At 38.8% G+C, this 144,179-nt stretch overlaps 4 protein-coding genes across 4 annotated transcripts in view; 3 read left to right on the top strand and 1 right to left on the bottom strand.

The window, feature by feature from the left end:
- Positions 1 to 14,058: 14,058 nt before the first annotated feature.
- On the top strand, positions 14,059 to 51,071 carry LOC129406436 (complement factor H-like). The gene is made up of 6 exons (XM_055144200.1): positions 14,059 to 14,170; positions 29,859 to 30,035; positions 30,789 to 30,971; positions 31,075 to 31,254; positions 48,922 to 49,104; positions 51,025 to 51,071. Exons 1-6 carry the CDS (start codon positions 14,113 to 14,115, stop codon positions 51,069 to 51,071), a joined length of 828 nt encoding a protein of 275 aa, XP_055000175.1. The 5' UTR covers positions 14,059 to 14,112.
- LOC129406533 (active regulator of SIRT1-like) lies at positions 42,624 to 43,701 on the bottom strand. The gene is made up of 2 exons (XM_055144692.1): positions 43,596 to 43,701; positions 42,624 to 42,984 (listed from the first exon to the last, which is right to left on the bottom strand). The coding sequence occupies exons 1-2, from the start codon at positions 43,699 to 43,701 to the stop codon at positions 42,740 to 42,742; spliced, it is 351 nt and encodes a 116-aa protein (XP_055000667.1). The 3' UTR covers positions 42,624 to 42,739.
- Positions 51,072 to 51,392: 321 nt separating the features above from the next.
- On the top strand, positions 51,393 to 58,367 carry LOC129406437 (complement factor H-related protein 1-like). The gene is made up of 2 exons (XM_055144201.1): positions 51,393 to 51,597; positions 58,171 to 58,367. The coding sequence occupies exons 1-2, from the start codon at positions 51,393 to 51,395 to the stop codon at positions 58,365 to 58,367; spliced, it is 402 nt and encodes a 133-aa protein (XP_055000176.1).
- A 56,236-nt stretch (positions 58,368 to 114,603) lies between these two features.
- Positions 114,604 to 144,179, top strand: part of LOC129406438 (complement factor H-like) — a 68,810-nt gene continuing 39,234 nt past the window's right edge. The window contains exons 1-3 of the mRNA XM_055144202.1: positions 114,604 to 114,661; positions 126,996 to 127,190; positions 129,357 to 129,533. Of these exons, the coding sequence (XP_055000177.1) occupies positions 114,604 to 114,661; positions 126,996 to 127,190; positions 129,357 to 129,533 (430 nt within the window). The remainder of the gene's footprint in view (positions 114,662 to 126,995; positions 127,191 to 129,356; positions 129,534 to 144,179) is intronic.

Here is a 144,179-nt window from a genome sequence, read left to right on the forward strand (position 1 = left end):
ATTTCTTTAGATTTTTTTGCCCTACCAACAGTGATTAGGACTTATTCTTCTTGGCTCTGCACTCAGGTATTATTCCTGTTGGTGCCAGATCATATGGCAATTCAGGGATTGGATTTAGATCGCTTGCATGTAAGTCAAGCACTCTACCTTTTGTATTCTCTCCTGCCCAGCATTTTGAAACATAGCATAGGAAAAGACAAATAGACTAGGAGTATCAACAATACAAAATAAAAATGAGTTCATGTCTCTGAAATGAAGAGTCATTGATATAACTCAAAGTCTTTCACTGAGTAGACAGTTTCATTATGAAAGGATTCTGGGCCAACTGAATTTTACCTGCCAGGAAATGAATGTGACCCATTCCTCACGTAATAAAAATTATTTTTGAATGCATCATGGTCCTAGATGTGAGATGTGAAAATACACAGTACTTACAACAAAACGACAAAGGAATGAGTCCTGATGACCTTAGATTCTTCAATAGGCTTCTAGGTATTACAATATAGTTGCACCAAAAAAGGAAAAGATAGAATATGTGAGTCAAAAAGCAACAACTTTGTACAAGAAAAGACATTATAGGTGCCAGAGTGATAGCACAGCTGGTAGAGTACTTGCCTTGCATGTGGACAACTGGATTTTGATTCCCAGATCCACATATGGTCCCCCGAGTTCCTATTAGGTATGATCACTGAGTACAAGACAAGAGTAAGCCTGGAACACCACACGATGTGACCCCCAAGCCAAGGAAATAATTAAATTAGTAAAAGATATGAATAAGATGATAAGGCAATGTACAGAATGGAAGAAAATATTTTCTACTTATACATCAAAATAACCAGGATTTAGAATATATGCACATATATCTCACAATTCTGTAAACTAGAGACAAATGGATTGAAAAAGTTAACAATCTGTTTAAAAGGACACTACTCAAAAGAAGAACATTAGAAAATGGTCAACGAAAACTTAATTTAAAATGATGTCCTCAAAAATTTGAAGGCAAATACTCACTGCACTGTTGATGATTATCAAGAATTACAAAAACCTTCACTTTCTAACATAGCGGTGGATTAGCAATAAGTATATGGGTAATCAAGAAAATTCATAGACTTTTAAATTATTTGTACATGAAAAAAATGATGTACTGTTTACATAAATGGTGTAGATCTCCGAAACCTGAGAGACCTGGGATGGAATTCGGTGGTGGCAGGGAGTCTTGCTTGTAAGCCCGGCCTGGGTTGTGACTCCTGTTCCCAAACGGTGCAAAGTTCAGCATCAATTGTCCCATTGCACAGTACTTCAGCCATAACAATAATCAAACAATAAAGCAACCCAAACACTATGATAACAGAAGCAAGCCTCAAGAGTCACACATTATGTCCTTCCTTCCTTCCTTCCTTCCTTCCTTCCTTCCTTCCTTCCTTCCTTCCTTCCTTCCTTCCTTCCTTCCTTCCTTCCTTCCTTCCTTCCTTCCTTCCTTCCTTCCTTCCTTCCTCCCCCCCTTCCTCCCTCCCTTCCTTCCTTCCTTCCTTCCTCCCTCCCTCCCTTCCTCCCTTTTTCCTTCCTTCCTTCCTTCCTTCCTTCCTTCCTTCCTTCCTTCCTTCCTTCCTTCCTTCCTTCCTTCCTTCCTTCCTTCCTTCCCTCCTTCCTTCCTCCCTCCCCCCTTCCTTCCTCCTTCCTTCCCTCCTTTCTTCCTTCCATAACAATAATAAAACAATAAAGCAACCCAAACACTATGATAACAGAAGGAAGCCTCAAGAGTCACACATTATGTCCTCCCTCCCTCCCTCCCTCCCTCCCTCCCTCCCTCCCTCCTTCCTTCCTTCCTTCCTTCCTTCCTTCCTTCCTTCCTTCCTTCCTTCCTTCCTTCCTTCCTTCCTTCCTTCCTTCCTCCCTTCCTCCTTCCTCCCTCCCTCCCTCCCTCCCTCCTTCCTTCCTTCCTTCCTTCCTTCCTTCCTTCCTTCCTTCCTTCCTTCCTTCCTTCCTTCCTTCCTTCCTTCCCTCCTTCCTTCCTCCCTCCCCCCTTCCTTCCTCCTTCCTTCCCTCCTTTCTTCCTTCCATAACAATAATAAAACAATAAAGCAACCCAAACACTATGATAACAGAAGGAAGCCTCAAGAGTCACACATTATGTCCTCCCTCCCTCCCTCCCTCCCTCCCTCCCTCCCTCCCTCCTTCCTTCCTTCCTTCCTTCCTTCCTTCCTTCCTTCCTCCCTTCCTCCTTCCTCCCTCCCTCCCTCCCTCCCTCACTCCCTCCTTCCTTCCTTCCTTCCTTCCTTCCTCCCTCCCTCCCTCCCTCCTTCCTTCCTTCCTTCCTTCCTCCCTTCCTCCTTCCTCCCTCCCTCCCTCCCTCCCTCCCTCACTCCCTCCTTCCTTCCTTCCTTCCTTCCTTCCTTCCTCCCTCCCTCCCTCGCTCCCTCCCTCCCTCCTTCCTTCCTTGCTTCCCTCCCTCGCTCCCTCCCTCCCTCCTTCCTTCCTTCCTTCCCTTCCTCCTTCCTTCCTTCCTCCTTCCTTCTTCCCTCCCTCCCTCCTTCCTTCCTTCCTTCCTTCCCCCTTCCTTCCTCCCTCCCTCCCTCCCTCCTTCCTTCCTTCGCTCCTTCCTTCCTTCCTTCCTTCCTTTCTTCCTTCCTTCCTTCCTTCCTTCCTTCCTTCCCTCCTTTCTTCCTTCCATCTTTCCTTCCCTCCTTCATTCTCTTTTTTGTTTCTTTCTTACAATACTTTCTTCTTTCCTTTTCTCTTTCTTTCTTTGGTTACTAACTTCTTTCCTTCTAACTTTCCACCCCTATTTCCTTCCTTACTTCCTTCATTCCTTCTTTCTCTTTTTGTTTCCTCCTGTCACTTCTTGCTTTTTTTTGAAAAAGAAATTATGTTATTGAATTATCATGAAATATAAAATTACAGAATGTTGGCCTTAATTAGGTGTCAGTCATACAAATGTCGAACAATGTCCTTTAACTTCTTTCTTCTTATTTCCTTCTATTCTTCTTCCTTCTATTTTTATCTCTTTTATCTAATTTCACTTCCTTCTTTTTCCTTCCTACCATCCTTCTCTCTGTTTCCTTCTTTCAGTTCATCCTTCTGTTCTTCCTTCCTTTCTTTCTTATCTCGATTTGTTTATTTTCTACACATATATCTTCATCCTTCCTTCCTTCCTTCCTTCCTTCCTTCCTTCCTTCCTTCCTTCCTTCCTTCCTTCCTTCCTTCCTTCCTTCCTTCCTTCCTCCTCCTTTCCTTCCTTTGTTTTCTCTCTTGGTTTCCTTCTTTCACTTGTTTTCTTCTTTCCTCCGTCCTTCTCTCTTTTCCCTTACTCCCTTCTTCGCTCTCTCTCTCCTTTCCTCACTCTCTCTATTTCTTCCCTCCCTATCTCCCTCCTTTCCTCTCTCCCTACATACCTGTATCCCTCCCTCCCTCCCTCCCTCCCTCCCTCCCTCCCTCCCTCCCTCCCTCCCTCCCTCCCTCTCTCCCTCCCTCCCTCCCTTCCTTCCTTCCTTCCTTCCTTCCTTCCTTCCTTCCTTCCTTCCTTCCTTCCTTCCTTCCTTCCTTCCTTCCTCCCTTCCTTTCTTCCTCCCTTCTTTCCTCCCTTCCTGTCTTCCTAATTTATCTCTCTTTGTTTCATTCTTTTACATTTTTTTATTCCTTCCTCCCTTGTTCCTTTCTCCCATCCCTCTCTGCTTCGCTCCCTCTCTCCCTTCCTCCTTCTCTCTCCCTTTTCCTTCCTTCCTTCCTTCCTTCCTTCCTTCCTTCCTTCCTTCCTTCCTTCCTTCCTTCCTTCCTTCCTTCCTTCCTTCCTTCCTTCCTTCCTTTTTCCTTCCTTCTTTTCTTTTTCCAAAACAAAATAAAACAACACAAAAAATTAAGCATTGTAAAGCCTGACTCTGAATTTAGAATGAACTAGAGATAATATGGTAAGAATAGTATCAGAAGCAGCTAAATTATAGTCTGAATAAGTGGTGAAGGTTTTTAAAACAATCATAACAGGGAATATTAGAGGTAAATTCATATTTTATGAATAGCCACAACGAGGCTTTCTCAGGTTTTCTTTATCTATCTCTTTGTCTCTTCCCCACCCCCCCTTCTCCCATTGGATCATGGATTTTGTTGTGTGGGCCACAGCTGGCTGGCTGTGCTCATGGCTTACTCCTGGCTCTGAAGCATTCAGGGATCACTCCTGGAGAACTCAGGGAACCAGATGCCCTTAGGACTGAACCTGAGTCAGAAACATTAAAGCAAGAACCTTACCTTCTGTACTAGTTCTCTGACCCCTCTAATAAAGCTCTTTGTTATTGAGGCAATGTGTCCCGACAATCACCCGGAGATGTTGGAAAGGAGAGCCAGAGCAGCATCAGTTACTTGAGCCCTACTGCTGAATCAACCTCTGGTGGACTGAAAATAGCAGATACGTCTATTTATTCTGAAGGCCATTGGGAGAACACTTCTCTCCCCCACCCCTGGAAATATGGACAAAAAACTAAACAAGAGAAGAAGAACACAATGGTATACTATTATGTATATATCTAGGACAACTTATCTACAACCTGACATTAGCCCTGAAAACAATGCTTATGTCGTTTTGCATTTCAATATATCTTTTAATAATTATCATTGTTAAATCTTTTAATAATGATCCTATTTCTATTTTAATATATTATTAAACATATCTTTTAATAATTATCATTATGAAATCTTTTAATAATGATTCTATTTTGCAACTAGAGTACATTGAAAAGTCTTATGCCTTTAAGTTTTGCAATTATTTATAACAAACATAATTTTTTCTTCCTATGCATTCTAAATTTTGTAGAAATTTTTAATATGACAGATAGATTCTATAATTTAAAATGCAAAATTTTACATTAAAATTATACATTTTGGGGTGTGGTGGGGGAGGTTGGAGAAATACTGGAAACATTGGTGGAGGAGAATGGGCACTGGTGGAGGGATATGAATGAAATGCAAACATGAAAGTTCATAAGTTTGTAACTGTACCTCACGGTGATTCACTAATAAAAATTTTAAAAAAGAAACTTTGGTACATCCACACAATGGCATACTATGCAGCTACTAGGAGAGATGAAGCTATGAAATTTACTTATAAATGGATAGATATGGAGAGTATCATGCTAAGCGAAATGAGTTGAAAGAGACGGACTGACAAAGACTGAACACATTTATGCATTATAGAATAACATCACATGAAACTGACACCCAAGGATAGTTGATTCAAAGGAGAGGAGGATTGCCCCATAGCTGGAAGACTGCTTCATGAGCAGAGGGGAGAAGGCAGATGGAATAGAGAAGGGATCACTAAGGAAAGGATGGCTGGAGAAATCAGTGGGGATGGGAGATGCGTGCCAAAAGTAGATAATGGACCAAACCTGATGACCTCTCAGTGTCTGTGTTGCAAGCTATAATGCCCAAAAGAAGAGAGAGAGTATGAGGAATATTGTCTGCCATGGAGACAGAAGGAGGGTGGGAAAGGGGGGATATAGCAGGGATATTGATGGTGGGTAATATGCACTGGTGGAGGGATAGGTGTTTGATCATTGTGAGATTGTAACCCAAACGTGAAAGCTTGTAACTGTCTCACAGTGATTCCATAAAACTTGAAACAATTATACATGTCATTTATAAATTAATTTTAAGTCAAGCAAGTTGATTTCCCAATATTGTCAGGCTTGTATTGATGCTCAGTAAATTAACATAGTTCAGACTCCAACATGAAATTTCAGGACATGTAAATGATGACTATTTAATATTACCAGAGGGGCCTTGAGCATGGCTGTGGCTAGGTTCCAGAGATCATTGGCCGCTGGGCACACTACTCGGGACGGGGAGGAAAGCTGGAGCCCATCACTTCAAAGGGGCCCCGGGGAAGAGAGCCAGGCACACCTGGCAAGAGATTCACACATGAAGGAACCGACATAGGAACCTAGTGTAATCCCACCAACATCCAGAGATTTAAAAGCAGGCTCCTGGATGCGCGAGGCTGCAAAGTGGCCATGCAATATCTTATAGCCTACTTCTCCCTCTGGGAAAAACTGGCAAGCTACCAGGAGTTTCCTGCCCACATGGGAGAGCCTCACAAGCTCCCCATGGTGTATTCCTATGCCAAAACCTGTAACAAGCTGGGTCTCATTCCCCTGACCCTGAAAGAGCCTCCACTACACCATCATTGGGTGCAACAAATGGAGAGAGGATTCTAAATTCTCAGGGCTAGGACGAATGGAGATGTTACTGAGACCGCTCAAGGAATTTGATGCTCGACGGGATGATGAATATATCCAGGAAGAAGGCTTATTTGACATTGGTGACCTCATTTTCACAAGATACAGGAAATTTCTTTGCCCATGCTGGATTCCATCTTTTCATTCAACTATTTTACCTTTGAATAGAAAGAGAATGCCCTCTCTTGAAATTAGATAAATACATAATTGCTACTCCAAGAAAATTAAAATATAAAGGTGGAGAGGTGTTGAGATTCTCCTGCAGAATTAAAGGTGTAAGAGTTGGACCAGATTCAATTCAGTGATACTCCTTTGAATGGTATCCAAATAATCCATCATGGAGCGGTAAATGTTTATCTTACAATTGCTAAATGAAGAATTCAGAGTTTTTGCATCAACATTTTTCCTTTCACTTGCATGTTGGTTTCTTCTGTGTCAGTGATCTAATGTAATAAGATAGATGTTTGTCTGTGAAGGATATATTTCTGGTATATTTCAGATATCTGATATTTCCTTATTTAAGAATGCAACTTACAATTGTTTGATAAAATATGTAGTGTGAGTATAACTGTGTAAACACGATACCTGTGTATAAACAGTATGTGACTGCTGATACTTTTCTTTTGCCAACAATTGCACCAGCAACATGGGACCTAATTCATGTCTTTAATGTAAACTCAAATTTGACTGAGAATTTGAGTATATCTAAATAATATTTAGAAAATCATGATGAATTAATTCACATGTTTGGCTGATATAATCTTCAAATATTGTAATAAAATGGAAACATAACTATGGCATTTGTACATATTTCGATGTTTTAATTGAATATGGGCATTGAATTTTTAATTTTTTGACAAAATATGTTAATGGAATATAAATAAGGTATAATAATATTTAGATTTGTGAATGTATTTTCTGTGTTTAAATGTAGTTATAGAAAATGAATTCAATATAGTAGAACTAAGATATAAATTTTGTATATCATCACACATTTTGCATAACTTAAGAATGATATAATTAATTATTTGATAAATATATTAAAGAAAAAATATCATGTACTGAATTTTTGTTTGGTAATATATAGACATTATCCATTGATTATACATTTCTACTGTAGAACATGTAAAGCATTGTGGTCACGACATCCATGTTTCAATGGAAATTCAACAGAAATGGAGAGAGAAGTCTGTGAACACAGTGCTGTAGTGGAATGTTTGCGATCCTGGGTTCCTGGTGACGTGTTCTCATAAGATTCAGTGCCTTCATGGAGTATGGAGAGCTCTGTCTATGTGCATCAGGAAAGTAAAAATGTAAACCTAATGTAAAACTAACACTTTTTGTTCATATTTATAAATATGATGCATTTTCAGGTGAACATTATTTTGAGAATCCATTTTTACAGAAGAGAAGCATATATGTCAGGCGATACCTAAGCTTGAAAATGACTTTTAAGAACCTACTGTTCCTCACTCTTACCATGGAGATTCGGTCAGGTTCAATTTCAGAGAATCAATTACAATGATTCAACCCAGATCAAGGGCACGTGTCATTGGAATGTGGACTGAACTTCCTAAGTGCATTGGTATGAGTATATCTCTCAAATTTACATCTACCAAAATTTATCATTTTTACTGGAAAATCATCTAAAAATTTGATATATTCTTGAAACTGAAAGGTCTTAAATTACACCGAGGTCAACGTGTATTGTTCATACTTTAATATATACCTACTGAGAAAAATATATGTTAGCAATATAATGTTATGAATAGTTCTCTCCCAAATGCAAATGTCTTCTCCAAATACGAAGATAAACTTGACTTACAGATACTCCTAGGATGGAAATGTAAATTCTATCAATCAGAAAAATGTAACTGTGCTTGTTTCTATAATGTATCTTTCCTTTCAGGCCCAGAGACAAGGAAAACTATTGGACAAAATACTTGCTCTTCTCCCCTAATTATTCCCGTCTCCCTCTACAAGGAGAGCGATTTATTCATTCTCTGGCAGATGGAACCGAAATGAAATGGGTCGCTAGAAGACCTACTAAGCTGGTATTATAGCTTATTCATAGGATAATGACCAGTTATGCATGGAAACCAATTTGGTTCATGCTATCTACTGCCTAAGTGAATTTTTATATTTTCTAATTTGCTATAATTTATTCTCAACAGTTTACAATGGTGAACAAAAATTTTTGATCATAAAAACTGCGTTTGCTTTTAATAAAAAGATTCTTAACAAGTAGTACACTGTTCTAACCTTAGGTAAGTGAGATTTGGGTGACCAGATCTCGAGATCCGTTAAGGTACAAAACTGCAATGTGTCTTCCAAAAATATGCACTAAAGTATTATTTTAAATGCGTCGTATACTTAGGCGTTGTTGAGTAGAGGACGTTTCTTTTTTCATACTCATTTTAAGCATCTGCATTGTGAAACACTAGAAAGCTTTACTAACTTTTTTATTCCTGGAACTTGCTCAACTCTTTTGCACCAGAAAATTTGGCTTTATACTTCCAACGTCGGTGCAAAGTTCTGCAGGTCTTGAAACAAGTTATTTCTTTAACACCATGACAAAGATCTAGTGGACTATTTTTCATAAGTCTCTTGAATGTTTGTGGTTCATTCAATTTTTCTAGGATTATAAATACTACTATTTCTGTAGGGGAAATCACATAGAAAGAGTAATTCAAGTCAAGGAAACAGTTAGTGTAAGAAACAGTAATAAAGAAATATTAAGGTTAATGGACTCTACTAAAGATGGGGATGACATAAAAATGGAAGAGGAGAGGTGATATACAAACATGGACAAGTAGGTGTTTAAAAAATTATTTTCAGGGCTGGAGTGAAAGCACAGTGGGTAGGGCATTTTCCTTTGCTCGCGGCTGACCTGGGTTCAATTCCCAGAATCTCTTATGGTCCCCTGAGCACCGCCGGGTATGATTTCTGAGTGCAGAGCCAGTAGTGACCCCTGTGCATTGCCGGGTGTGAGCCAAAAAGCAAAAAATAATATTGTCATTCATTTTCATGAAAATGCAAACCAAAACAACGAAATATGTAACATTGATGAGAATGGCATATACTGAGGTGGTAGACTATGAGAAAAGCAGTGCTGGTGGTGTGTGACCAGAAAAGAAACTGAACCCCGAATTCGTGTGAGTGTTGTGTGGTTTAGCCTCTGTGTAAAACAATATGCAGAGGGGCTGGAGAGATCATTCAGCAGCTACGGTGTTTGCCTTGCATGCTGTCAACCTGAGATCAATCCCTGGCACCACATATGGTCCCCTGAGCAATGCCAAGAATTAGCTCTGAGCAGAGATACATATCAAAAAATAAATAACGTGAACAGCTAAAAGAATATTAGTGTACATAATAATGAAGATCCTGCAAAATCAGATTACAAAAGAAACCCTAGGCATAACAGATGTTGTAGGAAAATTCTTAAAGAAGATATGATTATTTAATGTTGAAGCCTACAGAGTGCAGCTAGGTAGATCCAAAATTTGATTCCATTCCTAAATTTGCATCTTAAAGCAGCAACTCATCTGCAGTGGATATTAGGATATTAGGTCCTCTGCTCCACCAAGCTGTTTCCGGTTTGACCAAGTAAACCAAATTTTAGAAGTACTCTAAATGTACAAAAAAATAAAAAACAGTTCTCACTGGAACACTTGTAATAATATCATGTTATAATTGTTTTTGGTTTTAGAGTAATCTGGCTTTGTGTCTGGAACGTTAAAGGGATAATTTTGCCTTAAACAAGACAAATTTTAGACTTTCAAGTTTAAAATCATTAATAAATTTAAACTATTTTACAAATAAGGACAGATCAGCAGGCATTAACTTGCATTCACTTGATTTATCTTAGAAATCTGGATGTCTTAAATCAGCATTCAATGTATACTGTGTGGCCACAATTCACTTTTTGGTAATGTTACTTATATTGTCCCTAGTAATCCACCTTCAAATCTTTCCTTTCCTCTGTCGCATTGTCCTCTGCTGGACAGAAACTGTTTATTCCAAAGGGAGCAGTGTTCCATCAGAAGGCATAATAATGATGGCTTTAACAGCTACTTGAGAGTGTTTTCTATTTTCTTACTTGGTTTAGAAGACTTTTTGCTTTTACATCCATATGTTTAGATATCCATTTTCTGTGGAATACTGGAAATATTTTCTACCACCCCTGCAAATAAATGCTCTTTAATTTAACAATGAAATTGTATTTTTTTAATTCTGACATTGCTTCAAATGATAGACTGTTCCTGTAGTAGGAAATCATATTCTAAATAGTATAAGTTTCCTGTATACTACAGTGGCTTGGCATTCTATAGAACCTTGCTAAATGGGAAATGATGAAGCAGGAGCATGCCTTGCTATGTGAACAACCAGGAGTCATTGTCTCTATTGGAACTTTTAGGCCAAGGAGGAAGTAATCTTTTCCCATATCATTTCAGAAAGATGCCAAATATTTCAAGAGTATCTCTAAAACTTTAGTCAGACAAAAGTCTTCAAACTAGCCCATGGCAATCAGTTCACTCTGTCCAGACCCAGGTCTGTCTAGATGAAACTCATGAAGGTCAAAATCTTAACTTTTCTCTTCTTCCTTCCTAGAGACTCTTCTTTTGTCTCTAGGAATTCTGAGGTAGTTTGCATTTTGTCTTGAATGTATCATTGTACCTGGAAGAACTTTTCAAAAACCAATATGAACATTGTTCCAAGTGCGCAACTACTAATCTTAAGATTTTCAGGTTAGGTATTGTTCTTACATTTTCTTCTTTTATAGAGTGTTCTGCCAAGCAGTGTTCTGGGAACATGAGGCCACATCAAGAGCCAATCAGCCAGTGTGAGTTCTTGAGGAGGCTTGGTCACACCCAGCAGTGCTCTGGGGCCCCATGGGCTGGCTCGGGGAGATTGCAGCCTTGAAAATAGTTTTGCAACTGTTTTGTTTTCTAGATGTAGTTAGCAATAGAACCCCAACTACAGATATAGAGCCCTTAGCCATCTACTGGATAGAGAACTCCTAAAATACATCCTCTTAAGTTTATCAGGCGGGCGCCATGTAATCCTGTCAATGGCCAACATCCAGAGACTTAAAAGTCAGTTCTCAGAAGAGAGCGACACAGAGAGTTGGGCTCCAGCTTCCCTCCCCACCCCGGGCAGAACTCCCAGGGGCCAAAGACCTCCAGAGCCTAGCCACACCCATGCTCAAGGCCTCTTTCCACACATTCGGACGAGCCTCACGCACTAAGGCAGAGGAACCCAGGTGTGTGGGACATGGGGCTGAGACCTCCAAGGCTGCTCGGATCAGGACTGGGCCTCCTTTGCCCAGATTTTCCATCCCTCAGTAGCTAGGCCGTCACACCCAGGGCCTGCCCCTGGCGCTGTGTAACTTTGTCAAGGGGCAGCATCCAGAGACTTAAAAGCTAGCTCCCTGAAGCGCTTGGCCACTTTGTGGCCATGCAATATCTTATAGCTTACTTCTGCCTATGGGAGAATCTGGCAAACTACTTCTAAAATCTCAGGTCTTCGACGAATGGAGATGTTACTGAGAGTGCTTAAGAAACTTCATCAACACGATGAAGTTTAATCGAATGATTTAATCATACTGCCCTTGACCTTTATACTCCTCTCTCCACAGAGTTTTATCTGAATGTTTCAGAGTTTTTGTTCTTGCAGCAGTTGCTTTCAACAGGGCTCAGTGGATTTTGACCAGTGCAGGCTCAGCCTGTGTATAAGGGGATTTAACCCCATGCTGTGCTCAGTGTAGACGGAAGGGGAAATCAACAGGTTGAATGGGAATTCCCCATTGGGATGCCAGTGGTTTCTTTTCTCAGGGCAGATGTAGATCCATCAGCCACTGAGATCTTTTAAGTGACACACATGCTTTTGGTTTGAACTCTGTCATCTTTATATTATGGAATGTCAGGGTGTTTTTACTTCAATATACTAATTCTGTGGATTTGACTGCTTGAGTCATTCTCTCTAAGATTGGAAAATATTCTAATTTCTGTTTTTTCTGAAGCAGCCTAATTTTATAATGTGCTTTTGTTTGTTGCAGTTTTATGAGTTCTATTAGTACAGGTGTCTAGGGTCAGATCATTGGTTTTTTTCCCTGTGGTGAATTGGAATTGGTAGCCATGACTCTGATGGCCATCTGGATTGCTCTTTCCACAATTCCTTCGGGATTCTTAGAGGAGACTGTGTGAGCAATTTCAGCACAGGAGATGCCCATGTGGATCCGAAACTTCCAAAAGTACTGGGCAGCATGGGCTTCACCTACTTGTTATCCTCACAATCAAATTTCAGCCTCAGTATTACACTAGAATAGATGTGGCTCACTGCCGGGAGTTTCTATCTTTGTCGCCTACACAACAACATCCAACTACGACAAAGAAGAAATTGAGAATTCTACGTGGAGCTGAATAAGGTTTTAAAGAAGACCACACCTTCTATAAGATCCTTGTTGGTGATTTTATTGCCAAGTTAGAACCGAGAATGTCTCCCAAAAAACTCCACATTGGGTCCCATGGCCTAGAATGGACTGATCAGGGTGAGAGACTGTCTGAGTTCATCATGGCGACCAAGACCATCTATGGTAATTCACAGTTCCCGAAGGCCAAATCAAAACATTGGACATGGTGGACAGTTCCACAACGAAATTGACCACATCATATTTGATTGAAGGCTTTTCCTGACCGATGTTGCTATTGTCCCAAAATTCCAAGTTGGAGCGGACCACCGTCTCCATCGTGCATAATTCTACTTCACAGAGCGGGGAGAAAGGTCTACAAAGTTTAAGTTTAAAAAAGAGAACTCCCAGAATGACCACCAACTGGGAGCTCTTTGGCACTATTGCAGCAATGTGGGAAGATGCTGTCATTGACAATATCAAGGAGGATTACGATTGACTGGTTCAGTACCTCCAAGACTGCTCAAAGAATGCCAAGGGTGAGAAACCTACCAACAGACGCCTGTTGTAGAAAACTCTCGAGCACATTCATCAACGTGGTTTGGCACAAACCTCAGGCAACCACAAGCTAACATCCGGGATCGCAAACCTGTGCAGAAAAGCCATGGAGGAAGAGGAAGAACTCAAAGAGACAAGAGCAGCAGTGTTGGCTGATGCGACAGAAGCCAGGAAAAGTATACACAATGCTGCCTGTCCTCACCAACTACAAGATCAAGATGACTGCCCTCTGATGCATACAATATAAGACTATAAGTTAGTGAACAGCTGAACAAACAATAAACTATTGGAAATTGATAACAGAGCTACATTATGTGAGGAAATATAGGCGAAGTTCAGAAAAAGAGAAGAGCTATGCAGAAAGTGCTGGCATTTAGTTTTTGAAAAGTACATTTTTAATTAAAAATGAAAGCACAAGATATAATAAATAATGTTTATTTATTACAATAATGCTGCTCAAGTAGGGTTTAAATAAATGGTTGGTTTTCATAGGTGGCTAAGGAACTAAATGTGTAAAGGTAAATAATATATAAGAGAAAATATACTGCCATGAACTCAAAACATTTCATATATAATTTGCTTGGTGAAGAAAGAATTCACCTATTTTAAGCAATGTATGATTTAAAAATTAATTTCTATGCCTGTTGAAATCAATCTCTGAAGCAAGTTCTTTCTCTAATCAAGTTATCAAAACGTGAAGTATTGGGAAAGTACGTAGGAGCAGAGATCGTGCAAAGTTCTTTGAACTTTGATATTTACTAAGTGGCCTGAGCTTTCTGGGTTCCTGGAACTGCACTTAAAATCAGAGTCGAGCTTGCTCTTGCCTCTAGTGAAGCAACAAACCTCTGACCTCAAACCTCGTCAAAGCTCAAGGAGCACAACATATCTGCTCAGACTATTCGGCTCTTGGGAACAGCTGAAATGTGGATTCTGCTCAGTGTCTTCCTCATCGGGTGGGGATCCTGTGCTCAAGGGCAAGGTCAGTTCAACCATATATCTGGACACTTAGCTTCACTGTAACCTTGTGTCTTATCTAATTTCATGTCTATATTTTTTAAGATGCAAGCAGAGAGGAATATCTCTTCTTTGAGATTATCATTGCTCTCATGCCAGACAATTGTTAGAAAGTGATGGTGTCATAAACGATGGCCAAGTTTTGGACAGAAAACTTGGATTGAGAGTGAGACTGCAGCAGCAGATGGTCAGGCGGGGAAGGAAACTCAAAGGACTGGGGCACAGGTTCCTGTGTGCGAAAGTCAATCAGCTCTCAGGCTACAGCCAATCTAACTTCAAGGCAAGCCCTAGAACTTTTGCGTCCTTCCTTTTACCTCAGAAAAGAATCTCAGGAAGAGAGGAGCAACTAAGTAAAAGCAGGTTTCATTTAGATGCATTTAGAATGTGAGGGAAGGAGAAAAAAAAGTAGTGCACTCAGGCAAAAAATGTTGAGCTTCTCCAAAGACAACTTGCTTTTTTATCAATATTCTTCAGAACATTTCTTCAAGAATTGTTGGCTGAAGTGTGACAACTTTCTGAAATCTTCTTGGCAGACACCCAAAAATATGAATTTTACTTGAAGTTAGAATAAATCATATTTATTAAATTGTTGCCAACAGAGAGATATTTCAGCTTGCCATGGCCTGGAGTTTTCTATGGGTATGAGAGCTAAACAGCTATTGGTAAAAAGGAAGAGCTTTGAAGATTTTGGTGTTTTTCATTTGTGTCCATATAACGGTGTTTTCCCCCTGCTGCAGTTTTTCCTCTCTGTAAAGGATCAAGCCTCTTTGGGGTCTGCAATGTTGCAGGGGGTAGGTCTGATCGTCTTGAATTTCTGTGTCCACAAGGTGAGATTTTTGTAGTCTAGGGTCTTGTTTTTTTACTTTCTTGTAATTTATTTCATAGGGTTGGGAGGATGTGGAGGTCTGGGCTGGGTGCTTCCCTGAATGCCTGCATACTTACCCCAATATATAAATAAAATTCAATATGCATTTGCCAATATGAAACAGATGATCAAACCAGTTAAGCTACAATAGGACATATTTATCATCCAAAGTAGTCTTTTGTACTCAAAGAAAAGCATGATGAGAAAAGGACAGCCCACAGAAATCACCTGTATCACTTGCCCTCATGTGGTTCGATGCCCCTGATGATCAGGGTTACCATGAAGTACCAGAGAATGAACCTAGGCCGCTAGCATGCAGAGCCTTTGTTCCAGTTTCTTGAACTGTCCCTTGGGCCCCGAGTCATATACATTTTTAAGAAGTGAGTCACTGAGACCACCACCAATACAGAGAAGTGCAGTTATTCTTCACTTTGTCAAGGGATGAGAGTGGAAGATGGAGAATTCCCTAAAATCATGCCTAGTGATAATCCTAAAACTATAATTGATATATTGCATTCAATATTTCATTTCAGGTGATAGGAATTTATTTCTACATGTGCAATTATATTCTTTTTCTTAATATTTCACAGCTTATTGAGAAGTGGTACCATAATTTATTTGGATCTCCCAGGAAGAAAATGTAGTAATGAAGTTATTAAGTAAAAGACAAAATGTTAATTAAATAACTCAGCATGAGTTCCAGATAAGTTTACAAAGGATGAATTTGAAGAAAATATTATCAGTATGAGCTAATGTGTGTAACAATTATCAGGGAGTTATTTAATTTCTTATGATTGGTTTATGAAATGGTACAGAACCACAGTGTATCTAAATATCAACAGGATTTCTTCACAAGAGAGTTGTGAAATTCTTGTGGACAGCATAGGGAGACTGCCAGGTCAGTAGTTTATTAGAAAGTTCCCAACTCATTACATACATATGTCAGATACTTAAGAGATATTTTCGTAAGTTGTTTTTTGATAAGTTCTCAGGCCTACTCTATTATTTATTTTCTCCCGTAATTTAATGGAATGGAGGAATTAAAATAAAATAAAAATTCACAGTTCAGTGTATAAGAATAACTCAATAAATATAACAATATACCGATTTTGAAAATAAGAAATTAAAAACTCCCTGTTTTCCAACTGAATATTAAAAAATATTTCTCATTATCTTAGATACCTAAAAACTAAAAATTATTATGTGGGGCCAGTGAAGGTACAGGAGTTGCATGCATGCTGCCAACTTTGCCTAATTCCCAGCACTAAATATGGTTCCCAGGACACTACCAGGGATGTTCTCTGAACTCAGAGCCAGGAATAAGTCCTGAGATTGATAGGTGTGACCTATAATTTTCTCTGCTTCACCCTCTCAAAAAAGATCCCCCAATGAACAAAGCAAGTATGATGTTTCTAAAAAGAAATAAATTAATGGTTTCATTCATTGATTGGAATTATGGATAGAAATCTTTTTTCATTTTCTATCCTTTCTCTCCTTTCCTTTCCTTTCTTTTCTTTTCTCTTTTGAACCATACATGGTGATACTCTAGTGTTACTCCTAACTCAAGAATCAATCCTGATGGATTGTGGGAATCATATGGAATGTTGAGATCAATCCCGGGTTGGCCATATGCAAGGCAAGCACCTAATGTGATATATTCTCTTCCAGCCCGAGAAATACTACTCAGGGCAATATGTTCAACCAAACATTCTGTTTCTCTATATTTAATGTTGTTTCTGAAAATTAAAAGAAATAGCTAATAGATATTAGTTTCTACAGCAAATAAACCCTGCAATCTGTCTATGGTGCTTTGTATTAGAGTAAAAGACATACCTGATTTATAATGATGACAAAAAACATAAAAGGAAATTGTGAATGATAAAATCAATATTGTTATCACACAAGCAGAATGGGACTAGGCTTAAAGAGAATTCATTAAATATATGTGAGCAATTTTTTTCTTGGAGTCTAAAAAAAAGTTTAACTAGATAAACAATATGGCAGGATAGGAGTGACTTATGCAAATGATCCGAGTGCTGACATTCATCCTGATGACTATCATTGTGGGATTCAGAGACTCTAGCAGAAATATTTTCACACAGTTGTTGAAAACTGATTCCGGCATTGCAAAAAGAGGCTCAAAAGCCATTAATGGATCCTTCTAACCAGTTTTTGACCTTCTGGAAACCCCTCTTCCAAGATTCATGGAAACCCTTGCCTGCTGATTCTTTTCACTCAAGGAGCCACCGAATTACCTGTACACCTGACTCACACCCAATCCTCATGCCAAGATTTGTCCCATTTTTCACTGTAAAAGCCAAGCATTTATAGATGTCTAATATTTGCACCTGAAGAGCCAAATCTCAATCCTCTGGAAAGGAAGAAGTCAGCATCCAGCATTGAACTTCAGAAAGCAAAGAGGATGCCATCTATAGCTGGGTTGGTTCTGCAAGTGTGAGGGAAGACTTACTTTCATGCAACTTCTCCCAACAGGGAAAAAGACATGTCGAGTAGGAGGATTCATAAATGGAGGCTCATTAGAAGTCTTAGAAATCCTCGTATGGCTTATAGAATTTTTTTCTCTCTCAAGGATCGTGAGTAAACTCTGTATAAGAAAACACGAAATTGATTTTGAGGTACTTGATTTTCATAGGTACTATTATGAAAGTGATTGCTTTTTAATATGTCTTTCTTCTCTTTCATAATTTGTATATTATGCACCTGTTAGGAAAGAGGAAGTCATGAAATTTGCTTAAAAGTGGATGGTCATGGATAATATCATGCTAAGTAGAATGAGTCAGCAAGAGAGGGACAGATAGAGAATGATTGCACATATTTATGGAATGTAAAATAACATAACATGAGACTGATATCCAAGGACAGTAGACACTAGGACCAGGAAGGCTGGGGGAGAAGGCAAGCTGGAATAGAGAAGAAATCATTAAGTCAGTGAGGGTTGAAGGGATCATTCGGGATGGGAGATATGTGCTGAAAGTAGATAAAGGCCAAAAGGTGATAGCCTCTCAGTATCTACATTGTATATCATAAAGCCCCAAATTAGAGAGAGAGTATGGGGGAAATTGTCAGTCACAGAGGCAGGGAGATTTTGGAAATATCAGGAAGGGTATACAGTGGATATTTATGGTGAAGAATGTGCACTGTTTGAAGGATGGGTGTTTGATCATTGCATGACTGAAACTCAAACATGAAAGCTTTGGAATCATATCTCACAGTGATTCAATAAAAAAAAAAACTAAAATAGAACCTCATGGAATCATACAGTTTGTTTTTATGTTCATAGATCTTGAGTATTGTGCTCATTGAACTTAGTCAGGGGAGAAGGGAAGAGAGAATGATCTGTCTCATCTGCAGGACATGAACAAATATGGTAGGGATGTAACACATGCATTCTTCTAAGCTTTTTAAAAAAAATTCTGCATGTGAAAGAATTTATTCTTGAACATTATATAAATGAAATTCAGCCATGAATTACTTTTTGAACTCATGCCTTAATACTTTGCTTAAAATAAAAGAATTCCCACTGTGTAAGTCCTCCTGCTGACTTATTTCAATCAACACAGTTTCATCACAGAATTCTCTATCTAAGGGCTGGAGCAATAGCACAGCGAATATGGCATTTGCCTTGCACGTGGCCCACCCAGGTTCAATTCCCAGCATCCATACGTTCCCCTGAGCACTGCCAAGGTTAATTCCTGAGTGCAGAGCCAGGAGTAACCCCTGTGTATTTTGGGGTGTGACTCAAAAAGAAAAAAAATTAGAATGTTCTCTCTCATTTGTGCGCTATGAAGAAACCATGTAGGGAACTATCAAAGGGCCAAAGTCAAGACAGACAAGGAGCAGAAGTGGTCTTCAGTAGGAAGATTGTCAGTGTAGGAGGGGTGAGTAGGATAAACTAGAGAAGGGAGCACTAGGACAATAGATAGGAGAAAAGTGCCAGCCTCAGAGGCAGGCTGGGGTTGGATGGAAAACTGGGGATGCTGCCGAAGGATAGTGCATTGAAAATGCGGTAAAGCTTCATATGTTTGAAACAAAAATGGAATACAACAATTTTTTAAATTGAATATTATCAATAAAACTTAGCAATTTTAAACCAAAATAAAATGTTTTATTAATAGACTGAGACCATAGTATCATGTATCTCCATCCTCATTGCAGCAAACTGCAGGATGTCACCAGTTCATATAGGTGAGCAGTCTTCTGTTGTGCATACGGACTTCCGTTTCTTTATCCACTCCTCTGTTCTTAGGTATGGGGCTGTTCCTTGAACTTGGCTATTCTGGATCACCGTATATTAAATACAAAAGTGCAAATGTCTTTTCTCGCAATAGTGTTTTTGAAACCTTCAGATACATGCAAGAAGTGGAATTGCCGGTTGTGACTATTTTCCATAGAGGCTGAACCAAGGATCATTCTCATGAGCAGTGGATGAGGGTTCCTTTCCTATACATTCTTGTCAGCACTGGTTTATTCCCATCTTTTTGACACGTTCTAGTCTTACTGGTGGGAAGTCATATCTTGACTTGCATTTCCATTATAAAGATAATTTGGGTAAAGAAAAGTTTCTCATCTTCTTTTTCCAGAAACTGCTTTGGCTATTCTGGAAATTTATTGCTACATTTAACTTATAACTTCTATATAATTAAAAATACCTTACAAATGAGTGCAGTCCTTTTATGTCTGTTCCTCTACTTCATGAAAGCTCATTTCACTTAGCATGATACTCTCCATGTCTATCCATTTATAAGCAAATTTCATGACAGCTGCGTAGTATTCCATTGTGTAGATGTACCAATGTTTCTTTAACCAGTCATCTGTTCTAGGATACTTGGGTTGCTTCCAGATTTTAGCTATTGTGAACAGTGCTGCAATGAAAATTTAGGTATAGATGTCATTTCTACTGTATTTTTTTTTTGCATTCTCAGGATATATTCCCAGAAGGGTATTGTGGGGTCACATTGAAGTTCAATTTCTAGTTTTTGAAGTATAGAATAACAATTACATGAGACTGACGTTTAAGGACAGTAGATACAAGGGCCAGGAGGATATGAGGTCGTGTTCATTCGCAGCAATGGAAAACAACTTATCAAATGCTTCCTTTCCAGCAGGTCTGACTTTGGGGGTGGCAGAAACTCCAAACAATAATAGTGAGGTTTTTGTTGAAATATTGAATGTAATCAAAGTAAAGAGAAAATTAAGTGAAATTTGTCAGCTACACAGGTGGGGTGGGGGGCTGTGGAGGGAGGGGTGGAGGTTTACTGTGATTCTTGTTGGAATATGTGCACTGGTGAACGCATGGGTGTTTGAGCATTGTGTAACCGATACTTAAGCCTGATAGCTTTGTAACGTTTCACATGGAGATTCAAGAAAAATAAATAAATAGATAAATAAATAAATAAATAAATAAATAAATAAATAAATAAATAAAAACAAGGGTCAGGAGGATTGCCACATATCTGAAAGACTGCTTCAAGATCAGTGAGGAGAAGGCAGATGGAATAGAGAAGGGATCACTAAGATAATGATGGCTGGAGGGATCAGTCAGGATGGGAGATGAGTGCTGAAAGTAGATAATGAAGCAAACCTGATGACCTCTCAGTGTCTGTGTTGCAAGCCATAATGGCCAAAAGTAGAGAGTATGGGGAATACTGTCTATCACGGAGGTGGGAAAATGGTGATATACCAGAGATATTGGTGGTGGGGGATATGCACTGGTTGAGGGATGGGTGTTTGATCATTGATCATTGATAGTTTGGCCATTGGATAGTTCACTAATAGGTTACTTCATAGCTCACATATGAGTTTGGTAGTTTGATAGTTACATGAAAGTTTGTAACTATCTCACGATGATTCAATAAAATGTTTTTAAATATGCCCTACAATGGGCCGGAGAGATACTACAATGAGTAAGATGCTTATCTTACTTGTAGTTGCCCTGGGTTCAACAACTGACTTCCCATAGGATCCTTTGAACACTGCCTGGAGTTTATACCTGAGTGCAGAGCCGGGGAGTGTCCTCTGAGCATTGCTTGGTGTGACAATCAATCAATTGAAATAATTATAAAAAGTCACATGAATATTGATAGGTATAGCACTGAATATGTAATATGACCATTTTAACTATAATAACCCTTCAATCTATTAACAGTGAATGTGTTTCAAATTCTTTGCATTTCCTTCTATTTCAATGATTGATCTTTTTTTTTTAATGTTTTCCATCTCTTTGATTTAGTGGATTTCCAGGTATTAGTTTCTTTAGGGCACAGTGTGAATGACATTGCTTTATTTTTATTTTTCTTTTCCACTGTTAGCATATAAAATGGAATGGATTTCTGCCACTTTCCTGTATAGATATATTATTTCTAGGAGTTTTTCATAGTTTTTAGGGTTTTTTATAAGTATGATATTATGTTACCTACAAAAAGTGTGATTCATTTTCCTCTCTGGATTCCCTTTAATATCATTTCTTGTCCTGTTGCTGTGAAAAATCAGAAGTTAGGTGGAATCGTGGTGAGAGTGGAAATCCATTTCGTGTGCCTGATTTTTGAAGAAAATCTTTCAGTTTTATACCATTGAGTATTATGTTAGCTTAAATTTGTAAATGACTTCGAGTATATTGAAGAAAATTTTTCTCCCCATTTTGTTCTGGGTTTTTCTCATAAATGGGTATTTTACTCTAAAAGGAAGGAGCAATTAAAGTCATAGATGCAGAGAAACATTTGACAAAATCCACATTTCCTTGCTGGTATTGGTGTGATATACTGTATTGATTTGCAAGTACTTAACCAAACCTATATCCCTGATGTCAGTCTGACTTGACCATGGTTTATTATTCCTTTAATGCTTTGTGGGGTGGGGTTTTGTTCATCTTGATTTTGTTGAGGATCTTCCCACCTATGTTCGTCATGGATGTTGTTCTTTAGGTTTCTTTTATATACTACTTCTGTCTGTTTTTGATATCAGGATAACAATGGCCTCAGAGGCTGAGCTGGAGAGACAGTACAGAAGGTAAGGCATTCCGCATGTTGCCAAACCAGGTTCAATCTCAGGAATCCATATGGTTCACTGACTAATGCCAGGAGTAATTCCTGAGGGAAAATCCAGGAGTAAATTCTGAGCATGTAAGGGTATGGGATCCAGACACAAAACAAAACAAAAAGTGTCCAGATAATTGCAGTTTCATTAACCTTCTGAAAGACATTTAAGAATAAAAAAAAGTTCTTTAATAGTTTTGAAAAATTGTCTAGTAAAACCTTTTGAATGGGCCTTTTATTTTTAGTATGACTTTTTTTGTTGGTTGTTTTGATTTGCTTATTTTTTTGTTGGGTGGAAACTGGGCATAAGAAGTGAAGCTCAGGGGGCTGGAGAGATAGCACTGCGGCTGACCCGGGTTCAATTCCCAGAATCCTCTATGGTGCCATGAGCACCACCAGGGCTAATTCCTGAGTGCAGAGCCAGGAGTAACCCCTGTGCATCGCCAGGTGTGACCCAAAAAGCTAAAAAAGAAAATAGTGACACTCAGGGACTCAGGGGTCTCACAGGCAATTCATCGTCAGCTATGGTGGCAGTTTAGTGTAAAACTCTGAAGATCTGATGTTGCCCAGATCCTGTGAGTCTAGAGATACTTGGGACACTCCAGAGGAATGTGGGGAAAGCTCTTAAGGGAGACCGTTCAGTGCTGGTTGTTGAACTTGCATCTGGACCAAGCTAATTATGTGTCCTAATCACTGTATTATTTCCCAAACACTTGAGGGAGACTTTCAATTATTATTTTCATTTCCTTATTAATAACTAATGATCTATCCTGATTCCTCCTGACTTAGCCTTGAGAGATTAAAGAATTCCAAGAAAAAATATTTATATCTTTTAGGTTTTCCAATTTCATGGAAAATCTTTTTTATAGAATCTTGGATGATTCTGTGAAATTTTTTGTGGTATTTTTTAGAACTTCCTTTATTTCAGATATGGCCTTTTTGAATTGTCTATCTTTTGTTTCTCTCTAAATTGAATTAGAATGATGAGTTTCACAATCTTGTTTATTCTGCTTAAAAGTCAATGCTGGTTTTGTTGTTATTCTATAGAATTGTTTCTATTTCATTGAATTTTCCTAAGTTTTGATATATTTCCCCTTCTGCTTTGTGGGGTTTCCTTTATTGGTCTTTTTCTAGTAATTTCGGAGGTGCCCTGAGGTTATAATTTGGGCAATTTTTTTTTTTTTTTTTGCTTTTTGGGTCACACCTGGCGATGCACAGGGGTTACTCCTGGCTCCACACTCAGGAATTACCCCTGTCCATGCTCAGGGGACCATATGGGATGCTGGGATTTGAACCCGGGTCGGCCGCGTGCAAGGCAAACGCCCTACCCGCTGTGCTATCTCTCCAACCCCTGGGCTATTTCTTGATGGATGCTTGATTTTTATGAACAAGTTATATTGTCAACTATATATTGATTTAGAAAGCTTTCAGTAACTGTCTTTGTAATGGGATTCTTTCCAACTTTCTTATTTTACTTTCTTGCAGTGAATTTGGTTAATCAGTAGTCATAGTTTTATTCATTTATATAAATATAATGGTCAAATTTCTCTGTCATAACTACTTTTTCTAATCTTATGAATTTTATTTATGATGTTTTTCTTTAATCATTTCAAAATATTTTGATCTATATATTATTGAATAAATGTTGTGTACTAAAAAGAGAAGTAGTAACTGAGAAGAATGTGCTCAGAAGTAAAATGGCATTCTGCAAGTTTGGCTTTAGAAGATAGTTGAATGAATTTTCTGATATTCATCAAATTGATTGAAAATCATAAATTCATATGGCATTAAGCAAGATTTTAAGCCATTTAAAAGTAAAAAATAATAAAAAAAGAATTTCCAAGACAAATATTTTGCACTCTCAGTGTCAAAAGCTGTTATAGCTGTTGTGGAAGGGCCTAAGCTGAGATGATCGGGGTCTAAATTGAGCTGTGGCGATTGGGTTTCTGAAGAGAATCAGAATTGGGGAATATGATGCCAAGAACAGGTCAACCTATAACTCTGGGGCAAGTGGAAGAGCAGCCTGATGGTGTCTTTGGGCTTCCTAATAATCCAACATTATTTCTCTTCCTTTGGCTAGATCCCAGCCACTTGGAAACAGTTTACTGAGAAAATAAAGGGCCGAAAGTTAGGTATGTGGAAGTCACATTCACAAACCATCTCCAACTCAGTTGTGACAGCTAATTTATTGGCCTTATTTCAGAGACCCATAGAAATCTCGAAAGAGATCAAAAGCCACAGTTCATCTCGGACCCGCGCATGGCTGAACAGAGTTGGGTAAATCATAGGGGGGCAGATTGGCCTGGTGGCTTGCCCAAGCAGAGCCCCCAGCAACCACTTGCTTATATAATCCCAAATCATCGCCATACTCCTGGCCTGATTCCACTGTCTCAGGGCAGACCTCACCAAGATATAATCTGTTGAAAATACTGGTATACAGATTTTGTGACTGAAATCTCCAGTCTACCTCAAAGTTGGGATGGTCTATCTCCCCCCACTTTCTAATACTCATGGAAGCACTGGCAGTCACCACCACAAACCAACTCCAGCATCGCCACATAAGCTCTACCACTGACCTTGCCTCAGGGACTCATAAATAAATTTCAAAAGAGATCAAAGGCAGCAGTGAAGCTCGGACTCACAAATGTTTGAAGAGACCAGGGTAAATTGGAGGGAGTGTGGGTTCCCCTGTGACCACCCAAATAGAGTCCCGTGCCGCCACTTGTTTCTACAATCCAAAATCGCCTCCATACCCCAAGCCTGAATCCACCACCTCAGAACAGATCTCACCAAGACAAATCTGCTGAAAATTTTGGTATGCGAGTTTTGTGACTAAAATCTCCAGGCTTTCTTAGTGTTGAGATGGGCTACGCCCACCACCCACCTCTGTACTTCCAGAAGCCTCAGCTATCAAATCCACACTCCAAGCTTCCACCCAATTGAAAAGCTACTCCAGCCTTACCATTCTGATTAAAATACCAAATGCCTTCAACAAACATCATGACGTCTTCGCACCTGTCCTGAAAACTATAATGAATAAAACAAAAAGGAGAGAGAGAAGAAGAAGGAAAGTGACTCTCATAGAGGGAGGTTGAGGGCATGGGGTGGGGACTTGGGAGATGGTGGTGGGTAAAGGGAGGACATTGGTGTGAGAAAGGTACACTGGTGGAGGGATGGGTGTTAGATCTTTGGATGACTAAAAAAACCAATGATGAACAGATTTTTTATGGTCTATCTCAGATATCCAATAATTTTTTTTAAAAAATGTAGAGTTCATGTCCAATTCAATCAGCTGAATCAATAATTGTACTCAATCGCAATACTCCTACATTAATTAGAGAGAGAGAGAAAGATAGAGACAGTCAAGCTAGGCAGTATTTAAAAATAGACTTCGTACAAAACTCAATACATGAAGAGCTCTGGGATACAGTAGGATCCATATAACAGAAGGATTTCATGCTTCTTAGACAGGCAAATCTCTCATGATTCCTGAGAAGAAAATGGAGTGTTTTTATATTGCTTTGCTTCAACGTTGTTTGTTTAAGTTTCCCAACCAGGGGCCCCCAACCAGCAGCAGTTCAATGCAAAGACTAGAGTGTTCACTGGTTCTCTGGCCCTGCAGTGCATTGGATACCTGCCCACCTCAACAGGGTTCAGAGCCCTTCAGCTCTGCACACAGGATGCTCTGAGTACCACGTGGCATGGAGCTGGGACCAGCCATAGATAAAACATGTACCTTAGCACCGGTACTGTTCCTCCAGGCCTCAATAAACTTTTCATAATATATGCTGATAAAATCTCTTGAGAAACTCAATCTATTTTCTCTGACAAAAGAACTGGCATATTAAAATCTTTTCTTAATAAATTTGTTTTATATGACTATGTACTATATGACTTGTTATGAAAATGATTATTGAATGAATACTTGTCTTTTCTTCATGCTTTCTCCTTTTTAGAAACATGTTCACATACTGACATAGAAATTCAGAATGGTCTTTTATCAGAAGCTACTACTCAATATCCCTAAATTTTTCAGTCATTTAGCCTGGATGATTTGTTTCTTATTTTTTATTTTAATTCTATGTACATGAACCAAAGAAAAAAAGAAAAGAAAATATTGCTCTCAAGTCAAGGTCATTTTACACTAAGTGATATTTGATTCAATATTGTAACACACTCATTATGGGAGACAAATATCTCTAATATTAATTTTATTAGTCCTGACTCTACTGTTGTAAATTTTAACCCACCTGGGTATTAACAAATTTTTATATTTGATATTAATTAGTAAATCTTTATAAGCCTTATCAGCATCACTGTAGTATAACTTTCTTGAAAATGGAATTTTCTTGTCATTTTACTTTTTTCACACTTATTCTAAACAATAGAACTATGTATTCATTCAAATTAATAGGCATAAAAACCACAAGTAAAATATTTAAGAAAACAAAATTGTATGTGCATTTTAAAATTGAATATATTAAAAAAAGAGATTTATGGAATATTTTAAAATTTAATTTCCTCATTAAAATTAATCCTTTTATTTAATAAATAATTTTTCACTGCTATATATATTAGAGCTTCTAATATTGTTGGTATAGTACTACACAAAATGAATTTTAGTTAGTGAATAAATGCACAAATCTTATCTAGAGAGATAGTGGAATGTGTAGTGTGCTTTTCTTACAATTGGGCAACCTGGGTTCAATCTCCAGCATCGGAATATGGTCCCCTTAGTACCACCAGGAGTGATTCCTAAGCTCAGTGTGATCCCTGACCTTCACTGGCTGTGGGCAAAACCACAACAAACAAATGCAATTTCAAATGCACAAATCTGTTATGACACAATTTATTATCAGTATGCTATAAATCTATAAGCCTCAATGAAAATAATGTGGTTTAATTTTTTAAGAAGGCAAATATAGAAACTTTTGTTTCCTCTTGAGTAATATAATCAGTGGTCTGTCATTGATGTTTCTGGATAATTTTTTGATACCTTTGAAAGCATAACTAAAGAATACAACTTTAGCCCCTTTAAGATGGGAGTTCCACAATTAGATTACTTCCTAATGTAATAATAGAAATATCTAATTGTCATATGCATTAGAATCTTGTGATAGACCTCTCCTTTTGAGCATTATGGTTTTAATACAGAGGCTGATGGTCATCATTTTTCTTCCTTTACCTATTTTCAGCACACAGTGCTTATCCAGAGTGATCAGATTCAACCACCTTTTATTCTAAGAAGCAAAAGAATTCAAGGATTTAGAAAATAGAGATGTGGGTATTTTAACTCCATTTAGTAATGAAGCTTTGCAAAGAAGCATTCCTTTATTTAGGAATAAATAAAGGGTAGAGAGTTATGTACACCAGGTGAAGGAGCAAAGACGTGGACCTAGATTTAATATATCCAAGCATCTAGACTGGAACAAGAGTGCCGTAGGTAGGGCATTTGCATTGCACGCTGTCTACCTAGGTTGCATCCCTTCCTCCCCCACCCCCCACCCCCTATGTTTACTTGAGCCCTTCCTGGAGTGATCCCTGATCCCAGCGCTAGGAGTAAGTGCTGTGCTTCTCTGATTGTGACCTGAAAACAACAACAAGAACAAAAAAACACAAAAAACTCAAGCATTATAAAGCCTGAGTCTGGATTCACATTGAAGCTACAGACAATAGGGAAAGAATTGTATCATAAGAAGCTAAATCATATGCTCACTCAATGGTGAGTACTTTTAAAAAGAAATTATGATAGGGGAAATTAGGGGCAATTTGATATCTTATGAGTAGCCTATATCCAGGGTCTCTTTACTTTTTTGGCTCATGCCTTTGGGTGTTTGGGCCACACCTGGCTGGCTGTGCTCAGGGCTTACTCCTGGCTCTGCAGCATTCAGGGATCACTTTTTCAGGTGCTCCGGGAACCAGATGCCCTGAGGACTGCACCTGAGTCAGACACATTAAGGCGAGAGCTTTACCTTCTGTACTAGCTCTCTGACACCTCTAATAAAGCTTTTTTGGTTGCTGTTGAGGCCATGTTTTCCCTACAATGACCCAGAGATGTTGAAACAAGAAAGCCAGAGCAGCATCAGGTCCTTGAGTCCTTATACTGAATCAACCCCTGGTGGACAGCAGATGCATCTTTGTACTCTTGAGACCCACTTTCGAGAGCACCCCTCCCAATATGAACAAAAATACAAACAAGAGAGGAAGAACACAAGAGTATATTATGTAGACTTCGCCGCGCCTGCCGCTCCAGCATGACCGAGGAGGACAAGGGAGCTGCTTTGGACACCAGCAATCCACTGAACAACCTGCAGTATGTGAATTGAGCGTTTCCGCCAGGCCGCCCTTGAGGGGGCCCGGTATTTCTCTAGGTTTTCCCATCTTATGAGCACCATAAAAGGGTAAAAGATTGTAGCGATAGAATTTCAGGCAGAATTTTCCCTGGACTTTATACAGAAACCCAAAACTGCGCGGCCGCTGCCGTAGCTGCGCGACCTAATGTCATCTGTCACGGCGTGGCGTTAAACATAGTATGATGTCCATTAAGTTGACACAGACCTGGTGGCATGGGAATGGGATACAAGGGAATAAAGTATTATGTACATGGAACAGCGGGACGCTGGTGGAATCTCGAGTCGGGGCCGATACCAGCACACTACTTTTGGTTCCAGAAACTGCAGACTTTCTACCATACTATCAACTAAACCAGAGCCCCACGCCGGCTGATGACGGGAAATAACCATCTTTTCGGTTTTTTTTTCCTTTGTCAGGCAGCGTGGTGAATACTAAACATGCGTGAACTCGGTGGCGCGGGATGAGGGGGGAAAAAATAGAAAAGTTATGTAACAAACAACGGGACTTAATATCTTTACATTCTCAGCAATGGAGAACTATCAAATGATTCCTTGACAATAGGACTGTCTTTTTCCTTTAGGCGGGAAACCCCAGCAACAATAGCGAGTTATGTGTTGAAACATAGAATGTAACCAAGATAAAGCGTAAATGAAGTGAAACTTATCAATTACAAGGGCGGAGACAGGGGGGCAGGAGGGGGCGGGAGATATACTGGGGTGGTTGGTGAAGGAATAGGGGCACTTGTGAAGGGAACGGTGTTTGAGTATTGTATAATTGACATAATCCTGAGAACTATGTAACCCTCCACATGGTGATTCAATAAAATTTAAAAAAAAATTTTTAAAAAAGAGTATATTATGTATACATTCAGGACCCCTAATCAACACCGTCATCAGCTCTGAGCACAAAGCTTTTCATGTTTAAATGAGACGGTTTTTAAGTTTAATTTCTCCTTTACTAATGATTTTATTTCTCATCTAGAGTACATTGAAACGCCTTTATGCCTTCAAGTTTTACAATTATTTTAAATAGGCATAGTGTTCTTGTTTCTTTGCAGTTTAAAGATTATAGATTTTTTAATATGACAGGTTACATTTATGGTTTAATAATACAAGTGTATACATTAATATATATGTTGATAAATTTATATTCAGTCAAGCAAGTTGATTTCCCAAATATTGATGGGGTCTAATGCTGCTCAGTAATTTACCATCGCTCAGATGCCAAAATGAAACTACAGGATACTTAAAATAATGATTATTTATTATTTCCAGGAAGAGGACTTATTTCACATTGTAGACCTCATATACACGTGACTTATGAAGTTTACTTTGCCAATGATAGGGTTCATATTTTCATTCAGCTGTTTTATCATTGTATAGAAAATGAATGCACTTTCCCGAATTTAGACGAAAACATATTGGCTACACCCTCAAAAGAAAAATATAGAATTGGAGATGTGTTGAAATTCTCTTGTAGAAATAAATTTGAGAGAGTTGGACCAGATTCAATTCAGTGCTATCACTTTGGATGGTCTCCTAATCCTCCAACGTGTAGAGGTAAATATTTATCTTACAATTGCTGAATGAAGAATTCAGATTTTATTGTATCAGCATGATTTCTTCTCAGTTTTATGCTAGCTTCTATTTTTGCTGTGATGTAACACAATTAGACAGATTCATTTTCGTCAAGGATATATATTTGGTAGCAAATATCTCATATTTCTTTACTAAAGAAAGTAATTTATCATTGTTTCATGAAATATGTAGTATGAGTATAGTTAGACACTATGTGATTACCAATATTTTGCTCTTGCCAAACATTGCACCAACAACATTGAATCTAATTCACATCATTGGTTTCATTTCAAATTTCATTGCGCACTTGAGAATTTCTAAATAATATTCTAGAAGGTCCTATTCGATTCATTCACATGTATGGCTTAAACAATATACAAATAGAGTAATAAAATGGAGGAGTCAGTTAAGGCATTTTAAATGTTTTAATGTTTTTATTGAATATGAGCATTGGATTTTATAATTTATTTTGAAATATATATTAGTGGAATTTAAATCAAGTTTATAATATTTAGATTCATGAATGCTTTTTCTGGACTTAAACATAGTTCTAATATTTAAGTTCAGCATAAGAGATCTGAGAAACATTAATCTCATCTAATGATATATTTTTGGCACAGCTTAAGAATGCTACAATAAATTATTAAATAAATATATCAAGGAAAAATTACCATGACTCCATATCGGTGTTGGAAATTATATAAATAAATCATTTGTCACACGTTTCTGCTACAGATCATGTTAAACGTTGTGGTTCCCCGCCTTCACTTTTGAATGGAAGATTCACAGAAGGGAAGAGAAAAGCCTATGAACACAGTACCGTGGTGGAATATGTTTGTGATTCTCGGTTTCTGATGAAAGGTTCTAGGAAGATTCAGTGTGTTGATGGAAATTGGACACCTCTGCCTATATGCATTGGTACTGTCTAAGCTCTAATGAAACGAAGACTTTTGTGTTTTTATAAGTAAAAATATAACTTGCATCCTAAGGAGAAATAATAATATTACAACAATTTTTGCAGCGGAGCAGAGTACATGCAGAGATAAGCCTGAACTTGAGAATGGCTTTGCTGATTCCTCTGCTCCTCTATATTATCATGGAGAGTCAATCGAGTTCAAATGCACAGATGGATTCACAATGATTGGAGAGAAATCAGTTACATGTTTCCGTGGAAGATGGACCCAACTTCCTAAGTGCATCGGTATGAGCATTTCTCTCAAATTTCATTATGAAAATGTATCATTTTCATATGAAAACCCATTTTTCAATTTAAATATTTATTCTTGAATATGTGGATAGTTTTGTTTGTATTTTGGGGTAGAGTGCTTGCCTGGCTTTCACCAGAGAATTCTGGGAGTTCACTTGTTTTGTTCTATATTACAATTTTTCAATTTGTGCAACTCAGAGATTTTTCAGAAGTTCAGATTTAATCAGTCCAGGCTTATGTCAGTGACTTGTCATTACTTTTTGGAATTAAGACCATCCTCCTTCTTCTGATATGCTGCTTATTTTAGATTTATCTATGTATTTCAAAGTTAGAAAAATGGCCCAATAAGATAATCTGCCAAATCCTCTTTATAAGAACAGAAAGGAAATACAAACATGACCAATTTTACAAGCATAAAGCTTGAAGTTTTGTCAGGAAGTAGGCATGGTCATTTAAAAATTTTTTTCTAACGCTGGAGCAATAGCACAGTCAGTAGGGCGTTTGCCTTGCATGCAGCCGACCTCTGTTCGATTCTTCGTCCCCTTTCAGAGAGCCCAGCAAACTACCCAGGGTATCTGGCCCACACGGCCCAAAACAGTAACAACAAATCTCACAATAGATACACTACTGGTGCCCACTCTAGCAAATCAATGAGCAAAGGGATGACAGTGATACAGTGACAGCAATGTACAATCTTAAATTACAACAGTCACACTGTCACTGTCACTGTCATCCCTTTGCTCATTGATTTGCTCAAGCGGCACCAGTAACCTCTCCATTGTGAGACTTGTTGTTACTGGTTTTGGTATATCGAATACACCACAGATTGCTTGCCAGGCTCTGCCATGCGGGCTAGATACTCTCGGTACCTTGCCGGGCTCTCCGAGAGGGGTGGAGGAATAGAACCCGGGTTGGCTGCATACAAGGCAAGTGCCCTACCCTCTATGCTATTGCTCCAGCCCAATTACAACAGTAATTGCACAAAATCTTTCAATAGAGGAAAAGTAGAAATCGAGGATACCATCTCATTAATCTCTCTATCCCTGATATAAAATTATTTACAAGTGTTGAGCTATGTCTTACACATGAATTAAACTACAAGTTCTAATAAAAAGGAGAATATGATGGCTTCTTATATGGTATCTTTTCTTTTGGCTCCTGAACCGAGAAAACATTTACTTCTACTACTCATCCTAGGAGTCTTGCCTCTCTCAAAATAATAGTGAGCAATTTTCTTTCAGATACAACACTACAGAAGTTAATATTCAGGAGGGTGGGTGGGTAGAAGACCTTCTCAGCTACTGCTATAACTTAGTCATAGGATACAGGCCAGTTGTGCCAGAAAACCAATCTGGTTATGCCTTCTGCTCTGTAAGTGAATCTGGTTTTTGGATGTCCCAATCTTGGGTGATCAACTAGAAGCTTGAGGACCTCTTTCACTTCCCTTAAGTACCTTGTCCCCAAGACTTTAAGTGTCCTCTATTTACAGAAAGACTTGGATCTCCAATCTTGTTTACTTGCCAGTTTTCCATTCCATTAATTATTCCAAGAAATGTGTATAACTTTGACCATTAGACTAAGGATTCATAATATATTGTTCTCTGATGTATTATCAGCACATATTACCACCGATGACCTGTAGGAGACATTCAATAGAAGTTTGTTCACTTAGTCATTTAACTTTGATGGTTATTAATCCTGAAAATCTACCAAAATAGAGTTTAATATAATCCTACTTAGTTGTCATTGGTTTTACTTTCATGTTTTTTTTTTTTTAATTCTTTTATCGATTCACCATGTGGAAAGTTACAAAGCTTTCAGGTTAAAATCTCAGTTATACAATGCTCAAACAACCATCCCTTCACAAGTGCACATATTCCACCACCAAGAATCACGATATACCTCCCCCCTTCCCCCCACCTCCCCAGCCCCCCACCCCACATGTGTAACTGGTAAATTTCACTTTACTTTCACTTTACTTTGATTACATTCAATATTTAAACAAAAAATTCACTATTATTGATTTGGAGTTTCTCCCCCCTAAAGTCGATCTGCTGAAAAGAAAGCATTTGGTAATTTGTTTTCCATTGCTGAGAATGAAGAGATATGAGGTCAGGAGGCTGCACCAGCAGCAGCATAGTTTTGGATTTCTGTATTTTAATATTTTAGTAACTAAGTCCAGAGAAATATCTGCCAGGAATCGCAACATTGTAAGCTTGTACCTCTCAGCTACTTTATATTCCACATATGAGTGCGATCTTTCCATGTCTGTCTCTTTCTTTCTGACTCATTTCAATGAGCATGATACTTTCCATGTTGATCCACTTATATGCAAATTTCATGACTTCACGTTTTCTGACAGCTACGTAGTATTCCATTGTGTAAATATACCAGAGTTTCTTTAGCCAATCATCTGTTTTCAGGCACTCTGTTTTTTTCCATATTGTGGCTATTGTAAATAGTGCGCCAATGAACATGGAAATGCAGATGTCATCTGTACTATACCTTTTTGCCTTTCCGGGATATATTCCCAGGAATGGTATTGCTGGGTCAAATGGGAGCTCAATTACTAACTTTTTGAGAATCGTCCATATTGTTTTCCAAAAGGGCTGAAACAGTCGGCATTCCCACCAGCAGTGAAGGAGAGTCCCTTTCTCCCCACATCCATGCCAACACCGGTTGCTTTTGTTCTTTGGGATGTGGGCCAGTCTCTGTGGTGTGAGATGATATCTCATTGTTGTTTTGATCTGCATCTCACAAATAATTAGTGATGCTGAATATTTTCTCATGTGCCTCTCAGCCATTCAGATTTCTTCTTTGGGAAAGTTTGTGTTCATTTCATCACCCCATTTTTTGATCAGGTTGGCAGTTTTCTTCTTGTGGAGTTCAACCAGGGCATTGTATATCCTGGTTATCAACCCTTTATTGGATGGGTACTGCATAAATATCCTTTCCCATTCTGTAGATTGTCTTTGTATTTTGGTCACTGTTTCTTTTGAGTTGCAGAAGCTTCTTACTTTGAGATAGTCTCATTTATTTATCTTTGTTTTCACTTGCTTGGCCAGTGGCGTGTCAGCTTTGAAGATACCTTTGGCTTCAATGTCGTGGAGGGTTTTGCCGACCTTATCTTCAATGTACCTTAGGGATTCTGGTCTGATGTTGAGGTCTTTATCATTTTGATCTGATTTTTGTACATGGTGATAGTTGGAGGTCTAAGCCCATTTTTTTCCATGTAGCCGTCCAGTTTTGCCAGCACAATTTGTTAAACATGCTTTCCTTGCTCCACTTCACATTTCTTGCTCCCTTATCAAAGATTAGATGATCATATATTTGGAGGTGTATGTCAGAGTATTCAACCCTATTCCATTGGTCAGCAGCTCTGCCTTTGTTCCAATACCATGCTGTTTTAATGACAACCGCTTTGTAGTAGAGTTGGAAGTTGGGGAGGTTGATTCCTCCCATTTTCTTTTTCCCAAGGATTGCTTTAGCTATTCGTGGGGGCTTATTGTTCCATATGAATTTCAGGAGCGCTTGCTCCATTTCTTTGAAGAATGTCAAGGATATTTCTATAGGGATCGCATTGAATTTTTACAATGTTTTGGGGAGAATTGCCATTTTGACAATATTAATTCTTCCAATCCATGAGCAGGGGATGTCTTTCCATTTCCTCGTGTCCTCTTTTATTTCCTGAAGAAGTGTTTTATAGTTTTCATTATACAAGTCCTTTACCTCCTTTGTTAAGCTGATTCCGAGGTACTTGATTTTTTGAGGCGCAATTGTGAATGGGATTACTTTTCTCAGGTCACTTTCTTCTCTCTCATTATTTGCATATAGGAAAGCCATGGACTTTTGAGTATTGATTCTATATCCTGCAACTTTACTATATGAGTCTATTGTTTCTAGGAGTTTCTTGGTAGAGGTTTTAGGGTTCTCTAGGTATAGTATCATATCATCTGCGAATAGTGAGAGCTTGATTTCTTCCTTTCCTACCTGAATGCCCTTAATATCTTTTTCTTGCCTAATCGCTGTTGCAAGTACTTCCAGTACTATATTGAACAGAAGTGGAGAGAGTGGGCATCCTTGTCTTGTCCCTGTTCTCAGTGGGAAGGCTATTAGTTTTTCCCCATTGAGAACACAATGCTTGCCATTTGCTTGTGATAAATGGCTTTGACTATATTGAGGAAGGTCCCTTCTATATCCATTTTGGTGAGTGTTTTCATCATAAACGGATGCTGGATCTTGTCAAATGCTTTCTCTGCATCTATTGATATGATTATATGATTTTTATCTTTTCTTTTGTTGATATGCTGGATTATGTTCATTGATTTCCGGATGTTAAACCATCCATGCATCCCCGGGATGAATTCCACTTGGTCGTGATGTATGATCTTTTTGGTGAGTTGTTGAATTCTATTTTCTAATATTTTGTTGAGGATCTTCGCATCTGTGTTCATCAGGGATATTGGCCTGTAGTTTTCTTTTTTTGTGGTGTCTTTATTTGCTTTTGGTATTAGGGAGATATGAGCCTCATAGAAACTGTTTGGGAGGGTTTCTGTTTCTTCAGTTTCCTGGAAAAGCTTGAGAAGACCTGGGAATAGGTCCTCTATAAATGTTTGGAAGAACTCGCTAGTGAATCCATCTGGACCTGGGCTTTTGTTTTTGGGAGACTTTTGATTACCATTTCAATTTCCTTGATGTTAATTGGACTATTCAGGTACTCCAGGTCTTCTTGGTTCAGCCTTGGGAGATTATAGGAGTCAAGGAATTTATCCATTTCTTCTAGGTTCTCTTGTTTCGTGGCATAGAGATTTTCAAAGTAGTCTCTTATTATCTTTTGAATTTCATTGGTTTCTGTTGTGATGTCCCCCTTTTCATTTCTGATTCAGCTTACAAGGGTTCTCTATCTCTCTTTCTTTGTGAGTCTTGCTAGTGGTTTATAAATCTTGTTTATTTTCTCGAAGAACCAGCTCTTGGTTTCAATGATCTTTCGGATTGTCTTTTGGGTTTCCATATCGTTAATTTCTGCTCTAAGTTTTATTATCTCTTTCCTTCTGCTTGGTTTGGGCTCCTTTTGTTGGACATTTTATAAGGTCTTGAGCTGTGAAGTCAAGTTATTTATGTGGGCCCTTTCTTCCTTCCTGAGATATGCTTGCAGAGCTATAAATTTTCCCCTTAAAATGGCTTTAGCTGCGTCCCACAGGTTCTGGTAGCTCGTGTCTTCATTCTCATTTGTTTCCAGGTACCTCTTGATTTCTTCCTTGATTTCCTTCCTGACCCACTCATTGTTCAATATTGAGCTATTTAATTTCCAGTTGTTTTATTTGGTTTTCTGCATCTGCTTATGATTAACTTTTATCTTCAGTGCATCATGGTCTGAAAAGATAGCTGGTACAATGTCTATCTTGTTGATTCTGTTGTGGTATGTTGTGTGGCCCAGCACATGGTCTATTCTGGAAAATGTTCCATGTGCACTGGAAAAGAATGTGTATTCCTTTTTTTTGGGATATAAAGCCCTGTATAGATCTATTAGCCCTCTCTCTTCTATTTCTTCCTTCAAAGCCAGTATTTTCTTGGTTAGTTTTAATTTGCTTGATCTGTCCAGAGTATACAGTGCAGTGTTGAAGTCTCCAACTACTATTGTGTTGCTCGAGATGTTCTTCTTAAGATCTCTTAGCAGCTGTTGTAGGTATTTAGCTGGTCCCTCATTGGTTGCGTAGACATTTAGGAGTGTGATATCTTCCTGATGTACACATCCCGTGATTAATAAAAAGTGGCCTTCACTATCCCTTCTAATCTTTTTCAACCTGAAGTCTATGTTGTCCGATACTAGTAACGCCACCCCAGCTTTCTTGAGGGAGTTGTTTGCTTGCAGGATTGATTTCCATCCTTTGACTTTGAGTCTGTGTTTGTTCTGGCTATTCAGATGTGTTTCTTGCAGGCAGCAGAATGTTGGGTTCAGTCTCTGAATCCATTTTGCCAGTCTGTGTCTCTTATTTGGTGAATTCAGACCATTGACATTAAGTGAGATTATTGTTATGGGATTTTGTGCCATCTTTGTGCAAGGGTTTGTTGTGCTTGTAGGGGTTGTTCTTGTCTTACAATAGCCCCTTTAATGCTTCTTATAGGTTTGGTTTTGAGTCTATGAAGTTCGTGAGCTGTTGTTAATCCCCAAAGTAGTGTATGATTCCTTCTAGTTTGAATGAGAGTTTGGCCAGATAAAGTATTCTTGGTGAAGTGTTGATTTCATTGAGTTTTTTCACTATATCCCACCATTGCCTTCGAGCTTGGAGGGTTTCCTCTGATAGATCTGCTGTGAGTCTAAGGGGTGCGCCTTTGTTTGCAATTTCCTTCTTGGACCTTGCTGCTTGCAGTATTGTGTCTCTCTGAAGGATGTCCATCACTGTAACTATGATATGTCTTGGGGTTTTTCTGTTAGGATCTCTTTTAGCTGGCACCCTTCGGGCGCCTTGAATCTGGATGCCCGCATTGTCCAGCTCTGGGAAGTTTTCCGCAATGATTTGTTTGACTGTGGTTTTTTTCGTTTGGGTTGCTTCCCTGTCCTTCTTGTAGTCCAGTGATTCTAATGTTGTTCCTCTTGAAATCATCTCCTAGGACTCTGATTCTGGCTAGAGCTATTTTGAGGTCTCTTGCCATGGTTTGTTGTTGCCTGTAGGCCTCTTGCAGCTCATCTTCAAGCATACTGTTTCTGTCTTCGGCTGCAGCCATCCTATTTTTGTGGGCAGCCAGAGAGTTTTTGATTTCATGTACCGAATCCTTCATTTTTTTTTGAAGGTTTTTTATTTCTGCTCTCATTTCTTCCCGTATTTTGTCGGCTGTCTGTTGTATTGTTTCTTCCAGGTCTTCCTTAAATTTGTCTATCTTTGCATTGAGTTCATTGAACATGTTGAGGATTTCAACTCTGAATTCTTTCTCAGAGAGGTCAAGTTTGTAGGAAACGCCCCTTGAGGTTTCCGGACTCCTTTGATCATCCTCTGCTTGCAGTGGTGTTTCTCGCTGTTTCTTCATGTTGTTGTTGTAGTATGAAAGAGGGCCCTTGAAGATGAGTGTCCTTGTTTCCTTTTGTTGTGAAAAAGGATTGTGGATAGGCTCAGTTAATAGTGGTTGGCTTTTTACTTGCCGTTTGTAGAATCTGGTCTCCTACTCAGATGTTTCCTTCAATTCTTATGTGAAGTCTTGTGTTTTATTGTCCTACTGCTTATGAATAGGTAGGATGTTAGTCTTGGATAGGATGTTGAGGGAACTATCTGCTGCTGCGTGAGCTTTGGCCACCAGTAATGAGGCCACGCCCACTTTTCTTAGGCCATGTCCCCTGACGATTAGGCCACACCCCTTTCCCACAACCCGGCAGAGGTCAAAGGGCTGGGGTTGGCGTGCTGGCCACTCGTGCAGGCAGTCCGCAGGGGAGGGAAGCGCGGGGTGCTCAGGGCCACGGAGCAGGCTGGGTCCGATAGGGCAGGTCGAGGGAGCATCACAGACCTTTGCCGGAAGACAGAATGGCGGTGGCGCTTGGGGTCGGCGTGCCGGCCACTCGGCGGGCAGTCCACAGGGGAGGGAAGCGCAGGGTGCTCAGGGCCGCGAAGCCTACTTTCATGTTTTGATCGCAGGATTTCTTTCATTATGCACTCTAGTCCAGTTATTTACTCCTCTCACTATGTCTGCTTTCTTTTAATAAACAAAGTAATCCTTTCAGACAATAAACACCACCAGACATAGGAACAGCACCACTTCTTTTGAATAAATGTAGTCAACATTAACCATATATTATATTACATATATAACATTAACATAATTATATTCCTTTGGTTAATATTCTTGAAAAATAACCTGCGGATCATTAGTCTAAATCAGTCCTTAATATAGGAATGTATTCTCAGACTGCTTGTGTAGTTCAAATTAGTCTCATTTCCAATGTTGAAATACAAAATTATTATTTTTCTTCAACTGGTAATCTGTTGCAAACATTTCATTTATCTTCATTGAACCTTTTTAATTACCAGTCAAGCAAATATCTAAGATCTGTATTGCTGTTTTACCACATTGAGAAAGAATTCTCACTTGCATTAAAGCTTTGAAGATTCTGACTACCTTTTGCCAAAAAGAGTCATTTTTTTTTTTTTGCTTTTTGGGTCACACCCAGCAATGCTCAGAGGTCACTCCTGGCTCTGCATTCAGGAATTACCAATGGTCGTGCTCACGGGACCATATAGGATGCAGGGAATCAAACCCGGGTCGGCTGTGTGCAAGGCAAATGCCCTACCTGCTGTTTTATCACTCCAGATCCTAAAAGACCCATTTTTAACTCATCTTGAACCTAGAAAAAATGTATTATGATGTTGTGATATTATTAGAGAATGAAATTATTTGATTATAAAATAGCTTCTCAATGACTATAAACTATATAAGTCAAGCAGGTTTTGACATTAAACTCTCTCCTCCACTTTTATTAATTTTTTCCCAAAATTTATTTATTCATTTATTTTTAATAAGGGAATCACCGTGAGGTACATTTATATGCTTACAGACTTTTGTGCTTGTGTTTCAGTCATGCAATGATTGAGTACCCATCCCTCCATCAGTGCCCATTTTTCACCACCATGTTCCCAGCATCCCTCCCGCCACCCCTACCCCCTCCCCTACAACTCACCTACCTCTGTGGCAGGGCATTCCCTTTTGCTCCTTCTCTCCTTTTGGGTGTTGTGGTTTGCAATAGACATATTGAGTGGCCATCATGTTCCATCTATAGTCTATACAGGTATGTTTCTTTGAATTTTGGTTACCATACACAAGATCTCCTTAAATATTTACATTCTACACACTACCTCTAGCATATACTTTTCTTCTTGTGTCACTTTACCGTTCTTGAAAAATAAATATTTAGGCTAGAAGTGCTTCACATATTGAGCCTAAAATTTCTTCTGTTTTGTTGGAAAAAAATGAATACTCTGGCAAGGAAACTTCCCCTTTCCTACTTTCAGAGCTCATTGTTTTCCAGGGACGATTGTTTTCAATGAAATGTTTAAAGGGATTTAAAATGATGTGGTTTTGTTGAAATCAAGAATGAAATTTGCACAGATTTTAGATATGGGAGCAAATTAAGTCATGTGATGAGTATTAGACTGCTAATGATAAGGAACACGCTCCCCAAAGCCTCTTCTGTTTCTCCTAATCCCAAAGTTCAAAGTATATCTGGGATGGCTCTTACTCTAAAATGTCTGAGATTGGAGACAAGATATGTTCATATATAGTAGCTCATCACAAGCAGTAGGATGAGGAGTAATTTGATTGGTGGGATTTATGGGCATAAGGTATCATTTCACTGTACTATTGACGCCATCTTCTAAATATTTTAATCATTTCATTAGTACTTATTTGTCTTTGAATATTTTATTTTTTTATAGCAACAAATAAACTTAAGACATGTAGAAAAGAAAAATTGATTTCATTTCATCCTTTTAAGAATAACTTTAATCACAATGACAATGTAAATTGCACATGTAATGGTAAATCAGAAATAAAATTCTCAACCTGCATAAATGGAAACTGGGATCCTGAAATAATCTGCAAATGTGAGCTATTCTTGTTTAGTTTAAAAATATTTATTCTTTTTTCCTAAATTATGAAAATAAGATTTTGTTTCTTCTAAAAATAGCTACCAATTATTAAAGATAATTTCAAGTGGAATATAAATTAAAAATTAAGCAAAACAGTTTATAAATTTAATTATATAGTTATACCTATATGCATATGTTTTATATATATAAATGTTGTAAACTTCATAACAAGCATAAAACGTAGGCAGATTAATTATTCTTTTTTTATTGCTATTGTATTATTTATGACACAAACACAGCCTTTCACTAGACATCCTCGAATCTTTCTCCAGTCCTACCCTTTCACCCTTCCATGTCTTTTAATTCTATTATATGCCTACGTGTTAATTTTTGTTTAATGTTTCCCTTTTATGCTGGCTTTCTTACTGCATATATATGTAAAATCATACAATATTTTCCTTTCTATTTTAGACTTTTTTTGATGGAAAAATCCTTTTAAGTATCTTCCATTTTCCTGCAGGTGGGGGTTATAACTCTTGTTTGGAAATAATTTGTTTACGTATGTAAAAATAATGGTGTGTGAAACATTTCAGTAAGATTCTTAAGATTCTTCGAGTTAATAATTTTGTCTTCTTTGGAAAGGCGTGAGATTGTTTCATCATTTAGAAATTCTATCATAGTATTTGGAGGATGCTTCATACTGTTTTCAAAATTATTGCATCAATTTACATTTTAACTAGAAATATGCCTGGGTATCACTATCTTCATACGATTAATTTCTTCCTTTGACTTGTAGCTGGAATGAGTGCTTGTTATGAGTTTTATGTTCCTAAATGAGTGTATGTTATGTTACATGATATATCCTGGAGTTAGACATTTACTATCTCCAGTTTCATGCGTGCTAATGAAAACTGTGAATTCAGCATTTTCGGGGTGTTGGCCCTATCTGTGTCCATTAATTCAAATTCTTTCAACTCCTCATTTAAGGGTCTTCTATCTTTACTAACATTTTGTCTACTTCATGTGTCTAATGGCCAAAATAGAGTGTTTAAATCTACCACTCCTGTTTTGTTTCTGTCTGAGTGGTTCCTTAGGCCTGTGAAGAGAAGTTTGACCAAATTTGCTGTTCCTTTGTTTGGCACATACATGTTGATGAGAGTTAGTAGTTCTTTTTTTTTTTTAAAGTTTTATTGAATCACCATGTGGAGGGTTACATAGTTCTCAGGATTATGTCAGCTATACAATACTCAAACACCCTTTCCTTCACCAGTGCCCATATTTCATTACTGACCACCCCAGTATACCTACCACCCCCTCCCACCCCCCCAGTCCCTGCCCTTGTAAGTGATAAGTTTCACTTCGTTTACTCTTTATCTTGATTACATTCCATGTTTCAACACATAACTCACTATTGTTGCTGGGGTTTCCCGCCAAAAAGAAAAAGACAGTCCTATTGCCAAGGAAGCATTTGATAGTTCTCCATTGCTGAGAATGTAGAGATATTAAGTCCCGCTGTTTGTTACATAACTTTTCTTTTTTTCCCCCCTTGCCTCGAACCACCGAGTTCACGCCTGTTTAGTAATCGGCACGCTGCCTGACAAAGGGAAAAAAAAAAACGAAAAAGATGGTTATTTCCCGTCATCAGCCAGCGTGGGGCTCTGGCTTAGTTGATAGTCTAGTAGAATGTCTGCAAGCAGTTTCTGGAACCAAAAGTAGTGCGCTGGTATCGGCTCCGGCTCGAGATTCCACCAGCATCCCGCTGTTCCATGTACATAATTTTTCCCCTTATATTAGGCCCCGGGTACACCCTCGTCATCAGGCTGGGGGGGCCTCGGGGCCCACGCCCACGGTCAGCAGCAGGGCAGGTGCGGGGTGTCTGTGCCAGGCTGCCCCCTCCGGGCTGGGTCTCAGCTGCCGAAATACTCCTGCTGGAACCTCTGGAAGTCCTCCTCCGTGAACACCATGCCCTCCGCCTTCTTCTTCTTCGCTTTGACCACCGGCCGGTCACAAGCCTTGCGACCACGGTTCTGCCGCAGGATCTGCTGGGTGACAGTCTCGGCCACGGGGCTTCGCGCCTCCGTCAGGAGCTTCAGGTTCTCCCTGAGGTGGCCCCGACTCTGGCGTTTCTGGAACTCGGCCAGGTCTGTGTTTGCTTAATGGTCATCATACTATGGTTAACACCAAGCTGAGTTTCTTCCCGAGAAAGAGGGATATTTCTTCTCAGCCGGCGTGGGGATATGGCTTAGTTCAGTCTAGAGAGATGGCTACCACTTTGATTGCCTTCAATATTTCAGCGAAAGACTTACTATTCTTGTTAAGATCTCCCCCCAAAGTCCGACCCGTTAAAAAAGGAACCATTACATATTGCTGATGCTTAGATGACATTAGGTCTCGCAGCCACGGCCGTGGCCGTGCGGTTTTGGGTTTCTGTATAAAGTCCAGGGAAAGTACAACCAGAAATAACATCACTACAAACTTTTACCCTTTTATGGTGCTCATAAGATGGAGAAACCTAGAGAGAGCTGGCTCGGCTTCTCCATTTTGCACTCAGAAAGCCCCGGAACCTGTGCTGTGCTCAGGAGGAAGGGGTTGAGAGAGAGAGGTTAAGAAAATGGGGAATGCCTGGCTTCCACTGTCGCAGCCCAGCGTAGGGTCTCCGTTCCCATGCTGTAATTAGTTCAGTGGGCTGCTTGGAGTCCAAGGGCGCTCTTTTGGGCTCTTCCATCCTGTTCGATCGGCAGCGGCGCCAAAAGGGACGCACACGTGGGGCAAGTGGGTTTAAGTATCTGCGGTGGCGGAGGTCACCGCCCCCCGCCCCCCTGAGGTCTCCCACGTGCGCGTCCTGTTTCAGCTGGCTCAGCATCTCCATTTTTGCGCCCAGAAAGCCCTGGAACCTGCGCTGTGCTCAGGAGGAAGGGGTTGAGAGAGAGAGGTTAAGAAAATTAAGGAATGCCCGGCTTCCACTGTAGCAGCCCGGCTTAGGGTCTCCGTTCCCATACTGTAATTAGTTCAGTGGGCTGCTTGGAGTCCAAGTGCGCTCTTTTGGGCCCTTCCATCCGATCAGCAGTGGCGCCAAAAGGGCGAGAGTTAGTAGTTCTTGATCTTGTGTTACTTTAACCAAAGTGAAATGTCTGCCCCATCTCTAACTGCTTTCTTTATATTAAATACTATTTGGTTTGATATTAGTGTGATTATCAACTTTTTTTTGTTTACCATTTGCTTGAAACATTTTCCATCCTTTCACTCTGAACATGCATGTATGCTGTGAATTTAGGTGTATTTCCTCTAAGCAGCAAATACATTGATATAGTTTCCTGAATTAACCAGTTGTTCTGTGATTTCCTTCCCCCCAACACTTCATTTAAATACTGTGGCTTACAACGCCTTTCATGATGATTTGTTACAGTCCCACCAACAGTGTCACCTTCCCTCCACCATTGTCTCCATTTTCTCAACCATCCTTCAAGTCTGCCCCCATGGCAGGCCTACAGAAACTTATTTTATATTGCTTGATATCTATAAATGGCTGACAGAATGATCAACAAGTATTTCTTTAGATGAAAATTGCTGTATCTCCCATGTGGATTTAAGTCCTTGTCAGAGAGATTACTGAAGTTCTGCTACAAGTTAACCCTCTGTGTGAATGGTTTTGCAAGTTGAGGTTGGTTTCTACATCACATCTCATCCAATATGAGGTGATACTATTATACTGTATTGTCAGTGATGTCCATATCTCAAAATCCACAGTTTTGAACTGGTCAGTTCAACTGCTGTTAAATTTTTTTATTGATGAGTTTGCGTGGCAGTTGATGTGGTTTGTGAACTTGATTGCTGAGGCTTCTGAAAGTACAAGAAGGTGGGTGGAGGTTGCCTATTCTGATTCTGATAAGGGATGGAGACTTCAGCCACAGGGCCCTTAGGTACCTGTGGTTTCAGCCTGGGTAAATTCACTCTGACCTTCAGCAGTCCTAAGGTGATGGAATCTGACCAGGGCATGCTTGGCAGCTATGGGGGTGAAAACCAGTGGCAGCCGTAACTTTGTTTGGGCTGGCACCCTCTTCTAAGAGTGCCCCCACTCACAGAATGCCCCACTGTCTCAGCCAGACACAGGTGTCCAAGAAGTTTATGCAGCTAGTTGATCTTTTTCAAGGTTTACTTGTGACTCTCTGAATGATGAGCTTACAAGGGGCGGAGATGGTTTGTTGGCCAGACTCACTCTGTGATGTTCAAGGGAGAGTTTCATACATTATCATTCAGAGAAATTATTGATACAAATGATGCATTTTTAAAAATCATTCTTCTTTAATGATTTTGATTATTTTTGTCCTTAGATATTTGTGTTTTTGCAGGAGATCTTTCTATATTCATTACGGATCTGGATTAGATGTAGCAAATGTCTTGCACTCTTGTTTGTCTGAGAATGTTTTTATCATTTCCCATTTGAATGACAATTTTGCAGGGTAGAGAGCCTGAGGTTGAAGATTTTTTTCCAGTAGTGTTCTGAGTAGATCATCCCATTTTCTTCTTGCTTGTATAATTTCATACAAAAGATCTACTGTGAATTAGATCTTCTTTTGTATTTTAGATTTTGCTTCTCTCTTGACATTTTAAATACTATGTGTCTTTGCTCTTATGAGTTTTTTTTACAATATGTATTGGTGTTCTTATATTTGGAGACATTTCATTTGATATTCTTTGGACCTCTTAATTCTATGCATAGGTTGCATCATGATTGGGGAACTATTCAGCTTCTATCTCTCTCACTAACTTTGCTTCTCTTTCCAGGGTTCCTAAGGTTCAAATATTCTTCTTCTGATGTTATCCGGGAAGTATTTTAGATTTGATACCATGTTTAATTTGTTTTTCTTTTGGCTCTTCTTCTGTAATGCTCACTTGTGATTTGTCTTCACTGACAGGCTTCTATCTGAATTCTGTTGCTGCGAGTGGTTACTGACTTCTTGGTCTTTTTCCACTCCTCTTCAATATATTCTCTAAGATTTTACATCAGTTTTTCTTTGAGATTATTGAGTTTCTCTCTTAAGAGCATCTTTCATTTCCTCTGTCATAAAGGTCGTTCATCCTCAAATGGTGTCAAAATTTTTGTGTGTAAGTCAAAAATTGTAATAGACTTGATGATACCTCTGGACACATGTCCCCATGTGATTTCCAAACTAACTTCCTTGTTCTGTTTTGTGGGTGGGAACCATGGAGCTGCTAGCAAAGATTCAAGTCTTTGGTGATGACCACCCAGACTTCAGGGGTAGTTGCAGTTGCCGAATGAGGCTGGATCAGCAGGACTAGGATTCTGTGGTACAGAAAATGAATGAATGTGAGGTTGGTCCCACCACGTAAATGGAAGCAGTGTCAGGGTGTTCTGATTCTCCCATGTGTCCCTGTTGTTTTCCAGCAGGTGTGTAAAGGTGTGAGGAAGGGGACAAATAGATGTTTCAAGGCTGCATAAGCAGCTACACAGTTTCTTTGTGAAATGGAGGAGACCACACTGAGCTGAAGCCCTACCAGCTCCTCTGGCCCAGAGAATGTGGACCCATATTAATATAATTTTTCATACTTCTTTTCTTCAAAACTCTTCTGTTCTCATTTAATGTTGCTGATTATTTTTAAGAAATATTATTTTCTGTTATAAAGACATTCCCAAGAAATAGTAAGTATTTAGCATCTAGTGTCAGTTGAAATAACTGTATATCCTTGAAGCTGGAGCAATAGCACAGTTGGCAGGGCATTTGCCTTGCACATGGCCGACACATTTTCAATTCGCAGCATTCCATATGATCCCCTGAGCACTTCCAGGGTAATTCTTGAGTGCATAGCCAGGAATAATCCTTATGCATTCCTGGGTGTGACCCAAAAAAGAAAAAAAAACACCAAAAATATATCTCCACCCCCCTCCTAAGAAAATGCCTGTCTATCCTCATCCCATTCTCTAAATTAAGAAACAAGAGAAATATAAGGACACTTGTCATTTTGAAATCTCACAAATCTGGAATGATAAGCAAGTTCTTAAGTAAATTCTCAGGAATTTAGTAGTAGAAAATAATTTAAATAAATAAAATTAACATGATGGCAGAACACACTGAAATCTATGGGTATAGTGTAAGCAAAGGTTATCTATAGCTTTAAAACAGACATGGGAAAACAAGGAACAAAGTTAAGGCAAGATTGCAATCTAATGCCTAGAAAATCAAAAGGACACAAATGCTAAATAGAAATAAATTGACACAAGTATTTAAAACAATTAAACAGGTGATATATAAAATGATGAGAGATTTGATGGTTGGTCCAACAAATGGCATAACTACCAAGGCGCAGTGCAGAATGAGAAGTTGTTCCTTGTGAACACCTTGAAAAGAAAACTCCACCAAGATATTAATATCAGAAATAACAAAGTAGTTTTGGGGGGAGTTGGGCCACAGCCAGGTAGAGTGCTGCCTCTGCACTCAGAGATTTATTCCTGGAAGGATCAGGGGTCCACATGAGGCTCTGATGATTGAACCTGGATCAGCACATACATGACAAGTGTTTGTGTATTATGCTCTGCCCAGCCACAGGAAAAATATTTTGGTTAGCTTCAAAGTTATAACTCTGATGATGTTAATATTTATGAATAAACTATACTTAGTCAGTTAATTATTTTTTTTGAATTGAATATGCCATTTTGGAAAATTGAGAAGTCTTTTAATTTTCACTCTATGTATTTCAATATAGCTTTGAATGAAATCAAGATTTCCTATGAAAGAAGAGAGCAAAACTCAAAGAGCAATAGTGGAATTAAAAATTTTCTAGGTACAAACATCCAGGATCCTTCTCATTTGAAGAGGTCTTCAGAATATGTGCTCCTAAGTTATAGCTGAGATATGTTTTATAGGAACTCATGATTATATGATTATAGAGGAATCTTTTAAATTCTGCTGCTCTTCAAACTAATACCAGACTGATGATCTGTTAACCAGGTGCGTTTTGTCAAGTTATAAGTTTCTTTCTAGACCGTGCAAAAGAACAGTTATTTTGCCTCTAGGGAAGTTTAACATTTTTAATCTTATAACTAGGGATCATATTTCCTTCTTATCTTGGCATAAAAACTTGTTTGCATGTTTTATTATCTTCTAAATAGATTCTTTTTCTGATAAATCAGCATCCCTTGGTAGACTATATTGAAAAGTTTTCGTTCTTTTAAAAAGTTACTTTCGGTAGGGCTGGAGTGATAGCACCTGGTAGGGCATTTGTAGGGCATTTGCGTACAAATTGAACCCGCATGGCTGACCCGGTTTCGATTCCCAGCATCCCATATGGTGTCTGAGCACCACCAGGAGTAATTACTGAGTAGAGCCAGGAGTAACCCCTGAGCAATGCTGGGTGTGACCCACCCCCCAATAAAAAGCAAAAGTAAAATTTAAAAAAAAGTTGCTTTTGGCCCACACACCAGAGGTGCTCAGGGACGATTCCCAGGTCCTGTGTATTAACAGTTGCTCCTGAATGTGCTCAGGGGACCATGTGGTGCCACGGAGTGAACCTTGGCCTTCCCGAAGCAGCATGAACTCCAGTCCTTTGACTTATTCCTTCCCCCGCCTTTAAGATGGTTTTAATCCAATCCTTAAGCATTGTTGTAGTCATATATGTATATAGACTTGTTTAAAACCCTAGATCAATATTTATTGTCTATAAAAGAATCTGTAATAGGTATAAAATTTAAAAAAAATTGAAGATTATTAAATCTGCCCACAAATGTATAAAAGTACAAACCTCCAGGGCCTGGAGTGATAGCTCAGGGGGTAGGGCGTTTGCCTTGCACGATGCTGACCCGGGTTTGATTCCCAGTGTCCCATATGGTTCTCCAGCACACCAGGAGTAATTCCTGAATGCAGAGCCAGGGATAACGCCTGTGCATCTCTGGGTGTGACAAGAAAAGCTAAAAACAAATAGTGAAAATGTCCAAAATCATGACATATTATACATAGAGCATATAATCACATAGTCATTATGATACTTTATTTCTGAATTTTGCATTTCTTGAATTATTTTTGTCATCTTTTAACCTGATTTTTAGCAAGAAATTTAATTTTAATAATTTTAGGTAAAACAATACAGGTCTGCCCACCTCCACCTCAGATTCCCAATAGTCAAATTATGACGACCACAGTCAATTACCGGGATGGAGAAAGAATATCAATTCTCTGCCAAGAAAATTATGTAATGCAGGAATCAGAAGAAATGGAGTGCAAAAATGGAACCTGGCAGTCAATACCACGCTGTGTAGGTCAGTATTGTCTAGTTTGCAACAATTATTCCTTAATTGTTAAATGAAAGTAGTGAAACTTGTTCATTGATTTTCTCATAAAATTGCAAATTACCAATACAAGCAAACAGATCAATTAAACATTTTCTATTTTCCCTGAGAAACAAATGGGAAAAAATGGAGGTTAGTATGTAAAACAGCTACAAGTTTTACTTATGACTATTTTTACTCCTCAAAAAAAAATGGGGACGTTGGTTAGGGCACGTTGAACATATATGTGAGATTTGCTTTATGTTTTTTGACCTTGTAATTTATTTTTGTTCACGTTTCCCTCAGATAAAATGCCAGTGTTGGATTGTTTTTTTTCATTTTCATATTTTACGTTATACCAAATTTATACAAAACATTTTCTTTTGGATCTCTGTTGTTCCTCTAGAAAAACTTCCATGTTGTCAGCCACCTCAGATTGAACATGGAAGCACTACATCCGCTAGGTATTCACTGGGGCCCGAAGTTTCCCCACATGGCACCATGCTGAATTACACTTGTCAAGCTGGCTTTTTTTTTTTTTTTGCTTTTGGCGATGCTCAGGGGTTACTCCTGACTCTGCACTCAGGAATCACCCCTGGCAGTGCTCAGAGGACCATATGGGATGCTGGGAATCGAACCCGGGTCTGCTGCATGCAAGGCAAACGCCCTACCCGCTGGGCTATCGCTCCAGCCCCAAGCTGGCTTTAAGATATTTGAAAAAGACAACAAGATAACGTGCTCCATGGGACACTGGAGTATTCCACCTCGGTGTGTAGATGAGCATAGTGCAACAACTAATTATTTTCACTAAAATTTGTAAAAAGAATCAATTCCCATCAAAATAATATGGGAGAACTATTCTGATTTATAAATTTACATTCTTTGGCATGTTGGACAGGATTTTTGCACTCTGGCAAACAATTTTGGTATGATCAAATCAATCTACTATAGCAATTATATAGGCTCATTCTTAATATCACTTGTAATTCTGGCATTTTTTGTATTGTAACTCAGGGTAGAGTGAAGTTAAGTTTACCACTTCATATACCGTGCTTCTGAATACATATAAGTACTTTAGGGAACTATGCAGTGTTTGCTAGAATGTAGTGATTACTTTTCAGCATGAAGGTACAATTAAAAATAAATTGGAATAAATCAATAGCAATAAAATCTTAGAGATCCCATGCAAATTGTAGTATATTTTTTTATGAAACCAGATACTTCATTTTATTCTATGAAATTGGATTATCTCTTAAATTTGCCAATCTTTGAGTAGTGTATGAAATATTCACCTTCAAAGGCTTAGATTGATGATCACTATTCATTGACAGTTTAAGTAGGATGGTTTAGGTCCTTCCCTCACGTCTTGGTCTCATCCTTTTACCTACTTGTGGCGTGACTCAACCTGTTTATCCCATATCTCCCAGTGTCCAAACACCATATCCTGTCGACCATTATACTTGATCTAGAGTCTAGCTTCTGGGTTTGAGATCAGTGACTGGAGCCTGACATCTGTGTCTCCTTGCTGGTGACAGCAGCTCCGTCTTCTTTCACTGGGGTCTTGCATCTCCTCAGCTCTTTGACCCATGAGTTTGCTTTCTTCTTGGGCCCTGTGCCACTTTCCTGCCGTCCACCCAGGCACAGAGGAGGGGTCAACGAGGCTGATACCAGCCATAAACCCTCTGATGTCACATTGTTTTCCACTCCCCCAACCACTTTTATTTTTTATTTCACTGGCTACCTCTTCAGTTGGTAAAATTTAAAAGACCAATTAAAGTTTAAGGAGATAATTTCACCACATAATCACGAGATGATGTGGTGCCCTTCGCCTTTCCTCCACTTCCACTGTAACAGATGTCTTTTGTTCTGCACAATTGGTTTATGAAAAATATATATTTTTCTGCCTTTTAGGCCACACCTTGCGGATTGGGGCTACCATATATCATGCTGGGGATTGAAACTGGGTCAGCTGTGTGCAAAGTAAACATCCTACTCTCTATACAAACACTCCACTCCCATGAAAAAATACTTGCAATAGTAGAGTCCCTAAAGCAAACATATTCGCTAATACTCTATCTGCTTTTATGCATGCTGAAAGGAAATGGTCATAAGCATGACAATTTATAAATTGAAAGTTCTTCATTGAATCTTTTCCATCATGTAACATTATGACTATATTGTGTACGTTACAGTTTTACCCATTTATTTTTTATCCTAAACATTTGTTCTTTCTCTCCTAGTAAATGTAATGGATATTACCATGAAATCAATAAGTTTTAATGAACCAAATATTTTTTTCTGACGCTGTAGGAAAGTGTGGTCCCCCTCCACCGATAGCAAATGGAGATACTATTTCACAGCAAGATAAGGAATATGCTCCAGAATCAAGAGTTGAGTACCAGTGCCAATCCCTTTATACACTCGAAGGAAACAGGACTATAGTATGCCGCAATGGGCAGTGGTCAGAACCACCCAAATGCATAGGTAAGTATTTTAATATGCCTGGGTCTGGAGCGATAGTACAGCGGGTAGGGCATTTGCCTTATACGCAGCCATTTCGGGTAAGACTCCCAGCATCCCACATGGTCTCCGGAGCACCTCTAGGAATAATTACTGAGTGCAAAGCCAGCAGTAACCCCTGTGCATTGCTAGGTGTGACCCAAAAAAAGGAAAAAAGAAAGTATTTAATTTTAATTATTTATTTTTTTAAAAATTATATTAATATGCTGAAGGAGTCAAGGAAAATGATAGGATCTAAATGACAGTTTGATGTTTAGGGAAAAAAGTTGACGGATTTGGCTCGGATCCCCCCGAGGCGACGGTCTGGGGCCCCGGAGACCCCAGATCCCTCCGTCTTGGGCCTCTCAGTCTCCCTGCCAGGGGGCCTGACCCCTCCCATCTCTACCAGGTTGTAAGGGGCGTGTCTACTCTTAAGGGGCGTGGCCTCAAATGGGGCGTGGCTCCTTCTGGAGTGGCAGCTGCTTATGCGGCCAAAGATATATTTCCCACTCAATGCATTGTGCTCTGGCCATAATCGATAGAATCTATCCCTCTGAAGAATACCCTGGTCATCTTAGTCACTATATGTTAATTGTCAACTGACCTAGCCTATCCTCATTTCACAAAAACTGTTAATGAACTCATCGAGCCGCGCATAGAGTCCTTTTTAAAAAGATCATAGCCCCACGCTTTCTCTTGAGACCCCTCTCAAGCTAAGGAGAGCGCCAAATAGTAAAACCCATATCAACATGAAGAAACAGGGAAAATCCCCACCACCAGCAGAGATGGAAGGGAGGATCTCTGCAACCCCAGCAATGACTCCCCAGAAATACAGTCTCCTCTGATAAAGAATTCAGAGAGGAAATCGTGAAGATGGTTGAAGAACTCAAAGCAACTATGGATCGAACCTCCAATAAATTAAGGGAGGATATGGATGCAGCATTGGAACGATCCACCAAGATAATCCAGGAAGAAATAAGAGCAGAAATTTCAAAGCTATGAACAGAAATGAGAGCAGAAATTTCGAAGCTACGAACAGAAGTGACACAATTAAAGGAATCGGTAGATGAAATAAAAAACTCAGTAGGAGCCCTTAACAGTAGCATGACTGCTGCCGAGGAAAGAATCAGTGATCTTGAAGACGAGCTGCAGAAAGCATATAGGCAAAAAAAATAATGGCAAAAGACCTCAAAATGGCTCTAGAGTGAATTAGAGTCCTAGGGGATGACCTCAAGAGAAACAACATAAGAATCATTGGAGTACCAGAACCACAGGGGACCAAACTTAATGAAAAAAAAAAACACAATTAAAGACATCATTGCTAAGAAATTCCCAGAGCTAGAAAATATGGACATCCAGATCCAAGGAATCCGAAGGGTACCAGCTAAAAGGGAAACAAATAAAAAATCCCCAAGGCATATCATACTCAGAATGATGGATGCTATGGATAGAGACACAATACTGCAAGCAGCAAGATCAAAGAAGGAGATCATATACAAAGGATCACCCCTTAGATTCACAGCAGACCTATCAGAAGAAACCTTCCAAGCCCGAAGACAATGGTGGGATATAGTGAAAAAACTCAATGAAATGAATGCCTCACCAAGAATACTTTACCCGGCTAAACTCTAAATTGAACTTGAAGGAACTATACACTATTTCAGGGAGAAATAACAGCTCAGGAACTTCATAGACGCAAGACCAAATTTAAAAGAAGGACTGAAAGGGCTACTATAAGACAAGGAAAAAGACCTAAAAGAACAACAAACCCTACAGAAAAATGGCACAAAATCCCATGACAATAATTTCTCTTCATGTTAAAGGTCTAAATGCACCAATCAAGAGGCACAGAGTGGCAAAACGGATTCAGAAACTAAACCCAACTTTCTGCTGCCTACAAGAAACACATCTGAATGTCAGAACAAACACAGACTCAAAATCAAAGGGTGGAAAACAATCCTGCAAGCAAACAGTTCCCTCAAAAAAGCGGGGGTGGCCATACTAGTATCTGAAAACATAGATTTCAGGCTGCAAAAGATTAGAAGGGACAGCGAAGGTCATTTCCTATTCATCAAAGGATATGTACAACAGGAAGAAATCACACTATTAAACGTAAATGCACCTAATGAATGACCAGCTAAATACTTAAAAGAACTCCTAACAGAATTTAAGGAGGACATAACTAGCAACACGATAGTAGTAGGAGACTTCAACACTGCCTTATCACCTCTGGATAGATTGACAAGAACAACACTCAGCAAGGAAACAATGGCCCTGAAGGAAGAAATGGAGGAGACAGAGCTAATAGACCTATACAGGGCTATATACCCCAAAAAGAAAGAATACACATTCTTTTCCAGAGCACATGGATCACTTTCCAAAATAGACCACGTTCTGGGTCACAAATTATACCTTAATAGAATCGGGAAGATAGAAATTGTATCAACTATCTTCTCAGACCATGATGCACTGAAGATGGAAATTAATCATGCACAGATGCGGAGAACCAAAACAAACACTTGGAAATTAAACAACTCACTATTGAACAATGAGTGGGTCACGAAGGAAATCAAGGAAGAAATCAAAAAAATACCTTGAAACAAATGAGAATGAAGACACAAGCTACCAGAACCTATGGGACGCAGCTAAAGCTGTATTAAGGGGAAATTTTATAGCTCTGCAAGTTTTCCTCAGAAAGGAATAAAGGGCCTATATAGATAGCTTGACTTTGCAGCTCAAGATCTTAAAAAAGGACCAGCAAAAGGAACCCAAACCAGATCGAAGGAAAGAAATAATAAAACTTAGAGCAAAATTAACGATATGGAAACCGAAAAACAATCCGAAAGATCAATGAAACAAAGAGCTGGTTCTTCAAGAAAATAAATAAGATTGATAAACCATTAGCAAGCCTCACAAAGAAAGAAAGAGAGAAAACCCTAATAAACCGAATCAGAAATGAAAAGCGGGACATCACAACAGAAACCAAGGAGATTCAAAAGATCATCAGAGACTACTTTGAAAGTCTATATGCCACTAAACAAGTGAACCTAAAAGAAATGGACAAATTCCTTGATTCCTACAATCTCCCAAGACTGAACCAAGAAGACTTGAAATACCTGAATAGGCCCATAAATATCAAGGAAATTGAAACTAATCAAAAGTCTCCCCAATAACAAAAGCACAGGTCCAGATGGATTCACTGGCGAATTCTTCCAAACATTTAAAGAAGACTTGTTGCCAGTTCTCCTCAAGCTTTTCCAGGAAATCGAAAAAACAGGAACCCTTCCGAACAGTTTCTATGAGGCACATCTCCCTAATACCAAAAGCAAACAAAGACACCACTAACAAAGAAAACTATAGACCAATATCCTTGATGAACACCGATGCGAAGATCCTCAACAAAATACTAGCAAATAGAATCCAACAACTCATCAAAAGTATCATACACCACGACCAAGTGGGATTCATCCCAGGGATGCAAGGATGGTTTAACATTCGGAAATCAATCAACATAATCCATCATATCAACAAAAGTAAAGATAAAAACCATATGATCATATCAATAGATGCAGAGAAAGCATTTGACAAGATCCAACACCCATTCATGATAAAAACTCTCACCAAAATGGGTTTTGGAGGAACTTTCCTCAAGATAGTCAAAGCCATCTACCACGAACCTATGGCAAGCATTATCATCAATGGAGAAAAACTAAGGGCTTTTCCTCTAAGATCGGGGACAAGACAAGGATGTCCACTCTCACCACTTCTCTTTAATATAGTTCTGGAAGTATTAGCAATAGCCATCAGGCAATAAAAAGATATTAAGGGGATTCAGATCGGAAAGGAAGAAATCAAGCTCTCGCTATTCGCACAGGATATGATACTATACCTACAGAAGCCTAAAAGCTCTAGTAAGAAACTCTTAGAAATAATTGGCCTGTACAGTAAAGTCGCAGGCTATAAAATCAATACCCAAAAATCCATGGCCTTCCTATATGCAAACAATGAGACAGAAGAAAGAGACATGAAAAAAGCAATCCCATTCACAATCGTGCCCCAGAAAATCAAATAACTTGGAATCAGCTAAACTAAAGAAGTAAAGGACCTCTACAAAGAAAACTATAAAACTCTACTCCATGAAATAAAAGAGGACATGAGGAAATGGAAACATATCCCCTGCTCATGGATAGGGAGAATAAACATTGTCAAATACTCCCCAAAGCATTATACAGATTTAACGCGGTCCCTATAAGGATACCCATGTCATTCTTCAAAGAAACGGATCAAGCAATCCTGAAATTCATATGGAACAACAAACGCCCACGGATAGCTAAAATAATTCTTGGTAAAAAAATGATGGGAGGCATCACCCTCCCTAACCTTAAACTCTACTACAAAGCGGTAACAATTAAAACAGCATGGTATTGGAACAAAGGCAGAGTCGAAGACCAATGGAACAGGGTGGAATATCCCTACACACAACCTCAAGTGTATGATCATCTAATCTTTGATAAGGGAGCAAGATATGTGAAGTGGAGGAAAGAAAGCCTCTTTAACAAATGGTGCTGGCACAACTGGACAACCACATGCAAAAGAATTGGCTTAGACCTCGACTTGACACCATGCACAAAAGTCAGATCAAAATAGATTAAAGACCTCCTCAACATCAGACCACAAACCATAAGTTACATTGAAGACAAGGTCGGCAAAACCCTCCACGATATTGAAGATAAAGTTATCTTCAAAGATGACACGGAACTAAGCAATCTAGCAAAAACAGAGATCTACAAATGGGACTACATTAAGCTAAAAGCTTCTGCACCGCAAAAGATACAGTGACCAGAAGACAACGACTGTCTACAGAATGGGAAAGGATATTTACACAATACCCACCAGATAAGGGGTTGATATCAATGGTATATAAAGCACTGGTTGAACTCTACAAGAAGAAAACATCCAACCCCATCAAAAAATGGGGCGAAGAAATGAACAGAAACTTCCCCAAGGAAGAGATACGAATGGCCAAAAGCACATGAAAAAGTGCTCTACATCACTAATCATCAGAGAGTTGCAGATCAAAAAAAAACATGAGATACCACCTCACACCACAGACACTAGCACACATCCAAAAGAACAAAAGCAACCACTGTTGGAGAGGATGTGGGGAGAAAGGGACTCTTCTACACTGCTGGTGGGAATGCCGGCTAGTTCAGCCCTTTTGGAAAACAATATGGACGATTCTCAAAAACCTAGAGGTTGAGCTCCCATTTGACCCAGCAATACCACTGCTGGGAATATATCCCAGAGGAGCAAAAAAGTATAGTCGAAATGACGTCTGCACTTATATGTTCATCGCAGCACTGTTTACAATAGCCAGAATCTGGAAAAAACCTGAATGCCCTAGAACAGATGACTGGTTGAAGAAACTTTGGTACATCTATACAATGGAATACTATGCAGCTGTTAGAAAAAATGAGGTCATGAAGTTTGCATATAAGTGGATCAGCATGGAAAGTATCATGCTAAGTGAAATGAGTCAGAAAGAGAGAGACAGACATAGAAAGATTGCACTCATCTGTGGAATATGGAATAATAGACTAGGAGACTAACACCCAAGAATAGTAGAAATAAGTACCAGGAGGTTGACTCCATTGCTTGGAGGCTGGTCTCTCACTCTGGGCAACTCAGAGAAGGGAACACCAAGTAAAATGTGGTCGGAGTTCATGCGGGGGAAGGGTGATGTGTGCCGAATGTAGACTAGAGACTGAACAGAATGGCCACTGACACCTTTATTGCAAACCACAATACCTAATCAGAGAGAGAGAACAAAAGGGAATACCCTGCCATAGTGGCAGTGTGGGGTGTGGGGGGAGACGGGACAGGGGAGTGTGGGAGAGATGCTGGGTCTACTGGTGGTAGAGAATGGGCACTGGTGAAGGGATGGGTTCTCGAACTTTGTATGGGGGAAACATGAGCACAATAATGTATAATTCATTTCAATTCTTGATGTAATTTTATTAGATCAATAAAGTCCAGATAAAAAAAATAAAATAAAAACACATCATGTTTTAAGTATGAGGTGATTTGGTATCTGGTGAAATGATATTTCTAAACTCCTGAATTAATTCTTTAGTAGTATCTAATCATTTTGCATTTTTAATTCCAAGCTCAGACCTCTTAACTCATTAAAATATACAAATAAATTTATTTTTTTTATTTAAAAAAAAGTTCACGGATTCACAAATCTTACTTTCTAAATGACTACAAAACATAAATATAAAAGGAAATAAAATTTGAATACTCCTTGTTTGAAGCACAACAATGAAACTTCCTTTAACATAGGCTCTTAATATGATAAATGACATTAGAAAGCTTTCACTATAACTCTTAATTTTCACACTTTAAACATTTTAAATTCACATGATGAGTTTTCAATATTTTGATTTGTCAAAAAATTGGTATCAAATTCTTGGATGAGTGTAGGAAACTCTGCTTGAAAATCTGACATTTGTGAGTAGTATTTGTATACATTTAAAGTTTATAATTTTTCCTTTTCAGATCCCTGCGTAATATCAGAAGACATCTTGAATAAACATAATATAGTGTTCCGATGGGTGGATAAAAAGAAACTTTATCTTGAGTCAGGGAACAAGGTTGAATTTTATTGTAAAAGGGGATATCGTAGATTGTCACCACCTGAATCATTTCGAACAACCTGTCGAGATGGAAAAGTAGCATATCCCACTTGTGGGTAAATTAATATTTCTAATGCAATCGGAAACTTAAAATATATACATTTGTTTTGAATATTCATTTATAATCCATTCTTCTCAATTCATTCTTAATGTTTAAACTTTGTTCATAGTTAGCAAGCTGTCAGTGTCACTGTCATCCCGTTGCTAATCGTTTGGTTCAAGCGGGCACCAGTTACATCTCTCATTGAGAGACTTATTGTTACTGTTTTTGGCATTAGCAAGTTAGGTACACATTATGTTGATGATGCAGTTTTAATCTGAGAGATCCGTGAATTACATTTTAAAGGTAACACATTAAAAGTTTGTAAAAAATAATGTGTGCATCCTATTTGTTAAATGTCTCTATTTTGAAATTTGACGTAGAAGCTTTTCTGCCTACTTCTTCCTGTCATTCTGCTAATATTGTTCCACCTCTTTCTAGAACTCCCAGGGATTTCTGAGACTCTATTTCAAAGAAACTGTAGAAATAATCATGCTTTCAAAATAATGCCAATTACAAACACTTAAAACTCAGGCAAAATTAAATGTCTATGAGAAGAACAAAATAGAACTAGCTCACTTTTATTCGTTTGTGACTAGATTCCAATTCCAAAATCATGCAATAATCTTCACACTTTTGTTGATACATGACTAATTTGAAATTTTAAAATAATGCTGATGATTAGAAGAGTGGGAAAGAACCTGAGATACAAGAGTTAGGTATCATATATAACACTTGAACTTTTATAGAAGCGGATTGGTGTAGTCATTATGAAAAGTCATAATTCATGAAAATGAAAAGTCTCATATAGTATTCTCACTTGGGTACTTACTAAAAGGGGACTAAACACTAAGTCGAAGAAAATAAACATAGTCATGTTCAAAGCATTATTATGTACAAGAGTGGACTGGGGAAAACAGAAGTTCCCATTGACGTGCGATTGGATAGGGAACATACTGCTTCTATTCTCAATGAAATATTTCAACATAATGAGATATTGCCACTTTTGAGCACATGAATGACTGTGATTTATTAAACTAATCCAATGGAGAAAGATAAGTAATGCATGATTTCATTCATATGTGGTTCATAAATGAAATGGATTAAATTATGTACAAAAGGATATATAAACTATAAGCTTGTAGACTATTTGCAAACTATTAAAAAAAACAACTTAGAAACTATAAAATCTTCTAGCGTTTATGTTTGGAATAATGGGAAAGGGACGGCTGGGATATTTCAGGAGTTTCAAGACATTGCCTGATCTGGTCGAATCTTTATCAGCTTGTGACTCCTGAGCCCTGTTAGATGTCGGCCCAGAGAACTGGATTACTTAGCAGAATGTGACTCTGGAGCCAAGGAGCACTGGCAGGGTAGCTCAGGTGATTTCCAGCAATGCATGGCCTCAAGTGAACTGTTAGCAAGGTTGGCAGAGTAAGTACAGAAGTGGCTTTGGAGACTCTGAGCAACATTTGGTAGCACCACTATGTCTGCCCCCCAAGGAAAGTGGAAGGCAAAGGAGGAGGTTACACTGTGCAAAATCTGTTAGTTATTTCTAAAAGGCTAGAAATGCACTCCATGGTGAACTTCTGTATTGAGTTATAATGACACACCTGAAACTTACACAAAGTTTATGCAGTGCTACTTCCATTTGTGAAGAATTGGGAACCCAGGGTGTGTGTTTGGGGAGGGGTGCATGTTATGTCCATGTGACTATTCTTCACAAATCAATGAATCAAGGAATCCTGTTGATTGTTGATTTCTCAAGTGGGCTCAGTAACCTCTCCATTTGTCCTATCCCTGAGATTTTAAAAGTCTCTCTCCACTGGGTCCTCCCAACGATGCCACACTGGAGGCTCTTTCAGGGTCAGAGGAAAGAGATCCTGCTTGTTACTGGCTTTAGCATAGGAATACACAATGAGAAGCTTGTGAGGTTGTCCCATGTGGGCAGGAAACTCTCAGTAGCTTGCTAGTTTCTCCCAAAGGGAGAAGTAGGTTTTAAGATATCACAGGGCCACTTTGTGGCCATGCTCTTCTGGGAGCTTGCTTTTAAGTCTCTGGATGTTGGCCGTTGATGGAATTATACACACCTGGGTTCCTTTCCTGGTATCTTCATGCATGTGGCTCATCTAAACGTGTGGATTGGTGCCTCGAGCATGGCTGGTGGCTAGGTTCTGGTGGTCTTCGGCCTCCGGAAGCTCTGGTAGGGGCGGGGAGGGCACTTGGAGCCCATCCTCTCCGAGGGGGCCCGGGGAAGACAGCCAAGTGTGCAGGTATGAGACCCTCTGCATTGCTCTCTTCTTGGAGCTTGCTTTTAAGCATGGTATGTCCATGTACTGTTCTTACTTACAGGAACTTACTCCATTCTCCATGCTCAGAGATGATCGTGGTGGTACCCAGGGAGCATATGCTCTGTTGGGAACTGAACCTGAGTCAGCTGCATGAAAGGCAAGCACAGGAGCCTCTGAAGTATCTCTCTAGCTGTCAGCAAACTTTGGGGGAGATTTGGGGTCACACCTGGTGGTGTTGTGGGCTTATTTTTGGCTATATGATCATTGTTCATTATGAACCAGGCTTAGAGGACCACTTCGGGTGGTTGGGATCGAATCCAGCTCAGAGCCATACAAGGCAAACACCATGTGGTTTGTACTCTCTCTCCAGCCACAGTTAAAATATACATTTAAAGAATTTTCTGAAAACATCCATTTTGTGCATTCATCAGTTTCAAGGATTTTTAAGAATTGTTTTTATTGTATTTATTTTCTTTGAAATTATTAATTCATTATTTCTTTCAATTTTTTTGCCCTACCAACAGTGATTAGGACTTACTCTTCTTGGCTCTGCACTCAGGTATTATTCCTGTTCGTGCCAGATCATATGGCAATTCAGGGATTGGATTTAGATTGCTTGCATGTAAGTCAAGCACTCTACCTGTTGTATTCTCTCCTGCCCAGCATTTTGAAACATAGCATAGGAAAAGACAAATAAACTAGGAGTATCAACAATACAAAATAAAAATGAGTTCATGTCTTTCAAACGAAGAGTCATTGATATAACTCAAAATCTTTCACTGAGTAGACAGTTTCATTATGAAAGGATTCTGGGCCAACTGAATTTTACCTGCCAGGAAATGAATCTGACCCATTCCTCACATAATAAAAATTATTACATAATGCATCATGGTTCTAGATGTGAGATGTGAAAATATACACTACTTACATCAAAAAGACAAAGGAATGAGTCCTAATGACCTTAGATTCTGCCATAGGCTTCTAGGTATTACAATATAGTTGCACCAAAAAAGGAAAACATAGAATATGTGAGTCAAAAAGCAACAACTTTGTACAAGAAAAGACATTATAGGTGCCAGAGTGATAGCACAGCTGGTAGAGTACTTGCCTTGCATGTGGACAACTGGACTTTGATCCCAGCACCACATATGGTCCCCCGAGATCACATCAGGTATGATCACTGAGCACAAGGCAAGAGTAATCCTGGAACACTAAAGGATGTGACCCCCAAGCCAAAGAAATAATTAAATTAGTAAAATATATGAATAAGATGATAGGCAATCTACAGAATGGAAGAAAATATTTTCTACTCATACATCAAAATAACCAGGATTCCGAATATATGCAAATATATCTCACAACTCTGTAAACTAGAGACAAGTGGATTGAGAATGTTAACAATCTGTTTAAATGGACACTTCTCAAAAGAAAGACATCAGAAAGTGGTCAACGAAAACTTAATTTAAAGTGATGTCCTGAAAAATTTGAACACAAATACTCATTACACTGTTGTTGATGATGATCAAGAATTGCAAAAACCTTCATTTTCTAACATAGGAGTGGATTAGCAATAAGTATATGGGTGAGCAAGAAAATTCATTGACTTTTAAATTATTTGTACATGAAAATAAATGAAGTATTGATTACATAAATAGTGTAGATCTCCAAAACCTGAGAGACCTGGGATGGAATTCGGTGGTGGCAGGGAGTCTTGCTTGTAAGCCCTGCCTGGGTTGTGACTCCTGGTCCCAAACAGTACAAAGTTCAACATCACTGTCCTGTTGTATAGTACTTCAGCCATAACAATAATAAAACAATAAAGCAACACAAACACTATGATAACAGAAGCAAGGCTCGAGTCACACATTATGTTCTTCCTTCCTTCCTTCCTTCCTTCCTGCCTTCCTTCCTTCCTTCCTTCCTTCCTTCCTTCCTTCCTTCCTTCCTTCCTTCCTTCTTTCCTTCCTTCCTTCCTTCTTTCCTTCCTTCCTTCTTTCCCACCTTCATTCTCTTCTTTTGTTTATTTTTTACAAAACTTTCTTCTGTCCTTTACTGTCTTTGATTACTAACTTCTTTCTTTCTATCTTTCCACCCTTCTTTCCTTGGTTCCTTCCTTTCTTCCTTCATTCCTTCTTTCTCTCTTTGTTTCTTCCTTTGACTTCTTTCTTTTTTGAAAAACATTTATTTTTCTTTAATTATCATGAAATATACAATTTCAAAAAGTTGTGATTAATTAGGTTTCAGTCATAAAAATGTCAAACACAGTCCTTTAAGTTCTTTCTTCTTCTTTCCTTCTATTCTTATTTCCATTTTAATCTCTTTTTTCTTCTTTCACTTCCTTTTTTTTCTTTTTTCCATCCTTCTCTCTGTTTTTTCCATCACTTCATCCTTCTATTCTTCCATTCTTTCTTCCTTCTCTCTATTTGTTTCTTTTCTACACTTATTTCTTCATCTTTCCTTCCTTCCTTCCTTCCTTCCTTCCTTCCTTCCTTCCTTCCTTCCTTCCTTCCTTCCTTCCTTCCTTCCTTCCTTCCTCCCTTCCTTCCTTCCATTCTTCCTTCCTTCCTTCCTTCCTTCCTTCCTTCCTTCCTTCTTCCAAAGCAAAATAAAACAAGACAAAAAATTAAGCATCGTAAAGCCTGACTCTGAATTTAGAATGAAGCTAGACATATTATGGTAAGAATTGTATCAGAAACAGCTAAATTATAGTCTGAATAAGTGCTGAGAATTTTTTAAACAATCATAACAGGGAACATTAGAGGTAAATTCATATTTTATGAGTAGCCACAACGAGGCTTTCTCAGTTTTTCTTTATCTGTCTCTTTGTCTCTTCCCCACCCCCCCTTCTCCCATTGGCTCATGGATTTTGTTGTGTGGGCCACAGCTGGCTGGCTGTGCTCATGGCTTACTCCTAGCTATGAAGCATTCAGGGATCACTCCTGGAGAACTCAGGGAACCAGATGCCCTTAGGACTGAACCTGAGTCAGAAACATTAAAGCAAGAACCTTACCTTCTGTACTAGTTCTCTGACCCCTCTGTTAAAGATCTTTGTTATTGAGGCCGTGTTTTCCCGACAATGACCTGGAGGTGTTGGAAAGGAGAGCCAGAGCATCATCAGGTCTTTGAGCCATACTGCTCAGTCAACCTCTGGTGGACTGAAAATAGCAGATACGTCTATTTATTCTGAAGGCCAATTGGGAGAACACTTCCCTCCTCCGCCCCTGGAAATATGAACAAAAAACTAAACAAGAGAAGAAGAACACAATGGTATATTATGTATATTTCTAGGAAACCTTATCTACACCCTGACATTAGCCCTGAACACAATGCTTATGTCATTTTGCATCTTAATATATGATTAAAATTTAATTTCTTTAAATAATGATTCTATTTCCCAACTAGAGTACATTGAAAAGTCTTTTGCCTTCAAGTTTTACAATTATTTTTAACAAACATAATTTTCTGTTTCTATGCAGTTTAAATTTTGTAGATTTTTTTAATATGACAGATAGATTCTATAATTTAAAATGCAAAATTTTACATTAAAATTATACATGTTGGGGGTGGAGTGGGGGTGGTGGGAGGGATACTGGAACATTGGTGGAGGAGAAGGGCACTGTTGGAGGGATGTAAATATAATGCAAACATGACTATAATTTTTTTCTTCTCCGGGAAGTGGTATTGCTGGGTAGAATGGGAGCTCAATTTGTAACATTTTGAGCAGCGTCCACATTGTTTTCCAGATGACATCTGCACTTATATGTTCATTGCAGCACTGTTTACAATAGCCAGAACCTGGAAAAAACCCAAGTGACTGAGAACAGGTGACTGGTTAAAGAAACTTTGGTACATCTACACAATGGAAAACTATGCAGCTGTTAGAAAAGATGACGTAATGAATTTTGCATATATTGGATCAACATGGAAAGTATCATACTAATCAGAATGAGTCAGAAAGAGAGAGACAGACATAGAAATATTGTCCTCATCTGTGGAATATAATATAACAGAGTAGGAGACTAACACCCAAGAATAGTAGAAATAAGTACCAGGAGGTTGGCTCCATGGCTTGGAATCTGGCCTCATATGCTGGGGCAAAAGGCAGATCAGATAGAGAAGGGAACATAAAGTAAGATCTGGTTGGATGACCCACTCGGGAGGGGAGATGCGTGATGAAAGTAGACTATAGATTGAACACGATGGCCACTCAATACCCCTATTGCAGACCACAATACTTCAAAGGAGGGAGGGAGAAAGAGAGAGAGAGAGAGGGAGAGAGAGAGACAACAAAAGGGAATGCCCTGCCACAGAGGCAGGGTGGGAGGGCGGGGAATGGGGGACAGGATTTGGAGGTGGGAGGGATACTGGGTTCACTGTGGTAGAGAATGGACACTGGTGGAGGAAGGGGTGCTCGAACATTGTATGAGAGAAACTCAAGTAGAAAAATGTGTAAATATGTTACTGTACCCTCATGGTGACTCACTAATTAATGTAAAAAATGATAAAAAAAAGTGCAAACATGAAAGTTCATAAGTTTGTAACTACCTCACGGTGATTCACTAATAAAAATTTTAAAAGAAGAAACTGGTACATCTACACAATGGCATACTATGCAGTTACTAGGAGAGATGAAGTTATGAAATTTGCTTATAAATGGATAGATATGGAGAGTATAATGCTAAGCAAAATGAATCAGAAAGAGAGGGACAGACATACTAGGACTGAACTCATTTATGGAGTGTAGAATAACATTACATGAAACTGACACCCAAGGACAGTAGATACAAAGGTGAGGAGGATTGCCCCATAGCTGGAAGACTGCTTCATGATCAGAGGGGAGAACACAGTTGCAATAGAAAAGGGATCACTAAGAAAATGATGGCTGGAGGAATCAGTGGGGATGGGAGATGCGTGCCAAAAGTAGATAATGGACCAAACCTGATGACCTCTCAGTGTCTGTGTTGCAAGCTATAATGCCCAAAATTAGAGAGAGAGTATGGGAAATATTGTCTGCCATGGAGTCAGGGGGAGGGTGGGAAAGGGATGATATACCAGGGATATTGGTGGTGGGTAATATGCACTGGAGGAGGGATGGGTGTTTGATCATAGTGAGATTGTAACCCAAACATGAAAGCTTGTAACTATCTCAATGTGATTCAATAAATCTTAAAAAATTATACATGTTGTTGATAAATTTATTTCAAGTCAAGCAAGTTGATTTCCCAAATATTTTCGGGCATCTATTGTTGCTCAGTAAATTAACATACTTTACACTCCAATATCAAATTTCAGGACATGTTAATGATGACTATTTAATATTACCAGAGGGGTCTTGAGCATGGCTGTGGCTAGGTTCCGGTGGTCTTTGGCTGCCGGACACACTGCTCAGAATGGGGAGGGAAGCTGGAGCCCATCACCTCCCAGGGGCCCCAGGAAGACAGCCAGGCACGCCAGGCAAGAGACTTACAAATGAAGGAACCTTCATAGGAACCCAGGTGTGTGTAATCCCATCAACATCCAGAGACTTAAAAGCAAGCTCCTGGAAGTGTGAGGCCACAATGTGGCCATGCAATATCTTATAGCCTACTTCTCCCTCTGGGAGAAACTGGCAGGCTACTGAGAGTTTCCTGCCCACATGGGAGAGCCTCACAAGCTCCCCATGGTGTATTCATATGCCAAAACCAGTAACAGGCTGGGTCTCATTCCCCTGACTCTGAAAGAGCCTCCACTGCAGCATCCTTGGGAGGGACAAGTGGAGAGAGGCTTCTAAAATCTCAGGGCTAGGACCAATGGAGATGTTACTGAGACTACTCGAGGAATTTGACAATCCACGGGATGATGAATATTTCCAGGAAGAAGGCTTATTTGACATTGTAGACCTCATTTTCACAGGATACAGGAAGTTTTTTTGCCCATGCTGGATTCCATCTTTTCATTCAACTTTTTTACCTTTGAATAGAAAGAGAATGCCCTCTTTTGAAATTAGATAGATGCATAATTGCTACACCCAGAAAATTAAAATATAAAGGTGGAGAGGTGTTGAGATTCTCCTGCAGAAATAAAGGTGTAAGAGTTGGACCAGATTCAATTCAGTGATACTCCTTTGGATGGTCTCCTAATAATCCATCATGGAGTGGTAAATATTTATCTTACAATTGCTAAATAAAGAATTCCAAGTATTTTCATCAAAATTTTTCCTTTCACTTGCATGTTGGTTTCTTCTGTGTCAGTCATCTAATGTAATTAGACTGATATGTGTCCATGAAGGATATATTTCAGATAGCATATATCTGATATTTCCTTATTAAAGAATAACTTACAATTGTTGATAAAATATATAGTGTGAGTATAACTATGTGTAAACAATATAACTGTGTATAAACACTATGTGACTGCGGGTGATATTTTGCTTTTGCCAAGAATTGCAGCAGCAACATGGGACCTAATACATGTCTTTAATATGAACTCTAATTTGACTGAGCATTTGAATATATCTAAATAATTTTTAGAAAGTCATGATAAATTGATTCACATGTATGGCTGAAATAATCTTCAAATATCGTAATAAAATGGAAACATAACTATGGCAATAGTACATATTTTGATGTTTTAATTGAATATGGGCATTGGATTTTTAATTTTTTGACAAAATATATTAATGGAATATAAATAATGTATTATAATAACATTTAGATTTGTGAATGTATTTTCTGGGTTTAAATGTAGTTATAGTAAATGAATTTAATGTAGTAGAACTAAGATATGAATTTTGTATATCATCATATTTTCACATAACTTAAGAATGCTATGCAAAAATTATTAATTATTTAATAAATATATTAAAGAAAAAATATTATGTACTGAATTTTTGTGTGGTAAAATAAAAACATTATCCATCAATTCTACACTTCTACTCTAGAACATGTAAAGCATTGTGGTCATCTCATCCACGTTTCAATGGAAAGTCAACAGAAATGGAGAGAGAAGTCTGTGAACACAGTGGTGTAGTGGAATGTTTGTGATCCTGGGTTTCTGGTGACGTGTTCTCATAAGATTCAGTGCCTTCACGGAGTATGGAGAGCTCTGTCTATGGGCATCAGGAAAGTAAAAATGTAAACCTAAGGAAAAACTAACACTTTTTGTTCATATTTATAAATATGATGTATTTCAGGAGAATATTATTTTGAGAATCCATTTTTATATAAGAGAAGGGTATATGTCAGGGGATACCTAGAGCTTGAGAATGGTTTTTAAGAACTTACTGTTCCTCACTCTTACCATGGAGATTCGGTCAAGTTCAATTTCAGAGAATCAATTACAATGATTGAACTTTGATCAAGGGCATGTGTCCGTGGAACGTGGACCTAGCTTCCTAAGTGCATTGGTATGAGTATATCTCTCAAATTTACATCTACCAAAAATTATCATTTTCACTGAAACTCATCTAAAAATTTGATATATTCTTGAAAACGTAAGGTCTTAAATTACACCGAGGTCAATGTGTATTGTTCATACTTTAATATATACCTTCTGAGAAAAATATATGTTAGCAATATAATGTTGGGATGGAGCGATAGCACAGCGGTAGGGCTTTCATCTTTCACGAGCTGACCTGAGTTCGATTCCTCCGCCCTCTTGGAGAGCTCCGCAAGCTATCAAGATTATCTACCCCCCACGGAAGAACCTGGCAAGCTACCCGTGGCATATTGGATATGCCAAAGACAGTAACAAGTCTCACAATGAGAGATGTTACTGGTGCCCGCTCAAACAAATCGGTGAGCAATGGGATGACAATGACAATATAATGATTCTCTCTCCAATGCTAAAGTCTTCTCCAAATACGAAGATAAACTTGACTTACAGATACTTCTAGGATGCAAATGTAAGTTCTATTAATCAGGAAAATGTAACTGTGTTTGTTTCTATAATTTATCTTTCCTTTCAGGCCCAGAGACAAGGAAAACTATTGGACAAAATACTTGTTCTTCTCCCCTAATTATTTCTGCCTCTCTCTACAAGGAGAGTGATCTATTCATTCTCTGTTAGATGCAACAGAAAGGAGATGGGTGGCTAGAAGACCTACTAAGCTGGTATTATACCTTATTCACAGGAGAATGACCAGTTATGCATGGAAACCAATTTGGTTCATGCCATCTACTGCCTAAGTTAATTTTTATATTTTTTAATTTACCATAATTTATCCTCAACAGTTTTCAATGGTCAACAAAAATTTTTGATCATGAAAACTGCTTTTCCTTTTAATAAAAAGATTCTTAACAAGAAGTACACTCTTCTAACCTCAGGTAAGTGAGATTTGGGTGAACAGATCTCAAAATCCATTAAGGTACAAAACTGCAATGTGTCTTCCAAAAATATGCACTAAAGTATTATTTTAAATGGGTCGTATGCTTAGACGTTGTTGAAAAATGAGGTTACTTTTTTCATACTCATTTTAAGCATCTGCATTGTGAAACACTAGAAAGCTTTACTAACTTTTTTATTTCTGGAACTTGCTCAACTCTTTTGCACCAGAAAGTTTGGCTTTATACTTCCAACCTCAGTGCAAAGTTCTGCAGGTCTTGAAACAAGTTATTTCTTTAACACCATGACAGAGACCTAGTGGACTATTTTTCATAAGTCTCTTGAAGAGGAGAGGAGATATACAAACATAGACAAGCAGGTGTATAAAAGCTATTGTCATTTATTTTCATGGAAATGCGAAACAAAACAATGAAATACTTCACATCAGTGAGAATGGCATATACTGAGGTGGTAGACTGTGAAAAATCAGTGCTAGTGGGGTGTGCCCAAAAAGGAAACTTCACCCACTATAGATGTTAATGTTGTGTGTTTTAGCCTCCGTGTGAAACAATATGCAGAAGGGCTAGAGATATCATTCAGAATGTAGGGGGTTTGCCTTGCATGCTGTCAACCTGAGATTGATCCCTGGCACCACCACATATGGTCTCTGAGCAATGCCAAGAGGGAGCTCTGAGCAGAGATACATATGGCCATAAAATAAATAACATGAAAAACTAAAAGAATGTTAGTGTATATAATAAAGGAGATTCTGCAAAATCAGATTAGAAAAAAAAATCTCTAGGAATAACAGATGTTGTAGGAAAATTCTTAAAGAAGATATAAATTATTTAATGTTGAAGCCTACGGGGTGCAGCTAGATAGGTCCTAAATTTGATTCTGTCCTAAATGTGCATCTTAAAGCAGCAACTCATCTTTAGTGGATATCAGGATATTAGGTCTTCTGCTCCACCAAAGGTCTTATGTTTCCTTTTTGACCAAATAAACCAAGGTTTAAAAGTATTCTAAATGTACTAAAAGAATTAATAAAAGTTTTCATTTGAACTCTTATAATAATATCATTATGTTATAGTTTTAAGTTTTAGAGTAATCTGGCTTTGCGTCTGGAACTTTAAATGGATAATTTTACCTGATAAACAAAACAAATTTTAGACTTTCAAAGTCTAAAATCATTAATAAATTTAAACTATAAACTGTAAAAGCCAAGCATTTGTAGATGTCTAATATTTGCACCCAAAGTGCCAACTGTCAGTCCTCTGGAAAGGAAGACGACAGCATTCAGCATTGCTATTGAGAAAGCAAAGAGGATGCCATCTATAGCTGGGTTGGTTCTACAAGTGTGAGGGAAGACTTACTTTTTTTTCTATTTCTCTTTTTCTTTTTTTTTTTTTTGAATCACACCCGGCAATGCATCGGGGTTACTCCTGGCTCTGCACTCAGGAATTACTCCTGGTGGTGCCCAGGGGACCATATGGGATGCTGGGAATCGAACCCGGGTCGGCCGCGTGCAAGGCAAACACCCTACCCGCTGTGCTAATGCTCAAGCCCCTTTCTTTTTTTAAAGAAATTTATTCATTTTTATTGAATCACCATGTGCAAAGTTATAAAGCTTTCAGTCTTAAGTCTCAGTTAAACAATGCTCAAACACCCATCTCTTCACCAGTGACTGTATTTAATATCTCTTTCTTCTCTTTCATAACTTATGAAATTATGCAGTATATTATGCAGCTGTTAGGAAAGACGAAGTCATGAAATTTGCTTATAAGTGTATGGTCATGGATAGTATGATGCTTAGTAGAATGAGTCAGAAAGAGAGGGACAGACATAGAATGATTGCACACATTTATGGAATATAAAATAACATAACATTACACTGACACCCAAGGACAGTAGACACAAGGACCAGGAATATTGGGGAGAAGGCAAGCTGGAATAGAGAAGGGATCACTAAGTCAGTGAGGGTTGAAGGGATCATTCGGAATGGGATACATATGCTGAAAGTAGATAAAAGACAAAACGTGATATTCTCTCAATATCTACATTGTATACCATGAAGCCCCAAATTAGAGAGAGTATGGGGAAATTGTCTGCCACAGAGGCAGGGCGAGTTTGGAAAAATTCAGAAGGGTATACAGGGAACATTGATGGTGAAGAATGTGCACTGTTGGAAGGATAGATGTTTGATCATTGTATGACTGAAACTCGAACATGAAAGCTTTGGAATCGTATCTCACTGTGATTCAATTAAAAAAATTTGAATCCCCCCCCCATGAAATCACACAGTTTGTTTTTATGTGGATAGATCTTGAGTATTGTGCTCATTGTACTTAGTCATGGGAGAAGGGAAGAGAGAATGATCTCTCTCATCTGCAGTATATAAACAAATAAAGTAGGGAAGTAACATGCATTCTCTAAGCTTTTTTAAAAAATATTTCGCATGTGAAAGAATTTATTTTTGAACACCTTATACATGAAATTCAGCTATGAATTACATTTTTAACTCATGCCTTAATTCTTCTTTTTAAATAAAATAATTCCCACTGTGTAAGTCCTCCTGCTGTCTTATACTAGTCAACACAGTTTCATCACAGAATGCTCTATCTCAGGGCTGGAGCAATAGCACAGCCGGTAGGGCATTTTCCTTGCACGCGTCCGACCCAGGTTCGATTCCCAGCATACATACGGTCCCCTGAGCACCACCAAGGGAAATTCCTGAGTGCAGAGTCAGGAGTAACGCCTGTGCATTGCGGGGTGTGACTCAAAAAGAAAAAAAAATTAGAATTATCTATCTCATATGTGTGATATGAAGAAACCTTATAGGTAAAATATCAAATGGCCAAAGTCAAAAGAGAGGAAGGGCAGATGTGGTCTTCAGTAGGAAGATTGTCACTGGGGTAGGGATAAGTGGGATAAACTAGAGAAGGGAGCGCTAGGACAATAGATAGGTGGAAAATGCCAGCCGCAGAGGCAGGCTGGGGTTGGATGGAAAACTCAGGACCCTGCGGGAGGATAATGTACTAGAAAAGAGATAAAACTTCATATGTGTGAAACAAAAATGGAATACCACAATTTTTAAATTGAATATTATCAATAAAACTTAGCAATTTCAAACCAAAAGAAAATGTTTTATTAATAGAATGAGACCATAGTATTATCTCCCTCCATCCACATCGCAGCAAACTGCAGGATGTCACCAGTTCATATAGCTGAGCAGTCTTCTGTTGTGCATATGGACTTTCGTTTCTTTATCTACTCCTCTGTTCTTAGGCATGTGGGCTGTTCCTGGAACTTGGCTAATCTGGATCACCCTATATTAAACACAAAAGTGCAAATGTCTTTTCTTGCAATAGTGGTTTTGGAACCTTCGGACTTATGCAAGAAGTGGAATTGCCGGTTTGATTATTTTCCAAAAAGGCTGAAACAATGATCATTCTCATGAGCAGTGGATGAGGGGTCCTTTTCTATACATTCTTGTAGGCACTTGTTTATTCCCATCTTTTTGACAGGTCCTAGTCTTTCTGGTGGGAAGTCATATCTTGACTGGCATTTCCCTGATAAAGATAATTTGGGTAAAGAAAAGTTTCTAATCTTCTCTTTCCTGAAACAGGTTTAGCTATTCTGGGAAATTTATCACTTCATCTAACCTATTACTCCTATATAATTAAATATGCCCTAAAAAGAGTTCTGTCCTTTTATGTCTGTCCCTCTATTTCTGACTCATTTTACTTACCATGATACTCTTCATGTCTATCCATTTATAAGCAAATTTCATAACTTCATCTCTCCTAACTGCTGCATAGTATTCCATTGTGTGATGTACCAACGTTTCTTTAACCAGTAATCTGTTCTAGAGCACTTGTGTTTTTTCAAGATTTTGGATATTGTGAACAGTACTGCAATGAAAATTTAGGTAAAGATGTAATTTCTACTGTAGTTTTTTGCATTCTTGGGATATATTCCCAGAAGTTGTATTGTGGTGTCGTATGGAAGCTCAATTTCTAGTTTTTGAAGTATAGAATAACAATTACATGAGACTGACACCCAAGGACAGTAGACACAAGGGCCAGGAGGATTGCCCTATAGCTGGAAGAATGGTTCAAGAGCAGAGGGGAGAACACAGATGGAATAGAGAAGGGATCACTAAGAAAGTGATGGCTACAGGAATCCGTTTGGAAGGGAGATGCATGCCATATAGTAGATAATGGACCAAACATAATGACCTTTCAGTGTCTGTGTTTCAAGCTATAATGCCCAAAAGTAGAGAGAAAGTATGGGGAATATAATCTGCCATGGAGGTAGGGGGAAAATGAGAAAGGGAATGTATACTGGGATATTGGTGGTGGGGAATGTGCACTCATGGAGGGATGGATGTTCGATCATTGTGTGATTGTAACCCAAATGTGCAACCTTGTAACTATCTCATGATGATTCAATAAAATTTTTAAAAAAGAGCCGTACAATGGGCCAGAGAGATACTACAATGGTTAAGATGCTTACCTTAATTGTAGTTGCCCTGGGTTCAACGACTGACTTCCCATATGGTCCTTTGAACACTACCTGGAGTTTATATCTGTGTGCAGAGCAGGGCAGTGTCCTCTGAACATTGCTGGCTGTGACAATCAATCAATTGAAATAATTATAAAAAGTCACATAAATATTTATAGGTATAGCACTGATTATATAATATGACTGTTTTAACAATAATAATCCTTCAAACCATTAACAGTGGATGTGTTTCAAATTATTTGCATTTTATTCTATGTCAATGATTGATAACTTATTTTTTTAATGTTTTGCATCTCTATGGTTTAGTGGATTTCCAAGTATTAGTTTCTTTAGGGTACAGTGTGAATGAGATTGCTTTACTTTAATTTTTCTCTTTTCCACTGTTAGCATATAAAATGCAATGGATTTCTGCCACTTTCCTGTATAGATATATTACTTCTAGGAGTTTTTCATAGTTTTTAGGGTTTTTTATAAGTATGATGTCATGTTACCTACAAAAAGTGTGATTCATTTTCCTGTCTGGATACCCTTTGACATCACTTCTTGTCCTGTTGCTGTGAAAAGACTTACAAGCTAGGTGGAATTGTGGTGAGGTAGAAATCCAATTCCTGGGCCTGATATTTGAAGAAAATCCTTTTTATACCATTGAGTATTATGTTAGCTTAAATTTGTAAATGCCTTCCAGTATATTGAGGAAAATTTCTCTCCCCATTTTGTTCTGGGATTTTATCATAAATGGGTATTTTACTCTAAAAGGAAGGAAAGATTAAAGTCATAGATGCAGAAAAACATTGGACAAAATCCACGTTTCCTTGCTCGTATTGGTGTGATATACTGTATTGATTTGCATGTACTTAACCAAACCTGTGTCTCTGATGTCAGTCCGAATTGATCATGGTTTATAATTCCTTTAATGCTTTGTGGGCTGGGGTTTGGTTCATCTTGATTTTGTTGAGGATCTTCCCATCTATGTTCATCATGGATGTTGTTCTTTACGTTTCTTTTATATATTCCTTCTGTCTGTTTATGATATCAGGTAACAATAGCCTCAGAGGCTGAGCTGGAGAGACAGTACAGCAGGTAAGGCATTCTGCATGTGGCCAAACCAGGTTCAATCTCAGGAATCCATATGGTTCCCTGACTAATGCCAGGAGTAATTCCTGAGAGCAGATCCTGGAGTAAATTCTGATCATGTAGGGATGTGGGATCCAGACAAAACTAAACAAAAAGTTTGCAGATAATTCTAGTTTCATTAGCCTTCTAAAAGAAATTTTTTAAAATTGTCATTATATTTATTTATTTATTCATATATATATTTATTTACTTATTTGCTTTTTGGGTCACACCTAGCAATGCACAGGAGCTACTCCTGGCTCTGCAGTCAGGAATTACTAATGGCGGTGCTCAGGGGACCATATTGGGTGCTGGGAATTGAACCCAGGTCGGTTGCGTGCAAGTCAAATGCCCTATCTGCTGAGTTATCACTCCAACCCCCCGTCTAAAAGAAATTTAAGAATAAAAGAAAGGAAAATTTCTTTAATAGTTTGGGAAAATTGTCTAGTAAAACCTTTTGAATGGGGCTTTTATTTTTAGTGTGACTTCTTTTGTTGGTTGTTTTGATTTGCTTATTTTTTTGTTGGGTGGAAACTGGGCATCAAAAGTGAAGCTCAGGGACTCAGGGGTCACACAGGAAAGTCATCGTTAGCTATGGTGGCAGTTTAGTGTAAAACTCTGAAGATCTGATGTTGACCAGATCCTGTGAGGCTAGAGATACTAGGGATACTCCAGAGGACTGTGGGAAAAGCTCTCTTGAGTGACCGTTCAGAGCTGGGAGTTGAACTTGCATCTGGACCAAGCTAATTATGTGTCCTAATCACTGTATTATTTCCCAATCCCTTGAGGAGACAAAAAATTATTATTTTCACTGCCTCACTAGTAACTAATGAGGTATGCTGCTTCCTCCTGACTTAGCCTTGAGAGATTAAAGAATTCTAAGAAAAAAATATTTATATCTTTTAGGTTTTCCAAGTTCATGGCAATTTTTTTTAATAGAATCTTAGATGATACTGTGAAATTTTTTGTGGTATTGTTTAGAACTTCCTTTATTTCTGATATGGTTTTTCATAATTTTCTGTTTTATTTTTTTCTAAATTGAATTAGAATGACTAGTTTCATAATCTTGTTTCTACTACTTAAAAGGCAATGCTGGTTTCGTTGTTATTCTGTAGAATTGTTTCTATTACACTGAATTTTCTTAAGTTTTGATATTTCTCCCCTTCTGCTTTGTTGGGTTTTCTATGTTGATTTTTTTCTAGTAATTTAAGAGGAGATGTGATTTTATAATTTGGGCTATTTCTTGATGGATGCTTGTATTTTATGAACAAGTTATATTGCCAACTATATATTGATTTGGAAAGCTTTCAGTAACTAGCTGTGTAATGGGATTCTTTCCAACTTTCTTTTTTTTTACTTTCTTGCACTGAATTTGCTTAATCAGTATTCATTGTTCTTTTCATTTGTATAAATATAATGTTCAAATTTCTCTGTCATAACTACTTTATCCCATCTTATATAGTTTTATTTATGATGTTTTTCTTTAATCACTTCAAAATGTTTTGATCCATATACTACTGAATACATGTCGAGTTCTGGAAAGACAAGTAGTAACTGACATGAATATGCTCTGAAGTAAAATGGCATTCTGTAAGTTTGGCTTTAGGAGATAGTTGAATGAATGTGCTGATATTCATCAAATTGATTGAAAAGCATAAATTCATATGGCATTAAGCAAGAATTTAAATCATTTAAAAATAAATAAATAATAAGAAAAAGAATTTCCAAGACAAACATTTCGCACTCTCAGTGTCAAATGCTGTAATAGTTGTTGTGAAAGGGCCTAAGCTGAGATGATCAGGGTCTAAATTGAGATGTGGCAATTGGGTTTCTTAAGAGAATCAGGCTAGGGGAATACGATGCCAAATACAGGTCAACGTATACCTCTGGGGCAAGTGGAAGAGAAGCCTGATGATGTCTTTCGGCTTCCTAATACCCCAAAATTATTACTCTGCCTTTGGCCAGACCCCAGCAACTTGGGACCAAGTTTACTGGGAAATTAAAGGGCCAAAGGTTAGTTATATGGGAGTCACATCCACAAACCACCACCACCTCAGTTGTGACAGCTCATTTTTTGGCCTTATTTCAGAGACACATAGATAAATCTCAAACAATATCAAAAGCCAGAGTTCATCTTGGACCCTCGCATGGCTGAACGGAATGGGGTAAATCATAGGTGGGCATGTTGGTCAGGTGGCTTGCCCAAGCAGAGCCCCCAGCAGCCTCTTGCTTATATAATCCGAAATCATCACCACTCCCATGGCCTGATTCCACTGTCTCAGGACAGACCTCACCAAGATATAATCTGTTGAAAATTCTGGCATACTGATTTTGTGACTGAAATTTCCGGGCTACCTCGAAGTTGTGATGGGCTACCTCCCCCCACTTTCTAATACTCGTGGAAGCACTGGCAGTCACCAACACAAACCAACTCCAGCATCACCCTGTAATCTCTACCAGTGACCTTGCCTCAGGCACCCAAAAATAAATCTCAAAAGAAATCAAAGGCAGTATTTAAGCTCAGACTCACACATGTCTGAAGAGACCAGGGCAAATTGGAGGGGGTGTGGTATCCTTGTGACCACCCAAGCAGAGTCCTGAGCAGCCGCTTGTTTCCACAATCCAAAATCTCTCATAATGAGAGACGTTACTGGTGCCCGCTCAAACAAATCGGTGAGCAACGGGATGACAGTGACAATATAATGATTCTCTCTCCAATGCAAATGTCTTCTCCAAATACGAAGATAAACTTGACTTACAGATACTTCTAGGATGGAAATGGAAGTTCTATTAATCAGGAAAATGTAACTGTGTTTGTTTCTATAATGTATCTTTCCTTTCAGGCCCAGAGACAAGGAAAACTATTGGACAAAATACTTGTTCTTCTCCCCTAATTATTCCTGCCTCACTCTACAAGGAGAGTGATCTATTCATTATCAGGGAGATGGAACAGAAAGGAGATGGGTAGCTAGAAGACCTACTAAGCTGGTATTGTAGCTTATTCATAGGAGAATGACCAGTTAAGCATGGAAACCAATTTGGTTCATTCTATCTACTGCCTAAGTGAATTTTTATTTTTCTAATTTACCATAATTTATCCTCAACAGTTTTCAATGGTCAACAAAAATTTTTGATCATACAATCTGCTTTTCCTTTTAATAAAAAGATTCTTAACAAGAAGTACACTCTTCTAACCTCAGGTAAGTAAGATTTTGGTGAACAGATCTCAAGATCCATTAAGGTACAAAACTGCAATGTGTCTTCCAAAAATATGCACTAAAGTATTATTTTAAATGGGTCGTATGCTTAGATGTTGTTGAATATATGGTGTTTCTTTTTTCATACTCATTTTTAAGACTCTGCATTGTGAAACACTAGAAAGCTTTACTAACTTTTTTATTTCTGGAACTTGCTCAACTCTTTTGCACCAGAAAGTTTGGCTTTATACTTCCAACCTCAGTGCAAAGTTCTGCAGGTCTTGAAACAAGTTATTTCTTTAACACCATGACAGAGACCTAGTGGATTATTTTTCATAAGTCTCTTGAATGTTTGTGGTGCATTCAATTTTTCTAGGATTATAAATAAGACTATGTTTCTAGGGAAAATCAGATAGAGAGAGAGAGCAACTCAAGTCAAGGAAACAGTCTGTGTAAGAGACAGTAATAAAGAAATATTAAGGTTAATGGACTCTACTAAAGATGGGGATGACATAAAAATGGAAGAGGAGAGGAGATATACAAACATAGACAAGCAGGTGTATAAAAGCTATTGTCATTTATTTTCATGGAAATGCAAAACAAAACAATGAAATATTTCACATCAGTGAGAATGGCATATACTGAGGTGGTAGACTGTGAAAAATTCAGTGCTGGTGGGGTGTGCCTAAAAAGGAAACTTCACCCACTATAGATGTTAATGTTGTGTGTTTTAGCCTCCGTGTAAAACAATATGCAGAAGGGCCACAGATGTCATTCAGAAGGTAGGGGACTTGCCTTGCATGCTGTCGACCTGAGATCGATCACTGGCACCACTTATGGTCCTTTGAGCAGTGCGGAGTGAGCCCTGAGCAGAGATACATATGGCCATAAAATAAATAACATGAGAAATTAAAAGAATGTTAGTGTATATAATAAAGAATATTCTGAAAAATCAGATTACAAAAAAAATCTCTCGGAATAACAGATGTTGTAGGATAATTCTTTTTTTTTACTTTAATATTTTATTTTTAATTAGTGAGTCAACGTGAGGGTACAGTTACAGATTTATACATTTTTGTGCTCATGTTTCTCCCTTACAAAGTTCGATAACCCATCCCTTCACCAGTGCCCATTCTCCACCACCCGTAAACCCAACATCCCTCTCCCCCTCCCCAGTCCCGTCTCTCCCCACCCCACACTGCCACTATGGCAGGGTATTCCTTTTGTTCTCTCTTTCTGATTAGGTGTTGTGGTTTGCAATAAAGGTGTTGAGTGGCCATTATGTTCAGTCTCTAGTCTATATTGGGCCTGCATCATCTTCCCCCCACATGACCTCCAATCACATTTTACTTGGTGTTCCCTTCTCTGAGTTGCCCAGAATGAGAGACCAGCCTCCAAGCCATGGAGACAACCTCCTGGTACTTATTTCTACTATTCTTGGGTGTTAGTCTTATAGACTGTTATTCTATAGTCCACAGATGAGTGCAATCTTCCTATGTCTGTCTCTCTCTTTCTGGCTCATTTCACTTAGCATAATACTTTCCATGCTGATCCACTTATATGCAAACTTCATGACCTCATTCTTTCTAACAGCTGCATAGTATTCCATTGTATAGATGTACAAGAGTTTCTTCAACCAGTCATCTGTTCTAGGGCACTCGGGTTTTTTCCAAATTCTGGCTATTGTAAACAGTGCTGCGATGAACATATAAGTGCAGATGTCATTTCGACTATACTTTTTGGCTCTTCTGGGATATATTCCCAGCAGTGGTATTGCTGGGTCAAATGGGAGATCAACCTCTAGTTTTTTGAGAATCGTCCATATTGTTTTCCAAAAGGGCTGAACTAGCCGAAATTCCCACCAGCAGTATAGAAGGGTCCCTTTCTCCCCACATCCTCTCCAACAGCGGTTGCTTTCGTTCTTTTGGATGTGTGCTAGTCTCTGTGGTGTGAGGTGGTATCTCATGGTTGTTTTGATCTGCATCTCTCTGATGATTAGTGATGTAGTGCACTTTTTCATGTGCCTTTTGGCCATTCGTATCTCTTCCTTGGTAAAGTTTCTGTTCATTTCTTCGCCCCATTTTTTGTAGGAAAATTCTTAAAGAAGATATAAATTATTTAATGTTGAAGCCTACGGGGTGCAGCTAGATAGGTCCAAAATTTCATTCCGTTCCTAAATGTGCATCTTAAAGCTGCAACTCATCTTTAGTGGATATCAGGATATTAGGTCTTCTGCTCCACCAAAGGTCTTCTGTTTCCTTTTTTGACCAAATAAACCAAGGTTTAAAAGTATTCTAAATGTACTAAAAGAATTAATAAAAGTTTTCATTTGAACTCTTAAAATAATATCATTATGTTATAGTTGTTTTAAGTTTTAGAGTAATCTGGCTTTGTGTCTGGAACGTTAAATGGATAATTTTACCTGATAAACAAAACAAATTTTAGACTTTCAAAGTCTAAAATCATTAATAAATTTAAACTATTTTACAAATGATTTGCAGGTATTAACTTGCATTCACTTGATTTAACTTAGAAATCTGGATGTCTTAAATCAGCTTTCAACGTATACTGTGTGGCCACAATGCACTTTTTGGTGATGTTACTTCTATTGTCCCTAGTAATTCACCTTGAAATCGTTTTTTACCTCTGTGGCATTGTCCTCTGCTGGACTGAAGTTGTTTATTCCAAAGGGAGCAATGTTCCATCAGAAGACATAATAATGATGGCGTTTAACAGATATTTGAGAGTGTTACCTACTTTGTTACTTGGCTTAGAATATTTTGATCCATATCTTTAGATATACCTCCTTGGAATACTGGAAATAGTTTCTGCTCCCCCACACACATAAACAAATGCTCTTTAATTTCACAATAAAATTGTAGATTTTTTAATTCTGAAATTTCTTCAAATAGTAGACTGTTCCTTTAGTCAGAAATCATATTCTAAATAGTTTAAGTTTACTGTATGTTACAGTGGCTTGGCATTCTATAGAACCATGCTAAATGGGAAATGATGAAGCAGGAGCATGCCTTGGTATGTGAACAACCCAGTCGTCATCGTCTCTATTCGAACTTTTAGCCCAAGGAGGAAGGAATCTCTTCCCATATCATTCCAGGAAGATGCCGAATATTTCAAGAGCATCTCTAAAACTTTAGTCACACAAAATTCTTCAAACTAGCCCATGGCAATCAGTTCACTCTGTCCAGACCCAGGGCTGTCTAGATGAAACTCATGAAGGTCAAAATCTTAACTTTTCTTTTCTTCCTACCTAAAGACTCTTCTTTTGTCTCTAGGACTTCTGAGGTAGTTTGCATTTTTCCTGAATGTATCATTGTACCTAGAAGAACTTATCAAAAACGAATATGAACAATTTTTCAAGTGTACAACTACTAATCTTAAGATTTTCAGAAAGTGTTCTTATACATTCATCTTTTATGGAGGATTCTGCCAATTAGTGCTCTGAGAACCGGGAACGACATGAAGAGATGATCAGGCAGCTTGAGGGCTTGAGGAGGCTTGGTCACACCCAGCAGTGGGCGTGGCCTTTTGAGCTGGCCTGGGGAAAATGTAGTTGTGAAGGTAATTTTGCAACTGTTTTGTTTTCTAAATGTAGTTAGCAATATAACACCTACTACAGATATAGACCCCTCAGCCATCTATTGGGATAAAGAACTCCTAAAATACATCCTCTGAAGTTTAACTGGCATCATTTAATCCTTTCAGTGGACAGCATCCAGAGACTTCAAAGCCAACTCCCAGAAGAGAGAGATGTAGAAAGTCTCTTGCCCATGCGCCTGGCTGTCTTCCCCAGGCCTCCACGGAAGGGTTGGCTCCAGATTCCCTCCCCACCCTGAGCAGAGCTCCCAGGGCCCAAAGACCTATGGAGCCTAGTCACAGCCATGCTCAAGGCCCCTCTCCACAGTTTGGACGAGCCTCAAGCATGAGAGAACCGGCAGAGGAACCTAGGTGTGTGAGACCCGGGGCTAAGATCTCAAAGGCTGTTCAGATCAGGACTGGGCTTCCTATGCCCAGATTTCCCATCTCCCCGTAGCTAGGCGGTCACACCCAGGGCCCGCCCCCAGTGCTGTGTAATCCTGTCAATGGCCAGCATCCAAAGACTTAAAAGCCAGCTCCCGGAAGCACCTGGCCGCTTTGGGGCCACACGATATGTTATAGCTCACTTCTCCACCAGGGAGAACCTGGCAAACTACTAAGAGTTTCTGCCCACATGGGAGAGCCTGGCAAGGTCCCCATGGTGTATAATATGTCAAAACCAGTAGTAAGCTGGATTTCATTCCCCTGACCCTGAAAGAGCCTCCAGTGTGGCCTCGTAGGAAGGACGAATAGAGATAGGCTTCTAAAATCTCAGGGCTTGGACAAATGGAGATGTTACTGAGACCGCTTGAGAAACTTCATCAATGGGATAAAGTTTAATCGGAATGATTTAATCATACTGCCCTTGACCCTTACACTCCTCCTCTCCACAGAGTGTTATCTGAATGTTTCAGAGTTTTTGTTCTTGCAGCATTTGCTTTCAACAGGGCTCCATGGAGTTTGACCCGGTGTAGGCTCAGCATGTGTATAATGATAAACAGACAAATGGGGATTTCCCCACAACAAAATAGACATGGAGATTTCCCCACTTATTTTTCTTCTCAGTGAGTGATGTAGATCCAGACTCCACTCTGATGTCACATTGTTCCCTAGTCAGACCCTTGCTTCCCACTTGAGCTCTACCAACTGTATGCTAAGCGAGGTAAGGGTGTTCCTAACCTCCAAGATAGGAAGACAGCAGATTCCACACTTTATCTCATTCTTTCAAAGTTTTGCTATTTTGTGGTATTTTGCTTGTTTTCTCAAGAAGCGCTTTGTTTCTCTTTGTGATTTGGATATAGATTTGTCTGATGTAAGCTATGATGTAATTCTGGAAATCATAATTATATAAACATTACTAGGTTATCTAGTATTGTGAAATTATGGAAAAATAAAGAGTTAGAATTGCTCAATGCATTCTTTCTGAAAACAGGGACAGATTTTTGTATTATCTGCTTGGAAGAATTCTTTTTATATCACATGTCACTTTAAAGATTAGTACTACTTAATACTCAAAAATTATGGAAGTCAGTTTCTAAGTAGTAGAAGGACTGCTGAAAATATTTAAGCTACTACATTCTTACAGTTAGGTAAATTATTAATTTCATCTGAACATATTAATGCTAATTTATGAAGAATGACAAATTATGTTAATGTATATTTAATGCCCAAACACCTTGAAATTCATCATTTATAGAGCAAGTTTACATGAGTTTAGAGGCCAAAGAGATAGTTTAGCAGGTAGGACATTTAATTTGCAGCAGTGCTCTTGGGTTTCCAGTAAAGCACCTGGGAATGTATTTCTTTCTAAAGATGGGAGTTCTATTTTGTTTAAATACTTGAAATTTTTATTAGAAGTATACAGTCGCCAGCCAATTCCTAGTATACAGTATTTACTACAAAAGCATATTTATTTAATGACAGTATGACAGTTGTACTGAAGGCTTTTAAGTAACATGTTAGGATTTGGATTTTACAGTATTGAATTCCTTGATTTTCTCTCGTCAGTTCCTAGAAACTCTTTTTCTTAAACTATCTTACAAGCAGCATCAGTTTGCTACATGAAATTCTGAGGCACTCTGAAAATGACTCCTCAGATACAAGCAGGGACAATGCTTACAATTCTTTGCAGCCCCAAAAAGGAAAGTCACCCATTTTCTCAGGAAGAGGACATAGTCCATTTTCACACTCAAAGTGCTGGTCTTTCTACTGCAAGGTCTCAGCACTAGCACAGCCTGAGGCCTCCAAAGGGCCCAACTCATAGTCAAAGCAACAGAGCGGAGGTGAGGTGTTGACAAATGACAACTGAGTCATGTCTTCAAAATCCTATCTAGAGATGTCAAAGTACCCTAACTCAGAGAGGCATTTAAAATAGAAAACTGGTAACATTAATATTCATAGAGCAGTGGCACAATTTAGCGTCATGGGAAGAGAAAGTACACAAATCCTAAACAACCTTTTGCTACACTCTGATGACCCTGGGAATTGGGAATCCCTTCTATCTTTACTACTAATAACTTGTGGCTTCTTTACTACTTTAAATCTTGAGTCTTGTAGCCAATTTCTGGTGAGCCTGGACAAATCCAGAATAGCTAGACACTGGCTTCTTTGCACAGACTTACAGATCTTTGTCGACAACAATATTTGCCTTGAACTTTAAACTGCTTTTCTTCACCTGATGATACATGAATATTTCAAAACTGCCTCCCGGGGTGCTGCATGGAATTTGACACCCTGTTGTGCTCAGTGTAGGTCAGGAATCACGAATCACGAAATCCCGTTAATCACTGATTTCTCAGGCGGGCCCTGTAACATCTCATTTCATCCTTTCCCTGAGATCTTAGAAGTCCATCTACTCTTGGCCCTCCTAAGGATGTTCCACTGGGGGCTCTTCAGGGTCAGAGGAATGAGATCCAGCTTGTTACTGGATTTAGCATATGAATACACCATGGGAAGCTTGCAAGGCTGTCCCATGTGGGCAGGAAACTCTCAGAAGATTGCCAGTTTCTCCCAGAGGGAGAAGTAGGCTACAAGATATCGCTTCTGAGAGCTTGCTTTTAAATCTCTCTCTTGATGTTGAACAGTTGATGGAATTACACACACCTGGGTTCCTCTGCTGGTACATTTATGCATGAGGCCTGTCTGAATGTGTGGTGAGGGGCCTGAAGCATGGCTGTAGCTAGGTTCCGGTGGTCTTCGGCCGCCAGGAGCTCTGCTCGGGGTGGGGAGGCAAGCTGGAGCCCATCCCCTCCGAGGTACCCCTGGGAAGTCAGCCAGGCGTGCGGTCAAGAGACACTCTGCATCACTCTCTCTGAGAGCTTGCTTTTAAGTCCCTCTATGGATGTTGGCCATTGATGGAATTACACACACCTGGGTTCCTCTGCCGGTACCTCATGCATGAGGCCTGTCCGAACGTGTAGATCGGGGCCTCCAGCATGGCTGTAGCTAGGTTCCGGTGGTCTTCGGCCGACAGGAGCTCTGCTCAAGATGGGGAGGGAAGCTGGAGCTTCAACGGCCATCACTTAGAGATAGATTTAAAAGCAAGCTCTCAGAAGAGAGTGACACAGAGTCTCTTGCCCGCACACCTGGCTGTCTTCCCCGGGGTTCCTCGGAGGGGATGGGCTCCAGCTTCCCTCCCCATCCCGAGCTCAGTGTAGGTAGAAGGGAAAATCAACAGGTTAAATGGGGATTCCCCATTGGCTCACCAGTGGTTTCTTTTCTCAGGGACAGATGTAGATCAATTAGCCACTGATATCTTTTAAGTGACCTACTTGCTTTCTGTTTGAACTCTGTCATCCTAATATCATGGGTAGTCAGGATGTTTTTAGTTCAATATACTAATTCTGTGGATGTACCTGATTAAGTCATCCTCTCTAACATTGGACAATATTCTTATTTCTGTTTTCTCACTGAAACAGTCTAATTTTATCATGTGTTTGTGTGTGTTGCAGTTTTATATGGGTTCTATTAATACAGGTGTCTAGAGACAGATTATTGGGTTTTTCCCCTGTGTGGGTTGGAATTGGTAGCCATGATTCTGATGGCCAGCTGGGCTGCTCTCTCCACAATTTCCTCGGGATTCTTAGAGGAGACTGTGCAAGCAATTTTAGCACTAGGAGATGCCCATGTGGATCAGGAACTTCCAGAAGTACTGGGCAGCATGGGCTTGATTTACTTGTTATCCTCACAATCATATTAGAGCTTCAAGATTATACTTGAATAGATGTGGCTCACTGCTGGCAGTTTCTACCTTTGTCGCCTACACACCAACATCTAACTACGATAAAGAAATTGAGAAGTTCTACATGGTGCTAGAGAAGTTCTATAAAGAAGTTATATAAAGACATGATTCTACAAGATCATTGTCAGTGATTTTAATGCCAAGATAGGTCTGAGAAGGTCTCCTGAATAACTGAACATTGGGTCCCATGGCCTAGAATGGAACGAACAGGGTGAGAGACTGTCTGAGTTCATCATGTTGACCAAGGCCATCCATGGTAACTCACAGTCCCAGAGGGCGAATCTAAACACTGGACATTTGAGTCTCTCGGTGGACAGTTCCACAACAAAATTCACCACATCATATTCAATCGAAGGTTTTGCCTGACCGATATCGCTGTTTTTCCAAAATTCCAAACGGGATCGGACCACCGTTTCCACCATGCAAAATTCTACTTCACAGAGAGGGGAGAAAGGTCTGCAAAGTTTAACTTTAAAAAGAGAACTCCCAGAATTACCACCAACTGGGAGCTCTTTGGCACTATTGCGGCAACTTGCGAAGATCCCATCACTGACAACATCAATGAGGATTATGATCGACTGCTTCAGCACTTCCATGACTGCTCAAAGAATGCCAAGAGTGAGAAAACTACAAACAGACACCTGTCTTAGGAAACTCTTGAGCTCATTCACCAATGTGGTTTGGCACGAGCCTCAGGTAACCATAAGCTACTGTCCGAGCTCACAAAGCTGTGCAGAGATGTGATAAAGGAAGACCTCAAAGAGAGAATATCAGCAGTGATGGCCAGTGCAGTAGAAGCCTGGAAATGTATTTGCAACTCTCACCTGTCCTTCGCCAACTACAAGACCAAGATGACTGCCCTCTGACCCATACAATATAAGACTATAAATTGTTGAACAGCTGAACAAACAATAAACTATTGGAAATTGATGACAGAACTAGATTATGTTAGAAAATACAGGTGAATTTCAGAAAGAGAAGAGCTATACAGAAAGTGCTGGCATTTAGTTTTTAAGAAGGACATTTTGAATTAAAAGAAAAATCACAGAAATAATAAATAAAGTTTATTTATTATAATAATGTTGGTCAAGTAGGGTTTAAATATATGGTTGATTTTCATAGGTGGCTAAGGAACTAAGCAGTTAAAGGCAAATAAAATATATGAGAAAATATAGTGCCATGAACTCAAAACCTTTCATGGATGTTTCACTTGGCTAAGAAGGTATTCATCTATTTTAAATAAGGTATAATTTAAAAATTAATTTCTATGCCTCTTGAAATCAATCTCTGAAGCAAGTTCTTTCTCTAATGCAAGTTGTCAAAACATGAAGTATTGGGAAAGTACATAGGAATAGAGTTCGTGCAAATTTCTTTGAACTTTGATATTTACTAAGTGGCCTGAGCTTTCTGGGTTCCTGGAACTGCACGTAAAATGAGAGTTGAGCTTGCACTTACCTCTAGTGAAGCGACAAACCTCTGACCTCAAACCTCGTCAAAGCTCAAGGAGCACAACTTGTCTGCTCAGACTCATCGGCTCTTGGGAACAGCTGAAATGTGGATTCTGCTCAGTGTCATCCTCATCGGGTGGGGATCCTGTGCTCATGGGCAAGGTCAGTTCAACTATATATCTGGACACTTAGCTTCACTGTAACCTTGTGTCTTATCTAATTCCATGTCTATATTTTTTAAGATGCAAGCAGAGAGGAATATCTCTTCTTTGAGATTATCGTTGCTCTCTTGCCATACAAGTGTTAGAAAGTGATGGTGTCATGAACTATAGCCAAGTTCCGTACAGAAAACTTGGATGGGGAGTGAGACTTCAGCACCAGATGGTCAAGTGGGGAAGGAAACTTAAAGGACTGGGTACAGTTTCCTGTGTGCGAGAGCCAATAAGCTCTCAGGCCACAGCAAATCCCACTTCAAGGCAAGCCCTAAACCTTACCCAGGCCTTTTGGTCCTTAACTTTTACTCTCAAAAAAGAATCTCAGGAAGAGAGGAGCTATGAAGTAAAAGCAGGTTTCATTTAGATGCTTTGAGAAAGGGGAGGGAAGGAGAAAAGAGTAGTGCACTCAGGCAAAAAATGTTGGCTTCTCCAAAGACAACTTACTTTTATATCAATATTCTTCAGAATATTTCTTCAAGAATTCTTGGCTGAAGTGTGGCAACTTTCTGAAATCCTCCAGGCAGCACCCAAAAATATGAATTTTACTTGAAGTTAGAATAAATCATATTTATTAAATTTTAGCCTAAAGAGAGATATTTCAACTTTCCATGGCCTGCAGTTTTCTATGGATATGAGAGCTAAACAGCTATTGGTAAAGAGGAAGAGCTTTGAAGATTTTGGTGTTCTTCCTTTGTGTCCTTATAGCAGTGTTTCCCCAGGCTGAAGTTTTTCCTCTCTGTAAAGGATCAAGCCTATTTGGGGTTTGCAATGGTGAGGGGGGTAGGTCTGATCTGTCTTGAATTTCTGTGTGCACAAGGTGAGATTTTTGTAGTCTTGGGTCTTGGTTTTTTACTTTCCCTTAATTTATTTCATGGGGTTGGGAGGATGTGGAGGTGTGGGCTGGGTGCTTCCCTGAATGCCTGCATGCTTACCCCAATGTATAAAGAAAATACAATATGCATTTGCCAAAATGAAACAGATGATCAATCCAGTTAATCTACAATAGGATATATTTATCATCCAAAGCAGTTTTTTGTAATCAAAGCAAAGAATGTTCAGTAAACAAGGACAGCCCACAGAAATCACCTGTATCACGTGTCCTCTTGTTTTTCATCGATTATTCGAGCGGGTGCCAGTAACATCTCCATTTGTCCTTGTCGTGTGCAAGTGTAGCCCAATGGCGTCTACTTGCTCCAAGACCACAAACAACCTCAAACCGAATTGTGATGGTGAAAGAGAAGAAAAGATTCAAGAAACCAGGAGAGGAATGGGGACATCAGATCCAAAAGAATGTTGAAACTCTGAGTGATACAGCAGGAAATACCTGAGGCTGTGTTTATTTTTAGCAGATACGAACAAAAAATTCCACCCACTACATTATATTTATTATATACTTGATTATTTCAATGCATACTATTTTCTACTGTTCACATATATTTTTTTTCCTCTTCAAAAGTAACATGTACTCCTCTTTATATTCAAAATGGAATCATCAGACCTAAAAAATCCACATATATAGGTGAAGATTTAGTCACATATGAGTGCATAAATAACTTTTACCCTATAATTCGGGGAACAACAATAAAATGCACAGTGGCAGGATGGGTACCAAGTCCAAGATGTTCTTGTAAGTTCCACTTTTTATTTACCACTTAGTTATGAAATCACTTCCTCTTAAGCACAAAAACATATTGATGGGGCCAGAAGTAAGTGTATTCATCCAGCAGGTAAGTGTATTTTTCCTGCACACTGCTGAACCAGGCATGCTTCCTGGCACTGAAGATCGTCTCCTGAACCCTCACAGGAGAAATCCCTGAGCACAGGGTCATGAGCAAGCTTTGATCACTGCAAGATGTGGCACAGCAATAACAACAAAAAACCAAAAACCTAAGGAACAAAAGTTAATATGGGCACAATAAATATTTCCCTAACTGCTCTTTATTAGAAAATAGAAGTTTTAGAAGAATTCTTTGAATTTCAAGACAGCTAATTCTAAGGAGGATGAAGAACAAATGTTAATATTAGAGAAGTTTTGGTAGAGCCGAGCCATAGTGGAGTAGTCAGGGCATTTGCTGTGCATGCAGCTGACCAAGGCAGGATTTCTAGCGTCGCATATGGTGGTCCCCGGAGTACCACCAGGAATAATTCCTGAGTGCAGAGCCAGGAGGAAGCCCTGAGCACTTCCAGGTGTAACCCAAACCAAAGAACAAAAAAGTTAAAAGTAAAAAACTCTTAAAATTGCTATCCAATATTAGGATTGGATATATCTATTTCTCTAATATAATGTAATTACATTAGAACACAAACATACAAGAAAGATTCTGGGTAATCATAGTGCTATCTAACATTTATGCATTGGCTACTTATTCTGGGTTTGAATTTTCCACCAAACTATTGACTCAAAAGAACAATTATGTTCCCTCAGCCTTTCTGTGACTTGAGAATTTGGAAGTGACTTACCAGGCTATTTCTAAGTCACAGTCTCTTGGGTCGCAGACAGGTTGTGGTCTAGGCTGCAATTAGGAAATAGCTTGGCTAGGCAAGAGCACCAGCTTGTAGGATGACATTCTCACATGGTTTGGGCAGGAAATATCCGCAGCTAACTACATGGCAGGGCCATAGGTTGCTGGAAGGACAACTGATGTTCTCTAGGGTTAGTGGTCTGCAATAGGAGAGGAAACTTCCATGCCAAATCTGGGACAAATGAGTCAAGGACAAATACTGACAAATACTGACACTACAACTGCATAACTGCCTCGTGCTTATATGATTTTGGGTTTTGCAGGCAGAACTTGAAGGTTACTCCAGGTTTACTGTTTGAGGGATCCCCCTGATGATCAGGGCTACCGTGAATCACCAGAGAATGAACCCAGGCCTCCAAATGCAGAGCATGTGTTCCAGTTTCTTTAACTGTCCCTTGGGTCCCAAGTCATATAATTTCTTAAGAAGTGAGTCACTCAGACCACCACCAATACAGAGAAGTGCAGGTAGTTCTTCACTTTGTCAAGGGATGAGAGTGGAAGATGGAGAATTCCCTAAAATCATGCCTTGTGATATTCCTAAAACTATCATTGATATATTTCATTCAGTATTTCATTTCAGGTGATAGAAATTCATTTCTACACGTGCAATTATATTTCTTTTCTTTATATTTCACAGCTTATTGAGAAGTGGTACCATAATTAAATTGGATCTCCCATGAAGAGAATGTAGTAATGCAGTTATTAAGTGAAAGACAAAATGTTAAGTAACTCAGCATAAGTTCAAGATAAGTTTACAAAGCATGAATTTGAAGAAAATATTATCAGTAGGAGATAATGTGTGTAACAATTATCAGGGAGTTATTTTATTTTTTATGATTGGTTTATGAAATGGTACAGCACCACACTGTATCTCAATATCAACAGGATTCTTCACAAGAGAGTTGTGAAATTCTTGTGGACAGCATAGGAAGACTGGCAGGTCGGTAGTTTATTAGAAAGTTCCCAACTCATTAAATACATATGTCAGATACTTAAAAGATATTTGGTAAGTTGTTTTTTGATAAGTTCTCTGGCCTACTCTATTATTTATTTTCTCCAGTAATTTAATGGGATAGAGGAAATGCAATAAAAAATCACAGTTCAGTGTATAAGAATAACTCAATAAATATAATGATATTCCTCATTGGAAAATAAGAAATTAAAAATTTCTAGTTCTCCAACGGAAATATTAAAAAAATTCTCATTATCTAAGATAATGAGAATTATCTGAAAGCTAAAAATTATGATGTGAGGCCAGTGAAGGTACAGGAGTTGCATGCATGCTGCCAACATTACTTAACTCCCAGCACTAAATTAGTTCCTAGGGCACAACCAGGAATGTTCTCTGAGCTCAGAGCAAAAAATAAGTCCTGAGGATTGATAGCTGTGACCTATAATTCTCTCTGCATTACCCTCTCAAAAAAGATCCCCCAATGAACAAAGCAAGAATAATATTTCTATAAATTAATAAATTAATTAATGGTATCATTCATTGATTTGATTATGTATAGAAATATTTCCTTTTCTATCTTTCCTTTCCTTTCCTTTCCTTTCCTTTCCTTTCCTTTCCTTTCCTTTCCTTTCCTTTCCTTTCCTTTCCTTTCCTTTCCTTTCCTTTCCTTTCCTGTCCTTTCCTGTCTTTTTTGAACCAATCCTGATGATACTCTAGGGTTATTCCTAACTCAAGAATCAATCCTTGTGAATTGTGGGAATCATATGGAATGTTGAGATGAAACTGGGTTGGTCATTTGCATGGCAAGCACCTAATGTGATATACTCTCTTTCAGCCCCAGAAATACTACTCAGGGCAATATGTTCAACCAAACATTCTGCTTCTCTACATTTAATGTTGTTTCTAAAAATTAAAAGAAATAGCGAATAGATATTAGTTTGTACAGCAAATAAACCCTGCAATCTGCCTACATTGCTTTGTATTAGAGTAAAAGACATACCAATGATTTCTAATGATGACAAAATACATAAAAAGGAAATTGTGAATGATAAAATTAATATTGTTATCACACAAGCAGAATGGGACTAGGTTTAAAGAGAATTCATTAAATGTATGTGAGCAATTTTTACTCTGGAGAGTCTAAAAAAAGTTTATGCATTACATGTCTCATAAGATACACATATACACATATGTTTGAACAGGTATGTGTGTGTATGTGTGTGTGTGTAACCTTGGGGATCAAACAGAGACTCTTAACAGGCAAGACACAAGATTTATGACTGAAGCTCATTCTAATCCCAAAAATATACCTTTATTAGGAAGGACCTCACGCTCACATACCTCTATCAATTAAATGTTATAACTTTTCTTGTCCTTGAAAGCCAGGAAATAAGTGTAAACATACAGAATATACTTTATGCATAATAAGATTTCTAATTGATTCCTTTAAAGCTCTGACTATAATTACACTTCTTTTTACATTACAAGTCAAAACTTGTGAATTTCCAAACATAACACATGGATTCCTAGATGACAGATACAATCCAGAGTTTCCAGCAACTGTAGGAAAAGGGTACTACTATAGCTGTTATGAAAATTTTGTGACGCATTCGAGACGCACCTGGGAATACATCAAGTGCACACAAACAGGATGGAAGCCAGAAGCGTCTTGCCAGAGTGAGTAAATGTTGTTTTGACTGTGTTTGTCACAATAAGACAAAGAGATGACATTTGATGGGGATTGGAGTGGAGAATTTTTCCCCAGCAGTCTTCGGGGCTACCAGGCTATAGAAGGTTATGCAGGATCGAGCATGCAACCCAGAACCTAGTACATGCCAGGCCTGCATTCCAGCTCTTTCAACCTTTTCCCCACATCCCAGTGTTGAACAGGCAAAGTAGGTCTTTGTACCAGGATTGTTTTTGTGGAAAATTATCTAGAAATATTAATAGAAAATTTATGACTGTAACATATACATATTTTAACTACAAAAAGAAAAGATAAATAATAGTGAAAAATAATTTGTCTTTAAAAAAATTATTGTGTAGGGGCTGGAGCGGTAGCAGAGCGGGTAGTGCATTTGCCTTGCATGCGGCCAACCCGGGTTCAATTCCCAGCATCCCATATGGTCCACTGAACACCGCCAGGAGTAATTCCTGAGGGCAAAGCCAGGAGTAACCCCTGTGCATAACCAGGTGTGACTCAAAAAGCAAAAAAAAAATTATTGTATTGTAAGAAGCATTAGATAATTCCTACACTTAGCATCCTCAGCTGACACCTATGTGAAATTACTAAACTTTTATTTTTCATTTTAATAATTATTAGGAAAATGCATCTTCAATCATTTGAAAAATGGAAAGGGGGTATGGATATCAAAAGCATATTACCAAGGTGAATCGATGATACCTGAGTGCAATCCTGGCTTTAGTCTTCCAAATGGGCACACAGTCATGAAATGTACAGAGAATGGCTGGTCACCTCCTCCCATATGCGAGCAAGTCAGTAAGTAAAGGGGTCTTTGCCACCAGTTTGATTTGTTTTTATGTTTTTAAATTAATTTGTATCAATTGCACATAGTTCATATGTGTAATTGATACTTTCCTATTTTTCTGCTTATAAAACGTTCTTGGGCTGGAGCGATAACACAGCGGGTAGGGCGTTTGCCTTGCATGCAGCCAACCCAAGTTCGATACCTCCGCCCCTCTTCGAGAGTCCAGCAAGCTACCAAGAGTATTTCTCCCACAAGGTAGAGGCTGGCAAGCTACCCATGGCATATTCGATATGCCAAAAACAGTAACAAGTCTTACAATGGAGATGTTACTGGTGCCCACTTGAGCAAATCGAATAGCAATGGGACCACATTGATACAGTGATGGAACTTTCTTTAAAATTATGTTTCATTTTTAAACTTATGTTTTATTTTTCTGCTTATATACCTTTCTTATTTTAAATTTGTGTTTTCTGTTTATGAATGGATAGCACACATATTTCTTGATAAGTATCTGTCAAGAATGCAGTAAAATAGGAAAAATCGTTGAAATCTGTAGGAAAGACTCAGATAAGCAAGACGGCAGGATAGGAGTGACTTCTGTAAATGACCCGCTTGCTGACATTCACCCTGATGACTATCATTGTGGGATTCAGAGACTCTAGCAGAAATATTTTCACACAGTTGCTGAAAACTGATTCTGGCATTCAAAAAAGAGGTTCAAACGCCACTAATGGATCCTACTAACCAGTTTTCTGACCTTCTGGAAACCCCACTTCCTAGACTCATGGAAACCCTTGCCTGTTGATTCTTTTCACTCATGGACCCACCTACTTCCCTGCACACCTGACTCACACCCAATCCTCGTGCCATGAACTGGCTCATTTTTCACTGTAAAAGCCAAGCATTTGTAGATGTCTAATATTTGCACCCAAAGTGCCAACTGTCAGTCCTCTGGAAAGGAAGACGACAGCATTCAGCATTGCTATTGAGAAAGCAAAGAGGATGCCATCTATAGCTGGGTTGGTTCTACAAGTGTGAGGGAAGAATTACGTTTTTTTCTATTTCTCTTTTTCTTTTTTTTTTTTTTGAATCACACCCGGCAATGCATCGGGGTTACTCCTGGCTCTGCACTCAGGAGTTACTCCTGGTGGTGCCCAGGGGACCATATGGGATGCTGGAAATCGAACCCGGGTCGGCCGCGTGCAAGGCAAACACCCTACCCGCTGTGCTAATGCTCAAGCCCCTTTCTTTTTTTAAAAAAAATTTATTCATTTTTATTGAATCACCATGTGCAAAGTTATAAAGCTTTCAGTCTTAAGTCTCAGTTACACAATGCTCAAACACCCATCTCTTCACCAGTGCACATATTCCACCACCAAGAACCACAATAACGCCCCCCCCACCTAACCCCCCAAACCCCCCACATCGGAAGACTTCCTTTCATGCAACTTCTCCCAACAGGGAAAAAAACATGTAGAGTAGGAGGATTCATAAATGGAGGCTCATAGGAAGTCTTAGAAATCCTTGTATGGCTTGGAGAATTTATTTCTCTCTCAAAGACTGTAAGTAAATTCTTTATAAGAAAAAATGAAATTGATTCCAAGGTACTTGATTTTCATAGGTATTATTATGAAAGTGATTGTTTTTAATATCTCTTTCTTCTCTTTCATAACTTATGAAATTATGCAGTATATTATGCAGCTGTTAGGAAAGACGAAGTCATGAAATTTGCTTATAAGTGTATGGTCATGGATAGTATGATGCTTAGTAGAATGAGTCAGAAAGAGAGGGACAGACATAGAATGATTGCACACATTTATGGAATATAAAGTAACATAACATTAGACTGACACCCAAGGACAGTAGACACAAGGACCAGGAATATTGGGGAGAAGGCAAGCTGGAATAGAGAAGGGATCACTAAGTCAATGAGGGTTGAAGGGATCATTCGGGATGGGAGATATGTGCTGAAAGTAGATAAAGGACAAAACGTGATAGCCTCTCAGTATCTATATTGTATACCATAAAGCCCCAAATTAGAGAGAGTATGGGGGAAATTGTCAGCCACAGAGGCAGGGACAGTTTGGAAAAAGGGGGAAAGGGTATACAGGGGACATTCATGGTGAAGTATGTGCACTGTTGGAAGGATGGGTGCTTGATCATTGTATGACTGAAACATGAAAGCTTTGGAATCGTATCTCACAATGATTCAATTAAAAAAATTGAAAAAACACCCATGAAATCATACAGTTTGTTTTTATGTGGATAGATCTTTAGTATTTTGCTCATTGAACTTAGTCAAGGGAGAAGGGAAGAGAGAATGATCTCTCTCATCTGTAGGACATAAACAAATATAGTAGGGAAGTAACACATGCATTCTCTAAGCTTTTTAAAAAATATTTCGCATGTGAAAGAATTTATTCTTGAAGACTATATGCATGAAATTCAGCTATGAATTACATTTTTAACTCATGCCTTAATTCTTCTTTTAAAATAAAAGAATTCCCACTGTGTAAGTCCTCCTGCTGACTTATTTCAATCAACACAGTTTCATCACAGAATGCTCTATCTCAGGGCTGGAGCAATAGCACAGCGGGTAGGGCATTTTCCTTGCACACGGCCAACCCACATTCAATTCCCAGCATCCATACGGTCCCCTGAGCACTGCCAAAGGTAATTCCTGAGTGCAGAGTCAGGAGTAACTTCTGTGCATTGTGGGGTGTGACTCAAAAAAAATTAGAATGCTCTATCTCATATGTGCGATATGAAGAATCCTTGTAGGAAACTATCAAATAGCCAAAGTCAAGAGAGAGGAAGGGCAAAAGTTGTCTTCAGTAGGAAGATTGTCACTGGGGGAGGGATGAGTAGGAAAAACTAGAGAAGGGAGCACTGGGACAATAGAAGGGGGAAAGTGCAAGCAGCAGAGGCAGGCTGGGGTTGGATGGAAAACTGGGGACACTGCCACAGAATAGTGCATTGGAAAAGGGATAAAACTTCATATGTGTGAAACAAAACTGGAATTCAACAATTTTTATATTGAATATTATCAATAAAAGTTATCAATTTCAAACCACAATAAAATGTTTTATTAATAGACTGAGACCATAGTATGTATCATGTACCTCCATCCACATTGCAGCAAACTGCAGGATGTCACCAGTTCATATAGCTGAGCAGTCTTCTGTTGTGCATGTGGACTTTCGTTTCTTTATCTACTCCTCTGTTCTTAGGCATGTGGGCTGTTCCTGAAACTTGGCTAATCTGGATCTCCCTATACTAAACACAAAAGTACAAATGTCATTTCTCGCAATAGTGTTTTCTAATCCTTCGGATGTATGCAAGAAGTGGAATTGCCGGTTGTGATTATTTTCCAAAAAGGCTGAACCATGTATCTTTCTCATGAGCAGTTCCTTTTCTATACATTCTTCTTAGCACTGGTATATTCCCATTTTTTGGACAGGTCCTAGTCTTACTGGTGGGAAGTCATATTTTGACTTATATTTCCCTGATAAAATATACGTAAAGGAGAGTTTCTCATCTTCTTTTTCCTGAAACAGCTTTGGCTATTCTGGGAAAATTATGTAACTTATTACTAACCTATTCATCTAACCTATTACTCTATATCATTAAAAATGCCCTAAAAAAGAGTGCAGTCCTTTTATGTCTGTCCCTCTATTTCTGACTCATTTTGCTTATCATGATACTCTCCATGTCTATCCATTTATAAGCAAATTTCATGACTTCATCTCTCCTAACAGCTGCATAGTATTCCATTGTATGATGTACCAACGTTTAGAACCAGTCATCTGTTCTAGAGCACTCGGGTTGTTTCCAGATTTTGGCTATTGTGAACAGTGCTGCAGTGAAAATTTAGGTACAGATGTCATTTCTACTGTAGTTTTTTGCATTCTTGGGATATATTCCCAATAGTGGTATTGTGGGGTAATATGGAAGTTCAATTTCTAGTTTTTGAAGTATAGAATAATAGTTACATGAGACTGACACCCAAGGACAGTAGATACAAGGGCCAGGAGGATTGCCCTATAGCTGAAAGACTGCTTCAAGAGCAGAGGGGAGAACACAGATGGAATAGAGAGGGATCACTAAGAAAATGATGGATAGAGGAATAGTCGGGATGGGAGATGAATGACGTATAGTAGATAATGGACCAAACGTGATGAAATCTCAGTGCCTGTTTTGCAAGCTATAATGCTCAAAAGTAGAGAGAGAGTATGGGGAATATAATCTGCCATGGAGGCAGGGGGAAAGTGAGAAAGGGGTTGTATACTGGGATATTGGTGTTGAGGAATGTGCACTGGTGGAGGGATGGGTGTTTGATCATTGTGTGATTGTAACCCAAACGTGAAAGCTTGTAACTATCTCATGATGATTCAATAATTTTTTTTAAAAAAGCCCTACAATGGGCCAGAGAGATACTACAATGAATAAGATGCTTATCTTACTTGTAATTGCCCTGGGTTCAACAACTGACTTCCAATATGGTCCTTTGAACACTGCCTGAAGTTTATACCTGAGTGCAGAGCCGGGGAGTGTCCTCTGAGCATTGCTGGGTGTGACAATCAATCAATTGAAATAATTATAAAAAGTCACATGAATATTGATAGGTATAGCACTGAATATGTAATATCACCATTTTAACTATAGTAATCCTTCAAACCATTAACAGTGTATGTGTTTCAAATTCTTTGCATTTTCTTCTATTTCAATGATTGATACTTTTTAAAAATGTTTTCCATATCTTTTGTTTAGTGGATTTCCAGGTATTAGTTTCTTTAGGGCACAGTGTGAATGATATTGCTTTATTTTTATTTTTCTCTTTTCCACTCTTACCATATAAAATACAATGAATTTCTGCCACTTTCCTGTATGGATATATTATTTCAAGGAGTTTTTCATAGTTTTTAGGGTTTTTTTATAAGTATGATATTATGTTACCTACAAAAAGTGTGATTCATTTTCCTCTCTGGATTCCCTTTAATATCATTTCTTGTCCTGTTGCTGTGAAAAGACTTAGATGCTAGGTGGAATTGTGGTGAGAGTGGAAATCCATTTCCTGGGCCTGATCTTTGAAAAACATGTATTTTATACCATTGAGTATTATGTTAGCTTGAATTTGTAAATGCCTTCCATTATATTGAGGAAAATTTCTCTCCCCATTTTGTTCTGGGTTTTTATCATAAATGGGTATTTTACTCTAAAAGGAAGGAACGATTAAAGTCATAGATGTAGAGAAACATTGGACGAAATTAATGTTTCCTTGCTCGTGTTGTTGTGATATACTGTATTGATTCGCATGTACTTAACCAAACCTGTCTCTGATGTGACTCCGACTTAGTCATGATTTATTATTCCCTTAATGCTTCGTGGGCTGGGGTTTGGTTCATCTTGAATTCATTGAGGATCTTCCCATCTATGTTCATCATGGATGTTGTTCTTTAAGTTTCTTTTATATGCTGCTTCTGTCTGTTTTTGATATCAGGATAACAATGGCCTCAGAGGCAGAGCTGGAGAGACAGTACAGCTGGTAAGGCATTCTGCATGTGGCCAACCCAGGTTCAGTCTCAGGAATCCATATGGTTGCCTGACTAATGCCAGGAGTAATTCCCGAGAGCAGATCCTGGAGTAAATTCTGATCATGTAGGGATGTGGGATCCAGACAAAACAAAGCAAAAAGTTTACAGATAATTCCAGTTTCATTAGCCTTCTAAAAGAATTTTTTTTAATTGTCATTATATTTATTTATTTATTTATATATTTATTTACTGATTTCCTTTTTGGGTCACACCTGGCAATGCACAGGAGCTACTCCTGGCTCTGCACTCAGGAATTCTAATGGCAGTGCTCAGGGGATCATATTGGGTGCTGGGAATTGAACCCAAGTCGGTCGCATGCAAGGCAAACGGCCTATCTGCTGCGCTATCGCTCCAACCCCCCGTCTAAAAGAAATTTAAGAATAAAAAAAGGAAAATTTCTTTAATAGTTTGATAAAATTGTCTAGTAAAACCTTTTGAATGGGGCTTTTATTTTTAGTGTGACTTCTTTTGTTGGTTGTTTTGATTTGCTTATTTTTTTGTTGGGTGGAAACTGGGCATCAAAAGTGAAGCTCAGGGACTCAGGGGTCGCACAGGAAAGTCATCGTTAGCTATGGTGGCAGTTTAGTGTAAAACTCTGAAGATCTGATGTTGACCAGATCCTGTGAGGCTAGAGATACTTGGGATACTCCAGAGGACTGTGGGAAAAGCTCTCTTGGGAGACCGTTCAGAGCTGGGATTTGAACTTGCATCTGGACCAAGCTAATTATGTGTCCTAATCACTGTATTATTTCCCAATCCCTTGAGGAGACAAATAATTATTATTTTCACTGCCTCACTAGTAACTAATGAGGTATGCTGATTTCTCCTGAGTTAGCCTTGAGAGATTAAAGAAGTCTAAGAAAAAATATTTATATCTTTTAGGTTTTCCAAGTTCATGGCAATTTTTTTTTATAGAATGTTAGATGATACTGTGAAATTTTTTGTGGTATTTTTTAGAACTTCCTTTATTTCTGATATGTTGTTTCAGAATTTTCTATGTTTTATTTTTTTCTAAATTGAATTAGAATGACTAGTTTCACAATCTTGTTTCTACTACTTAAAAGGCAATGCTGGTTTCGTTGTTATTCTATAGAATTGTTTCTTTTTCATTGAATTTTCTTAAGTTTTGATATTTCTCCCCTTCTGCTTTGTTGGGTTTTCTTTGTTGGTCTTTTCTAGTAATTTAAGAGGAGATGTGAGGTTATAATTTGGGCTATTTCTTGATGGATGCTTTAATTGCATGAACAAGTGATATTGCCAACTATATATTGATTTGGAAAGCTTTCAGTAACTAGCTGTGTAATGGGATTCTTTCCAACATTCTTTTTTTTACTTTCTTGCACTGAATTTGCTTAATCAGTATTCATTGTTCTTTTCATTTGTATAAATATAATGGTCAAGTTTCTCTGTCATAACTACTTTATCCCATCTTATATAGTTTTATTTATGATGTTTTTCTTTAATCACTTCATAATGTTTTGATCCATATACTACTGAGTAAATGTTGAGTTCTGGAAAGACAAGTAGTAACTGACATGAATGTGCTCTGAAGTAAAATGGCATTCTGTAAGTTTGGCTTTAGAAGATAGTTGAATGAATGTGCTGATATTCATCAAATTGATTGAAAAGCATAAATTCATATGGCATTAAGCAAGAATTTAAATCATTTAAAAATAAATAAATAAGAAGAAAAAGAATTTCCAAGACAAACATTTCGCACTCTCAGTGTCAAAAGCTGTAATAGCTGTTGTGAAAGGGCCTAAGCTGAGATGATCAGGGTCTAAATTGAGATGTGGCAATTGGGTTTCTTAAGAGAATCAGGCTAGGGGAATATGATGCCAAATACAAGTCGTCCTATACATCTGGGGCAAGTGGAAGAGAAGCCTGATGATGTCTTTCGGCTTCCTAATACCCCAAAATTATTACTCTGCCTTTGGCCAGACCCCAGCAACTTGGGAACAAGTTTACTGGGAAATTAAAGGGCCAAAAGTTAGTTATATGGGAGTCACATCCACAAACCACCACCACCTCAGTTGTGACAGCTCATTTTTTGGCCTTATTTCAGAGACACATAGATAAATCTCAAAAAATATCAAAAGCCAAAGTTCACCGTGGACCCGCGCATGGCTGAACGGAGTGGGGTAAATCATAGGTGGGCATGTTGGTCTGGTGGCTTGCCCAAGCAGAGCCCCCAGCAGCCTCTTGCTTATATAATCCGAAATCATCACCACTCCCATGGCCTGATTCCACTGTCTCAGGACAGACCTCACCAAGATATAATCTGTTGAAAATTCTGGCATACTGATTTTGTGACTGAAATTTCCGGGCTACCTCGAAGTTGGGATGGGCTACCTCCCCCCACGTTCTAATACTCATGGAAGCATTGGCAGTCACCACCACAAACCACCTCCAGCATCACCCTGTAATCTCTACCAGTGACCTTGCCTCAGGGACCCAAAAATAAATCTCAAAAGAAATCAAAGGCAGTATTTAAGCTCAGACTCACACATGTCTGAAGAGACCAGGGCAAATTGGAGGGGGTGTGGTATCCCTGTGACCACCCAAGCAGAGTCCTGAGCAGCCGCTTGTTTCCACAATCCAAAATCTCTCATAATGAGAAATGTTACTGGTGCCCGCTCAAACAAATCGGTGAGCAACAGGATGACAGTGACAATATAATGATTCTCTCTCCAATGCTAATGTCTTCTCCAAATACGAAGATAAACTTGACTTACAGATACTTCTAGGATGGAAATGTAAGTTCTATTAATCAGGAAAATGTAACTGTGTTTGTTTCTATAATTTATCTTTCCTTTCAGGCCCAGAGACAAGGAAAACTATTGGACAAAATACTTGTTCTTCTCCCCTAATTATTTCTGCCTCACTCTACAAGGAGAGTGATCTATTCATTCTCAGGCAGATGGAACAGAAAGGAGATGGGTAGCTAGAAGACCTACTAAGCTGGTAGTATAGCTTATTCATAGGAGAATGACCAGTTAAGCATGGAAACCAATTTGGTTCATTCTATCTACTGCCTAAGTGAATTTTTATTTTTCTAATTTACCATAATTTATCCTCAACAGTTTTCAATGGTCAACAAAAATTTTTGATCATGAAAACTGCTTTTCCTTTTAATAAAAAGTTTCTTAACAAGAAGTACACTCTTCTAATTTCAGTCAAGTGAGATTTTGGTGAACAGATCTCAAGATCCATTAAGGTACAAAACTGCAATGTGTCTTCCAAAAAAATGCACTAAAGTATTATTTTAAGTGGGTCGTATGCTTAGACGTTGTTGAATAGATGATGTTTCTTTTTTCATACTCATTTTTAAGACTCTGCATTGTGAAACACTAGAAAGCTTTACTAACTTTTTTATTTCTGGAACTTGCTCAACTCTTTTGCACCAGAAAGTTTGGCTTTATACTTCCAACCTCAGTGCAAAGTTCTGCAGGTCTTGAAACAAGTTATTTCTTTAACACCATGACAGAGACCTAGTGGACTATTTTTCATAAGTCTCTTGAATGTTTGTGGTGCATTCAATTTTTCTAGGATTATAAATAAGACTATGTTTCTAGGGAAAATCAGATAGAGAGAGAGAGCAACTCAAGTCAAGGAAACAGCCTGTGTAAGACACAGTAATAAAGAAATATTAAGGTTAATGGACTCTACTAAAGATGAGGATGACATAAAAATGGAAGAGGAGAGGAGATATACAAACATAGACAAGCAGGTGTATAAAAGCTATTGTCATTAATTTTCATGGAAATGCGAAACAAAACAATGAAATACTTCACATCAGTGAGAATGGCATATACTGAGGTGGTAGACTGTGAAAAATCAGTGCTAGTGGGGTGTGCCCAAAAAGGAAACTTCATCCACTATAGATGTTAATGTTGTGTGTTTTAGCCTCCGTGTAAAACAATATGCAGAAGGGCCACTGATGTCATTCGGAAGGTAGGGGACTTGCCTTGCATGCTGTCGACCTGAGATCGATCACTGGCACCACATGTGGTCCTCTGAGCAGTGCCGAGTGAGCCCTGAGCAGAGATACATATGGCCATAAAATAAATAACATGAGAAATTAAAAGAATGTTAGTGTATGTAATAAAGGAGATTCTGCATTATCAGATTAGAAAAAAAATCTCTAGGAATAACAGATGTTGTAGGAAAATTCTTAAAGAAGATATAAATTATTTAATGTTGAAGCCTACGGGGTGCAGCTAGATAGGTCCTAAATTTGATTCTGTCCTAAATGTGCATCTTAAAGCAGCAACTCATCTTTAGTGGATATCAGGATATTAGGTCTTCTGCTCCACCAAAGGTCTTCTGTTTCCTTTTTGACGAAATAAACCAAGGTTTAAAAGTATCCTAAATGTACTAAAAGAATTAATAAAAGTTTTCATTTGAACTCTTATAATAATATCATTATGTTATAGTTGTTTTAAGTTTTAGAGTAATCTGGCTTTGCGTCTGGAACTTTAAATGGATAATTTTACCTGATAAACAAAACAAATTTTAGACTTCCAAAGTCTAAAATCATTAATAAATTTAAACTATTTTACAAATGATTTGCAGGTATTAACTTGCATTCACTTGATTTAACTTAGAAATTTGGATGTCTTAAATCAGCTTTCAATGTATACTGTGTGGCCACAATGCACTTTTTGGTGATGTTACATTGTGCCTAGTAATTCACCTTGAAATCGTTTTTTTCCTCTGTGGCATTGACCTCTGCTGGACTGAAGTTGTTTATTCCAAAGGGAGCAATGTTCCATCAGAAGACATAATAATGATGGCTTTTAACAGATATTTGAGTGTTACCTACTTTGTTTCTTGACTTAGAAGATTTTGATCCATATCTTTAGATATACCTCCTTGGAATACTGGAAATAGTTTCTGCTCCCCCACACACATAAACAAATGCTCTTTAATTTCACAATAAAATTGTAGATTTTTTAATTCTGAAATTTCTTCAAATAGTAGACTGTTCCTTCAGTCAGAAATCATATTCTAAATAGTTTAAGTTTGCTGTATGTTACAGTGGCTTGGCATTCTATAGAACCTTGCTAAATGGGAAATGATGAAGCAGGAGCATGCCTTGGTATGTGAACAACCCAGTCGTCATTGTCTCTATTCGAACTTTTAGCCCAAGGAGGAAGGAATCTTTTCTCATATCATTCCAGGAAGATGCCGAATATTTCAAGAGCATCTCTAAAACTTTAGTCAGACAAAATTCTTCAAACTAGCCCATGGCAATCAGTTCACTCTGTCCAGACCCAGGTCTGTCTAGATGAAACTCATGAAGGTCAAAATCTTAACTTTTCTTTTCTTCCTACCTAGAGACTCTTCCTTTGTCTCTAGGACTTCTGAGGTAGTTTGCATTTTTCCTGAATGTATCATTGTACCTAGAAGAGCTTATCAAAAACTAATATGAACAATTTTTCAAGTGTACAACTACTAATCCTGATATTTTCAGAAAATGTTTTTACATTTTCATCTTTTATGGAGGGTTCTGCCAAGCAGTGCTCTGGCAACAGGGGGCCATGTGAAGAGAAAATCAGCCAGCAGTGAGGGCTTGAGGAGGCTTGGTCACACCCAGCAGTGGGTGTGGCCTTATGAGCTGGCCTGGGGAAATTGCAGTCATGAAAGTAATTTTGCAACTGTTTTGTTTTCTAAATATAATTAGCAATAGAACACCTACTACAGATATAGACCCCTCAGCCATCTACTGGGATAGAGAACTCCTAAAATACATCCTCTTAAGTTTAACTGTGCCATGTAACCCTGTCAATGGACAGCATCCAGAGACTTAAAAGCCAGCTCACAGAACAGAGCAATGCAATGCAGAGAGTCTCTTGCCTGAGTGCCTGGTTGTCTTCCCCGGGGCCTCCTTGGAGAGGATGGGCTCCAGCTTCCATCCCCACCCCAAGCAGAACTCCCGGCGGCCAAAGACCTCTGGAGTCTCGCCACAGCCATGGTCAAGGCTAACTCATCTAAAAATTTAAATATTCTTGAAAATGTAAGGTCTTAAATTACACCGAGGTCAACGTGTATTGTTCATACTTTAATATACACCTACTGAGAAAAATATATGTTAGCAATATAATGTTATGAATATCTCTCTCGCCAATGCAAATGTCTTCTCCAAATACGAAGATAAACTTGACTTACAGATACTCCTAGGAAGGAAATGTAAGTTCCATCAATCATGAAAATGTAACTGTGATTGTTTCTATAATGTATCTTTCCTTTCAGGCCCAGAGACAAAGAAAACTATTGGACAAAATACTTCCTCTTCTCCCCTAATTATTCCTGCCTCTCTCTACAAGGAGAGTGATCTATTCATTCTCTGTCAGATGCAACAGAAAGGAGATGGGTGGCTAGAAGACGCACTAAGCTGGTAGTATAGCTTATTCACAGGAGAATGACCAGTTATGCATGGAAACCAATTTGGATAATTCTATGTACTGCCTAAGTGAATTTTTATATTTTCTAATTTACTATAATTTATTCCCAACAGTTTATAATGGTGAACAAAAATTTTTGATCATAAAAACTGCTTTTGATTTTAATTAAAAAATTCTTAACAAGGAGTACACTATTCTAACCTCAGGTATGTGAGATTTGGGTGACCAGATCTCAAGATCCAATAAGGTACAAAACTGCAATGTGTCTTCCAAAAACATGCACTAAATTATTATTTTACATGGGAAAATACTTAGATGTTGTTGAGTAGAGGACGTTTCTTTGTTCATACTCATTTTAAGACTCTGCATTGTGAAACACTAGAAAGCTTTACTAACTTTTTTTATTTCTGGAACTTGCTCAACTCTATTGCACCAGAAAATCTGGCTCTATACTTCCAACCTCGGTGCAAAGTTCTGAAGGTCTTGAAACAAGTTATTTCTTTAAAACCATGACAACGATCTAGTGCACTAATTTTCATAAGTCTCTTGAATGTGGTGCATTCAATTTTTCTAGGATTATAAATACTACTATTTCTGTAGGGGAAATCACATAGGGAGATTAATTCAAGTCAAGGAAACAGTTTGTGTAAGACACAGTAGTAAAGAAATATTAAGGCTAATGGACTCTACTAAAGATGTGGATGACATAAAAATGGAAGAGGAGAGGAGATATGCAAACATGGACAAGTAGGTGTATAAAAAATTATAGCACAGTGGGTAGGGCGTTTGCTTTGCCATCGGCTGACCAGGGTTCTATTCCCAGAATCCCATATGGTCCCCTGAGTACCACCAGGGGTGTTTCCAGAGTGCAGAGCCAGGACTGACCCCTGTGTTTTGCCAGGAGTAAGCCAAAAAACAAACAAACAAAATATTGTCATTCATATTCATGGAAATTCAAAACAAAATAATGAAATATCTCACGTCGATGAGAATGGCATATACGGAGGTGGTAGACTGTGAAAAAAGCTGTGCTGGTGGGGTGTGACCAAAAAAGAAACTGCACCCAGCATTAATGTGAATGTTGTGTGGTTTAGCCTCTCTGTAAAACAATATGCAGAGGGGCTGGAGAGATCATTCAGCAGGTACGGAGTTTGCCTTGCATGCTGTCAACCTGAGATCAATCCCTGGCACCACATGTGGTCCTCTGAGCAATGCCAAGAGTGAGCCCTGAGCAGAGATACATATCACAATATGAATAACGTGAACAGCTAAAAGAATGTTAGTGTATATAATAAAGGAGATCGTGCAAAATCAGATTACAAAAAAAACCCCTAGGGATAACAGATGTTGTAGGAAAATTCTTAAAGTAGATATGATTATTTAATGTTGAAACCTACTGAATGCAGCTCGGTAGATTCTAAATTTGATTCCATTCCTAAATGTGCATCTTAAAGCAGCAACTCATCTTCAGTGGATATTAGGATATTTGGTCATCTGCTCCACCAAGCTGTTTCCGGTTTGACCAAGTAAACCAAATTTTAGAAGTATTATAAATGTACAAAAGAATAAAAAACTGTTCTCACTTGAACACTCATAATAATATCATGTTATAATTGTTTTAGATTTTAGAGTAATCTGGCTTTGTGTCTGAATGTTAAAGGGATAATTTTGCCTTAAACAAAACAAATTTTAGACTTTCAAAGTCTAAAATCATTAATAAATTTAAACTATTTTACAAATAAGGACAGAACAGCAGGCATTAACTTGCATTCACTTGATTTACCTTAGAAAACTGGATGTCTTAAATCAGCATTCAATGTATACTGTGTGGCTACAATGCACTTTTTGGTGAGGTTACTTATATTGTCCCTAGTAATCCACCTTCAAATCTTTCCTTTCCTCTGTGTTATTGTCCTCTGCTGGACTGAAGCTGTTTATTCCAAACGGAGCAATGTTCCATCAGAAGGCATAATAATTATGTCTTTTGACAGCGAGTTGAGAGTGTTTCCTATTTTCTTACTTGGTTTAGAACACTTTTTGCTTTTACATCCATAATTTTAGATATCCATTTTCTGTGGAATACTGGAAATATTTTCTACCACCCCCTGCAAACAAATGCTCTTTAATTTCACAATGATATTGCAATTTTTTATAATTCTGACATTGCTTCAAATGATAGACTGTACCTGTAGTAGGAAATCATATTCTAAATAGTTTTAAGTTTCCTGTATATTACAGTGGCTTGGCATTCTACAGAACCTTGCTTAATGGGAAATGATGAAGCAGGAGCATGCCTTGGTATGTGAACAACCTAGTCATCATCGTTTCTATTGGAACTTTTATTTTTTTAATATTTATTTAAATTTATTTACATATTTTATTTTAATTAGCAAATCACCGTGAGGTACAGTTACATACTTACAAATTTTCGTGCTTGCGTTTCAGTCATGCAATGATCGAGTACGCATCCCTCCATCAGTGCCCATTCTCCACCACCAATGATCCCAGGAGCCCTCCCACCCCCCCCCCGACCCCATCCCCCTAACTACACCCCGCCTCTGTGGCAGGGCATTCCCTTTTTTATTTTATTTTATTTTTATATAATTTATTTCTTTTTAATTAGTGAATCACCGTGAGGGAACAGTTACAGATTTATATATTTTTGTGCTCATGCTTTCCCCATACAAAGTTCAAGAACCCATCCCTTCACCAGTGCCCATTCTCTAGCACCAGAAAACCAAGCATCCCTCCCACCCTCCCCAGTCCCATCTCCCCACCCCCGCCACACTGCCACTATGGCAGGGTATTCCCTTTTGTTCTCTCTCTCTGATTAGGTGTTGTGTTTTGCAATAAAGGTGTTGCGTGGCCACTGTGTTCAGTCTCTAGTCTACATTTGGCACACATCACCCTTCCCCCGCATGACCTCCAACCACATTTCACTTGGTGTTCCCTTCTCTGAGTTGCCCAGAATGAGAGATCAGCCTCCAAGCCATGGAGTCAACCCCGTTATATATTTATACTATTCTTGGGTGTTGGTCTCCTAGTCTATAATTCTATATTCCACAGATGAGTGCAATCTTTTTATGTCTGTCTCTCTGACTCATTTCACTTAGCATGATACTTTCCAGGCTGATCCACTTATATGCAAACTTCATGACCTCATTTTTTCTAACAGCTGCATAGTATTCCATTGTATAGATGTATCAAAGTTTCTTCAACCAGTCATCTGTTTTAGGGCACTCGGGTTTTTTCCAGATTCTGGCTATTGTAAACAGTGCTGCGATGAACACGTAAGTGCAGATGTCATTTCGATTATACTCTTTTGTTCCTCTGGGATATATTTCCAGCAGTGGTATTGCTGGGTCAAATGGGAGCTCAACCTCTAATTTTTTGAGAATCGTCCATATTGTTTTCCAAAAGGGCTGAACTAGTTGGCATTCCCACCAGCAGTGTACAATGGTCCCTTTCTCCCCACATCCTCTCCAACAGTGGTTGCTTTTGTTCTTTTGGATGTGTGCTAGGGTCTGTGGTGTGAGGTGGTATCTCATGGTTGTTCTGATCTGCATCTCCCTGATGATTAGTGATGTAGAGCACTTTTTCATGTGCCTTTTGGCCATTCGTATCTCTTCCTTGGGAAAGTTTCTGTTCATTTCTTTGCCCCATTTTTTGATGGGGTTGGATGTTTTCTTCTTGTAGAGTTCAACCAGTGCTTTATATACCATTGATATCAACCCCTTATCTGGTGGGTATTGTGTAAATATCCTTTCCCATTCTGTAGATAGTCTTTTTCTTCTGGTCACTGTATCTTTTGCGGTGCAGAAGCTTTTAGTTTAATGTAGTCCCATTTGTTGATCTCTGTTTTTACTAGATTGCTTAGTTCCGTGTCATCTTTGAAGATACCTTTATCTTCAATATTGTGGAGGGTTTTGCTGACCTTGTCTTCAATATACCTTATGGTTTGTGGTCTGATGTTGAGGTCTTTAATCCATTTTGATCTGACTTTTGTGCATGGTGTCAAGTCGAGGTCTAAGCCCATTCTTTTGCATGTGGTTGTCCAGTTGTGCCAGCACCATTTGTTAAAGAGGCTTTCTTTCCTCCACTTCACATCTCTCGCTCCCTTATCAAAGATTAGATGATCATACGCTTGAGGTTGTGTGTAGGGATATTCCACCCTGTTTCATTGGTCTTCGGCTCTGCCTTTGTTCCAGTACCATGCTGTTTTAATTGTTACCGCTTTGTAGTAGAGTTTAAGGTTAGGGAGGGTGATGCCTCCCATCATCTTTTTACCAAGAATTGTTTTAACTATCCGTGGGCATTTATTGCTCCATATAAATTTCCGGATTGCTTGATACGTTTCTTTGAAGAATGACATGGGTATCCTTATAGGGATCACGTTAAATCTGTATAATGCTTTGGGGAGTATTGCCATATTGACAATGTTTATTCTCCCTATCCATGAGCAGGGTATATGTTTCCATTTCCTCATGTCCTCTTTTATTTCATGAAGTAGCGTTTTATAGTTTTCTTTGTAGAGGTCCTTTACTTCTTTAGTTAAGCTGATTCCAAGGTATTTCATTTTCTGGGGCACGATTGTGAATGGGATTGCTTTTTTCATGTCCCTTTCTTCTGTCTCATTGTTTGCATATAGGAAGGCCATGGATTTTTGGGTATTGATTTTATAGCCTGCGACTTTACTGTACAGGCCAATTATTTCTAAGAGTTTCTTACTAGAGCTTTTAGGCTTCTCTAGGTATAGTATCATATCCTGTGCGAATAGCGAGAGCTTGATTTCCTCCTTTCCGCTCTGAATCCCCTTAATATCTTTTTATTGCCTGATGGCTATTGCTAATACTTCCAGTACTTAAAGAGAAGTGGTGAGAGTGGGCATCCTTGCCTAGTCCCGAATCTTAGAGGAAAGGCCCTTAGTTTTTCTCCATTGATGGTAATGCTTGCCATAGGTTCGTGGTAGATGGCTTTGACTATCTTGAGGAAAGTTCCTCCAAAACCCATTTTGGTGAGAGTTTTTATCATGAATGGGTGTTGGATCTTGTCAAATGCTTTCTCTGCATCTATTGATATGATCATATGGTTTTTATCTTTACTTTTGTTGATATGATGGATTATGTTGATTGACTTCCGAATGTTAAACCATCCTTGCATCCCTGGGATGAATCCCATTTGGTCGTGGTGTATGATCTTTTTGATGAGTTGTTGTTTTCTATTTGCTAGTATTTTGTTAAGGATCTTCGCATTGGTGTTCATCAAGAATATTGGTCTATAGTTTTCTTTGTTAGTGGTGTCTTTGTTTGCTTTTGGTATTAGGGAGATATGTGCCTCATAGAAACTGTTTGGAAGGGTTCCTGTCTTTTCAATTTCCTGGAAAATCTTGAGGAGAACTGGTAACAAGTCTTCTTTATATGTTTGGAAGAATTCGCCAGTGAATCCGTCTGGACCTGGGCTTTTGTTTTGGGGGAGACTTTTGATTACAGTTTCAGTTTCCTTGATATTTATGGGCCTATTCAGGTATTTCAAGTCTTCTTGGTTCCGTCTTTGGAGATTGTGGGAGTCAAGGAATTTGTCCATTTCTTTTAGGTTCTCTTGTTTAGTGGCATATAGATTTTCAAAGTAGTCTCTGATGATCTTTTGAATCTCCTTGGTTTCTGTTGTGATGTCTCCCTTTTCATTTCTGATTTGGTTTATTAGGGTTTTCTCTCTTTCTTTCTTTGTGAGTCTTGCTAGTGGTTTATCAATCTTATTTATTTTCTCGAAGAACCAGCTCTTTGTTTCATCGATCTTTTGGATTGTTTTTTGGGTTTCCATATCGTTAATTTCTGCTCTAAGTTTTATTATCTATTGGAACTTTTAGTGCAAGGAGGAAGGAATCTTTTCCCATATCATTCCAGGAATTCGATGAATATTTCAAGAGCATCTCTAAAACTTTAGTCAGACAAAAGTCTTCATACTAGCCCATGGCAATCAGTTCACTCTATCCAGACCCAGGTCTGTCTAGATGAAATTCATGAAGGTCAAAATCTTAACTTTTCTCTCCCTCCTGTCTTCGTTTGTCTCTAGGACTTCTGAGGTAGTTTGCATTTTTCCTGAATGTATCATTGTACCTGGAAGAGCTTGTCAAAACCGAATATGAACAACTTTCCAAGTGTACAACTACTACTCCTGAGATTTTCAGGTTAGGTATTGTTCTTACATTTTCATCTTTTATGGAGGGTTCTGCCAAGCAGTGCTCTGGGAATAGGGGGCCACATCAAGAGACAATCAGCCAGCGTGAGGGCTTGAGGAGACTTGGTCACACCCAGCAGTGCTCTGGGGCCCCATGAGCTGGCCTGGGGAGATTGCAGTCTTGAAAGTCATTTTGCAACTGTTTTGTTTTCCAGATGTAGTGAGCAATAGAACCCCTACTACAGATATAGAGCCCTCAGACAGCTAATGCGATAGAGAACTCCTAAAATACATCCTCTTAAGTTTGTAGGGCGCCCTGTAATCCTGTCAAAGGCGACCATCCAGAGACTTAAAAGCCAGCTCAAGGAAGAGAGCGACACAGAGAGTCTCTTGCCCGAGGGCCTGGCTGGCTTCCCCGGGGCTTCCTTTGAGGGGTTGGGCTCCTGCTTCCCTCCCCACCCTGAGCAGAACTCCCGGTGGCCGAAGACCTCTGGAGCCTAGCCACAGCGATGCTCAAGGCCGCTTTCTCCATATTCGGACAAGCCTCAAGCATGAAAGCAGAGGAACCCAGGTGTGTGGGACCCGGGGCTGAGACCTCCAAGGCTGCTCAGATCAAGACTGGGCCTCCTCTGCCCAGATTTCCCATCCCTCAGTAGCTAGGTGGTCACACCCAGGGCCTGCTCCCGGCGCTATGTAACTCTGTCAAGGGGCAGCATCCAGAGACTTAAAAGCCAGCTCCTGGAAGTGCTGAGACGCTTTGCGGCCACTCGACATCTTATAGCTTACTTCTCACTATGGGAGAACCTGGCAAACTACTTCTAAAATCTCAGGGCTTGGACGAATGGAGATGTTATTGAGACCGCTTGAGAAACTTCATCAATGGGATAAAGTTTAATCAGAGTGATTTAATCATACTGCCCTTGACCCTTACACTCTTCCTCTCCACAGAGTGTTATCTGAATGTTTCAGTTTTTGGTCTTGCAGCAGTTGCTTTCAACAGGGCTCCATGGAGTTTGACCCAGTGCAGGCTCAGCCTGTGTATAAGGGAATTTGACCCCCTGCTGTGCTCAGTGTATATACAAGGGGAAATCAACAGGTTGAATCAGGATTCCTCATTGGGATGCCTGTGGTTTCTTTTCTCAGGGCAGATGTAGATCCATCAGCCACTGAGATCTTTTAAGTAACCCACTTGCTTTCTGTTAAAACTCTGTCATCTTTATATCATAGGAATTCAAGGTGTTTTCAGTGCAATATACGAATTCTGTGGATTTGACTGATTAAGTCATTCTCTCTAAGATTGGACGATATTCTTATTTCCGTTTTCTCACTGAAGCAGCCTAATTTTATAATGTGTTTGTGTGTGTTGCAGTTTTATGGGTTCTATTAGTACAGGTGTCTAGGCACAGACTATTGGGTATTTTCCCTGTGATGGATTGGAATTGGTAGCCATGACTCTGATGGCCAGCTGGGCTGCTCTTTCCACAATTTCTTCGGGATTCTTAGAGGAGACTGTGTGAGCAATTTCAGCACAGGAGATGCCCACATGGATATGGAACTTCCGGAAGTACTGGGCAGCATGGGGTTCATCTACTTGTTATCCTCACAATCAAATTTGAGCTTCAAGATTACCTTGAGTAGATGTGGCTCACTGCTGGGAGTTTCTATCTTTGTCACCTACACACCAAGATCCAAATATGATAAAGAAGAAATTAAGAAATTTTACATGGAGCTGGAGAAGTTCTGTAAAGAAGAACACACCTTCTACAAGATCATTGTTGGTGATTTTTATGCCAAGATAGGACTGAGAAGGTCTCCCAAAGAACTCCACATTGGGTCCCATGGCCTATAATGGAACAATCAGGGTAAGAGACTAACTTCTTCATGTCGACCAAGACCATCCAAGGTAACTCAGTGTTCCAGAAGGCCAAATCAAAACATTGGACATGGTGAACATATCCACTACGAAATTGACCACATCATATTTGATCGAAGGTTTTGCCTGACCGATGTCGCTTTTCTCCAAAAATTCCAAGAGGGATCGGACCACCATCTCCATTGTGCAAAATTCTACTTCACAGAGCGGGGAGAAAGGTCTACAAAGTTTAAGTTTAAAAAGAGAACTCCAAGAATGACCACCAACTGGGAGCTTTTTGTCACTATTGCAGCAATGTGGGAAGGTGCTGTCATTGACAACATCAATGAGGATTACAATAGACTGGTTTAGCACCTCCATGACTGCGAGAAGAATGACAAGAGTGAAAAAAGTACAAACAGACACCTGTCTTAGGAAACTCTCGAGCTCATTCGCTAACGAGATTTGGCACAAACCTCAGGCAACCACAAGCTAACATCCGAGCTCGCAAAGCTGTGCAGAGAAGCCATAGAGGAAGACCTCAAAGAGAGAAAAGCAGCAGTGTTCGCTGATGTGGCAGAAGCCGGAAAAGGTATTCACAATGCTTACCTGTCCTTCGCCAACTACAAGACAAAGATGACAGCCCTCTGACGCATACAATATAAGACTATAAAATATTGAACAGCTGAACAAACAATAAACTATTGGAAATTGATAACAGAACCAGATTATTTCAGGTAATATAGGAGAAATTCAGAAAAAGAGAAGAGCTATACAGAATGTGCTGGCATTTAGTTTTTAAAATGTACATTTTGAATTAAAAATAAAAGCACAGCAAATAATAAGTAATTTTTATTTATTATAATGATGTTTGTAAAAATGGGTTTAAATATATGGTTGATTTTCATAGGTGGCTAAGAAACTAAATGTGTAAAGGTAAATAATATATAAGAGAAAATATACTGCCATGAAGTCAAAACCTTTCATGTACAATTTGCTTGGTGAAGAAAGAATTCACCCTTTTTAAGTAATGTATGATTGAAAAGTTAATTTCTATGCCTCTTGAAATCAATCTCTGAAGCAAGTTCTTTCTCTAATGCAAGTTGTCAAAACATGAAGTATTGGGAAAGTATGTAGGAATAGATTTCGTGCAAATTTCTTTGAACTTTGATATTTACTAAGTGACCTGAGCTTTCTGGGTTTCTGGAACTGCACTTAAAATCAGAGTCGAACTTGCTCTTGCCTCTAGTGAAACAACAAACCTCTGACCTCAAACCTAGTCAAAGCTCAAGGAGCACAACTTGTCTGCTCAGACTCATCGGCTCTTGGGAACAGCTGAAATGTGGATTCTGATCAGTGTCATCCTCATCGGGTGGGGATCCTGTGCTCACGGGCAAGGTTAGTCCATCTATATATCTGGACAGTTAGCTTCACTGTAACCTTGTGTCTTATCTAATTTCATGTCTATATTTTTTAAGATGCAAGCAGAGAGGAATATCTCTTCTTTGAGATTATCGTTGCTCTCATGCCAGACAAGTGTTAGAAAGTGATGGTGTCATAGACAATGGGCAAGATTTGGACAGAAAACTTGGATGGAGAATGAGACTGCAGCAGCAGATGGTCAGGCGGGGAAGGAAACTCAAAGGACTGGGGCACAGGTTCCTGTGTGTGAGTCAATCAGCTCTCATGGCCACAGCAAATCCCAGAACAAGGCAAGCCTTAGACCTTACCCAGTCCTTTTGGGTCCTTCGTTTTTTTCTCAGAAAAAACATCTCGGGAAGAGAGGAGCAACGAAGTAAAAGCAGGTTTCATTATATGTGTTGAGAAAGGGGAGGGAAGGGGAAAAAGAAAGCAATTCATTCAGGCAAAAAATGTTGGGCTTCTCCAAAGACAACTTGCTTTTATATCAATATTCTTTAGAATATTTCTTCAAGAGTCGTTGGCAGAAGTGTGGCAACTTTCTGAAATCCTCTTGGCAGACACCCCAAAATATGAGTTTTACTTGAAGTTAGAATAAATCATATTTATTAAATTTTAGCGAACAGACAGATATTTCAGTTTGCAATGGCCTGGAGTTTTCTATGGATATGAGAGCTAAACAGCTATTGATAAAGAGGAAGAGCTTTGAAGATTTTGGTGTTTTTCCTTTGTGTCCTTATAGCAGTGTTTTCCCCCTGCTGAAGTTTTTCCTCTCTGTAAAGGATCAAGCCTCTTTGGGGTCTGCAATGGTACCAGGGGTAGGTCTGATCCGTCTTGAATTTCTGTGTGCACAAGGTGAGATTTTTGTAGTCTTGGGTCTTGGATTTTTACTTTCCCTTAATTTATTTCATGGGATTGGGAGGGTGTGGAGGTCTGGGCTGGGTGCTTCCCTGAATGCCTGCATGCATACCCCAATGTATAAAGAATATACACCATACATTTGCCAATGTGAAACAGATGATCAAACCAGTTAATCTACAATAGGACATATTTATCATCCAAAGTAGTCTTTTGTGCTCAAAGGAATCCATGATCAGAAAACAAAGATAGCCCACAGAAATCAACTGTATCACTTGTCCTCCTGTTGAGCAGGCACCAGTAGCATCTCCATTTGTCCCTGTCGCGTGTTAGTGTAGCCCAGTGGCGTCTGCTTGCTCTAGGAGCACAAAGATCCTGAAACCGTTCATTCGGGGTTTTGATGAAGAAGTCTGACTATATCATAGGTGGGTGGCCACGCGGTGTTTTGAAGTCCGAGGAATCCAGTTGGTAACAGCTCTAGTCCAGCGGTCATCTCTAAATCGAATTAAATGTCTGGCCTATCTGATTTTTGACTCCTTGGCAAATGAGACAGCGTCTCTGATTCTTGATCATCTATGGAGGTCAGAACTCCAGATTCCTTCTTTTACTTGAGTGAAACATGATACTCCAAGCAAAGCACTTTGGATTCCTCTTTGGGATACACTTATAGTGTTCTCATCCTGTTTTCAGAGGGTCCAGGTCTCTGAGGTGTATATTAGTGCAGGCAGAACGGTAGAGTTGAAAATATGTGTCCGGAGCCAGAGTTTCTTCATCCTCTTAACCACTTCTTTGACTCTCTTGAAGGCGTTCCACGCTGCTCTCTTCCTCCTGCACAGTTCCGGTGCTAGGTCTCTTTACATCCATGATCACTTCTTTGTAGAATGGTGGGATCACAGTTGTGAATCCGTATTACAACTCGCAGAGGATCCTGATGTACTGAGTTTGAACACCCTGTTTGGCTAGGGTTTCGATAACCGCTTCAGTCTCTAAAGAGTCAAAGGCCTTCTTTAAATCAATGAACGTTAGAGCAGCATCTGGAATTCAAAAAGGGAGAAATTATTTGCCCACCACACATCTGATAAAAGTTTAATACCTAGAATATATTCAGCTCCAGTAGAACATTACAAAAAAAATCTAACCCCATCAATAATTGGAAAATTTCTTTGAGGTTTTCTCATAGAATAAATACAACTGGTCAAATGCATATGAAGAAATACTTTTTCCACTAATTATCTGTGAAATACAAATTAAAACAACTAAGTACCAGCTCACAACAAAGACTGGTATTCAGAAAAAAAAAAACAACAATACCATGTGTTGGCGAGGATGTGAGGAATAAAGATAGTCAACTCATTGCTGATGAGGATGCCGACTGGTTCCCTCCTTCTGGGAAGATATCTGATATTTCCCCCCAAAATTAGGATCACTCCTGGCATGCTCAGACCCAATGGGATGCTGGAGATTGAACCTGGGTCAGCTACGATCAAGACAAGCACCCCATCCATTGTACGATACCTCTGGCCCCAAGTTTGATGATTCACTTCACTTTTTATTTAGTGCTTTTACTGTTATTCAGTTATTAAACTCTAGCTTTTTAAATATTCCACATGTAAAAAAATTCATTCTCGAACATTGAATACCTGAAATTCAGGTATAAAGTAATTTGTAAGTCATGCCTTAATACTTTAAAAAAATAAAAGAAGGACTCTGTATCAGTCCTCCTCCCTCTGGCTTATTTCACTCAATACAGTATCATCTCAGAATGCTCAGTCTGATATGTGGGATATACAGAAACCTTGTCGGGGACCATCAGATGCCCAAAGGCAAGAGAGATGAGGAACAGGGTATGTGGTCTTAAGTAGGAAGATTGGCACTGGGGTAGGGATGAATGGGATAAATCAGGAAAGGGAACACGAGGACAATGGAGAGAGGGAAAGGGCTAGCCACAGAGGCGGGCTGGGGTTTGAAAGAGAAACTGGGGACACTGGTGGAGGAAAGTGCACTGGAAAAGGGATTGAAATGTATATGTCTGACACCTACATGGAATACAGAAAACATACAAAAAATTGAAGATCATCAACAAGACTCAGCAACCCAAAATCACGTTAAAACATTTTATTAATAGATTAAAACCATAGTATCATCTCGCTCATCCACATTGCAGCAAAATACATGATTTCACCAGTCCCCATATCTGAATAGTCTTTCATGGTGCATTTGAACTGTGCTCTCTTCATTCACTCCTCTGTTTTTAGGCACTTGGCTTTTTTCCAGAACTTGGCTATTGTGAACACCGTATAATAGACACAAGAGTGTAAATAACTTTACTTGTGATAGTGTTTTGGGATTCTTGGGTTATTTGAAGAAGTGGAATTGCTGGTTCTGATTATTTTCCAAAGAGTCTGAACCAGAGCCCATTCATACTGACAGTGAATGAAGGTTCCTTTTATACAAATCCTTGTCAGCACTTGTTGGTTTGCCTCTTTTGACATGTCCCAATCTCACTGGTAGGAAGTGCTACCTTAATCTTTTGATTCATTTTCATGATAACAGAGAGCATGGGTAAAGAAGGTTTCTCATCTTTATTTTCCTAGAATTGCTTGGGATACTCTGGAAATTTATTACTCTATAAGTTACTCCACAGAAGTAACAACAAAAAACTAAAAACCAAACCAAACAACAACAAAAATACCAAAAACCTAAGGAATAAAAATTAATATGGGGACAATAAATAATTCCCTAACTTCTATTTATTAGAAAACAGAGGTTTTAGAAGAATTCTTTGAATTAAAAGACAGCCAGTTCTAAGGAGGATCAAGACCACTTCTGAAACTTAGAGAAGTTTTGGTAGAGCCGAGACACAGTGGAGTAGTCAGGGCATTTGCTGTGCATGCAAATGGAGGAAAGTGCACTGGAAAAGAGATTGTAATGTATATGTCTGAAACCAACATGGAATACAGAAAACGTCCAAAAAATTGAAGTCCAAGGTATTTCATCAACTTATTTTGTCATGATATTTACATTTTAGAACATAGTTCTTTAAACAAGGGGAACTTTTTAAAATGTGGCTTATTGCCACTTGTGCATCCACATCAAAGATTATACTCATATGAAACATTTTATTTTACAATTTATATAGTATTTGTGTCACAAACTACTCAAAACTATATATTGTGGGCTTTTTTTAAAAAAGACAAAACACTGAATGGGAATGTACTGAACTTAAATATTCTCTTCAACATAGTAACTTTTTAACATTGAATTAAAATTTTTGTGGTTTACTCTAAATGAGAAAAGCATCTAACAGTGTTTTATTTTTGTTGAACTGAGCTTAAATTTATAGATATCAAGGAGCCTCTTATGAGTAGGAAACTCCTCTTTCATCTAATGTGTCACAAATACATTTCAGTTGCTTTCTGTGAAAACAAGACAGACCCTTTGACAAAGAAGACATTGTGTTAGGTCCCTTGAAGAAAGGAAGGAGGCCATAAGTCTCTTCATTTGGGAAATGCAAAAAGAAGTACACGAGGAGCTTGCAAACAGATTTCAGGCAATACTTATTTCCCACCACAGCTCTTAGTCCCAATGAAGTATGGCACCCATATAAGAACTCTGCAGCATAATATTTGTAACACAAGATAATTTATTAGCAAAGGAATATTACAATGAGATTCATTAGTATCAGAGCAAAGTTGAGTGGACTAAGTAATTTATAAAACACAGGTTTTATTAGTTATCATGACCTAGTCGAAGGGATACATACAAACCATCACCCACAGGTAAAATCAGCCCATCAATTTTATAAACAGAGTTTTATTAGAACATTGTCATTTGGTTATGCATTTTTGTGGCCATATTTGCACAACACAGAGTTGAGCCATTGCTTGAGAATTTTTATTATTTACTCTTTGCAATAATAGTTTCCCCAAACACACTGCAGTAAATTAGCTAATTATAGTAAGGAACAGCAGTTATAAATGTACATATGTTTATATATTTCAAATCTAACAAGTTTAACAAGCAAATTTACTTCTACCTATGTTCACTTCTAATGTAGTTTGTAAGGGAATCTGCTCACGATATCAACTGCAATAAACAGAATAAAGCTATCTTATCAACTTATTTCCATAAGCTAGAATAGACACCTTTCTAAAATGCCTTTTCCCACTATAAGGGAATGGGAGACAACTTAAAAATTCATGAAAGGACCTCCTCCTTAAGGGGGACATCTGACTTGCACATTCACTTCATGGTTCTGGCTTAGTCATTTGGTCATACCTACTTCACATGGGTAGAAAGATGCAATTTTACCACATGTCTTGAAGGAAAAGACAAGTGATTTTATTTATTTATTTATTTATTGCTTTTTGCTTTTTGGGTCACACCTGGCGATGCACAGGGTTTACTCCTGGCTCTGCACTCAGGAATTATCTCTGGCGGTGCTCAGGGGACCATAAAGGATGCTGGGAATCGAACCTGGGTCGGCCACGTGCAAGGCAAATGCCCTACACGCTGTGCTATCGCTCCAGCCCCAAGACAAGTGATTTTAACAGCTTTATGAGAATTACAGAAGTTAAGGAAATTGAAGGGAATTAAAGAATATTTGACATGATATTATTACTGAGCTTCTTGCCCTGTAAGGAATTGTGATGGTGAAAGAGAAGAAAATATTCAAGAGACCAGGAGGGGAATGGTACATCATATCAAAAAGAATGGAGAAACTCTGAGTGATACAGCAGGAAATACCTGAGGCTGTGTATATTTTTAGCAGATACGAACAAAAAATTCCACCAATTACATTATTTTTATATAGTTGATTATTTCAATGCATACTGATTTCTACTGTTCACATATCTTTTTTTTTTCCTCTTCAGAAGTAACATGTACTCCTCCTTATATTCAAAATGGAATTGTCAGACCTAAAAAATCCACATATAGAGATTAAGGTTTAGTCACATACGAGTGCATAAATAACTTTTACCCTACAACTCGGGGAACAACAATAAACTTCACAGTGGCAGGATTGGTACCAAGTCCAAGATGTTCTTGTTAGTTCCACTTATTATTTACCACTTCGTTATGAAATCACTTCCTCTTAACCACAAAAACATAAAGATGGGGCCGGAAGGAAGTGTATTCGTCCAGCAGGTAAGTGTATTCGTCCTGCACACTGCTGAACCAGGCATGCTTCCTGGCACTGAAGATCGTCTCCCGAACCCTCACAGGAGAAATCCCTGAGCACAGAGTCATGAGCAAGCTTTGAGCACTGCAATATGTAGCACAGCAATAACAACAAAAACCAAAAGCCTAAGGAACAAAAATTAATATGGGCACAATAAATATTTCCCTAACTGCTATTTATTAGAAAATAGAGGTTTTAGAAGAATTCTTTGAATTTCAAGACAGCCAGTTCTAAGTAGGATCAAGAGCACATCTTAATATTAGAGAAGTTTTGGTAGAGCTGAGCCATAGTGGAGTAGTCAGGGCGTTTGCTGTGCATGCAGCTGACCAAGGCAGGATTTCTAGAGTCCCGTATGGTGGTCACTGGAGTACCACCACGAATAATTCCTGAGTGCAGAGCTAGGAGGAAGCCCTGAACACTTCCAGGTGTAACCCCAAACCAAAGAATAAAACATTTAAAAGTACAAAACTCTTAAAATTGCTATTTAATGTTAGGTTTGGATATATCTATTTTTCTAATATAATGTAATTTCATTAGAATGCAAACATACGAGAAAGATGCTGGGAAATCATAGTGCCATCTAACATTTATGTATTGGCTACTTATTCTAGGTATGAATTTTCCCCCAAACTATTGACTCGAAAGAACAATTATGTTCCCTCAGCCTTTCTTTGATTTGAGACTTTGGAAGTGATTTACCAGACTATTTCTGAGTCACACTCTTCTGGGCTGCAGAGAGGTTGCGGTCTAGGCTGCAAGTGGGTAATAGCTTGGCTAGGCAAGAGCACCACCTTTTTGGATGACATTCTCACATGGTTTGGGCAGGAAATATCCGCAGCTAACTACATGGCAGGGCCATAGGTTGCTGGAAGGACAGCTGATGTTCTCTAGGGTTAGTGGTCTGCAATCGGAGAGGAAGCTTCCATGCCAAATCTGGGACAAATGAGTCCAGGACAAATACTAACAAATACTGACACTACAACTGCTTGACTGCCTTTTACTTAACTGATTTTGGGTTTTGCAGGCAGGACTTGAAGGTTACTCCTTGTTTAGTGTTTGAGGGATGCCCCTGATGATCAGGGCTACCATGAAGCACCAGAGAATGAACCTAGGCCTCCAGCATGCAGAGCACGTGTTCCAGTTTCTTGAACTCTCTCTTAGGCCCTGAGCCATATAAATTATTAAGAAGTGAGTCATTCAGAAGGGCTGAACTAGTCAGCATTCCCACCAACAATGTAGAAGGGTCCCTTTCTCCCCACATCCCCTCCAACATCAGTTGCTTTTGTTCTTTTGGATTTGTGCCATTCTCTGTGGTGTGAGGTGGTATCAAATAGTTGTTTTGATCTGCATCTCCCTGATAATTAGTGATGCAGAGCATTTTTTCCTGTGCCTTTTGGCCATTCGTATCTCTTTTTTGGGAAAGTTTTTGTTTATTTCTTTGCCCTATTTTCTGATGAGGTTGGATGTTTTCTTCTTGTAAAGTTCAACCAGTGCTTTATATACCCTTGATATCAACCCGTTATCGGATGGGTATTGGGTGACTTGTTCACCCCTTCTGGAAAATAATATGGACGTTTCTCAAAAAATTATAAATTGAGCTCCCATTTGATCCAGCAATACCACTTCTGGGGATATATCCCAGAAACCCAAAAAAAATATAGTCTAAATGACATTTGCACTTATATGTTCATTGCTCCCAGTTGGTGGTCATTCTGGGAGTTGTCTTTTTAGACTTAAATTTTGCAGACTTTTCTCCCAGCTCTGTGAAGTAGAATTTCACACCTAACGTCTGAGCTTACAAAGCTGTGCAGAGATTCGATAAAGGAAGACCTCAAAGAGAGAAGAGCAGCAGTTTTGGCCAGTGCAGTAGAAGCCGGGAAAAGTATTCACAACGCTCGCCTGTCCTTTGCCAACTACAAGACCAAGATGACTGTCCTCCAACGTCCCGATGGATCTATCACATCCTCCAGAAATGCAATGGAGAAAATTATTCATGACTTCTACTTGGATCTCTTTGACAGCCATGTCCACCTGCCCACATACCAAAGTCTGCAGGATGTATATGTCGTTCCCAGTGTTCTCTCTTCTGAAATCCAACACGCCATTTCACTGGTAAAGATTCGAACCGCATCTGCTCCGGACAAGTTCAGACCCAAACACCTGAAGAATCTGCCGTCAGTACTCATCAATACACCGGTTCGACTCTTCACACGTTACCTGTCTGAATGCAAGGTTCTGTCCCAGTGGAAAACCAGTAGGACCGTTCTGTTGTACAAGAAGGGAGACATCCATGACATCAGCAACAATCGCCCAATCTGCTTGTTGTCTGTCATCTACAAGTTGTTCACTTGTGTGATCCTGAATAGAATAGGCAGAGCACTTGAAGAAGGACAACCATGCGAGCAAGCCTGGTTCCGAAGAGGATTCAGCATGATAAACCATATCCACACAGTGACCAAACTCATTGAAGTTTCACGAGAGTTGAAGATGCCGCTCTATCTAACATTCATCAACTTAAAGAAGGCTTTCGTTTCTGTTGAGACTGAGGCAGCCATCAAAACCTTGGCCAAACAGGGAGTTCAAACTCAGTATATCAAAATCCTCCGTGAGCTGTACTGTGGATTCACCACCAGGATCTCACCATTCTACAAGGAAGTGATCGTTGATGTAAAGAGAGGGGTGCGGCACAGTGATACCATTTCACCGAAACTCTTCAGTGCCGCCCTTGAGAACATCATGCGAGGACTGGAAAGGGAAGAAATGGGAGTGAAGATAGATGTCGGCAATTACACCACCTACACTTCGCTGATGACATCGTTCTCATAACGCCAAACATAAGCCAAGCGGCACAAATGCTGGCCGACTTCGACCTCGAGGGTGGAAGGGTCAGATTGCAGCTGAATCTCAGCAAGACGATATTCATGAAAAATGAACTGGTCCCTGAAGCTCCATTTGCTCTCAATGGAACGAACCTCTTCGAATGCAGCAGCTATGTGTACCTGGGTTGAGAAATCAAAATGAGGAATGACTTGGTGCCAGAACTGCTCAGGAGGAAGAGAACAGCGTGGAATGGCTTCTAGAGCCTCGAAGAGGTGGTTAAGAGAATGAAGAACCTCCGACTCTGGGCACATCTTTTCGATTCCACCATTCTTCCTGCACTAACATATGCCTCAGAGACCTGGGCCCTACACAAGCAGGACGAGAATGCTATTAGGGTATCCCAAAGAGGAATCGAAAGAGCTACGCTGGGAATATCATGTTTCACTCAAGTGAGAGAAGGAATCCTGAGTTCTAACCTCTGTCGATGGTAAAAAATCAGGGATGCTGTCTTGTTTGCCAAGGCATCAAAAATCAGATGGGCCGGTCATATAATGCGAATCAGAGATGACCGTTGGACTAGAGCTCTTACAGACTGGATTCCACGGGACGTTAGAAGACCTCATGGCTGCCCACCAAGTAGATGGTCAGATTTCTTCGTCAAATCTCTGAATGAACTGTTTGAGGCTCTTTCTGTTCCTGGAGCGAGCAGGTATCATTGGGGTACACTAGCTCACAACAGGAACAAATAGAGATTTTACTGGTGTCCGCTCAAGCAAATCGAAGATCAACGGGACTATAAGTGATGCAAGTGAAGTGTTCATTGCAGCACTGTTCACAATAGCCAGAACCTGGTAAAACCCGAGTGCCCAAGAACAGATGAGTGGCTAAAGAAAACTTTGGTACATGTATACAATGGAATACTATGCAACTGTTAGAAAAGATGAAGTCATGAATTTTGCATATAAGTGGATCAACATGGAAAGTATCATGCTAAGTGAAATGAGTCAGAAAGACGTAGAGAGACATAGAAAGATTGCACTCATCTGTGGAATATAAAATAACAGAGTAGGAGAATAAAACCCAAGAATAGTAGAAATGAGCACCAAGAATTTGGGTCCATGGTTTGGAAGCTGGCTTCACATGTTAGGGGAAAAGGCAGTTCAGATAAAGAAGGAAACATCAAGTAACCTCCGATTGGAGGATCCTCTTGGGAGGGGAGATGCGTGCTGAAAGTAAACTATAGATTGAACAAGATGGCCAGTCAATACCCCTATTACAGACCACTACACCTCCAAAGAGAGAGAGATCAAAAGGGAATGCCCTGCCACAGCGGCAGGGGCGGGGGAGAGGGGATGGGATTGGGAGGTGGGAGGGATATAGGTACATTGTAGTAGAGAATGGACACTGGTAGATGGAGGGGTGTTCCAACATTGTATGAGGGAAACACAAGTATGAAAATGTGTAAATCTGTTACTATACTCCCACGGTGATTCATTAATTAATTAAATAAATAAATAAATTTTAAAAAAAGAAGTGAGTCACTCAGCCCACCACCAATAAGGAGAAGTGCAATTAGTCTTCACTTTGTCAAGGGATGAGAATGAAGATGGAGAATTCCCTAAAATCGGACTGGATTCCACTGGATGCCTCATGATATTCCTAAAACTATAATTAATATATTTCATTCAGTATTTCATTTCAGTTTTTAGAAATTCATTTCTGTGTGTGCAATAAAATTCCTTTTCTTTATATTTCACAGCTTATTGAGAAGTGGTACCATAATTAAATTGGAACTCCCATGAAGAGAATGTAATAATGCAGTTATTAAGTAAAAGACAAAATTTTAAATAACTCAGCATAAGTTCTAGATAAGTTTACAAAGCATGAATTTGAAGAAAATATCACTATGAGATAATGTGTGTAATAATTATCAGGGAGTTATTTCATTTTCTATGATTGGTTTATGAAATGGTAGAGCACCACACTGAATCTCAATATCAACAGGATTCTTCACAAGAGACTTGTGAAATTCTCATCAACATCACAGGGAGACTGCCAGGTCGATAGTTTATTAGAAAGTTCCCAACTCATTAAATACATCTGTCAGATACTTAAGAGATATTTGGTAAGTTGTTTTTTGATAAGTCCTCAGGCCTACTCTATTCTTTATTTTCTCCAGCAATTTAATGGAATGGAGGAAATGCAATAAAAATTCACAGTTCAGAGTATAAGAATAACTCAATAAATATAATAATATTCCTATTTTGAAAATAAGAAATTAAAAGTTCCCTGTCCTCCAGCTGCAATATTAAAAAATATTTCTCATTATCTTAGATACCTGAAAACTAAAAATTATTATGTGGGGCCAGTGAAGGTACAGGAGTTGCATGCATGCTGCCAACTTTGCTTAATTTCCAGAACTAAATATTGTTTCCAGAGCACTACCAGGAATGTTCTCTGAGCTCAGAGCCAGGAATAAGTCCTGAGCATAGATAGGTGTGACCTATAATTCTCTCTGTATTACCCTCTCAAAAAAAGATCCCCCAATGAACAAAGCAAGAATGTTATTTCCATAAATTAATTAATTAATTCATGGATTAATTCATTGATTTGAATTATGGATAGAAACCTTTTTTCATTTTTTACCTTTTCTCTCCTTTCCTTTCCTTTCTTTTCTTTTCTTTTTCGAACCACACCTGATGATACTATAGTGTTACTCCTAATTCAAGAATCAATCCTGGTGGATTGTGGGAATCATATGGAATGTTGAGATCAAACCCTGGTTGGCTATTTGCAAGACAAGCACCTAATGTGATATACTCTCTTTCAGCCCCAGAAATACTACTCCGGCCAATATGTTCAACCAAACATTCTGTTTCTCTATATTTAATGTTGTTTCTGCAAATTAAAAGAAATAGCTAATAGTTAGTAGTTTCTACAGCAAATAAACCCTGCTATCTGCCTAAATTGCTTTGTATTAGAGAAAAAGACATACCTATGATTTCTAATGATGTCAAAAAACATAAAAAAGAAATTGTGAATGATGAAATCAATATTATTATCACACAAGCAAAATGGTACTAGGCTTAAAGACAATTCATTAAATATATGTGAGCAATTTTTATCTTGGAGAGTCTAAAAAAAAGTTTAGGCATTGCATGTCTCATAAGATACACAATACATATATGTTTGAACAGGTATGCGTGTAAGTGTAACATTGGGAATCAAACAGAGACCTTTAACATGCAAGGCACAAGATTTATCACTGATGCTCATACTAAGCCCAAAGATATACCTTTATTAGCAAGGACCTCATGCTCACATACCTCTGTTCTTGTCCTTGAAACCCATGAAATAAGTATAAACATACAGGACATACTTTATGCACAAGAAGATTTCTAATTGATTCCTTTAAATCTCTGACTATAGTTACTCTTCTTTTTACATTACAAGTCACAAATTGTGAATTTCCAAACATAACACATGGATTCCTATATAAGGAAAGCAGATACAAACCAGAGTTTCCAGTACCTGTAGGAAAACAGTACTACTATAGATGTCATGAAAATTTTGCGACGCCTTCCGACTCCACCTGGGAATACATCAAGTGCACACAAACAGGATGGAAGCCAGAAGTGCCTTGCCGCAGTGAGTCACTGTCACTGTCACTGTCATCCCATTGCTCATGTATATGTTCAAGAGGGCACCAGTAACATCTCTCACTGAGAGACTTATTGTTACTGTTTTTGGCATATCCAATATGCACGGGTAGCTTGACAGGCTCTGCTGCATCGCAGTGAGTAAATGTTGTTTTGATTGTGTATGTTGCAATAAGACAATGAGATGAGATTTGATGTGGATGGGAGTGGAGAAAATCTTCCCAGCAGTGTTGGGGCTACCCGGGCTATATGCAGTTTATGCAGGATCGGGGACGCAACCCAGAACCTAGTACATGCCAGGCCTGCATTCCAGCTCTTTGGACCTTTTCCCCACATCCCAGCGTTGAGGAGGCAAAGTAAGTCTTTGTACTAGGATTGTTTCTTCATGGAAAATTATCTAGAATATCAATAGAAAATTTATAACTGTAACGTATACATATTTTAACTACAAAAAAAGATAAATATAGTGAAAATTAATTTGTCTTTTAAAAAAATACTGTATAGGGGCTAGAGTGATTGCACAGCCGGTAGTGCGTTTCCCTTGCACACGGTTGGCCTGGGTTCAATTCCCAACATCCCCAATGGTCCCCTGAACACCGCCAGGAGTAATTCCTGAATTCAAAGACAGGAGTAACCCCTGTACATCCCCAGGTGTAACTCAAAAAGCAAACAAAATTTATTGTATACTAAGAAGCATTAGATAATCCCTATGCTTATGCATCCTCAGCTGACACTGAGGTGAAATTACTAAACTTTTATTTTTCATTTTAATAATCATTAGGAAAATGCTTCTTCAATTTTTTGGAAAATGGAAAGTGGTCACGGAGATCAAAAGAATATTTCCAAGGTGAATCGATGATACCTGAGTGCAATCCTGGCTTTAGTCTTCCAAATGGGCAGATAGTCATGACATGTACAGAGAATGGCTGGTCCCCTCCTCCCATATGCGTTCAAATCAGTAAGTAAAGGGGTCTGAGCGGCAAATGTACATTTGTTTTTATGTTTTTAAATTAACTTGTATCAATAGCACATAGTTCATATGTGTAATTGATACTTTCTTATTTTTCTGCTTATAAAACTTCCTTGGGCTGGAGCAGTAACACAGTGGGTAGGGCGTTTGCACACATTTATGGAATATAAAATAGCATAACATGACTGACACTCAAGGACATTAGAGAAAAGGACCAGGAAGACTGGGAGAGAAGGGAAGCTGGAATAGAGAAGGGAACGCTAAGTCACTGATGGTTGAAGGGATCATTCGGGATGGGAGATATGTGCTGAAAGTAAATAAAGGACAAAACGTGATAGCCTCTCAGTATCTACATTGTATACCATAGAGCCCCAAATTAGAGAGAGAGTATGGGGGAAATTGTCTGCCACAGAGGCTGGAGAGTTTGGAAAAGGGAGAAGGCTATACATGGGACATTATTGGTGAAGAATGTGCACTGTGGGAAGGATGGGTGTTTGATCATTCTATGACTGAAACTCGAACATGAAAGCTTTGTAATCGTTTCTCACAGTGATTCAATTAAAATAATGAAAAAATTAACCATGCAATCATACAGTTTTTTTTTTATGTGGATAGATCTTGTGTATTGTGCTCATTGAACTTAGTCAGGGGAGAAGGGAAGAAAGAATGATCTCTTTCATCTGCAGGACATGAACAAATATAGTAGGGAAATAACACATGCATTCTATAAGCTTTTAAAAAAATATTCCATATTTGAAAGAATTTATTCTGGAATATAAAATTCAGCTATGAATTCCTTTTTTAACTCATGCCTTAATTCTTCTTTTAAAATAAAAGAATTCCCACTGTGTAAGTCCTCCTGCTGACTTATTTCAATCAATACAGTTTCATCACAGAATGTTCTATCTCAGGGCTGAAGCAACAGCACAGCAGGTAGAGCATCTGCTTTTCACATAGCTGACCAGGTTCAATTCCCATGATCCATAAGGTCCCCTGTGCACCGCCAGGAGTAATTCCTGAGTGAAAAGGCAGGAGTAAACCCTGTGCATCGCCAGGTGTGACTCAAAAAGAAAAAAAAATTATTGTATAGTTAAGAAGCATTAGATATTCCCTATGCTTATTTATCCTCAGCTCACACTTATGTAAAATTACTAAACTTTTATTTTTCATTTTAATATTCATTAGGAAAATGCCTCTTCAATTTTTTGGAAAATGGAAAGTGGTCATGGAGATCAAAAACATATTACCAAGGTGAATCGATGATACCTGAGTGCAATCCTGGCTTTAGTCTTCCAAATGGGCAGACAGTCATGACATGTACAGAGAATGGCTGGTCCCCTCCTCCCAAATGCGTCCGAATCAGTAAGTAAAGGAGTCTGAGCTGCCAGTTTACATTTGTTTTTATGTTTTTAAATTAACTTGTATCAATTGCACATAGTTCATATGTGTAATTGATACTTTCTTATTTTTCTGCTTATAAAACTTCCTTGGGCTGGAGTGATAACACAGCGGATAAGGCGTTTGACTTGCACGCAGCCAACCCAAGTTTGATTCCTCCGCCCCTCTTGGAGAGTCTAGCAAGCTATGATAAGTATTTCCTCCGCAAGGCAGAGCCTGGCAAGCTACCCATGGTGTATTAGATATGCCAAAAAACAGTAACAAGTCTTACAATAGAGATGTTACTGGTGCCCGCTTGAGCAAATCAAAGAACAACGAGATGACAGTGACACAGCGATAGAACATTCTTAATTTTAAACTTATGTTTCATTTTAAACTTATATTTTATTTTTCTGTTCATACACTCTTCTTATTTTACTTATTTATTTATTTATTTATTTATGTTTAATTTATTTATTATTGAGTCACAGTGAGGGTACAGTTACAGATTTATACATTTGCGTGCTCATATTTCCCTCATACAAAGTTCGAGAACCCGTCCCTTCATCAGTGCCCATTCTCCACCACATATAAACCCAGCATCCCTCCCACCCACCCCCAATCCCATCTCCCTCACCCTACCCTGCCACTGTGGCAGCATATTCCCTTTTGTTCTCTCTGTCTCTAATTAGGTGTTGTGCTTTGCAATAAAGGTGTTGAGTGGCCATTGTGTTCAGTCTTTAGTCTACATTCAGCAGGCATCACCCTTCCCCTGCATGGCCTCCAACCACATTTTACTTGATGTTGCCTTCTCTATCTGAGTTGCTCTCTCCCCAAAACGTTAGGCCAGCTTCCAAGCCATGGAGTCAACCTCCTGATACTTATTTCTACTATTCTTGGGTGTTAGTCTCCTACTCTGTTATTCTATATTCCACAGATGAGTTCAATCTTTCTATGTCTGTCTCTCTCTTTCTGACTCATTTCACTTAGCATGATACTTTCCATGTTGATCCACTTATATGCAAACTTCATGACCTCATTTTTTCTAACAGCTACATAGTATTCCATTGTATAGATGTACAAGAGTTTCTTCAACCAGTCATCTGTTCTAGGGCACTCGGGTTTTTTCCAGATTCTGGCTATTGTAAATAGCGCTGCGATGAACATATGAGTGCAGATGTCATTTCCATTATAACTTTTTGCTTTTCTGGGATATATTTCCAGCAGTGGTATTGCTGGGTCTAATGGGAGCTCAATTTCTAATTTTTTGAGAATCGTCCATGTTGTTTTCCAAAAGGGCTGAACCAGTCGGCATTCCCACCAGCAGTGTAGAAGGGTCCCTTTCTCTCCACAACCTTTCCTACAGCGGTTGCTTTTGTTCTTTTTGCTTTTGTTGCTTTTGTTCTTTGCCAGTCTCTGTGGTGTGAGGTGGTATCTCATGGTTATTTTGATCTGTATCTCCCTGATGATTAGTGATGCAGAGCACTTTTTCATGTGCCTTTTGGCCATTCGTATCTCCTTTTTGGGAAAGTTTTTGTTCATTTCTTCACCCCATTTTCTGATGGGGTTGGATATTTTCTTCTTGTAAAGTTGAACCAGTGCTTTATATACCCTTGACATCAACCCCTTTTCGGGTGGCTATTGGGTGAATATCCTTTCCCATTCTATAGATTGTCTTTGCATTTTGGTCACTGTATCTTTTGCGGTGCAGAAGCTTTTAAGTTTAATGTAGTCCCATTTGTTGATCTTTGTTTCCACTTAGTTGGCCAGTTGCATGTCATCTTTGAAGACACCTTTATCTTCAATATAGTAGAGGGTTTTGCCGACCTTCTCTTCAATGTACCTTATGGTTTGTGGTTTGATGTTGAGGTCTTTAATCCATTTTGATCTGACTTTTGTGCATGGTGTCAGGTCGAGGTCTAAGCCCATTCTTTTGCATGTAGTTGTCCAGTTGTGCCAGCACCATTTGGAGGCTTTCCTTGCTCCACTTCACATTTCTTGCACCACTTCACATTTCTTGCGCCCTTATCAAAGATTAGATGATCATACATTTGGGGTTGTGTGTAGAGATATTCCACCATGTTCCATTGGTCTGTAGCTATGCCTTTGTTCCAGTACCATGGTGTTTTAATTGTTACCGCTTTGTAGTAGAGTTTAAGGTTGCGGAGGGTGATGCCTCCCATCATCTTTTTCCCAAGAATTGTTTTAGCTATCCGTGGGAATTTGTTGTTCCATATAAATTTTAGGATTGCTTGATCCATTTCTTTGAAGAATGTCATGGGTATCCTTATAGGGATCATGTTGAATCTGTATAATGCTTTGGGAGTATTGCCATTTTGACAATATTAATTCTCACTATCCATGAACAGGGTATATGTTTCCATTTCCTCATATCCTCTTTTATTTCATGGAGTAGTGTTTTATAGTTTTCTTTGTAGAGGTCTTTTACTTCCTTGGTTAAGCTGATTCCGAGGTACTTGATTTTCTGGGGCACAATTGTGAATGGGATTGCTTTTTTCATGTCCCTTTCCTCTGCCTATTGTTTGTGTATAGGAAGGCCATGGATTTTTGGGTATTGATTTTGTAGCCTGCAACTTTAATGTATAATTATATTGTTTCTAAGAGTTTCTTAGTAGAGGCTTTAGGCTTCTCTAGGTATAGTATCATATCGTCTGTGAATAGTGAGAGTTTGATTTCTTCCTTTCCTATCTGGATGCCCATAATTTCTTGTCTAACAGCTATCACAAATACTTCCAAGACTATATTGAACAGAAGTGGTGAGAGTGGGAATCCTTGTCTTGTGCCTGATCTTAGAGGAAAGGCCCTTAGTTTTTCTCCATTGATGATAATGCTTGCCATAGGTTCGTGGTAGATGGCTTCGACTATCTTGAGGAAAGTTCCTCCAAAACCCATTTTGGTGAGGATTTTCATCATGAACGGATGTTGGATCTTGTCAAATGCTTTCTCTGCATCTATTAATATGATCGTATGGTTTTTATCTTTACTTTTGTTGATAGATGGATTATGTTGATTGATTTCCGAATGTTAAAACATCCTTGCATCCCTGGGATGCATTCCACTTGGTCATGGTGTATGATCTTTTTGATGAGTTGTTGGATCCTATTTGCTAATATTTTGTTGAGGATCTTCTCATCGGTGTTCATCTGGGATATTTGTCTATAATTTTCTTTCTTTCTTGTCTTCGTTTGCTTTTGGTATTAGGGAGATATGTGTGTGCTTCATAGAAACTGTTTGGGAGAGTTCCTGTTTTTTCAATTTCCTGGAAAAGGTTGAGGAGAACTGGCAACAAGTCTTCTTTAGATGTTTGGAAGAATTCGCCTGTGAATCCATCTGGACCTGGGCTTTTGTTTTTGGGGAAATTTTTGATTACCGTTTCAATTTCCATAATATTAATGAGTCTATTCAGGTATTCCAAGTCTTCTTTGTTCATTCTTTTGAGAGTGTAGGAATCAAGAATTCATCCATTTCTTTTAGGTTCTTTTGTTTCGTAGCATACAAGCTTTCGAAGTAATCTCTGACAATCTTTTGAATTTCATTGGTTTCTATTGTGATGTCCCCCCTTTCATTTCTGATTCGGTTTATTAGGGTCCTCTCTCTGTTTCTTTTTGAGTCTTTCTAGTGGTTTGTAAATCTTGTTTATTTTCTCAAAGAGCCAGATTTGGTTTCATTGATCTTTCGGATTGTTTTCTGGGCTTCCATGTCGTTAATTTTTGCTCTAATTTTTATTATTTCTTTCTTTCGGTGTAGTTTGGGTTCCTTTTTCTGATCCTTTTCTAAGGCCTTGAGCTGTGAAGACAAGCTATCTATGTAGACCCTTTCTTTCTTCCTAAGGAATGCTTGCAGAGCTACAATTTTTCCCCTTAACACAGCTTTATCTGAGTCCCATAGGTTTTGGTAGCGTGTGTCTTCTTTTTCATTTGTTTCGAGTTATCTTGTGATTTCTTCCTTGATTTCCTTGCTGACCCACTTGTTGTTCAACATTGAGCTGTTTAATTTCCAGGTGTTTGCTTTGATTCTCTGCGTCTGTGTGTGATTAGCTTCTATCTTCAGTGCATAGTGGTCTGAGAAGATAGTTGATACAATTTCTATTTTTCTGATTTTATTGAGGTATGTTTTGTGACCTAGTACATGGTCTGTTTTGGAGAATGTTCTATGTGCACTGGAAAAGAATGTGTATTCTTTCTTTTTGGGGTGTAAAGCTTTGCATAGGTCTATTAGGTCTCTCTCTTCTATTTCTTTCTTCAGAGTCGGTGTTTCCTTGCTGAGTTTTGTTCTTGTCGATCTATCCAGAGGTGATAGGGCAGTGTTGAAGTCTCCGACTACTATTGTGCTGTTAGCGATATCCTTTTTAAAGTCTGTCAGGAGTTGTTTTAAGTATTTAGCCTGTCTCTCATTAGGTGCATATAGGTTTAAGAGTGTGATTTCTTCCTGTTGTACATATCCCTTGATAAATAGGAAGTGACCTTCATTGTCCCTCCTAATCTTTTCAACCTGCAATCTATGTTGTCCGATACTAGTATTGCCACCCCAGCTTTATTGAGGGAGTTGTTTGCTTGTGGGATAATTTCCCACCCTTTGACTTTGAGTCTGTGTTTGCCCTGACTGTTCAGGTGTGTTTTTTGTAGGCAGTATGAGGATGGACTCTTTGGAGATTTTGGAATCGTTTCTTCATCTTCTCTTCATGGAGGGGATTTTAGCTGTTTCTTCATATTGTTGTGGAAGTCTAGAGTTGTAGCCTTCTAGTTGTCTATCCCTATTCCTTCTTTCTGCAGGGGCGATGCTGTTAGTGCTAAGTTGATGTTGGAGGCTTTATACCAATTCCAGAATACTTTCTTATTCTCACAATCTCCTCTTGGTTTATGTGGGGCCTTTAGTGATGACTTAAGGCCATGCTGTCTTTATGAGGAGTTGTGGAGATTCTATTATCCACTGACAGCTTTTGGGAAGTACAACTCAGCTAAGGGACTATTTTTGCAAAAAATGATTCAGATGAACAGGGTGATATTCAAAGAAACAGGTTATAGAGTATGTAATGTAAGAAAAATTGAAACTGCGGCCACATAAGCGGCTGACACTCTGTCAAGTGACCACGCCCCCTTTGAGGCTACGCCTCTGAGCTACAGGCCACGCCCCAAGTAAACTTTTTGGGGGGCAGGGCCGGGTAGTCTGGTGGCAGAGTGCCCCTTGGGTCGGTAGGTGGAGTCCAGATCCTCTTTGTCAGTACCTGATTGGGAGTTTCAGCATTACAGAGGAGCTGAGACGCGCGTCTATGCAGCGCAGGGAGTTGGGGGGGGGGGTTCCAGGTGAGCCCTACCCTTCTTATTTTAAACTTATGTTTTCTGTGTATGAATGGATACCATACATATTTCTTGATAAGTATGTGTCAAGAATGCAGTAAAATAGAAAAAAACGTTGAAACTTGTAGGAAAGACTCAGATAAGCAAGACGGCAGGATAGGAGTAACTTCTGCAAATGACCCGCGTGCTGACATTTACCCTGATGACTATCATTGTGGGATTCAGAGACTCTAGCAGAAATATTTTCACACAGTTGCTGAAAACTGATTCTGGCATTCCAAAAAGAGGCTCAAAAGCCATTAATGGATCCTACTAACCAGTTTTCTGACCTTCTGGAAACCCCACTTCCAAGACTCATAGAAACCCTTGCTATTGATTCTTTTCACTCATGGACCACCTAATTCCCTGCACACCTGACTCACACCCAATCCTCATGCCATGATCTGTCCCATTTTTCACTGTGAAAGCCAAGTATTTGTAGATGTCTAATATTTGCACCCAAAGAGCTAACTCTCAGTCCTCTGGAAAGGAAGAAGTCAGCGTCCAGCATTGATCTTGAGAAAACAAAGAGGATGCCACCTATAGCTGGGTTGGTTCTGCAAGTGTGAGGGAAGACTTACTTTCATGCAGCTTCTCCCAACAGGGAAAAAGACATGTCGAGTAGGAGGATTCATAAATGGAGGCTCATTAGAAGTCTTAGAAATCCTCCTATGGCTTATAGAATTTATTTCTCTCTCAAAGACCATAAGTAAACTCTGTATGAGAAAACATGAAATTGATTCCGGGTACTTGATTTTCATAGGTACTATTATGAAAGTGATTGTTTTTTAATATCTCTTCTCTTTCATAATTTGTATATTATGCAGCTGTTAGGAAAGATGAAGTCATGAAATTTGCTTATAAGTGGATGGTCATGGATAGTATGCTAAGTAGAATGATTCAGAAAGAGAGGGAAAGACATAGAATGTTTGCACACATTTATGGAATATAAAATAACATAACATGAGACTGACACCCAAGGACAATAGAGAAATAGACCAGAAAGACTGGGGGAGAAGGGAAGCTGGAATAGAGAAGGGAACGCTAAGTCACTGATGGTTGAAGGGATCATTCGGGATGGGAGATATGTGCTGAAAGTAAATAAAGGACAAAACGTGATAGCCTCTCAGTATCTACATTGTATACCATAGAGCCCCTAATTAGAGAGAGTATGGGGGAAATTGTCTGCCACAGAAGCTGGAGAGTTTAGAAAAAGGGAGAAGAGTATACAGGGGACATTGATGGTCAAGAATGTGCACTGTGGGAAGGATGGGTGTTTGATCATTCTATGACTGAAACTCGAACATGAAAGCTTTGTAATCGTATCTCACAGTGATTCAATTAAAAAATTAAAAAAGAACCCCATGAAACCATACAGTTTGTTTTCATGTGGATAGATCTTGTGTATTGTGCTCATTGAACTTAGTCAGTGGAGAAGGGAAAAAAGAATGATCTGTCTCATCTGCAGGACATGAACAAATATAGTAGGGAATAACAAATGCATTCTTCTAAGCTTTTTCAAAAAATATTCCGCTTGTGAAAGAATTTAGTCTTGAACACTATATACATGAAATTCAGCTATGAATTCCTTTTTTAACTCATGCCTTAATTCTTCTTTTAAAATAAAAGAATTCCCACAGTGTAAGTCCTCCTTCTGACTTATTTCTATCAACACAGTTTCATCACAGAATGCTCTATCTCAGGACTGGAGCAATAGCACAACCGGTAGGGCATTTGCCTTGCACGCAGCCGACCCAGGTTCAATTCCCATGATCCATACGGTCCCCTGAGCACCGCAAAGGGTAATTCTGAGTGCAGAGCCAGGAGTAACCCCTGTGCATTACAGGGTTGACTCAAAAAGAAAAAAATATTTAGAATGCTCTATCTCATATGTGTGCTATGAGGAAACCATGTAGGGAACCATCAAAGGGCCAAAGTCAAGAGAGAGGAAGGATAGAAGTGGTTTTCAGTAGGAATATTGTCACTGGGTGAGGGATGAGTAGGATAAACTAGAGAAGGGAGTACTAGGACAATAGAAGGGGGAAAGTGCCAGCAGCAGAGGCAGGCTGGGGTTGGATGGAAAACTGGGGACCCTGCTGGAGGATAGTGCATTGGAAAAGGGATAAAACTCTACATGCCTGGAACAAAAATGGAATACAACAATTTTTTAAATTGAATATTATCAATAAAAGTTAGCAATTTTAAACCAAAATAAGTGTTTTATTAATAGACTGAGACCATAGTATGTGTCATCTACCTCCATCCACATTGAAGCAAATTGCAGGATGTCACCAGTTCATATAGCTGAGCAGTCTTCTGTTTTGCATACGGACTTTTGTTTCTTTATCCACTCCTCTATTCTTAGGTATGTGGGCTTTTCCTGGAACTTGGCTATTCTGGATCACCCTATATTAAATACAAAAGTGCAAATGTCTTTTCTCACAATAGTGTTTTTGAAGCCTTAGGATATATGCAAGAAGTGGAATTGCCGGTGTGGAGGTCGATGTGGAGGTCTCGTTCTGTTCAGCAGGGAGAACCCTTCATGGGGCTGGGAAGGGGACGCAGCTGAATGAAAAGATGCAGAGCCCGGAGGAGGGAGAAAAGGCATTGATTCTGAGGCAGTTATTATTTATACCTCCCTGCTGGGAGGAGGTGGTATAGTATGCATGCCTGCACCCCCAATTGAAATGCAGGGTGTGGCATGGGCTTTGGCTAATAATAAACAAATTCTGATAGGATAAGATCAGTAAGATTAGGAGTGGCAACATTTGCTAGGTGTGGCATGGGGTTAGCTAGTGATAAACAAATAGTGACAGGATAAGATCAGTAAGATAAAATGGCTCCCTACATGCTGGTTGTTATTATTTTCAAAAGACGCTGAACCAAGGATCATTCTCATCAACAGCGCATGAGGGTTCCTTTTCTATACATTCTTGTCAGCACTGGTTTATTCGCATCTTTTTAACAGGTCCTAGTCTTACTGGTGGGAAGTCATATCTTGACTTGCATTTCCCTGATAAAGATAATTTGGGTAAAGAAAAGTTTCTCATCTTCTCTTTCCTGAAACTGCTTTGGCTATTCTGGAAAATTTATTACTACATTTAACCTATAACTTCTATATCATTAAAACTACCTTACAAATCAGTACAGTCCTTTTATGTATGTCCCTCTATTTCTCACTCATTTCACTTAGCATGATACTCTCCATATGTATCCATTTATAAGCAAATTTCATGACAGCTGTATAGTATTCCATTGTGTAGATGTACCAATGTTTCTTTAACCAGTCCTCTGTTCTAGGACACTTTGGTTGCTTCCAGATTTTGGCTATTGTGAACCGTGGTACAATGAAAAAAATTAGGTACAGATGTCATTTTTACTGTATTTTTTTTGCATTCTCGGGATATATTCCCGGAAGTGGTATTGTTGGGTCATATGGAAACTCAATTTCTAGTTTTTGAAGAAAAGAATAACAATTGCAAGAAACTGACACCCAAGGACAGTAGATACAAGGGCCAGGAGGATATGAGGTCATATTCATTATCAGCAATGAAAACAAATTATCAAAAGCTTCTTTCCAGCAAGTCTTACTTTTTGGTGGGTGGGGGGGGGGAACTCCAAACAATAATACTGAGATTTTTGTTGAAATATTGAATATAATCAAAGTAGGAGAAAGTAAAGTGAAATTTATCAGCTACACAGGTGGGGTAAGGGGCTGGGGAGGGGGGTGGATGTTTACTGTTGTTCTGTGGTTCTTGGTTGTGGAATATGTGCACTGGTGAAGGGATGGGTGTTTGAGCATTGTGTAACTGAGACTTAAGCCTGAAAGCTTTGTAAATTTCCACATGGTAATTCAATAAAAATAAATAATTAAATATTTAAGTAAGTAAGTAAGTAAGTAAGTAAATAAATAAATAAAGGGCTAGGAGGATTGCCCCATAGCTGGAAGACTGCTTCAAGAGCGGAGAGAAGAAGACAGATGAAACAGAGAAGGGATCACTAAGAAAATGATGCCTGAGGAATCAGTCGGGATGGGAGATGCATGCCGGAAGTAGATAATGGACCAAACCTGAGGACCTTTCACTGTCTCTATTGCAAGCCATAATGACCGAAAGTAGAGAGAGAGTATGGAGAATATTGTCTATCATGGAGGTAAGGGGAGGGTGGGAAAGGGGGGATATACCGGATATATTCGTGCTGAGGAATATGCACTGGTGGAGGGATGGGTGTTTGACCATTGATCATTGATAGTTTGGCCATTGTATAGTTCCCTACAAGGTTTCTTCATAGCTCACATATGAGTATGATAGTTTGATAGTTACATGAAAGTTTGTAACTATCTCACGATGATTCAATAATTTTTTTTTGAAAATGCCCTACAATGGGCCAGAGAGATACTACAATGAGTAAGATGCTTATCCAACTTTTAATTGACCTGGGTTCAACAACTGACTTCCCATATGGTCCTTTGAACACTGCCTGGAATTTATACCTGAGTGCAGAGCCGGGGAGTGTCCTCTGAGCATTGCTGGGTGTGACAATCAATCAATTGAAATAATTATAAAAAGTCACATGAATATTGATAGGTATAGCACTGAATATGTAATATCACCATTTTAACTATAGTAATCCTTCAAATCATTAACAGTGTATGTGTTTCAAATTCTTTGCATTTATTTCTATTTCAATGATTGATACTTTTTTTTAATGTTTTCCATCTCTTTGGTTTAGTGAATTTCCAGGTATTAGTTTCTTTAGGGCACAGTGTGAATGACACTGTTTTATTTTTACTTTTCTCTTTTCCACTGTTAGCATGTAAAATGCAATGGATTTCTGCCACTTTCCTGTATATATATATTATTTCTAGGAGTTTTTCATAGCTTTTTTGGTTTTTATAAGTATGATATTATGTTACTTAGAAAAAGTGTGATTCATTTTCCTTTCTGGATTCCCTTTAATATCATTTCTTGTCCCGTTGCTGTGAAGACTTACAAGCTAAATGGAATTGTGGTGAGTGTAAAAATCCATTTCCTGGGCCTGATCTTTAAAGAAAATCTCTCCATCTTATGCCATTGAGTATTATTTTAGCTTGAATTTGTAAATGCCTTCCAGTAGATTGAGGAAAATTTCTCTCCCCATTTTGTTCTGGGTTTTTATCATAAATGGGTATTTTACTCTAAAAGGAAGGAACGATTAAAGTCATAGATGTAGAGAAACATTGGACGAAATTAATGTTTCCTTGCTCGTGTTGTTGTGATATACTGTATTGATTCGCATGTACTTAACCAAACCTGTCTCTGATGTCACTCCGACTTAGTCATGATTTATTATTCCCTTAATGCTTCCTGGGCTGGGGTTTGGTTCATCTTGAATTTATTGAGGATCTTCCCATCTATGTTCATCATGGGTGTTGTTCTTTAAGTTTCTTTTATATGCTGCTTCTGTCTGTTTTTGATATCAGGATAACAATGGCCTCAGAGGCAGAGCTGGAGAGATAGTACAGCAGGTAAGGCATTCTGCATGTGGCCAACCCAGGTTCAATCTCAGGAATCCATATGGTTCCCTGACTAATGCCAGGAGTAATTCCTGAGGGCAGATCCAGGAGTAAATTCTGAGCATGTAGGGGTGTGGGATCCAGACACAAAACAAAATAAAAAGTGTCCAGATAATTCCAGTTTCATTAAGCTTCTGAAAGACATTTGAGAATAAAAAAAGAAAAAGTTCTTTAACGGTTTGGAAAAATTGTCTAGTAAAATCTTTTGGTTGGGGCTCTTATTTTTAGTACTATTTTTTGTTCGTAATTTTGATTTGCTTATTTTTTCTTAGGGGGAAACTGGGCATAAAAAGTGAAGCTCAGGGGGCTGGAGAGATAGCACAGTGGGTAGGGCGTTTGCCTTGCATGCGGCCTACTCGGGTTCGATTCCGAGTATCCCATATAATCCCTTGAGCATGGCCAGGTGTAATTCCTGAGTGCAAAGCCAGGAGTAACACCTGTGTATCTCCAGGTGTGACCAAAAAACTAAAAAAAACCAAAAAACAAAAAAAACTGAAGCTCAGTGACTCAGTGGTCACACAGGAAATTCATCATCAGATATTGCAGCAGTTTAGTGTAAAACTCTGAAGACCTGATGTTGACCAGATTCTGTGAGGATAGAGATACTTGAGACACTCCAGAGAACTGTGGGAAAAGCTCTCTTGGGAGACCGTTCAGTGCTGGGAGTTGAACTTGCATCTAAACCAATTTCTCAAACCCTTTAGGGCGACTTACAATTATTATTTTCATTTCCTTATTAATAACTAATGAGGTATGCAGATTCCTCCTGACTTAGCCTTGAGAGATTAAAGAATTCCAAGAAAAAATATTTATAGGTTTTAGGTTTTCCAATTTCATGGAAAATCTTTTTTATAGAATCTTGGATGATACTGTGAAATTTTTTGTGTTATTTTTTAGAACTTCCTTTATTTCTGATATGGCATTTTTGAATTGTCTATCTTTTGTTTCTTTCTAAATTGAATTAGAATGACCAGTTTCACACTCTTGTTTCCTCTACTTAAAAGGCAATGCTGGTTTTGTTGTTATTCTACAGAATTGTTTCTATTTCATTGAATTTTCCTAAGTTTTGATATATCTCCTCTTCTGCTTTGTGGGGTTTCCTTTGTTGGTCTTTTTCTAGTAATTCAGGAGGTGCCATGAGGTTATAATTTGGGCTATTTCTTGATGGATGCTTGAATTGTATGAACAAGTTATATTGTCAATTATATATTGATTTAGAAAGCTTTCAGTAACTGGCTGTGTAATAAGATGCTTTCCAACTTTCTTTTTTTACTTTCTTGCAGTGAATTTGGTTTAGTGTTCTTTTCATTTATATAAATATAATGGTCAAATTTCTCTGTCATAACTACTTTATCCCATCTTATGAAGTTTTATTTATGATGTTTTTTTAAATCATTTTAAAATATTTTGATCCATATACTACTGAATAAATGTTGAGTTCTGGAAAGAGAAGTAGTAACTGACATGAATGTGCTCTGAAGTAAAATGGCATTCTGTAAGTTTGGCTTTAGAAGATAGTTAAATGAATTTGCTGATATTCCTCAAGTTGATTGAAAAGCATAAATTCATATGGCATTAAGCAAGAATTTAAGTCATTTAGAAGTAAAAAAAAATTCGAAAAAGGAAAAGAATTTCCAAGGCAAACATTTTGCACTCTCAGTGTCAAAAGCTGTAATAGCTGTTGTGGAAGGGCCTAAGCTGAGATAATCAGGGTCTAAATTGAGATGTGGCAATTGGTTTTCTTAAGAGAATCAGACTAGGGGAATATGATGCCAAAAACAGGTCAACCTGTACCTCTGGGGCAAGTGGAAGAGCAGCCTGATGGTTTCTTTGGGCTTCCTAATACCCAAAAATTATTGCTCTGCCTCTGGCCAGACCCCAGTAACTTGGGACCAAGTTTACTGAGAAAATAAAGGGCCAAAAGTTAGGTATGTGGGAGTCTCACCCACAAACCACCTCCAACTCAGTTGTGACAGCTCATTTATTGGCCTTATTTCAGAGACCCATATAAATCTAGAAAGAGATCAAAGGTCACAGTTCATCTCCGACCCGCACATGGCTGAACAGAGTGGGGTAAATCATAGGGGGACAAGTTGGCCTGGTGGCTTGTCCAAGCAGAGCCCCCAGCAACCACTTGTTTATATAATCCCAAATCATTGCCATACCCCTGTCTGATTCCACTGTCTCAGGACAGACCTCACCAAGATATAATCTGTTGAAAATACTCGTATACAGATTTTGTGACTGAAATCTCCTGTCTACCTCAAAGTTGGGATGGTCTATCTCCCCCCACTTTCTAATACTCATGGAAGCACTGGCAGTCACCACCACAAACCAACTCCAGCATCACCCTGTAAGCTCTATCACTGTCCTTACCTCAGGGACCCATAAATAAATTTCAAAAGAGATCAAAAGCAGCAGTTAAGCTCGGAATCACAGATGTCCGAAGAGACCAGGGTAAATTGGAGGGGGTGTGGTTTCCCCTGTGACCACCCAAGCAGAGTCCTGAGCCACTGCTTGTTTCCACAATCCAAAATCGCCTCCATACACCAAGCCTGACTCCACCACCTCAGGACAGATCTCACCAACACACAATCTGCTGAAAATTTTGGTATGCAAGTTTTGTGACTGAAATCTCCAAGCTTTCTTAGTGGCAGGATGGGCTACCTCCCCAACCCCCCTCTGTACTTCCAGAAGCCTCAGCAATCAAATCCCCACTCTAAGCTTCCACCCAATTGAAAAGCTACTCCAGCCTTACCATTCTGATAAAAATATCAAATGCCTTCAACAAACATCATGATGTCTTAGCAACTGTCCTGAAAACTATAATGCATAAAACAAAAAGGAGAGAGAGAACAAGAAGGAAAGTGACTCTCATAGAGGTAGGCTCGGGGTATGGGGTGGGGGCTTAGGGGATGGTGGTGGGGAAAGGGAGGACATTGGTGGTGGGAAAGGTACACTGGTGGAGGGATGGGTGCTAGATCTTTGTATGACTAAGAAAACCAATTATGAACAGATTTTTAATGGTCTATCTCAGATATCCAATAAATTTTTTTATAAAATGTAGAGTTCATATCCAATTAAATCATCTGAATCAATAACTGAATAAATAGCAGCACTCCTACATTAAAGAGAGAGAGAGAGAGAGAGAGCCAAACTAGGCAGTATTTAAAATAAGACCTAGTATAGAACTCAATATATAAAGAGCTCTGGGATATAATTGTATTCATATAAAAGAAGGGTTCCATGCTTCTTAAACAGGCAAATCTCTCATGATTCCAGATTAGAAAATGGAGTGTTTTCATATTGCTTTGCTTCAACCTTGTTTGTTTAAGTTTCCCAACCAGGGGCCCCCAACCAGTAGCAGTTCAATGCAAAGACTAGAGTGTTCATTGGTTCTCTGGCCCTGCAGTGCATGGGATACCTGCCCACCTCAACAGGGTTCAGAGCCCTTCAGCTCTGCACACAGGATGCCCTCAGTACCACATGGCATGGAGCTGGGACCATCCATAGACAAAACATGTACCTTAGCACCTGTACTGTTCCTCCAGGCCTCAATAAATTTTTCATGATATATGCTGATAAAATCTCTTGAGAAACTCAGTCTATTTTCTCTGACAAAGGAATTGGCATATTAAAATCTTTTTTTAACAGATATTTATTTTTATTTATTTATTTATTCTTTAATTTATGTTTTTTATTGAATCACCATGTTGAAAG

The sequence above is a fragment of the Sorex araneus genome, chromosome 7 (genome assembly GCF_027595985.1).
Source record: "Sorex araneus isolate mSorAra2 chromosome 7, mSorAra2.pri, whole genome shotgun sequence".
NCBI lineage: Eukaryota > Metazoa > Chordata > Mammalia > Eulipotyphla > Soricidae > Sorex > Sorex araneus.

Coding starts and splice junctions, on each gene's coding strand:
- LOC129406533 (XM_055144692.1), bottom strand. CDS start 43,701: ATGGAGATGCTGAGCCAGCTGAAACAGGACGCGCACGTGGGAGACCTC. Junction 42,985..43,595: donor CTTAAACCCACTTGCCCCAC/GTGTGCGTCCCT, acceptor ATGACCATTAAG/CAAACACAGACCTGGCCGAG.
- LOC129406436 (XM_055144200.1), top strand. CDS start 14,113: ATGTGGATTCTGCTCAGTGTCTTCCTCATCGGGTGGGGATCCTGTGCT. Junction 30,036..30,788: donor TAATCCTCCAACGTGTAGAG/GTAAATATTTAT, acceptor TTTCTGCTACAG/ATCATGTTAAACGTTGTGGT. Junction 49,105..51,024: donor GTCAATACCACGCTGTGTAG/GTCAGTATTGTC, acceptor TCTGCCTTTTAG/GCCACACCTTGCGGATTGGG.
- LOC129406437 (XM_055144201.1), top strand. CDS start 51,393: ATGAACCAAATATTTTTTTCTGACGCTGTAGGAAAGTGTGGTCCCCCT. Junction 51,598..58,170: donor AGAACCACCCAAATGCATAG/GTAAGTATTTTA, acceptor TTTCCTTTTCAG/ATCCCTGCGTAATATCAGAA.